The sequence below is a fragment of the Rhinatrema bivittatum genome, chromosome 1, assembly GCF_901001135.1.
Source record: "Rhinatrema bivittatum chromosome 1, aRhiBiv1.1, whole genome shotgun sequence".
Classification (NCBI taxonomy): Eukaryota; Metazoa; Chordata; class Amphibia; order Gymnophiona; family Rhinatrematidae; genus Rhinatrema; species Rhinatrema bivittatum.
This window is the reverse complement of record NC_042615.1, coordinates 756,717,000-756,861,178: the sequence shown is the minus strand read 5'-3', so window position 1 is coordinate 756,861,178 and position 144,179 is coordinate 756,717,000. Positions and strand designations below refer to the sequence as shown.

The following is a 144,179-nucleotide window of genomic DNA, read 5'->3' as shown; positions in this document are numbered from 1 at the left end:
GTTGGGCCACATGGTAGTCACAATTCATGTCACATATTTTGCATAGCTTCATATGAGACAAGTTCAATGCACTTAAAGCTGCATTGGAGCTAGCACTTGCAGTCAATGTCTCACAAGATATATCTCTCCAAGTTCTTCATTCACTCTTTGAGATGGTGGACCCAACACACAAAGGTCTGTGGACAGACCTTTCTTCTTCCATAGATTCAACAAATATTAGCTATGGGTGCCTCCATTCAAGGATGGGATTGGTAGTGCAAGTCCAGAAGAACAACTGAATAGCAAGGTCCTACATCAACAAACCAGGTAGAACATGGACTTCAAAGCTGTGCAAAGAAGCATGCAAAATATGGAACTAGTGAATCACATGGAAATAGTTTTCAATGTCATTTTTCTCCCAGGCAAGGACAATATCCTAGCAGACTCCTTGAATCATAACCTTCAATCTCACAAACAGTCTCTGCATACCAGTAAAACTCTCAATTTATCATTTCTGAGGAGTTTCACGAGTAAACCTCTTCACAACTCATTCAACCACAAGCTCCCTTTTTACTGTTCAAAGAGGCTGGCACCCAGTTGTCTAGCATTGGATGCATTCTCCATCCCGTGGAATCAAAACTAATGTATGCTTTTTCACCAATACCTCTTATATGAAAATTTTTTTTCAGGTTAAGCAAAGATAAAGGGGAAATGATATTAATAGCCCAATTTGGCAACATTAGTTATTTTATTTATTTATTTATTTAAAAGCTTTTATATATCGAAGATCATGTATTATGGTTTGCAAGACTTCAACACCTACCTGTTGCTCAACCAGTATGATTACAAGTATTCCTGAACATCCTAACACAATATAACAGAACTCTTCTTCATCCCAACACTGAGTCTCTAGCACTCATAGTATGGATATTGAAAGCACGCTTGTGCAAGTCATTTAGCAGCAAGGAAGCCTTTCCCCAGATGTTCTACAGCTTGAAACGGAAAAGATTATCGATTTAGTGTGTCAAAAAGTAGATCTGTTTATTTGCCCAACCTCAACTTTGTTTTAGTATCTGCTTAGTCTCTCCAAATCTGGATTGAAGACTAATTTGGTCAGAGTCCATCTAAGTGCCGTTGCAGCATAGCATCACAATTTTGAAGAGCATTCAAATTTTTCAAATAAAACTTCCCCCTTCACAGTGGGATTTAAACATTGTGCTTGCTCAACTAATGAATCCTCCATTTGAACCATTAGCAACAAAGGATCTCATATTTCATTCCTGGAAAGTATTATTTTTAATAACAGTAACCTTAGCATATGGAATGAGCATGCTCCAAGTTTTTAGTCCATGCTCTTATACTCAAGTTTTTAAGAATATATTTTTTGCCTAAGGTGGTTTCCCAATTTCATTTAAATCAATCCATAGTTCTACCAACTTTATTTCCAAAACCCCCAAATCAACAAAAGTGAACAAGCTCTTCATAGAACTGTAAGAGAGCTTTATTATTCTACTTAGAGATTTAAATTGTACAGAAAATCACCTCAATTTTGTATTTCCTTTAACCTAGTGAAATAAGGTCCAGCAGTTAAGAAACTCTCTCCACCTGGGTATCTGACTGCATTTCGTACTCCTATGCTAAACCTGGTCTTCAGTTTCATAACATAGTCAAATGTGAGCCACTTCAACTTCTTTGTTACATTTTGATAGAGGAAATCTGCAAATCTGCTACTTGATCCTCTTTTCATAACTTTGTAAAGGATTGTTGCCTTGAAGATGGCTCCTGCAGGGAATAGTAGTTCTGGCCAGTCAGTACATAAAAGTTTATTTAATTACTCTACAATCTAAGTTGCAATCCCTAGAATCCTAATAGTTAAAGAATTGATGACTTGCAACCCTCAGCTTAGGGGGCCCATTTGCGTGGCGGAAATTAGTCCTGTTTCTCCACAGAGAAAGCAAAGTTGCTTACTTGTAACAGGTGTACACCATAGACCTATGAGGAAAGACTAAAGAGGTTAGGACTTTTCAGCTTGGAGAAGAGACGACTGAGGGGGGGGATATGATAGAGGTGTTTAAAATCATGAGAGGTCTAGAACGGGTAGATGTGAATCGGTTATTTACTTTTTCGGATAGTAGAAAGACTAGGGGGCACTCCATGAAGTTAGCATGGGGCACATTTAAAACTAATCGGAGAAAGTTCTTTTTTATTCAACGCACAATTAAACTCTGGAATTTGTTGCCAGAGGATGTGGTTAGTGCAGTTAGTATAGCTGTGTTTAAAAAAGGATTGGATAAGTTCTTGGAGGAGAAGTCCATTACCTGCTATTAAGTTCACCTAGAGAAAAGCCACTGCCATTAGCAATGGTAACATGGAATAGACTTAGTTTTTGAGTACTTGCCAGGTTCTTGTGGCCTGGATTGGCCACTGTTGGAAGCAGGATGCTGGGCTTGATGGACCCTTGGTCTGACCCAGTATGGCATTTTCTTATGTTCTTATAGACATCAAGACCATTCGGCCACACAGTCCCACATGTACAGTTGAAGCTTAGCTTCTAGAAAGTCTGAAGAAACTAGCATAGTGGTGGCTAAATGGGTACACTCACACATGCTCAAAGACATCTAGATCTTTCTGAGCTCTGAAAATCACATTCCACTACAACAGGGAAAGGATGACCTTTCCCACTTGTGTGGCTGAATTGTCCTTCTGTCTACGGAGAATACCTGTTATACATTAAGCAATTTTACTTTACATAGTAACATACTAAATGATGAACAATCCAGTCAGCCCAGCAAGTTGATTTTGGTAGTAAGTGAGCCCTCTGCTTTCTGTTACAGGTAGTAACTGCTGTTCTGTGCAAGTTACCCCCAAGCAGAAATGTTACTAAGTTAATGTTACCCTATTTCTTCATTTCCATCCTCTAGCCTTTAGGGATCCATGATGTTTATCGGATGCCCTTTTGAATTCCATTACCAATCTCATCTTCACCATGTCTTTTGGGAAGGCGTTCCAGGCATCCAATACTCTTTGTGAAGAAATATTTTCCAATATTGGTTCTCAGTCTTCCCCCTGGAGTTTCATATCATTACCCCAAGTTCTACAGTTATCTTTAATTGCCTCAGTTGTGTGGTCTTGCTGAATAAACTCTGATTCCATGCTGCTCTGGGTCTATGCAACAGGTCTCCACTTGTTACCATGGAACACACACAAACTTGTGATTTTCAACTCTTCTTCACCTCTGTAATTAGCTCAAATTCCCCAATAACAAAACTCGAGTATTCCCATGGGAAGCATGCAGGACTAGCTCCAGTTTATTGGGTCACTCTTTGTCATCCTTCCATTAATCTGCTACCAAACTCAAATAGACTGAGCTTTAAACATGCACCTGTTAAATGGTTTAGAATTTCTATCTTATTCTCACTATATATGCTACTCTTTTCTAAATTAAATTAACTTACAACCTCAATCATAAGTAAAAAAAAAAAAAAATTTGTAACAGTTTTAATACTATCTATGACATGTGTGATACCAGTTTATGATCAATCTCTCTATTTTCCAAACCCTTTGTAGTATAGGGTGTTAACATATTGGAACATCAAATTTTTGTGTAATTTAAAATATTTTATTCCTTTCAACCCCAAAGTTAAATTGAAAATACTGTGACCATCACCAGCAGTGATGTTTTATGTTAGAATTTTAATGTTTACATAAACTCTACATACATCTAGTTAAGAGTTCAAATTATGTAATAAGGGTTGCAGAAGGCTATCCAATTAACTGGATATTTGACAGACCTGCACAGTTCCTTTCCCGAAGGTCACTTTGTGGTGGGCCAGATCTTTCCCTGGTAGAAATGAGGCTCAGCTGCCACCTATGACAATGTGAATGGTGTTGGCAATCGCACAGCTAGCAAGCTACCAACTACTGAGGCTTTTTGAAATAAGAGATCCCATCTGGAGAAAAATAAATCATCTGATTTCCTACAGTACTACATGCAGACTATACAATTTAACTTTGCAAGTTTGTTTTTCTGCTGTCACTTAAGAAAATGTGTCCAGTCCCGTTCAATGTTTTATGACACTGATTTTCCTGTTCTTAGTTTATAGACCTTTGGAACTTTGTAGTCTTAAATTCCCCTTGTTGGAAGAGGATAGTCCAATAAACTGCATCATTCATCTTCAAAAGAACATAAGTTGCCATACTAGGTTGGACCAAAGGTCCATCAAGCCAGCATCCTGTTTCAGTGGCCAATCCAGGTTACAAGTACCTGGCAAGTACCCAAACAATAAGTAGATCCCATGCTACTAATGACAGTAATAGCAGTGACTATTCCCTAAGTCAACTTAATTAACAGCTATTTCTCCTCCAGAAACTTATCCAACTTTTTTAAACCCAGCTACACTAAGGCCTGGATTCACCATTCTATCACAGAAAGGTGAATCCAGCGACAATGGGGAGCGGGGGGCGAAAGGGGGGGTGGGCCTGCGAAACCCGGCAGTCTTCGCACCACCGCAGTGTTTTTGCTGCTGGCTTTCGCACCCATGAAAGGTGGTTCTATTGGGCATGCTACTGGCGACGATAAAGTTTCTTACCTTATCGCCGCCAGCGAAGACACCGCGGAGTCCACCTCCTTGCTGCCCCGACTCTGCCCCCAGCATGCTTTCGCACGCGAAAAGGGACTTTTCGCATGCGATAAGCGTTTGAAAATGACCCCCTAAGTGCCTTAACCACATCCTCTGGCAACAAATTCCAGAACTTGTGTGTTGAGTGAGAGAGAATTTTCTCAGATTTGTTTTAAATGTGCTACTTGCAAATTTCATGGAGTGCCCCTTAGTCCTTCTATTATTATCCAAAAGAATAAATAACCAATTCACATTTACCCATTCTAGACCTCTCATGATTTTATAGATCTCTATCATATCCCCCCTCAGCCATTTCTTCTTCAGAGACCTAGAAAGCATCTCAGACATAGTAGATATTATAATTCAGTACACTCACATTCCATTACAAGTGACTCAGCAGGTTTCATGTTATGCTGTTTTAAACTTTTGTTTTTATTTAATTTAAACACAGAAAAACAGAAAATAGAAAAGAACAGGTGAATCCCACCACAGCTACTTGATAACTAAATGAGCAGTTACATTCTCTGCTGTTTCTCAATACCTGTATTTCTAACCCCTCCGAGATAGAGTATGTCCCATTTCTCCATATCTGACATTATGTTATTTGTCATCATACATTACCATTTAAAGTAGATAATGGTAGCTAAACAAAGGAGCGCCAGCACCACTCAGTGGCAAAATAGAAACATTTCACAGAACAACCATAGACAAGGATTCGCTACATAGTGCAAACTTTGGATGGGATGAGGATTAATAAAGTATTTTAAATAGACTAAATGTTTATTTTAATATTAAAATCATGAAAATTGTACTGGTCCCATTATTGAGGGGGGAAGGAGTATGTGGAAAGGTACAAAATGCACAGCATACTGGTAGATGGTAACACATGCAAAATTGTTTTAATTATCATAAATTTGAAACCATTACAAAACTCTGAGAAGGAAGCGTTCTCTTAACTGCATACCTGCCCTCTTTTCACCCTACCCAAAAGCATTTTTGTAATTTGATATTTTTTTTAGGTCTGTGGGTTATAAATATTCAAATACATAAATAAATATGCTATAAAAGCAAAGTTAGATCTTTGCCTCTTTAACATATCTGTTGCTTCCATTAAATCTTTTCCTTGTGTCTGTCTCCTATCTCTCATTACTCTTTCAGTCTCACTTTTTTTTAGCCAACTTTCTGAAGGGATTGCTGGTCTCCCCTTTATTCCCCTCCGCCCCAATAGCTTCTGTGTTTAGTGTCCTATCCACACCAAATTTTCAGTATTATTTATTTATTTAGGACTTTTATATACCGACCTTCATGTATAAGGATACATATCAAATCGGTTTACAGTGAAACTCAAGATGCAAAGAGCAATACAAAGAACAGGGTTACATGGAACCTGGGAGCCAAAGGGATAAACTGATGTCAGATATAGGAAACTATTGAACAGTGAGCCTCATAAAAGGGGTATAACTCTTAAACAAAATCCAAACCTATGAAACAAAAGAGTAAAGGTACAAAGATAAAAACTTATGAGATGATCAAGTAGCAAATGCAAGTCAATACAATCAAAAAACCATGGGGAAAAAATTCAGGGTGAAAAATCAGCCTAAAAGCATGTCTGAAAAGAATATTCAGTCCAGTCCAAAACCGGATCAGATGGAGAGTACATTCCGGACGAATATGGAATGAACATATGTCCTGATAGATAGGAGGATCGAACTTCACTGGGTGTGTGAACAGATTGGTTTAGTAATCCGGATAAACTTTCCGGAGCCCTAAGGAGGGCTCAAGGTGATCCTGACAGAGGTGTTTTGTTTTGTTTTGTTTTGTACCCACATTTAGGCTTGATTTTGTGAGTGTATTCTGGAAAGAGTGGGCTCCACTAGTTCTGTATGGAGCTTCCAAGATTCTTTATCTCTTACCCCATCCCCTTTATAATCTTGTTTGGAAGAGCTGTTTTGTGCTGCACACACTACTATTCATCATATCATGCATGATGTCTAATATTTCCCTGCCCCATCCAGATGTACTTCAAATTTCATATCTTGCATGCATTTATGCACAGCAAATGCACTGCCATTTGGAGAGTTGAATTTGCATACAAACATGGCAGTAGTCAGCAGATAAGGACCATCACACCCATCCTCCAGAACCTGCACTGGCTTCCAATAAATTACAGAATCTTACACAAATCCCTCACCATAATCCACAAAACCATCCACAAACAGCTACAGCTCGACCTTCAGGTCCCATTCAGACTCCACACCTCTACAAGACCCATCAGAGAAGCGTACAAAGGAACCCTGCAAGTCCCCTCAACCAAAACCACAAGTCATACAACCACGAAAGAACGGGCATTCTCGACAGCGGGACCTGCCATTTGGAATGCCATGTCCCCAGACTGGAACCCTGCCTTGTAACATTTCGGAAAAAACTCAAGACCTGGCTATTCCTTCAAGCCTTCCCTTAAACTTTCCGAACCATGCAAAGTGCCACCTAGTCATACTTCGCTATATATGCAGCTAGGCACCCCCCCCCCCCCCTTCCACTGTCTGTTAAGTTTTATTTACCTCTTCTGTCCTCTGTTTCCGGCTACCTCAGCTCCCAAGTTCATTTCATCTTGTTTTTTGTATCTTTTGCTTCTTGTTAAATGGTCTGTTACAGCTATAACCCCCTTGTTCCATGTAAACCAATGTGATATGATACTGATCATGAATGTCGGTATAGAAAAGAGTTAAATAAATTTGCCCTTGACTATCATGCTGTCAGATCTGACTCCATCTGCAGTCTTTTCCCTCCGTCCCCCTGCCACTAAGGCTCTTTTTTTTGTCTCCCTCTCTCTCATGTATGCTTGAATTTTACCACAATTTTGCTTCTACCACCTCTGCTGAAAGTCTGCTCCAGGCATCCATCATCACTTCTGTGAAAAACTATGTTCTTGCATTCCTTTGGAACCTCCCTCTCCATTTATATAATGATCCCTTGTCCTTTAGCTTTTCATTCTTTGGAAAATGTTATCTTCTAGTCCCTTATTGATGCCGTTTACATGGTTGAATCTATGTATCATATCTCCCTTTTACCACTTTTCTTTCAGAAAATACATCTTTAGCTCCTTCACTATCTCTATGTATGACTTATAGTGTAGGCTATGCACTATTCTGATGGTCCCCCCTTTGATTTACCTCTATCTTACCAATGTCCTTTTGTAGATGTGGTCTCCAGATCTGCATACAGTCTTCAAGATGTGTGTGGGAGGGGAAGGGAGGAAAGGATCTCTCATCTGATGAGACCTGTAGAAAAATATTACTTCCCTATGTCTATGAGTGATACCTCTCTTTACCATTAGCTTTCCTGTTTTTGTATGCTGACTAGCTATCTTGAAGTCATCAGTGATGATAATACCGCATCTCTTTCCTCTAGACCTTCAAAATAGTATTTGTTCCACAAATTTTACACCACAAATGCATGATTTAGCACAATAAGACTGCAAAAAAAAAAAAATCTCCCTTCTTCCCATCCCTCTCACTCTTCAGAATGTCTTATATGTCTGGTAATAAAAGATCTGACAAAAATATAGCCTGGAACCAACATTGGTCATAACTGGGCTTGGAATATATAGGGCCTTGTCACCTCTATGCCTGAGTGGTGCAAATAGATAAGGTATTCTCCTAAGGCTGGGAAGAATCAGCATACCAAATAACAATGATTTATTTATTTATTTATTTATTTATAACTTTTCTATACCGAAGTTCAAATAACAGAGTTAATTATCACTCCGGTTTACATTGCAACCATAAAAACAGTGACAAAGTTGATCCTGGGCTGATCAGGCTTAGGGTACACAAGAACCCAAGCTCTGAAGGAAGCTGCAGTTGGTGGCCTGTGGCCCTTGGCCAAGAAAACTGATGCTGGAATACATAGGGTGGTTCATAAAATTGGGGGAAAACCACAGGGTAAAAGAATTGATGTTACTAGGTCTGCAGATGTTCTTACTGTGTAAGACTCACTGTGTGCAGGCTTGAAGTCTAACAAATCAAACCAGTACACAGCAACACATACTATTAATTTATTAAAAGCAACTATCAGGCTCATTCAGTAGCAGTGGTGTACACTGCCATTTGCAGGGCTGGGTTCAATTCCTGGGTTAAATCTTCCTGTTCCTTGGTCAGTTGGGGGATACTGTAGAGGTACTGTTCATGGTCTCCTAGAGGAAATAAGCCACAGACTTAGGGGCATAGTGAAGAACTGTTGCTGGAGTTGGAAAAGGCGGTCAAAGGACAAAAATCCCTAGGTTCTTCCAAGTGAAGTCTCCAAATGCCATAGCCCAAAAGAGGTTGGTTCCAATTGAATAGAAACAAAAAAAAAAGAGAAGGAAGAAATTGCCAGACCAAAAAATATAGCACCTATGAACTTCATATTTTTAGGTGCTTTGACATGGTAATGATGGCAGAAAAGAGCCAAATAGGCCATTCAGTCTGCCCAACAAGCTTTTTATGGCAGTTTCTGCCATGCTGTATTGGTTCTCCCATGTTTCTCTTAAGGCTAATCCATGCAGTTTACCCCAAGCCTTACGATAAGAGAAGTAACATTTACAATTAAAACCAGACAACTGTCAAACCCATAAAACAAATTACTGCTAGCAGCATTTTTAATGGGTGAAGAACCTTCTAGAAAATTCAGACAAAGCTGCTTAATTTGCTTTGCTTTAGGATTTGACCATGGAAGCAGTCCTGTGCTTTTTCCCTTCTGTCTCCATATTAGTACCCCAGACTGTAATAGTCAGGGTCCATGCTGGCTGTCATCTGAGTCCAATACCCCCCCCCCCCCCCCCCCCCATCGAAGCGAGAGAGATGTTGCAGTTGCATCAAAAGTTTCAAGGCTTATTAGTTAAGGGTAGTAATCCCCATTCCTTCTGTTAAAGGTACTAACCACAATAGCTAGCGGGTTCATGAACCCTTTTTCTTCAATTCTGGCCTCTAACCTTTAGGGAATCACAGTGTTTATCCCATGCCTGAATGAATTCGTTGACTGTTTTTATCTTCCACCACCTCCTCCGGAAGGGCATTTCAGACATTCACCACTCTATCATTGAAGAAATATTTCCTGATGTTGGTTCTGAGTCATCCTCCCTGGAGTTTCATTTCCCATGGAAAAGGTTTGAAGTTCTTGCATTATTAAAAACTTCTCAGGTATCTGAAGGTCTATATCATATCTCCAATGCACCACCTCTCTTCCAGGGTATGCATATTTAAATCCTTCAGCCTCTCCTCATAAGTCTTCTGATGAGGAGCCTCCACATCATTTCGATCACCCTTTTCTGGACCACCTCAATCCTGTTTCTCTCCTTTTTGAGATACAGTTTCCAGAACTGAACAGTACACCAGGTAAGGCCTCACCAAGGACCTGTACAAGGGCATTATACCTGCTTTTTCTTATTGTTTGTTTCTCTCTCTATGCAGCCCAGCAATCTTCTGGCTTTAGCTATCACCATCTCACATTGCTTTGCCATCTTCAAATCACCAGAAATCCTCTCTTGGTCCATGCACTATCACGCCAAGGTCCCTCTTCCAGTCCGTACACATTAGTCTCTTATCCTGCATCATCACATAGAGCTACTTTGGATTACCGAATCCCAGATGCATGATTCTGCACTTCTTGGCATTGAAATCCCAGCTGCCAAGTCTTCAACCACTTTTCAAGCTTTCTTAAATCACTTTTCATTTTCTCTGCTCCTTCAGGAGTGTCCATTCTATTGCGGATCTTACTACCACCTGCAAATAGACAAACTTTACCTTCTAACCCTTCTGCAATGTTGCTCACACTTAACACAGTCCTGTCTGTAGAGTAAGTTCCATTTACCATTACACACTGTCTCCGATCAGTCAGCCAGTTTGTAATCCACACCACCACCTTGGTGCTCACTCCCAAGCTTCTCATTTTATTCACAAGCCTCTTATGTGGAACCATATCAAAAACTTTGCTGAACTCCAAGTAGATCAGATTGAGCGCTCATCTTTGATACAATTCTCTAGTCACCTAATCAAAAAAATCTATTAAATTTGTCTGATAGGACCTTCCCCTGGTGAATCTATGCTACCTCGGGTACAGCAACCCACCTGTTTGTAGATAGTTCACCTTGCTGAAGGAAAGGAGAATCTTCATTAATTTTCCCACCATTGAGGTGAGGCTAACCGGCCTGAGGTTTCCAGCCTCCTCTCTGCTACCACTCTTGTGAAGTGGGACCACAACCACTCTTTGGATCTACTGAACAGTTTTTTTTTTTAGTAGAGCTGCCAGAATATCTCTGAGCTCCCTCAGTATCCTGGGATGTACCTCATTCTGCTCCATGGCCTTGTCCACTTTCAGTTTACCTAGCTCTTCCCATACATTCTCTTCTGAAAATTGAGTTTCATCTACCCCATCCCTATCTACGGCCTTGTCAAACAACAACTGTCCTTCTCCAGGGTCTTCTTTAGTGAACACTGAACTGAAGTATTTGTTAAATATTTCTGCCATTTCTTCATCTCTCTCCAGTCATTGCTCTTTGTTACCTTTCAATTTTACTCTTCCACTTTGGGTCTCCCTTCCTTCTCTGATATATCTGAAAAATGTTTTGTCACCTCACTTTACCTCTTTGGAAATCCTTTCTTCCTCTTGTCCTTTTGCTTTCCTGATTTCTTTTTTCATCTCCCTCAGTTTTATCAAATATTTTTCCCTGTGTTCCTCTTTTTGGGTTCCTTTATACTTCTTGAACGCTTTTCTTTTTGCCTTTTTTTCAGCCACCTCCTTTGAGAACCAGATCAGTTTCTTTTTCTTCTTACTCTTGTTTATTTTTCTAATATATAGATTTGTTGCCTTTGTAAAAGCTCCTTTTAACTTGGCCCACCCATTTTCTCCCAGTCTTCCAGTTCTTCCTCCAGGTACATCCCCATTTTGACAAAGTCTGTATGTGTGAAACTCAAAACTCGGGTCTTCGTATGACTTCTCTGTATCCGATTCATGAAATTGAATCATACCATCTGATGATCACTTGTGCTCAAGTGAGCCCCTGTATTGATCTCATAGCACACATACCCTGCTATTCATTCAGCTAAACCAGGTACTGAATCTCCAGTGAAGTCACCTTGTCTAAATTCCAACAGTGTTTTATTCTAACAGGCAATCAAAACATATTACTGGTTGCCGTCTTGAAGGGGAAGAAAGAGGAGAGCTTGATCTCAGGTTCAGAGCAATAGCTATTGTAGGAATTATACTGGAGATTTAAGTACAATTATTGTATATATCTGGTAAAATGGAAGTAGCTTCCCAAGGAACAGGAAAGATGAGAAGCTGTTTGCTTCTTTCTTCTTTCTCTCAGAAGCACACATGCACACTGAAAGCCTCCCAGCAGGCATGAACCAGAATCTGAGCCAATTGGAAGTGCCCAGAATCAGTGTCAGCCAGAAACATGTGACCATAAAGGGCTAGCAGCAACATAAGAACAAGACTACATTGATTATAGGGGCTTGTAGTCCTTCTGTGACATCACACTAATTTACAAGCAGGAACATATACATAACAAACATCAAATCTGCTCACAGTTAATGGAAGCAGAACAGCCCCTACCCAAACATTAGAGAGGTTATCTCTATTAGTGAGCACTTCATCAAGTATCACACCATCCCTCATGGGTTCCATTATCATTTGTTTGAGCATCTCTCTATTTCTTGTAGATTCTGCAGAAGAGATGTTCCAATTTACATCTGGTATCCATCTCTCTTCTCTCCCACCGTTTTTTTATGTCTTTGGTCATATCTCTGTCTAGATCTTGTTTGAGTTGGAGGCCTGTAGATCAAATCAGTAAAAATGGAAGCACCATCTTCTATTTTTAGGATGGTTGATAATGCTTTTTCTCAATCTCCCATGTTGCTTGCAGTTCAGTTGCATGGATATTGTATTAACATAAAGAGCTACTCCTCCCCATTTTCTGTCAACTCTGCCCTTCCTTAAGTTATAGACTGGGATAGCTGTATCCCAAACATGAGAATTGGTGAACCATGTCTTCGCAACAGCAACAATGTCCAAGTCTGCCTCCACCAGCACTCCTGCAGCACTGGGATTTTATTGCTCAGGCTAGGAGCATTTCTGGTCATAGCATTCCAGATGCTCTTCTTAGTCACCTTTCTGTTTTTTTTTTAACTCATTGATTTTGTTACTTTCTCTTCCCACTTCCTGTATTGTTTGAGGGTGATGTGTCAATTTCACTGGCCACCTCCTACCACCCCCGTTCCCTAATTTAAATGCCGGATAATGTATGATCTGAATTTTTCACTTAGCATCCTCTTTCCTGCAACAAATAAATGTAGGCTATCCTTTCCATATAATCTTTTTTGCCCCATACATTGCTTTCATTTAAATTGTAGAACTTACCATGGATTAAGGTTCCCTTGTAGCCTGCAGTGGAGCTGTCATGGCAGTAAAAATGCAGGGTAGGAAACGTGTCTACCAATCAAGAAATATGATTGGCTGAATGCCCTCTGGTGTTTTATAAACCTTGAGCTCTCTCTTGCTTTATCCCATAAGCTTGTAAGGCTCTATCAAGACCCTGAAAACATTTTATTGCCTCCTACCTGGTCCCCACCACAATTCTATAAAGTGTCTGGCTGCAATGGTGCCAAAAATGTATCATTGCTACTAGGGTTGCCATCTGGCTGGTATTCAGCCAACATGGAGAAATTACTACTAAGCTGATAATGTCCTTTCCATTATGGAAGCAGGCCAATCCATATGAGTGGGTTATGCACCTCTACCAGCAGATGGAGAAAGAGTAAAGCTGATGTCATGGATTTAAAGCCCTGCCCCAATATCAGCCTACCACTATTCTCTGGAAAAGCCAAACTGGACAAACTAATTAGACTTGAGCATGACTATTAACAACTGGAACACTGAGCACAGGTAAAATAATTAACATTCATTATACTTAGGGGCTGTTTATAACACTTAGCAGTCCTTCAACAAATAAACAGTAACAATACTCTGCATTCTTAGCATATAAGAATGAACTAAAAGGCCAATCAGCAGCTGAGGACGGGTTGTGGATTAGCCTGCCTGCCTGCCTTAGAGGAAAAGAAATTTATCAGGTAAGTAGTAATTTCTCCTTCCTCTGTACTCAGCCAGGCAGGCCAATCCACGTAAGTGGGATGTACAAAAGCTACTCCTGAACAGGGTGGAAAGCTGCCCACGATCCCATCAACAACACACGTGCAAAAATGGTGGCGTGCTGATCCCAAACGTCCCATTGGCAATAATTTCAGAAAGTGTGTAAGGAGGACTATCTCTGCTCGGCAATCCTCAACAGGAGACAACCACCAAAGCTCCAGCCACGATACCGCTACAACCCTGGTGGAAAATGTCCTACTCTGTTTAGGAAATGGAACCTCAGCATCCACATAGCCAGCCAAGATGACTTCTCTTACCCAACGGGCTATAGTCGCCTAGTTTCTCCACCATAGAGCACAAACAGTCACTCAGACTACCTGAAAGAGTCAGCAATCTTCCAGTATCATATCTGATGTCACTTGACATCCAAAGCACACAACAGATGATATTCACGGCCATCTCTATCTCAGTCCTGGAAAGTCTGAAACCACTTTCGGCAAAAAGAAAAGTTACTGCCCCCGGAGCCATTTGCAGAAACAGTGCACAGCAAGGAGGAGCCTGCAGCTCTGAAACTGATCATGCTAAACAGATAGTCAAGAAATTCAAGACCAGGCTAAGGTCCATAAGAGGCACCAGTAGCCACAAGGGAGGACATAAATGCTTAACTGTCTCCACCAACCTTGGACACAGATAGGAGGCAATGTCCCACTATTGACTCATTCTCCACAACATGTGAGAGCTTCTACTTGCACCCTCAAAGTGCTAAGGGCTAAGCCTTTAAGCAAGCTTTCCTGTAAAAATTCCAACATCAATGAAATGTCAACTGTGAGAGGATGAAAATCTCACTCCTCACACCAGCTCTCGAATAGCCTCCAAACTCTAAGCTAGAGAAGCAGAAAACTTTCTGGTCTGGAGCACAGTGGAATTCACTGTGGAAAAATAACCATGCTTCAGCAACTGAGTCCTCTCAAGGGCCAAACCATAAGACAAAACCAACCCAATTGTCGTACAGCATGGAACCCTGATGCAATAGATCCTTCCTGAATGGAAGTCTGAGAGTACTGCTGGACTCTGAAGAATTAAACACAAAAGAAGGAATTCTGCTATATCAAGGAGCTTATATCTATTTTGTATACAATGACCGTCATATAGTAGGGATGTGAATCGTGTCCTCGATCGTCTTAACGATCGATTTCGGCTGGGAGGGGGAGGGAATCGTATTGTTGCCGTTTGGGGGGGTAAAATATCGTGAAAAATCGTGAAAAATCGAAAAATCGGCACATTAAAACCCCCTAAAACCCACCCCCGACCCTTTAAATTAAATCCCCCACCCTCCCGAACCCCCCCCAAATGACTTAAATAACCTGCGGGTCCAGCGGCGGTCCGGAACGGCAGCGGTCCGGAACGGGCTCCTGCTCCTGAATCTTGTTGTCTTCAGCCGGCGCCATTTTCCAAAATGGTGCCGAAAAATGGCGGCGGCCATAGACGAACACGATTGGACGGCAGGAGGTCCTTCCGGACCCCCGCTGGACTTTTGGCAAGTCTCGTGGGGGTCAGGAGGCCCCCCACAAGCTGGCCAAAAGTTCCTGGAGGTCCAGCGGGGGTCAGGGAGCGATTTCCCGCCGCGAATCGTTTTCGTACGGAAAATGGCGCCGGCAGGAGATCGACTGCAGGAGGTCGTTCAGCGAGGGTTCCGGCGCCTCGCTGAACGACCTCCAAAATGGCGCCGGCTGAAGACAACAAGATTCAGGAGCAGGAGCCCGTTCTGGACCGCTGCCGTTCCGGACCGCCGCTGGACCCGCAGGTTATTTAAGTCATTGGGGGGGGGGTTCGGGAGGGTGGGGGATTTAATTTAAAGGGTCGGGGGTGGGTTTTAGGGGGTTTTAGTGTGCCGGCTCACGATTCTAACGATTTATAACGATAAATCGTTAGAATCTCTATTGTATTGTGTTCCATAACGGTTTAAGACGATATTAAAATTATCGGACGATAATTTTAATCGTCCTAAAACGATTCACATCCCTATCATATAGTGCCTCTTGCATTCATTTTTTCTTGCTATAATTTGGGTATTGATTTATTTCGTGTAATACGGATTCTGAACCATGGCCTACACAGATAATGTGAGTTCTCATTTCAGACTGCACATAGGAACCAGCACTAGCCTACTGCTCCTATTCCTGAATATACTGAAGACTGTGCATAGAAGCCATTGCAGATATCTACAGTTGTGAGTGTATCATCTTCTACTGGTTATGTATCCAGCATACCCTGTCTACTCACTACCTATAGTCTTTCTACAGCTCAGCAACCCAGAGACCGCAATTCCAGTATCAAAGGGACTTCAGTCCCGCCAAGCACATCAGCTCACTACTGCCACCTCTGGTGGTTCTTCTTCCTGTCCAATAAAGAACTATCTGTGTTTGTCTCCATACTCCAGCCTAGCCGGTGGTCCCTCTCAGGATATCCTCCTGAGGGTGCTGTCATCTGCCATCGGCCCAGGGATTCACAATTCATCTCAGTGTCATCCTTTATAGTACTAGAGCGGTATTATGCAACTGCCACTCTGTGGGAAGCCAATCCACCACAGATCATTAACTCTGCCTATGGAGTATTACAATTGTTAGCTCTTTCCCTTGGCAGGGGCATTCACAACAGATTGCTAACCCTCTGGCGGACTTATAACAGATTGCTACTCTTAGTAGCAGGAATTGATAACAGATTGTTAACTCCTCCCTCTCCAGGAGGAGATCCATAACAGACTGCTACTCCTCCCCCTACTGGAGGAGCTTGATAACAGATTACTAACTCCGAGCAGCAGAATTACAAGCGATTGCCAACTCCTCCCCTCTGGAGGAGCAGATCTACATCAGATTGCTAACTCCTCCCCTCTGGGGAGCAGATCGCCTACACTGCAAGTCATTTTATTTCTCATTATTTCAGGGACCCACTTAATTGTAAGCTTTTTGGGGAAGGGATTTGTCATACCTGAAAAAAATGTAAACCAACTTGAGTTAGAATTTGAAAGGCAGTCTAAAAATAGAAAACATTATTAAGGTTCGAAAAGGAATCTAAATTGGCTAGTTAGCAGAATACTTTTTCTTGGTCCCATATGCAAAACTCAGGCCCTTACCAAACCCAAAATAAGTGACCACAAATTAGAAAAAGAAACCAGACTTTTCATAATGTAACATATTTCTGTTTCTCCAGTATTTTCTCAAACTGTTAGAGAAATAAGACTTCCTACAAAAAATTAGCAGGAAACATTAAACATTCCTGGGGGAAACAGGAGAAATGGCAGCTCTAAAAGCAAAGTATGCTGCATCGTCCGGGCCCAGATTTAGGCGTAGGCAACATAGGCAATTGCCTAGGGCACCACATTTTCAAAACAGAGGGACCAGCCAGAGATCTGAGGTGGCTGCAGACCCAAGTGGATGACAACGGCAGCAAAAATAATCAGAGGACCAGCAGGGGGGGCCAGGACTGGGACTGGAAGGCCCGCAGGGTGGCAATTGCTGGGAAGTTTGCCACCCTAGGCACAGGTCTAGTGTGCCTGTGCGTAAATCCAGGCCTGCACATGTGGGAAGCAGGGATACTGCAAAGCTTGTGAACACAGGCTGGCTCGCAGGCTCCTTGTTGCATGGATTGCTGCTTCTTCATACTGCCCCTGCATCCACTGCTGCTGTCGCCGGCCATTTCATATGTTGTATGGAAGAGCGGGGGGGGGCAGTCGATGTCTGGTCTGGTGGCGAGAGAGAAAGTATCAGGAGGTTATGGTCTAAGAAAGGAGAGGATCATAATTTGGGTGGAGGAGGAAAGAAGAGAAAAAAGACCATGGTTGTCATGAGGTGAAAGAGAGAGGCTAGATCGTGATAGTCGGAGGGAGGGTGGGGTAAAGAAAGGGGAGGAAAGGTGACACAATAATTATCTGCATAGGGTACCAAAGTAGGTAGCAATAGTGCTGCCAGAGACAAAAATGAACATCATCCTCCCCAAACCCTGTAACTGTCTGTTTTTTGGGGAATAAGATGATTGTGGCATGGGAATGAAGTGGTGTCGCATTCTTTCTCCCACACCCAACTTTTGCTTATTTTTCATTTTTGCAATTTTTCTGAAATATACTGACTGCAGGAAAGCCACATTCTAACGATCCAGTCTCAACAAAAATGTATGCCAGGAATATAGCATGTAATTGATGCCTGCTGTTCAATGCATTTATCATTTTTCAGGAAGAAATAAGGGGCTTAATTTTCAAGGCAGCTGTCAAATACCTGCTGTTTGCAAGTACTGCCTCTTTCACATAAAATGACAGAGGAGAATGGTGTTAAATGTAGCATATTACCCTACTTAGACAACTCCACCTTGCAGGTGAGAGGCAGAATGTGCTTAGTGATGGCTGTTTCCTCAGGGAAAACAATATGGGATACAGAGAGACACATCACGAGGAATGCGGGACAAATATTTTGAATGCATGAACCTACGGTATGTTGTGGTTATCCTGAAAATCAGATCAGTCTACAGCCCTCATAAACAAGGGTTTGTGCACCACTGTAATTTAGTTTCAGCACATAAATATGATGAGGGTTGGGTAAACTGAGAACTCATCTATTCCACCCTGAAAATTAATCACCTGGATGACTGATATTGCATCGAAACAAAATTGCAGTCAGTGGAAAAGAAGGACTACTTGGTCCACCCAGTCTCCCCTTTGTGTCTACTGTGCTGTCACAGGTCTTATTCGATCTGTAGGCTTCTCTCTCTTCCCCCTAACCACTAAGGTCTCTCTATGTCTGGGCCATGAATGCTTCAATTTTGCCACTTTTTTTTTTTGCCTCCTTACCACCTTTTGCTGATCTGCAGCACATAACACATCATGAAGAGAAAATATTTTGGCCTGAGACGCAGTTGTTGAAATGTAGGCATCGCACACAACTCTCATCTAGACTACAATGTTACCAGATGGCTCCAGGTGATTAGATAGGTTGAGCTAAGTTTGACACTGTTGCACCTATGCACTTACCTTAAAGAAACTGGTTCTATCACTTAGCAACGGGAGAACCCAAAGTGGTTCTGATCCTTATTAATCAGAGCCTGCTGCACAGAGGTGTTCTGATTTTTGATGTGTGCCTATATTTGTGACAATACTACAATAGATAGCAAGCCAGTCAAATCCTACATTAAGGGGTAGATTTTTAAAAACTACGCGTGCATGCTACCTGGCGCGCACACATGGACATGCAATTTTATAACATGCGCGTGCAGATGCGCGCATGTTATAAAATTGGCGGCGGTGGCGCATGGATGGGGGGTAGTTTTTGTACACATTCGCGCGGTGAAGCATCGGGGCCTTACCCAGTTCCCTCCCAGTCCGCTGTCCCAGACCATCCCAGACCTCCCCCGCTGTCCCAGACACACCCTCCGGCCCGCCCCTTCCAAAAGACCCAGCACTAGAGCGCGTCGCAGCCTTTACGCACGTGGCCGGGCCTCTTGGAAGATTCGCCCGGCCACGTGCTTAAAGGCCGGGATTTACGCGCGCAGGGCCTTTAAAATCTGCCCTTATGTGCTTAAAGGAAGGAGATTTAGATTTTCTAGGCAAAATATAGTAAAAGGGGCCCCCTCTACCACCTGCCAGAGCCTACTGCTATAAACAGGCCTGCGTGTGCAGGATCTTCAAAATGTAAAAACAAATTGTACTTACAAATACATTTGAAATTAAAATTTTGACTATTCAATTCGAATTTTTAAAAAATATGCCTCCTTCTTTTAACATTAGTTTAACTCTTCCAACTACTCTCGATCACTCTGAGATTCACATTAGCAAACTTTCATCATTCAGTAAAGTCACAGAAGCAGATCTGCAGCTAATTTCCAAACAAATGCAAACATCAGCTACCGTCTTTGACCCCTTACCATTGCGCTACATCTTTAACCCGATTCTCAAGCTTTTCCCACCTTTACTTAGCCAGATTCCAAGCTCGTGTTGATAATGGTTATCTCCCTCCACAACTCAAAACTGCCAAAATATGTCCAGCGCTCAAAAAAAAAACAAAAACCTGTCCAATGATTCTCCAACCAATTATAGACCCATTTCCAGTCTTCCTTCACAATCCAAAATCATTGAAAAAGTTGTGCATTTATGGTTAACTAATTTTCTTGCCAAAATTTTTGTGTTACATCCTAAGTAGTTGGGATATTGTAAAGGCTTTAGCACCGAAACTGTTCTAACTGCCTTACTATCTGACATCCATCTCAATCTTGACAAAGGAAAGGCAGTACTTGCTTTTTTTTTAGACATGAGTGCTGCCTTCTATATTGTAGACCACCAACAACTTCTTACTAGACTCTTTGACATAGGTATTAGACATCAAGCTCTTAACTGGTTTAAATCATTTCTAGAAGAGAGAACGTGTGAAGTAATCTGGAACAACAGTATTTCCAGTAACAGATCCCTCAATTGTGGAGTTCCTCAGGGTTCAGTTTTATCACCCACACTCTTCAATCTTTACTTGGCACTTTGGCAACCTTAGGGAGTCATTTACTAAAGGTTTTCTCCCATTTTCTGTCTATGGGGGGAAGAGTGCTTAATAAATACAGCCTTTAATTCAGTTTAGGTTTTTCTTCATATATGATATTCATGCTGTTGACATTCATGTTATTACTTCAATAGATCTTATAGCACCAAATCCTTTGCAATGTTTCAATATCTATCTTTCTAAAGTTTCTAAATGGCTAGATACCTCTAAGCTTTAAGGCTCACTAACAAATGCTCTTCTCTTCAAGTGTGGTTATGAAGAATGTTCCAAGCCCAATTAAAGAGGTAGTCACTACTCTAGTGTTAAGCTTGACAAAGATTTTAAATTTTCAGCTCACATTTCTCAACTTAGGCAAACCTTTTATTTTTTTTTCTTAGGTTCATTTGAAAATTGCAACTTTTTCAGACCACCAAAACCTCAAAACTTGAGTACATGCACTCATTCTCAGTAGACTAGACTATTGCTATGCTCTTTTTCATGGCTTGCCAATGGCTACTATTTGAAGGCTTCAAGCTTTCTGATGAGGCTCTCCTCCCTATCTCTCTAATTTTATTATTCCTTACTGTCCTAATCGCACTTTACGTTCCAGTCAACAAGAACTACTGACAATTCCTTTTTATATAGAAATTAAGTTGGAAACTACTAAAGACAGCTGTTTCGCCTTTCTTGCTCCAAATATTTGGAATTCTTTACCTTTCAGCTTGCATTTAGAGAAAGAATATGTGAAATTTAGGAAATCCCTTAAAACTTGTCTTTGTACTCAACTATTTCAAGATTATATTTAGTTCCTTTTTTTAATTCCATTCTTCATTTATGTTCATATTGGTTTTCATTTATATTTGACAACATTTTTTAGTTGCTTCCTCAGTATTTAATATTCTATTAAGCAATGTTTTAAACTAGTAATTTTCTATAGTCAAGAATTTTTTTGTTCCAATGTTTGTCTTATGGTATAGTTTAGTTTTTTTATTGCTTTTATTTTATTTTCTGCATACTGTAATGTTTTATTGTATATTGCTATGATTTGCCTTAATAAGAAATAGCAATTCATCAAGTAAATTAACTAAACTGTATAATAATGTATTATTTTAGAAAGTCACAATAATGCACTTGAAAGAAAATCCTGGGCATGTATAATTGGGTAATAGGCTCCTGCCATCAGGTAGTGAAGGGAAGTCATTGCTCCTACATTCACTGCAGAGGGGGTAGCCTCCTGTCTCCAGCCCTTGAAGTGGTGGGGGAGAGGCAGGCTGACTGAAGGTTGTGGAAAAAAAAGTCTTATGTGGGGAGGGTGACTGGAGAGAGGGCTGCAGGAGAAAAGAAAAGGAAAGCAGCTAGCAGGAAGGAGGGGAAGACATTGGACATAAGGGGAGGATGAAGCTGAAGAGAAGACTTGAACTTCAGTGCGCTGAAATCATTTTTTTTTTTTGTTCAGATCTGTTTATTGGCATTGCCAATGACATAACAGCATAGACTATAAGATCTGGCATACAAATCAGATAATGCAATAAAGGCCTAGTACAAATCAACGAGTAAACATTTACAGAAAATTAGCACAATCCGTAACCCCAGTACCTGAAAGAAAAGAGAAAACATGCTGGTCAAGAAAAATAATGATCCACTGATCTCCACATGGTCACCCAACTGGTTATTCTATTATAGCGAACTGCTGCCACTTTCTCATACTTACAGTAAGGACATTCAGCGTTCCACCAAAAATTAGCATTTAGCTGAGAAGCCTGTTTCTAATTAAGAAGAACCTGCAGTGTAGCAACAGATAGTAAAAACTTCAACGATTTAGCCTCAGAGTGCGGAAGCTTAGATTTCAATACCACAATATTATAAGATATAGGATAAGAAATAGTTAACATTTGGGAAATCTTATCCCATACTTTGTGCCAAAATAACAAAGTGTGAACACAGTGAAACAACAGATGGGATAGGGAAGTATTGGGAGAGCCACATGATCAGCAAAAGTGAGATGGACATATACCAGCTTTACGAAGTGTCCCACGGAGTCCAGAATGCTTGATGAGCTTCGAAAAACATAGATTGTGTAATACTAGAAGAGAGAGATCGCAAAGTGACATTACAATAATGAGCCCCTGGAAATTCTTTTGAAAGAGAAAGAGCTCCTGAGACCAGGCTTTCTCTAAACCTATACATCTTTTGAACTTAAGTTCAAGGTGTTTATAAACAGAAGAAGCAACATGGCCCCGAAAAAGGAAAGCGCAAATAAGGGTACACACCTGGGGAGGCTTAGAAAAGGAAACAATATTAGAATGGGCTGCTCAAATAAACTGCAAATAAAGGAAAGAATGCATAGAAAACAACTACTGCAATAAACAAATACTGCAATAAACAAACTGCAAATAAAGGAAAGAATGCATAGAAAACAAGCAAAATATACACATGAGCTGAGGAAAGGTCAGCCATTGGGTCAGGTCAGGGCTGGTACTAGGTTCTTTTGCTGCCCTGTGTGAACAATTATTGAGCTATCGTTCCCCTCCCCCCCCCCCCTCTCAGATTCATTCAGTCTCTGTCCCAGCACATCAAATAAAGCCCAGCTCCCTCCTGCAATCTATATTTTTAAAAAACTGACACACCCCCACCCCGTCATCTCCGTCGCATATGCAGACCAAAGACAGAACCTCTCCAAATACAGAATGAAGAGATCAGAAAGTATAAACAGAAATGTGCTAAGAAGAACTGAACTGGAACCCACAATCAGGCAGCCTCTACATGCAGAGCAACAATGGAAAAACAGAAACATTACCATTCTTCATGAAACATTAAATAATAAAATCAAGAAATATAAAACATCAATCATAATAGTAAAATCATATTCAAAAAAAGAATCTTTCAGACCAGATAATGAATAAGAGTATCCAAAATGTTCTATTTCCCCCAAACAAATTAAATATTTCAAACGAGCAGAAACATCAAATTACACCCAATAATTAAAACTAATAAGGATTTAAAAATCTCCTGCTTTCCATTCCTGGGATCTTTTGATTTCCAGTTACCCTGAGATCATCGTGGATTGAGGAAGGTAGGGCTGTACAAATTTTATCTTCCCTATCACACACATGCACAATAACACATCCATTCTCTCACATACACAGGCTCCTTCTCCCTCATAGATACATATTATATATATATATATATGTGTGTGTGTGTGTGCGCCTGTGAAAGCCTATATGTAACACACAGGCTCTCACAGGCACACAAACATTCACAAACACACACATGAGCACATAGCCTGTGTGTATCTCTGAAAGAACCTCTCACAGACGCACACACACATGTGCTCATACAGACACATAAGCTGACACACTCATACAGAGATGCTCTCTCACAGACACACACAGGCTCTCACTCACACACACATACAAGCTCACACCTATTCATACAGGGCCTCCTATTGTCATCGGATTGAGCTCCACCACGGCCCAATAGCCTTCCTGCTTTGGGGGGGGGGGGGGGGGCATAGCGTGCTCACACAAAAATTCGGGTCTCTCCTTCAGCCAGCAGCGGCCCTCTCTTCTTCTTCAACTGCCGGCGGGTTGAGTTCTGCCAGTGGCCAGCGGCTCCTTCAGTGGCCGGTGGATTGAGTGCCGCTGGCGACCCCGTCTTCAGCCATCGGCGGGTTGAGCTCCACCAGTGGCCCCGTGGCCTCTCCTGCTGCCACTGGCTCACTAGCCCACCGCCCCATGCAAATGCAAGGTATGCACACCCAGTTGCACTAAGCCTGCATTGGGTATCAATCAACAACTGGTCAATTGACCAAATACCTGCAGTATACCAATGTGACCAATTTAGCACATTAATGGCTATCAGCGAGGATTCAAACATATAGGTGTTAAGATGTTTTTCCTGAAATACTTAACAGGCGAATTTTCAAAGGGCCGCACACATAAAAATTGGGACTTACACGCGTGGCTGGGCCCTTTTGAAAATGCGCGAGGCGCGCACAGGGCCTGACCACGCATGTAAATTGTGATACGTGTTCAAGGGCCGGGCCCTGAAAAAGGGGCAAGCCGGAGGCATGGTCTGGATGGAGTGGGATGGAGACCAGTCAGGAGAGCAGCCATTAGCTACTGTTCCAGGGAAGAGCGCACTGGCAGCCAGCCAGCCCGCAGAAGTTGCTTCTGCTCCAATGGAGCAGAAAGTAAAAAAAAAAATATGGGGATAGTTAGGGTTAGGTTAAGGGTTGGGGTGGAGAGGGGAAGAAGTAGGAAGAGGGTTAGGTATAAGAAATTTCCCTCCTAGTCTGCTCCTTAATTGGAGCGGACTGGGAGGGAACTGGGGAAGACCCAATTGCATCACAGCGCTTAATTTACTAAAATTTACCCCCTTCCATGCGCGTCACTTGCACATGCGCACACAGATTTTAAAATCCGGCATGCATGTGCGCATGGCCAACGGATTTTGTAACTTACATGTGCCGGGAACCTTGCGCTCCTTTTAAAATCTACCCCTAAATTCTCAATAGATTTGTTCAAGCAGTCTATAGGTAGTACTGGTTGCCAAAACAATAGTATATTTAAGAAAGTGGGTTAATAATGCAATCTAGGCCCAGATCAAAGAAAAAGTGGACAAATTAATTCTGCTCAAGATCATACTAAATGTGTTTATAAACTGATTTGTGTTTATTGGCCAGCCATGCAGCACCTTGTCACAAAATTAATTCTATGTGCTAACTCCACCTCTGTTTCGAGGGAGCTTAATTTTAGCCATAGCAAGGCGTGGAGGCTTATCTTTCCACAAAAAAATGACACTATGCCATCCAAACCAGAATAAAATTTATGGTCAAAAAATACAGGGACCATACTAATCAAAAAATGAACTCTAGGTGCTAAGACCATCTTACCGGTGTCTACTCGGCCTTACCAAGAAAGATGTAATGGTGATTAATGCGTGACTGCGTTAGCTTGAATATTAAGAGGCATCATCTCAGATTTATTTCACTTTATATGATAATCAGAAATTGGTGAGGAGGAAATATGACAAATAATAAGTGGTTTTACTATCTCTGGTTAGGAAATATAAAATAAAATATCGTCTGCATATGTAGATAATTTATATTCAGACTTACCAGTCTTTTTACCCTGCATTGATAGATCTTGGCTGATGGTCAACAGCAGGAGTAATAAAGAAAGGTTAAAAAAAGTTAAGGGGATCGCAGGCATCCTCTTTGTAAAATAAAGAGGTCAGAGAGTGCACCAATGCTCTGAAGTATGTTTATCCAGGGCAGGGACCAGGATCCTGGAGGACAGGATCCCAATAGATTGTGAGCCCTCTGGGGACAAGGAAATACCTACAGTACCTGAATGTAATCCGCTTTAAAGTGTCTTAAAGGCAGAATATAAATTAAATAAATTGAAAAACAATTACAGTTTAAAAATTGTATATATCACTGACTTCAGGTGAACTCTTATAATGCTGCATGGGCTGTTCTGAAAAAGATCAGGGTGTGTATTCTCCAGTTCTGTAAGGGCAAACATTATGGACCTGATTTACTACGGCTTCTTTTTTTCTCTATTTTAGTTTATGGGAGCAAGAACAGTTTATCAGCCGCTGTCCACGGCTGAGGAGCAGCTTCTGTAGATCAATGCTTGCTTTCTTAGTCCACCAAGTGCATTCAGTGCTCATCCGGGATACTCGTTCATATGTGCCGGTGCACCTTACCAAAAACATAGGAGCGGCAGAAACCAAAGTCGAAACAAAACTGGAGTTTAGTTCAGCGGACACATTTCTCATTTGAAAACGCCGCGCCAGGCTCCCAGCCGCTGCTCGTCACCGAGAATAGCTCTCGCGGCGCGCGTGCGCTCGCGGTTACCGTGGATACGGCTGGGGGACGTTCCGCTTTCACCATAGAGACCCCGGACGCTTTTACTAATTCAAAGGAGCGAGCCGGAGCCGAGCTCCACAGGTAATGGCTCTATTTCCCCCCTCCCCCAGGGGCTCCTTAAGTAAAAAAATTCCAACTCGGGCTCTAAAGGAGAAGAAGAGAGAAAGAGACGCAGGGGAGATGGGAAAGGAAAGACGGAGACAATGGTTAGAGGAGGGCTGGCCCATGTAGTAAGAAAAGGAAGCTGGTGACGCCACCCAACTTATGAGGAAGGAAGAAACTAGCAACCTGGAGGGAGAGATGCCGGGCCGCGCTGCAGGGAAGCTGTTGGAAAGGAGGGATACGAAGAAGGAAGAATGGAGAGGACGTCAAAATGACAACTTGAACACGGATTCAAATTCCCTTGCTCAGGCCCTCCCGGGAACGAAACAGCTTGGTAAACGCCCGAGCTGCCTGCAGGAGAGGAAGGGGACATTTTGAGGGATGGGAGGACTTGCTTTTCCACCCTTTCCTTTTTTGTATTTACTTTACCTCTTTAGAGCCAAATACCACACTATTGTAATGCTCTTTCCTTTCTCCCCTTTGCTTTTTTTTTTTGCCTTTTTTCTTTAACTGGTCACATCTGATTTTGATTTCCAATCATTTTCTCATTTGAGAATTGTTCTAATTTTTATGATTTTTCTGATGGTTTTAATATCTCAATAGCTAGAGCAGTATGATTAATGTTATTTATATACACTTGATAAATCACATATCTTAACAGTTGGAACTTAGGTGATGTACAACTTGGTAATAGATCCCTGCCATAACATAAAAATCCCAAACCAAATAAGCCTGATACTTCACTTTCAATACATATCCAGCATAGCTCTCTGCTTCAACGGCAGGGGAGAAGAAAAACTGATACTTCACGCATAGCTCTCTGCTTCAACGGCAGGGGAGAAGAAAAACTGATACTTCACGCATATCCAGCATAGCTCTCTGCTTCAACGGCAGGGGAGAAGAAAAAAGGATTCGCACTCACAAAGCGGGGAGTAGCTGGCTTGTTACGGCGGTTACTACCCCAAACCAAATAAGCCTGATACTTCACTTTCAATGCATATCCTGCTTCAACCGCAGGGGAGAAGAAAAACTGATACTTCACGCATATCCAGCATAGCTCTCTACTTCAACGGCAGGGGGAGAAGAAAAACAACCAATAAGGGCTGAATAACACAGTCTGGGTAAAACAAATAAACATGGGTGTAGCTTGCTTATTGCGGCGGTTACTACCCCTACTACCCCTAACTAATCAAGCTTGATATTTCACTTGGTTGCAGCTCCATCACTGCTCTCTACATTAATGGTGGGGGTGGAAGGGAAATAGAACCAAAGAGCTAAGAGAAACAGATAAGTATGAGAAAAAAATGTGAAGCTTGCTGGGCAGACTGGATGGGCCGTTTGGTCTTCTTCTGCCGTCATTTCTATGTTTCTATGTTTCTCTCTCCTATAACCTAAGATGTAAAATATCATTTAATTTCACATGAGAAGAGAAAAAAGAATGCACTGTAAGTTGTTTTAGGATTTTGGGGGTTCTGCAGCTTCTCCCTGCTCCTTTGGACTTCCTGCCCAGTCAATACTGGCTTCTGTTGTGCAATGGGACCATCCACTGTCATCTGCAAACATTTTACAACACTCCCAAACCACCTAGCTTTGCTACTGCAGTGATGTCTCTTGGCTAGGAGTCACAAACTATGGCTCCCTCTACAACCTGCTGCGCCTGCACTTGAATGTGACCAGTAGATGTCGCCATTCTGCAATAGCTGAGGCTTTCTGGGAGCCCCCCTCTCCCACTCCAGGTGTTGTGAATGTTGCCGCAGCATCCCCAGCTCTGGCCAGCCCAAAGAGCAGAAGCCAGGCACAGCACTGCTTCTGAGCCACCAGTCTGGCCTGAGTATGCTTGTTGTAACTGTCCATACATGGAAAGATTTCTTTGTTTCCCTTAGGAAATGTTGGATTCCTTGTAGGTTCCGAAACCTTTTGTTAAACTAATCATTTGACATTTAAAGAAAGGACCTATATGTTTTCAAAAGCTCAAGAGGAATGTCTGCTTGATATAATTCTTTCATTGCTTCACTCAGTGGCATCACAATCTGCAAAGAATTTGCCCATGCCGTATGCCCAGTTAGAAACATAGAAACGACGGCAGAAGAAGACCAAACGGCCCATCCAGTCTGCCCAGCAAGCTTCGCACTTTTTTTTTTCTCCTACTTATCTGTTACTCTTGGCTCTTAGTAACCTTTTGGTTCTATTGCCCTTCCACCCCCACCATTAATGCAGAGAACAGTGTTGGAGCTGCATCTAAGTGAAATATCTAGCTTAATTAGTTGTGGGTAGTAACCGCCGCAATAAGCAAGTTACACCCATGCTTATTTGTTTACTCAGACTATGTAATTCAGTTCTTGTTGGTTGTTGTCTATATATAGATCCACTTTTCTTCATTCCCCCTGCCGTTGAATCAGAGAGTTATGCTGGATATGCATTGAAAGTGAAGTATCAGACTTTCTCCCCTGCCGTTGAAGCAGAGAGCTATGCTGGATATGCGTGAAGTACCAGTCTTTCTCCCCTGCCGTTGAAGCAGAGAGCTATGCTGGATATGCATTGAAAGTGAAATATCAGAATTTCTTCCCTGCTGTTGAAGCAGAGAGCTCTGCTGGATATGCATGAAGTATCACTCTTTCTCCCCTGCCGTTGAGGCAGAGAGCTATGCTGGATATGCATTGAAAGTGAAGTATCAGGCTTATTTGGTTTGGGGTAGTAACCGCTGTTACTCCCCGCTTTTTTGTGAATGCAAATTTATTCCAATTCACGCTGCTAAAGCTGACAGCCCATAGAAGCCTGGGTCTATCTATCTATCTATCTATCTATCTATCTGACTATCCATATCTTTTTATGCAATTCTCCAATCCCTCACCCCACTGTCGGCCCCCACCTCCTTCCCTGTCTCTCATCTTATTCCCAGGATTTTTCTATTTAGATGGAAGGGATCTGAGGAATAAATCCTGAGAAAACATCTTTCAAAATGCAAATATTAATCTGAACAATAAAGCATGGAAAGAAACATTTCACGTCTTTTTTTTTTGTTTGTTTTAATTTTACACATCCTGAATTAATGCACCTTGATTTGTTGGCTATCTTGTCTTTGAGTTGTTACCTTTTACTTTGTTGCTGCTCTTTTACTTACTGCATCCAGTAGTGCTATAGAAATTATAAGTAGTAGTCTTCATAGACAGGTGTGTCCCCTTCGTATTTTTATATTCAAATCAGTTTCATCATATTTGATACAGAGATGACATGTAATATGTTTCTTCTTGTTATAGGAAGAAGATGCAGACCAGTCCAATAAATATACCTACAGATTCCCTGGGTGATTTGGTGAACTTGCAATTGTAAGCATATAGAGCAGGGAATGCCACAAACAGGTCTAGTTTTCAAGATATCCTCAATGAATCTGCATGAAATAGATTTGCATACAGGGGAGGCGACTCATGCATGATATAGAGGGTAATTTTCAAAGGGCATTTCTGCAGGTAAAACCACTGCTTTTCCTGTTGAAATGGCCTTTTCCGATATGCAGGAAAACTCGGGTGCACATGTCCTTGCACGTGTGTCATATACCCTGACTGAGCAGAGGCATTTCTGGGGGTGGAGCTGGGGAGAGATTTGGATTTTTGCACATACTTTGGGATTAACCCCAAAATTTTATGTACAAAAATTAGCAGGTGTGCAGGTAGTTTTGATGGGCTAATTTTATAGCAAAAAAGTTGACTTGTAAAACTGGTATAATTTATGCACATAGTTGTTGACTTTCTTATGTGGTCTGTTCCAGAATTATCTTCGGCATTCATTGTAAGGTGAAAACAAAAATCAAGCATTTGGACTGGTAAATCAGACTGCCGTGGTAATGCTGGAAGTTTGATGGGCAGCTTATTTGTATATCTGATATGATTTTAAGTCATTTTCGCAATGCTTGATGCTCTTTCTTGTACAGATTCAGAAAGAAGCAAATTCAAGGCCACCTGAGCACAAAGTCTGGGTTTGAATCCACAGCTCTATTTATTTATTTATTTAACCGTTTTATATACCGAAATTCTTGTATAAGGTTACAAATCAGTTCGGTTTACATTGAATAGTAACAGTGCTTCAGAAGAGAGCAATTACATTGAACAGTAACAGTTCGGTTTACATTGAACAGTAACAGTGCTTCAGAAGAGAGCAATTACAATGAACTAGGTATTCCAATAGGATAAAACGAGGTAGATAACATTGCAACTGAAACAGTGTCTCGGAGAAAGCAAATATACTAAACACGTGATAGCAGAGTTTAGATAGCTCTAGTCATGTTACACCCGATATGACCTCCCATCCTCTCCCAAAGTCCTTGGGAACCTCACTCCCCTTCCTCCTCTGAACTTCCCCTTTCAATTGCCAATCCCCGTATGTCTCCTTCAAGCTCTCTTTACAGTACCTATTCCACAAGCCCCTCCCCAGAACCTGCCAAAGAAATATTGACACTTCCTAGGACCCCCTATCCCTTATTCTTGAAACTGCTAGTGCATAAGTACTCTGATCCTGTTTCTCGTTTGTACCGTATCTTACTGTTTTACTGTTCTTGAAATTGTTATTGCGTAATTTTTCCCAGATATTTTTGCTGTATTTCACTATTTTACTGTTTTACTATGCCTCTTGTTGAATTGTTGCCGGTCACGTGCTTTAAACTCTTGCAGCAGAAAAAGCATGACCATAAATAAACAATGATGATGATGATGATGTTCATTGGGTCAGATGTGGCTTGGAGTGCTGACCTGGAAAGGGGCTCCAGATCTTGAACTGGACTGGTGCTTTTTGGTAGTCAGTACCAAGATTTCTTGCTGCTCCACTTCAGCTCTGGTCCAAGATCTACATTACCCTCCACTGCCCACCCTCCTCACCAAGTTGGCAGGAGGGCAGGACTCCCTAAATTTGCCAGTTTGTCTGGGCCATGCAAACGAATTTATCCAGTTTGAACTAGAATGCAGTGAATACAGGTGCTATGAACATCTGGGGATTTGAACTTAGCAAACTAGCAAAGGCAAAGTTTTGCATTTAAGTAGCTCATTCTTGTTTGCTGGGAGGATTGGGAGAGAGGAGGAAAAGAGTGAGGGGGAGGAGAGCGAGATGGGGTACTTGAGGCCCCCTTGCTCATTCTTTGCATCTGGGCTCATGCCAGTACTGCTTCATAACTGCAAATGAGAAAACAAATACCTGAAAACGTTTTGGGCTTTAACCTTTCATGTAAGCATCATCATCAAGGGAGATTTCTGACATTGTAACCAATTGTATTAGGACCCAAGGGACCAGCACAGCTATTCCTGACTATCTTAATGATTCAAAGGATGGTAGCACATTGGGAGACATTGAACAAGAACAAGCTAAACCAAGAAACAAATCCCAGCACAGGAGTGTGACTTCAGTTCCCGAGGAGAGATTGTCCCAAGCACTGACAATGGCTGAGGAATTCATTCAAAGAAAAGAGGTAGAATAAAATCTTTTTTTTTTTTTTTATTCTGCTGTGTGTTCAGCAATTTATTCATCTTGAATATCCTTAGCATGGTCACTTAGCGGTTTCTTTTTCCATGGTCAATGATGTCAGAAAGTTTGTGCCTTCCTTAAACAAAGGGGGAGGGCATTGTCTGTTCTCCAGCCTTTACCTTGACCTAGGTGTGTGAACGTTTTCCCTTGAATTGAAGGGGAGGTAAAAACTATCCAATATTCATTTATGTTTGCTCCATGTATCCCAAGAATAAATAAATACAGATATTCAGTCTCTCACCCAAAAGATTCAGACCACATTTTTATCTTCAACATGTAACAAGAAACATTGAAAGTGAGGTTTAATGTCAGTGCTAAGCATTTCTTAGCGACTGGAGATATATGCCTGGTGTAGCAGTTATTGCCAAATAAACACTAAAATCACGATTTACTCTTCTCTCTCCCCCCCCCCCCCATTTTTTATTTATGGGGATCAAAAACTTAGTGAATCAGGCCCTATGAGGACACATTTACATCGCTCCACCACCTCTGGGAAGCAAAGTTTTGAAAGCTTAATTGGACATGTTTTATTTTTATATGACTGACATAATCTGTTTGGCGTTTCTGAGCAGGAAGTATGAGGAATCCAGAGATATTTAAGATTCACTTAAAATGAAGGGTATGATGGAAAATACACTTAATTTTTGAGGAGACAAGCTCATATCCCAGTTCAGATTAACCAATGGGCATGTTTCCACATCACAAAAGCACATAAGTAGTTTAAAATAACTACTCATTTTGTGAACCAGCTGAGGGACTGGCAGTAAGTGTGTATAAAGTCTTAAGCAGTATTATTTATTTTGTGTGGGGGGGGGGGGGTTTAAAAGCATACATTACAATATTTTTAAATTAGTTTTTGTGTTTAGTAGTTATCTCATATAGTTCCCTGTACTTACCCAGATCAGTCCAGACTCCTGGGTTTTGCCTTCCTGCCAGTAGGTGGAGATAGAGAAAGTTTCACTGACACTAAACATAACCCAGTGTACCTCCTGCACTCTCTTAGTAATTTGTTGTCTCCAGCAGATGGTAGATGGTGTAAAACCTGTAGTCTGGAGAGAGAAAAAAATGGAATTCAATAAAAAGATTATTTCTGGATCCTCATAGGGGGTTGAGAGGTCCTGGTGAAGCCATTCCCCCTGGTTTGAGGTGGACGAGCAAGGGGTTGATGACCCTTCTGATAGCTCGGTCCGGAGGTACATGGGGTGGACATCTGGTGGTCCAGATCCCTCATCCCTCATGAGACAGCAGTGGAACCTGCTGGCAGTTCTGTACTGCAAGCCCAGTTGAGCAGAGAAGTATCCCTTTTATATGGTTTGTCCTGGGCTGAGTCGCTAAAGTTTGGCGAAAGGAGACTGATTATAGCCAGTGGTCTGGCTCTTTTCTGATCTGCCACACAGCCTGCGCTCCTGGAACTGGAACCTCTGCACCAAAGGAAAGTATTGGTTTCTATATATCTTTATTTGTTTTCGGAGAGTAAAAAAAAAGGGAACAAGGAACTAGTTAGAGGTATCTATGTGGGAGCTACCTTAGCAGCTCAGGGATCTCAACGATGGGATTTTTCAGCAGCTTCTCTGCCTGCAGAGGAGATCGGGTAGTGGTTCCGAGGCGCTGAGTGATTGATCCCCTGCTTGCCATTGAGGTGCTGGTGGTGCTGCAGGTGTGGGGAGGAACAGTCTGCCCGTGCGGCAAAAGCAGCATAGCGTTCAAGGGTTTGTGTCGAGCATGGCCGCACCAGTAGAATGAGCCTCGCGGGTGACGGGGTCTAGCGCCGAGGCTTTCCCCGTCAGCGTGGAAATGGCAGCCATTTTTTATTCCCTACAGCATCAGCAGGAGAGGCAAGGAAATCCTCTCCTCAACTATCGCTGGCAGTTCATATCCCGCAGAGGTGCAGAAAGGCATGTGCACCGAGGAGGAGTCTCTGGTTTTGGTAGAGGGCTTCTGCCAGTTTTAATTTGCTTATGTGCAAAGCTCGTTTAGCGGAACAAACAGCAGGGGATGCTAGATCTTGGCCCCAGTCTCCATGGGCTCTTGGCCAGTCAAGAGGCCTGAGCTGTTCAGAAGCTCTTCAGGCCTTCAATGATTTTCAGTGCTAGATGTTGAATGGATCTGGGCCTAAACATGCTGAAGATGCTGACAGGACTTGCTTAGCTGTGTGGTAGGCCGCAGCAATAGTTCTTTTCCTACGTGCGTAGATGTCTGTCTGCAGTCTCGTCGCATGTTGGTTGATTGCGTGGGGTCCTATGCGCATAAGGCCACTGCCTAGATTTGAGTGTGTACATCTTCGACGTAGACTTGAGCATGTATATATGCAGATACTTGAGCATGTTTTTGCGTAGGTACTTCTGCGCATAAGGCCGCGACCTACTCTGGAGCACCTATTTGTGCAGGTACGTGTGCATGTATGACCGCAACCTAAATTTGAGCGCATATTTGTGCAGGTACTTGTGCTCGTGTGACCATGGCCTATACAAGCGTGTATTTGTACATGTACTTGTGCGCATATGACCGCGACCTAGTCTTGAACGCGTATTTGCGCATGTCCTGGAGGGGTGTGCATGTTTGCCCGGGTGACATTGGTGCGCGTGCAGGAGGCTGCCTAGAGCCGAAGTTCAGGAGAGCTGGATGCCAGGGACGATCAGGTCCAAGCACTTTGCTATCTGTGAGACTTGCCATCTGATAGAAATTCAGTCCTCACTCTCTGTTTGTGTTAGCGCTATTTAGATGCTCAAAGCGATTTCATTGCTACAGCTTTTGCCCATGTTGGGACATCCCCTCAGCTTATGGTGTCTCTTGATGGGAGTGGAGTGGGAGGCGAGGCAACAGTCAGTTCTCCTCCTACCTTGTTCCCGAGAGCAAAAATTTTCCCGAGAAAGAGAGGTTGGAGAGAGAGCAAGTTTGGGCCTGTGGGCTCCGTAGATCCATCTTCCTTCTCCTGGGTGGAATGTTTCCAGATGCTACAGACTTTTCTGCAGGAGTGCCCAGCAAAGTCAAAGCACCCTACTATGTAGGGATCACATGTTTAGGCCTCCCATTTGTCAGTCACGGCAGGCAAATGCCGCAAGGAGGCTGTCCCTGGTAATATTCAAGGGGATGTGGATTATGAGACTTCAGAGGATTCCGATGGGGAATTGTTTTTTTCACCTCTAGAAGAAAGAGAAATTGCATATGATTGAGAGCCACTTCGGACTCTGCTCTTATGTTTTCTTTTTTCACAGAGATGTCTTGCTGAGTTTGTTGGCTCAGACCCTGAACACGCTTAGTCTGACCGGAGATAATTTTTCTTCCCCCCCTGTATCCAGATCAAGAGATATTGAATTTAAAGAAGGTAAATGCGGCTCTCAAGGTTCCCCATTTCAGCATGGAAACTTTGAGGTCTAACTCTGAGGTCCATCATAGCGGCAGTACGCAAGGGAGAGTTCTTGGCATCTCTCACCTTGACAGAGGCATATCTGCACATAGCCATCAGGCCGGAGTACCAGAGATTCCTGAGGTTCATGGTCCTAAGGGAACATTTTTAGTTTTGAGCCCTTCCCTTTGACTGGTGTTGGCACCACGTACCTTCACCAAGGTGATAGTGATGGGGCGGCTGCATTGCAAAAGGGGTGTGTTGGTGCATCCGTATCTGGATGACTGTCTCATTCGTGTGAAAGGTACAAATTATATTGTAAGCCCTGTGGGGATAGGGAAATACCTATAGTACCTGAATGTAATCCACTTTGATGTACACTTTGAAGTGCCAAAAAGCAGAATATAAAAATCTAAATAAATAAATAAAAATCAGAGGACCTCTATCTACAATCAGTACAAAAGATACCGATGCACTTGAAGTCTCTATGGTGGGTGGTGAACCTAGCAATAAACCATTTAGTCTCTTTCAAACTCTGGAGTATCTGGAAGCTCAGTTTGATATGCTGGTGGAGAGAGTGTTTCTCATGGAGAGAGGTTGCTGAAATTGCAGTCAAATTAGGCTTCTGCTAGAGCTTTCAGTACCCAGGATCTGGGACTATTTACAGGTCCTGGGTTCTATGGCATCAACATTGGAATTAATGCATTGGGCATTCGTGCATATGCGGCTTCTGCATGGGGCTGTTCTCTCCTGCTGGAATCCATTATTGAAAGAGATTAATCTTCCTCTTCCATTAGAGGGGGAACCCAGGGACAGTCTTTCATGGTGGCTTACTCACACCAATAACGAGGGTGGTACTGATTTGGAGGTTCCGAATTGAGTAATAAGTCATCACCGGTGCAAGCCTCTCCAGATGGAGGACAATGTGGCAAGATCAGTTGGTGCAAGGCCACTGGTTGAAACAGGAGGCCTCATGTTCTATCAATTGGTTAGAGACAAGAGTGGTGCATTTCACGTTGCTTGCCTGTCTGCCAAGGTTACACGGTCATCCAGTATGGGTTGTCTCTGTGGTAAGGTGCAAGGGTATCCTCTGTCTGCACATCTGGATGTTATACGGTTCCTTCAGAGAGATAAGAACTTGCATCCTCAGGTGTGTAACATTTGTCCGTTTTTGGAATTTGAATATAAGCCTTAGAGGACTGTGTGAGGCTCTGCTTGAACCACTAAAGAGAGCTACATTTGAGGACTTGATTCTTAAAGTGGTTTTCTTGATGGCGATTTGTTCAGCCCGGAGAATTTTGGAGCTCCAGGTGCTGTCGTGACGAGATCCTTCCCCACAGATGTGAGATTCAGGGTTATCTTTATGCATGGTGCCTTCTCTTCTGCCTGAGGTAGTTTGTGTTCCATCTTAGTTAGACAGAGGAGCTTCCAGGTTTTCCAGATTTGGATTCCTGTACGCCTCACGCGGGGGAGCTTAGGCTCTTAGATGGGAGGCATGCATTATTGAGGTATCTAAAGGTCACTTATGATTTCCATAGATCAGATCATCTCTTTGTACTGTGGAGTAGCCAAAGAAGGGAAGTAAGGAATCTAAGGCTAAAATTGTGCAGTGCCTGAAGGAAGTGATCAAGTAAGCTGCCAGGTGGTTTAGGGATGCACTCGACACGTTCTCGAGCGACTTCCTGGGCTGAGTCACAACAGGCGTGTCCACATGAGATTTGCTGGGTGGCTACTGGGAAGACATTGCACACTTTTTCTAGGCATTATCGCTTGGATGTCGGGACTCTGGCTTCCATGTGCTTTGGTGAGTGTTCTATGAGTGGAACTCTCCAGGTCCCATCTGAGTTAATGGGAGCTTAGGTACATCCCAGGAGTCTGGACTAATCTGTGTACGTACAGGAAAAGGAAAATTGGTTTTTACCTGCTAATTTTCATTCCTGTAGTACATCAGATCAGTTCAGAGACCCGCCCATTTACTGGGGAGGAGAGTCCGCCACTTGTACTGTTGCTTTGTATATAGTGCGGAGTTGTTGGAGGTTTTCAATGCTGATTACTTATGTTAAATTTGGGAAACGAGTTTTCCATTGTCTTTTTGAGCATCCTCACCTACTTCTGGCTCATTGGAGGGGCGGGAGTTGCTATCATCTTGGCTTGGGTACAGGTCAATACTTGAAGGACTATAGGTGGCACACTGGGTTATGTACAGTGTCAGTGAAACTTTGTCTCCATCTGCTGGCAGGGAAGCAAAACCCAGGAGTTAGGACTGATCAGTGGTACTACAGGAACAAAAATTAGCAGGTAAGAACCAATTTTCCTATCTTTGGTTTTTCTAGCATTTCCTTTATTTTGCTTGACTGTCAGGGATGATATTAGTCATGCTGGGGCCCAGAGCAGGGACTAGGGATTGCGACCCCCTACATTGATACCCGCAACTGGCAGCACTCACCCCCTTCACGGCCTGGAAGCTACTGGACAATTTCTTTATGGCATAATTCATTCACAGAATAAGGAAATTCACTTTTAAGAAATACCGGATCGAAGAGCTCCTTCCTAACGTGTGTCTCTGTCAGTGACTATCTTAGCTCTACTCGTCCACAGATCTTATACTGCTGTTCTCCTTCTCCTGTGGGCTGCCTTTAGGTGCATGTGCGTGCACACCATGCCACCTTTTAGAGGGTTCTCGATGGGAACCCAAGCTGCCGTCACATCCTGATGATGTCACATGACTGGATTCTTAAGGCCCAGCCACGCATCCTTGCAGTGCCTCAGCAAATAGGTCTTCTACACAGCCTGTGTACTGTGGGTTGCTGCTTCATTCCTGGTTCCTGTGTTTCCAATCCTTGCCTTGTCTCTCCAGCATAGCTTTGCCTCATCTGTCTAACCCAGCCTTGCCTCGCCTCTCCAGTCCAGCCTCACCTCATCTCTTCAGCGCTACTTCCTTTGTCTCCTTGTCTCCCGTAGGACTGATTTCTGGATCTGATCTTTGCCTGGACACTGGCCATTCTTGTTTGCCGCCTGCCTCTGACCCTTGCCTGGCCCTGGATTGATGCCTATGTCACTGCCCCAGAGTCTCTTGCCTAAGACCTGCCAGCCCCCAGGATCCAAGGGCTCAACCCAAGGGGAAAGGGGTTGGTATAGGACGGTGAAGCTCCTGTCAGTCCATCTCCTACGTCACTCCCCCATCTGTTGGTGAGAACCTATATGGATTACCCTATTGTCTGAGCCAGTCTCACTACAGTAGCAAGGGTCCACAGATCTTTTTTTTTTTTAATTTTTCATTTCAATATTATAATATCCACATTATAATTGTATACAGATATGGCAATACAACCTTAATAAACCATATTTTCATATAATCTTGTATTGAAAAAACAATATCTGTTTCATTTTAAGGAAATCAGGGGAGAACTAATTTTAAAAGAGCAAAATAAAAGGAAACAAAAAGAAAACTATTAAGGAGATTAACAAAAATCCCTTAACATAGCAATCAGAGACTACAGCCGATTTCTTCACTATGCTCTTAGCCAGTTTCTGTGTTCACTAGGGGATGGGATTCCAGAAATACCTGGAGTTGGGAAACCTCAAAGAAAACATACTTGTGTTCTAAGTGATTTATTTCACATCTACACTGGAACTTTAGCAGAAATCTAGCTCCTCTGGCTACCACATCCGATCTCAGTCTCAAGAAATCCTTCCTTCTAATTTGGGTTATTCTCGCTAAGTCTGGGTATATCCATATTTGTTGTCCATGAAAGTTATCTAGTCGATGCCTGAGAAACATTCAAAGAACAGTATCTCTCTCTGATGGAAATAAGAAAGAGACAAAGAGCGTAGTTCTAGTTGATATTTCTATATCTATTGAAGTTTCCAGTATCTCAGTCAAATTCATGGGTCTTTCAGGTTGCACATTTCCCTCTAAACTATCTGTCCTAGATCTTGAAGGTAAATAATACACTTTCGCAAAGGCTGGTAAAGATTGCTGAGGCATTTTCAATATATGTTGCAAATATTCTTTGAACATTTCCTTTGCAGGTATTAGTTTCTGTACTGGGAAATTCAAAACCCTCAAATTTGTATATTTCAGAGTTCTCTATAAATTCCAATTTCTTTTCATTGAATAACTCAGTCTTAGCAAATTTTTGTTGAGAAACCTCCACCTTTTCTATACGTTGAAACAGATTTCTCCAGATTGACAAATCTTTGTTGAAAAGTCATAGTTGTTTGAGTCAAATTTATAATTGCCAGCTCTAGAGATTTAATCGCTGACCATAACGAGCCCAGGGTGATCTCTGCCGATTTCAGAGGCAAAATTAAGTCCACCTCCGGCCTAGGCTCCCCTTCTCCCCCTACAACCTGGTCTCCACTCCTCGATGCTTCCATAGGTAAGTTAATTGAATCTCCAGAACCCCCTTCAAACATAAGGGGGCCTGCAGGTCCCATTGGACTTACATCTTGTGGCGGGGAGGGACTGCTAGGAGCGCCGGGGTTTAACGATGGTGCCTTGGCCAGCAGTGTGGCTTCTCGCTCCAATGCGGCCTCTGCAGCGGCCCTCTCCTCCAGTGTCATCTCAGCTGTCGGCATGAAGAAGGAAGATATCCGTGGCTGAGATATTATCGGCAAGGGGGACGAAGTTGATGCCTCCCTTAACTGAGCCTTTCTCTTCGTGTGAGGCATAATTCATTCACAGAATAAGGAAATTCACTTTTAAGAAATACTGTATCGAAGAGCTCCTTCCTAATGTGTGTCTCTGTCACTGAACATCTTAGCTCTACTCGTCCACGGATCTTATAGAATGCTGAGGCCATGGACTCGGCAGGCTTGATCTCGCTCTGGACTACACCAAGCCTGGCCTTGTGTGTCCAAGAACAGCAGGGGATTCTTAACCAGGTAAATTCCCTATTGAAATACACACTGTATGGATGTTCTGATACTGGCATTGGCTCCTCGTTCAGCAGCTTCAGAACTTCCCACACTTCCTCCAAAAGTTTCAGCTGGTGTTTGAAGAGCAGGGCTTAAGGTCTCTTGAAGAATATACTATAGAATTCTGCGCTCTGGCATCTAAACTACACTGGGGGGGGGGGGGTAGGATAGTCTCACTTCCATCTTCTGGCAAGGCCTTTTGGGCAGAATCAAAGATGAATTGGCTGGCCAAGATCTTTCTAAATCATTGGATGCCTTGATCTCATTGGCAGATCGAATTGATCATCACTTCCAAGAAAGGGCTCAGGAGAATAAGGCTACCCAGCGTCCGATAGTGTTGGCTCCTCATTTCCTTTCTCCTCTGAACCAGGTATCATCTCCAGAATCCAAAGTTCCAGAAGAGCCCATGCAGCTGGGCCAAGCTAAGCTTTCCCCAGAGGAGAAGCTTCGGAGAAGGCAATTGGGCTTGTACCTATACTGTGCTGGCTGTAGACACCTGGCATCACATTGCCCTGAGAAATCGGGAAAACTCCTGTGCATAGGGTTGATTGGGGAGGCAAACCTAAGCTGGCCACTCGCCTCCCCTCAACTATTGGTTCCCGTCTCCATCTCCACAGAACATTGTCCGCTTAATACAAGTGCCTTCCTGTATTCCAAAGCTGGAGGGGAACTTCATTGATCAAGCCCTGGTTCGTCAGTATCTGATTCCTACCACTACCCTGGAACACCCAGTAACCATCTCCTCAGTACACATAGATCCTCACCCTGGCTGCCTCACAGAGATTAAAGTGTCACTTACTGTTCGGTCTCCTCCACAAGGAGACCATCTCCTTTTATGTGATTCCTCGCGCTGTGAATTCAGATACCCTAGGTTTGCCCTGGCTGCAACAACACCAGCCAGTTATCGAGTGACAATCTTTGGAACTGGCACATTGGGGTCCCACCTCTTTTGTCACCTGTCTCACTCCTGTTTGGACATTGACCTGCTTGACTTTGGCTGCCATAATACCAGGAGTCCCGCCACAGTATGCTGACTTTGCTGATGTGTTCTCTAAACAGTGGGCTGAAACTCTTCCACTGCATCACTCCTATGACTGTGGTATAGACCTCCTTCCTGACAAGGTACCCCGCGAGGAAGGATCTACCAGTTATCAGTCCCAGAAACAGAGGCCATGAGTCAGTATATCAAGGAGAACCTGGCAAGGGGTTTATTCGGCTGCCATCTTCCCCCTGCTGGAGCGGGTTTTTTCTTCATCGACAAGAAGGATGGGACTTTCAGGCCCGGTATCGATTATAGGGGCCCCACTGCCATCACAAACAAGAACTGGTATCTACTATCTCTCATTTCAGAACGTTTTTACCACCTGCAAGGGGCCAAGCTGTTCACCAAGTTGAATCTATGGAGAGCATACAACCTCATTTGCATCAGAGAGGGGGGATGAGTGGAAAACCAATACCCGAGACAGGCATTATAATACCTCATCATGCAATTCAGACTCTGCAGCACCCCAGCAGAGCTATCATGCACCCTATCATTGCCTCAGCAACGAGTCTTGTATGCAGCCTGTATAGTGTGTGTTGCTGTTTCGTTCCTGATTCCCGTGTTTCTGGTCCTTGCCTTGTCTCTCCAGCACAGCTTTTGCCTCATCTTTCAGGCCCAACTTTGCCTTATCTCTTCAGCTCCACTTGCCTCATCTCCGTGTCTTACCTCGGACTGATTTCTGGATCTGACCTTTGCCTGGATACTAACCATTTTTGTTTGCTGTCTACTTCTGACCCTAGCCTGGCTCTGAATCGACATCTATGTCACTGCCCCAGAAATTCTTGTCTATGAATTGCCGGCCCCCAGAACCCAAGGGCTCAATCCATGGGGAAAGGGATTGGTTTAAGTGAAGCTCCGAGTTGTCTGTGAGGCCCTAAAGGGCCTAGCCTGAGCCAATCTCACCACTCAGCCAGGGTCCACAGATCTTTCACACATTTTGGGTCCTTTCCTTGTTTAACTACTTCTCTGCCTCCACCACCTCATCCTGTGTCCTCTGTCTCTCTCCTCCTCCTAACACCTTGTGCCATGGCCCTTTTCTGAGTTATCGCCATTCAGGTCCTCTGAATGGCGAATCATCCTCTGTCTCGTCTCCTATCTGTTCTTCATTCCTTGAGCCTTTCTCCCTACCTCCCTCTGTTCACCCAATCTCCAGTCTTTGAGACTCCATCTCTTCCTGACCCCAACACCAGTCTTTCAGCCTTTGAATTCAATTCTTCTTCTCCTCCCTTCCCTGCACCTCATCTGGCCAATCCTGGGCCTGGACCCATCTTTAAGAGGTAGCAGGAGGGAACAGTCAAAGACAGAATCAGCCCAGGGCCTGTCAGCTAGCTTACATACAGGCCCTGTAATAGCCTCACACCATACCATCCCCACACTCCCACATGGGTTTTCTTTGTTACAGGAAATGTACGCAAGAGGAGAGGACAAAGCCACCAAAATGCTTGTGAGTGCATGCCAACTCACAAGACCTGTGCCAGTTTTGTCTTTGACTGTAAAGAGGCTTGGGTTGGGGAAGCTGTTCAGTTGGGCCCAGCGATAGCCACCCCTGGTTATGCCAATATCTTATTGCTGAGTGTAATGCATCAGTCTTATCTGCCATGAAACACTGGATTTAATGCCCATTAGTGCATTGGGTGATTAATGCAATGTTTTGTAGGAGGTAACACACATGTTAAAATCAATCATTAATGCTTATCAGTGGCTGATTTTAAGTTACACAACTGTTATGGCTGGAAAATGAAAAAGAAAACATTTACATGTGAGCATTAAACACTATTTTAGAAAAACATAGTTTCACTACAGTGTATCCCTTAGTTCCCAACACTTTACAGTATAGCAGTTTCAGAGTTACTGCTTCAAGAATGTTTCTGGATCATGTTCAGAATCAAAAGCAACAATTTCTCTGTTGTTTTCAGCTGCACAAAGCCATCAGGGAATTGATCCGGTGCCTAGCTCTCACCAGGATTATCCATGGAGATGGACACTGGAGACTGGCGCAGTCATTTGCAAACCTTGCTCACGGCTATCTGACTCTCAGAGGTACCTGTGTAATATCAGTTGCAACAGAGCAAAAACAGCAAGGAGAGTGGCTTTCAAAATGGTCGCAGAAGTGCAAAGTCGGCAGGATAGTTTTTACCCACTGACTTTGTCAGTTTTAAAAGGGAAAACTATATCAGAAAACAGAGTCGGAAAAAGTCCGTGCATAGACCTGCACCTGCTATTTGTGTGGGAACCTTTTTCCCTGGAAATATAAATGAATACCTTTTTAAAATAATAAAATGCACATGTATGTGCTCGCCCTGCCTCAACTCTGCACCTTGGAGCCCCTCTCCTACCTGCAGGTAAAAGTATGGGTGTAGTAGCACCACACGGGTACTTCTCATAGAAAGAGTAGGCGATTTTTGAAGATCCCTTTTCCCTGCCACTGTTTTACCCACAGAAAAGCCTTTGAAAATTGCCCTGCCTGATTTACATTCAGTGCATGTCTCTCTGCCACCCCTTGCCTCCTCTCTCATAATCGCACCCCAACAGGGACTACACAGTAGTGTATTTTTGTTGTTGTTTCTGTTATTTATTTAAGAGTTTTTATATACCGCGGCACGTTTGGAACATCACCTCGGTTTACAATAATACATAATGCAGCAACGAGCTTTACAAGAAACACATGAAAGAGATAGCAAAAGTGATTAACATTACAACTTCATGAGTTAACAGGAACTGCATAATGGATAAGGGTCCAAAAATGTACAGATCATAAACTAGTTAATGGGAATGCATTTAAAGGATAGGGATACAGGGGAGGAAACTACCAGAGAATTTATATTGAGAGGGGGGGGGGGGGGGGGGTTTAAGTGATAAGTGCCAGAGTATCCGAAATAATGAGTGATTAACAGGGGTGGGAGAGGGAGCATGAAGATCAAGAGTATGCCTGTTTGAAAAGCCAGGTCTTTAGGTTCTTTTTGAATTTCTTGTGGCACGATTCCTGGCGCAGATTTGGGGGCATCTTGTTCCAAAGGGCTGGTCCTGCTATGGAGAGTGAGCGTTCTCTAGTGGAGACAAGTTTAGTGAGTTTAGGCGAGGGTGTATGTTATTTTGCCTGCGTTCTGGTGGGTCTGTCCGGTTTGCAAAATCTGAATTACTCTAAACTAGTGCATGTTTTGGTTGTGTAGGGATTTATGTATGAGGGTGAGGGATTTATATATTATCCTGGAGGAAATTGGCAGCCAGTGTAGGTGTTGGAGGACCGGCGTGATGTGATCGTGACGGTGGGCGTTTGTGAGGATACGGGCAGCCGCATTTTGTAGCATCTGCAGAGGTTGGGTTGCATTTTTAGGAAGGCCTAGGAGGATGGAGTTGCAGTAATCAACTTTGGCTAGAATAGTGACCTGGAGAATAGTGCGAAAGTCATGAAGGTGTAAAAGAGGCTTTAGTTTTTTGTTTTGTTTTTTTTTTAGAGTATGAAGTTTGAAAAAGCCATCTTTGAGGGTGGAGGTGATGAACTTTTTTAGATTGAAGTGGTTGTCTAGGTTTACGCCGAGGCTGCGAACATGCTGAGAAGAGGTGGTGGAAAGTGATTGTGAGTGGGGTATTGGGGGGTAGAGGGTGATGTTGTGGGGTGTTACTTTACTTGTAATGAAATGCTTCTCTGTGTATGAACTCATCTGGCAAGTCGCTTAATATCTGGCCATGATAGTGTTTGGGGAAATCTATATTGTTCCCTTCTTGAAAAATAAAATAGGAAATAAGTGGCTATGACACTTAATTGCTGTATTCTGGAAGCAAGGCTAGCAAGATAACTTTGCAGTTCGGGCATAGAGCTGTGAGTCCTGGCACCTGGTCTCAGATTGCTGTTATTCACTCTGAAAGCCACTGAAAGACAAAGGCTGCAAGTGCAGGTTATTACAACTACCTCAGAATCAGGCTGCAAGATGCTTAACAAATGTGCTGTCTACATTTTAGGATCCTTCAAAATATAAAATTAAAAGTCCTAAGTGCTTAATTTATAGAAAAAAATGAAGTGGAACTGTGGAAGCTGGGTGGGGGGAGGTCAGGGCCAGGAGTAATATGTGCAGTGGGGTGGGGATGGGACCAGGACCACATACATACACACTCTGAAGATTGGAGGGATGCCAATATAACCCCAATTATTAAAAAAGATTTCAGGGGTGATCTAGGAAACTACAATGGCTGGCAAAATGATGGAAATTATCATAAAGAACAAAATTACTGAACATATACAGTAGATAGTCATAGTTTAATGGGACAAAGCCAAGGGAAGTCTTGCCTCACCAATCTGCGACATTTGTTTTGAAGGTGTAAGAACATAAGAAAATGCCATACTGGGTCAGAGCAAAGGTCCATCAAGCCCAGCATCCTGTTTCCAACAGTGGCCAATCCCAAATCACAAGTACCTGGAAAGTACCCAAACATTAAGTAGATCCCATGCTACTAATGCCGCCAACAAGCAGTGGCTATTCCCTATTGATAGCAGTTTATGGACGTCTCCTTTTGGAACTTATCCCAACATTTTTAAACCCAGCTATACTAGCTGCCTTAACTACCACCTCTGGCAATGAATTCTAGAGCTTAATTGTTCATTGAGTGAAAAATAATTTTCTCTGATTTGTTTTAAATGTACTAGTTGCTAACTTCATAGTGCCCCAGTCCTTGTATTGTCTGAAAGAGTAAATAACTGATTCACACTTATCCATGCAAGTCTTTTTGTGATTTTGTAGACCTTTACCATATAGCCCCTCTGCCGTCTCTTCTCTAAGCTGAACAGCCTTAACCTTTTTAGCCTTTCCTCACTGTGGAGCCGTCCATGCCCTTTATCATTTTGGTTGCCCTTCTCTGTACTTTCTCTAGTGAAACCTTATCTTTCCTAGCGTGTAGCAGATGGACTCAAAACAAATGGGTATTATGTGCTCGTGCTAGCAATTGGAGACAGATCTGACGTCAGCACGGGTACATATACCCCCACAGGAAGTGTAGCACATCAGTAATTTCCGTCTCCAAAGCAGTTTGGAGCTACCCCACGCTCGCTGAGCATGTTTCCAAATTCTAACGACTAAATTCATAGAAGAAACCTACTGAAGACGAGCCCCGCACTCCTGTGGTGATACCAGGTGGTCAATCACCCAGTTGAGTTTCCCGAGCTGACTTCCGTGGTCCCTCGGAGGTAAGAGCCTTGGTCCGGTGGCCGGTTCGCGGCAGGGACCCAGCCCCTGAGTGAGAAGGGTTCGGGCGCGGCTTGGCCCCCGAGCGAGACGAGTTCGGGCGCGGCCTAGAGGTAGCCTCGGTCCCGGCATGGACTTGGCCCCCAAGCGAGACGAGTTCGGGCGCGGCCTAGAGGCAGCGGGTGCACTTCCTTAAGCGTGGCGGTGAAGGTATTCCCCTCTCCCCCCCGCAGCCGGAGACCGCCCGGGTCGCAGCCGGGAAGCGCCGAAGACAAGGTAAGGCGTACATCTTTACTTGGTCTCCGAGGAAGTGTGGACTAACTGGGCCTGCCCTCGAGGTAGCCCGCCTAGGAGGTCGCCATTCTTGCCTGCCTACTCATTTTCGCCAATTAAGCGCACGTTGTTCGCACGCGATAGGCGCACGTTGTTCAGTGCACGTGATAGGCGCACGTTGTTAGCGCACGCGATAGGCGCACGATGTTAGCGCACGCGATAGGCGCACGTTGTTAGCACATTTATAAGACGCCCGTTTATAGGCGCACATCTATGAGACGCCCGTTTATAGGCACACATTTATAAGATGCCCGTTTTAGGCACACATTTATAAGATGCCTGTTATAGGCACACGTTTCTAAGTCACCCGTTCTCGGCGCATGCTGTTAAGTGCACGTGTTCGGCGCACATCGTTGGGCGACACCGAATTTCAGGCGAATGGAGCATAAGAGAGCCCATGCGTCCGCAGAGCCGGCACCTCCAGAATCAGGCATGAACGCTCTAAGCCTCTGCTCAGCATGCAACCTCAGAGCCACACAGAACGAGGAAGCAGACTCCCTATGTGCCCAATGTGAGGAGGCCATGGGAGTTCCAGGACAGGACCGGTCCCAGCCCAGCGGTTCCTCAGGGAACACACCGGACTTAGCAGGCCGCGGCGAGCAGCCAGGGAACCCGAGAGACCTTGTGCCCCTACGGCCAGATCCGGCTTCGCTTTCCTGGGTGGAATTATTTAAGAGGATTCACGCCTTTGTCCAGATGCAGTCTGCTCCTCGTATGGGTCTTTCCATCCCGGTTGATCCGGCCCCTGGACCCTCGAGACCTAGGCGCGGCCACTCGCCACCCGACAGCCCCGATTATGGGGATTCGGATTGCTCTGAGGAACATGAGGAGCCCCCCAAGGAGGGAGAACTTCCCTCGGAGATGGAACCATATCGGACCATGAGACGCTTCTTTCAGAAAGAAGATCTTCCAGGCCTGGTCTCACAATGCTTATCGTAGCTGGCCATTCTGGGCCAGGACGCCCCAGGGGACCCTGTAAAGAACCCCCTGCTAGAGGGCCTGCGCCAAACGGCTCACCACTTTCCCCTCCTACAAGCAGCACAGCAGCTAATCGAGCTGGAATGGAAGGCACCGGAGGCCTCATTCAAAGGGGGTCGGGCCTTGTCTGGCATGTACCCTCTGGATCCGGCGTCCAAGGAGCTGCTGGCGTGCCCCAGGGTAGACGCCATAGTTAACGCAATTGTGAAGCGCACCACCATTCCGGTGGAGGGGGGAGCGGCCCTCAAGGATACGCATGACCGACGCATGGACACCATTGTGAAACAAGCCTTTGAGGTAGCAGCCATGTCCCTTCGAATCGCGACTTGCTGCACCGTGGTGACGCATTCCTGTTTATCACAGGCAAGAAACAACACCCCGGGAGAAGACATGGAATCAGCTCTCGCATTTCTCACCGACGCAGCCTCCGACCTCGTCCGTACGGCAACCAAGGGAGTGTCGTCCTCAGTGGCAGCCAGGAGACAGCTTTGGCTATGCAATTGGGCGGCCGACTCGTCCTCCAAGACACGACTCACAAGAATGCCCTTAAGGGTTTCCTACTGTTCGGCAGCGACCTCTAGAACTGGGCTACTAAATGGGGTGCCTCTCCATTGCCCCGTCTACCAGAAGACAGGTCAAGGAGGAGCCAGCGTTCTGTTTCTAGACCATCCAGAGGTAGAAACTCGCAGCGCTTCAACCCCTACAGGACTCGCTATCAAGCACCTCGTTCTCAAGCCAGGAACCAGCCCTTTCGGACTAAGCACACCAAGAAGAGAACCGGCCTGGGTTCTGGCCCCGGCCGTAACCCACAATGACAATCAGCCGACCCATCCGAGGGTAGCAGCCATAGGGGGCAGGCTAACCCTCTTCTACCGCAGGTGGGTCGAGATCACTTCGGACCAGTGGGTCCTCGCCATCATTCGGGAAGGATACTACCTGGATTTTCTTCAGCTTCCACCGAACAAGTTTGTGGAATCTCCTTGTTCACCGATCAAGAAAGCGGCACTAGAAGTGACCTTACAGAGGCTCCTGGCCCTAAGAGCCATAATCCCAGTACCTGCAGGAGAGAGAAATTCTGGGCATTATTCCATTTATTTCATAGTACCCAAGAAGGAGGGCACTTTCAGGCCCGTCCTGGACCTCAAGTCAGTCAATCGACACCTACGGGTCCCCAGCTTTCGCATGGAAACTCTGCGGTCTGTCAAGAATTCAGTACAGCCAGGGGAGTTTCTCACCTCCCTAGATCTGTCGGAAGCCTACTTGCATATCCCAATCCATCGGGATCATCAGCGCTATTTGCGCTTCAAAGTCCTGAATCAGCACTTCCAGTTCCGAGCTTTACCCTTCGGGTTAGCCACCGCGCCGCGGATCTTTACCAAGGTCATAGTAGTAGTGGCGGCAGCACTCAGGAAGGAAGGAATTCTCGTCCATCCCTACCTGGACGATTGGCTGATCAGGGCAAAGTCACCGGGCAACCAACAGGGTTATAGCTCTTCTGGAAAGCCTAGGATGGGTAGTCAACATAAAGAAGAGTTCCCTACAGCCATCCCAGTCGCTGGAATATCGAGGGGTCCAATTCGACACCCAAAACGACAAGGTCAGCCTGACCTCCAAGAGACGGTCAAAGCTCCGGAATCATCTGCAGGTCCTGCTGAGCGCCAGCCGGCCCACAGCTCGGGATTACCTACAAGTCCTCGGCCTCATGGCATCCATTCTGGAAGTGGTGCCTTGGGCGCGGGCTCATATGAGACCATTGCAACGCGCCCTTCTATCTCGATGGAGTCCACGATCGCGGAACTACACCATACACCTACCTTTGCCGGCCAGAGTGCGGAATCAGCTATGGTGGTGGTTACAGCCCGGCCACATAAGCCGGGGGTCAAGAATGTCCTCCCCAACCTGGATTCTGCTCACCACAGATGCCAGCCTGAACGGATGGGGAGCACACTGCAAGGAACTCACCGCCCAAGGGCGGTGGACCAGAGAAGAGTCAAGGTGGAACATCAACAGACTAGAGGCACGGGCAGTCGGGCTTGCGTGCCTGTGATTTGCCCACAGACTTTGCGACAGAGCGGTCAGAGTGATGTCAGACAACGCCACCACAGTGGCATACATCAATCGACAGGGCAGAACCAGAAGCCAAAAAGTGTCCCTAGAAATAACTCCCCTGATGATTTGGGCAGAAGCCAATCTTCAGGACATCTCCGCCATCCACATTGCCGGGAAGGACAACACGACGGCAGACTTCCTCAGCAGAGAAAGCTTAAACCCGGGGGGAGTGGCAGCTGTCACCCACAGTTTTTCAGATAATTGTGGATCGATGGGGGATGCCAGCCATGGACCTATTAGCGGGCAGGTCCAACGCTCAAGTTCCCAGATATTTCAGCCGCAGGCGGGATCCTCGGGCCCAGGGGATCGATGCCCTGGTATAACCATGGCCTCAGGGGATCCTGCTATACGCCTTTCCCCCGTGGCCCCTGCTGGGCGCCATTGTACACAGGATTCAGCGACACAGAGGCCTAGTTCTTCTAGTGGCCTCGGACTGGCCAAGAAGACCCTGGTACGCAGACATGAGAAGACTACTGGCAGGGAATCCTCTATGCCTGCCTCCACACAGGGACCTGCTGCAGCAAGGTCCCATCCTCCACGAGGATCCAGCTCAATTCTCTTACGGTCTGGCCATTGAGAGGGCTAGACTGAAGAAAAGGGGATACTCGGAGCCGGTAATAGATACACTCCTCCGAGCACGCAAGTTCTCCACATCACTGACATATATCAGGATCTGGAGAGTTTTTGAAGCCTGGTGCGACTCTCACAGCACCAATTCACATGCCGCTAAGATTCCTCTCATCTTGGACTTCCTGCAAGATGGACTTCAGAAGGGTCTGTCCCTCATCTCCATCAAGGTACAGGTAGCAGCGCTGTCTTGCTACGGTCCCAGGCGTGACGGCAACTCCATTGCCAAACACCCAGATGTTTCCCGTTTCCTGAAAGGAGTCAAACACATTCGCCCGCCACTGAAGTGGCCAGTGCCCTTGTGGAACCTCAACCTAGTATTGGAGTTTCTAGCGGGATCCACCTTCAGTCCCCTTCGAGGCCTGTCTCTCCGTTTGTTAACCTTGAAGATGGTGTTCTTGCTGGCCATATGTTCAGCACGCCGCATCTCAGAGCTACAAGCACTGTCCTGCCGTGATCCATTTCTCAGAATCACTCCAGAGGCTATCCATCTTCGCACAGTTCCATCCTTTTTACCCAAAGTGGTTTCACACTTTCACCTCAACCATATCCTTGCCTACCACGGAAGGTTTGAAGAAATCGGAAGAAGGTCGAATACTACGTCATCTCGACATCGGCAGACTGCTATCCAGATACCTGGAAATGTCAGAAGCAGTACGAAAGACGGACCACTTGTTCGTCATGCACAGCGGGAAGAAGCAAGGGGAAGCGGCCTCACGGCTGACCATCGCCCGCTGGATTAAAGAAGTTATCAAGGCAGCCTACGTAGAGGCAGGAAAATCACCGCCTCTATAGGTCAAGGCTCATTCTACCAGAGCGCAAGCGGCCTCTTGGGCAGAAACTAAGATGCTGTCGCCTGCAGAGATATGTAAAGCGGCGACATGGTCCTCCCTCCATACCTTCTCCAGATTCTACCGTCTGGACGTCCAGGCCAGGGAGGACACAGCATTTGCGAGGGCAATCCTACACGGTCCTCAGGCAGCCTCCCGCCCAGTCCGGGAGTAGCTTTTGTACATCCCATTTGTTTTGAGTCCATCTGCTACACGCTAGGAAATGTTGAGATTACTTACCTGATAATCTCCTTTTCCTTAGTGTATGCAGATGGACTCAGCATCCCGCCCGGCTGCCGGTATACATGGGGATTCGCCGACTCATGGTAAGACATGTTTCTTGTATAGGGCATCCACCCTGCCGGGTGTCGACGCCTTCCGGCTGAGTACACTGGCGGTCTCCAGCTACAATCAATTGGTCAGGGTAATCCTGTTGATTAATCGATTGGTCAGTTACACATATATCCATAAAAGCTTTTGCAAGGAAGATTACTGATTTGCTACACTTCCTGTGGGGGTATATGTACCCGTGCTGACGTCAGATCCGTCTCCAACTGCTAGCACGAGCACACAATACCCATTTGTTTTGAGTCCATCTGCATACACTAAGGAAAAGGAGATTATCAGGTAAGTAATCTCAACATTTTTTTTAGATGTGGCGACCAGAATTGAACACAATATTCAAGGTGCAGTCTCACCTAGGAGCAATGAAGAGGTATTATGACATAAGAACATAAGAAATTGCCATGCTGGGTCAGACCAAGGGTCCATCAAGCCCAGCATCCTGTTTCACATACACACACCCTCATACAGGGTCCCTCACTCTCTCGCACACACACATCCCCTCATACAGGGTCCCTTTTTCTTGCATGCACAACCACAAGCTCCCTTTCTCTCTCACACATACACCCTCACACAGGCTACCTATGTTTCTTCTCACGCACTCCTTCACACAGGCTCTCTCTCATACATACACAATCCCTTCATACAGGCTAGCACCCTCACAAACACACGATCCCTTTTTCATACACACCAGTTCCCAATCTCTCACACACACACACACACACACACACACACTCCTTCACAGTCTCCTCATGTAGGCTCTCTTTCTCTGGCACCCATATTCAAGCACCCCCCTGCTCTCTCTCACATCCCCTGCTCTCTCTCTCTCTCACACAGACCCCCCCTGCTTACCCTCACTGGTCTCTTTCACACCTCCCTGCTCTCTCACCTCCCCTGCTCTCTCACCTCCCCTGCTCTCTCACCTCCCCTGCTCTCTCTCACCTTCCCCTCCCCTCCTCACACACATACACACACCTCTCTTCACCCATTCACTCTCACCGGGGCCTTCATCTTTGCAGCGAATGGCGTGTGCACTCCGTTCAGGGCATGCCAGGGCCTTCATCTTCACTGCGAATGTGCCAGAGCCTTCATCTTCACTGCGAAAGGCACGTGCTCTGTTTGTGGCATGTCAGGGTCTCCTCTGACATTTTCTGCACACAATTTGGCAATTCTCCGCAGGGGGGATATTCTGTGCAAATTCTGCATTCCGCAGTAGCGCAGAATGCCCCCAGGACTACTATATGCATCAACTTGCACTTGTCCACATTAAATTTCATCTGCCATTTGGAAGCCCAATCTTCCAGTTTCACAAAGTCCCCCTGCAATTTATCACAATTTGCTGGAGATTTAACTACTCTGCATAATTTTGTGTCATCTGCAAATCTGATCATCTCACTTGTTGTACCCCTTTCCAGATCATTTATAAATATATTAATATGAAACTATGTTACAGTATTTTTATTTATTTATTTATTTAACATTTTTCTATACCGAACTTCATGACAAGCTTCATATCAGGCCGGTTTACATCGAACTTAGGGATTAACTGAAACATAACCATATAACAGGAAAGCCGAAGCGCAGTTACAAATAAAAGGGAGAATGAACTTGGGGGCTAGTGTAGCCAGGAAATAAAGGACAGAAAAAACTGGAGAATGAGAACGTATGAATATACAGTGGTTGGGTCAGACATTTAGTCTATTGGGCTAAATGAAAGAACTGTTGCAATGTTAGGCTTAAGGGAAGGCTTGGACGAAAAGCCAAGTCTTGAGTTTTTTTCGGAAGGTAATCAGACAGGGTGATGGCACCTGTTTAGTTGATATAATTTAACACATTTAAGCAACATGAAATTATGTGCTTTATTGTGAACCATTGTGACGGCGTCTAGCTTAACGACGGTATAGAAAAGATTTTAAATAAATATTAAAAAGCACAGGTCCAAGTACAGATCCCTGAGGCACTCCACTGTTTACCTTTTTCCATTTCAACAGACCATTTAATCCTACTCTCTGTTTCTTGTTTTTTAACCAGTTTGTAATCCACAAAAGGACATCACCTCCTATCCCATGACTTTAGTTTTCTTAGAAGCCTCTTATGAGGGACTTTATTGACCACCTTATGAAAATCCAAATACACCACATCTACTAGTTCACATATTTATTCACCCCTTCAAAAAAATGAGGGAGATTTGTGAGGCAAGACTTCCCCTGGGGAAATCCATGCTGGTTGTGTCCATTAAACCATGTCTATCCTATCTAAATGTTTTGTGATTTTATTCTTTATAACAGTTTCCATGATTTTTCCTGGCACTGAAGTCAGGCTCATCAGTCTATAGTTTCTCCGATCAGCCCTGGAGCCCTTTTTAAATATCGGGGTTACATTGGCCACCTTTTTTTCTTTGCTTTCCTTGCCTTGCCTCTTCTTTCCAGACCAGCCTTGCTTTGCCTTAGCTCTCCAGCCCGCCCTGCTTTGATTTCTCTATCTGCTCTGCCTTTCCTTGTCCATCCTGTCCTGCCTTGTCACTCAAGTCTGTCTTGTCACATCCAGCATTCTCATCTCGTCAGTCCACCTCCCTGTGCTCCTGCCTTCCCTCAGACTGGATCTGACCCTTGCCTGGTCCCTAACTATGTTACGCCTACAGCCTGCTTCTGACCTTAGCCTGGACATTGATCATTCTTGCCCGCCACCTGCTATTGACCCTAGCTTGGACATTTACCACTCTCGTTTCCTGCCTGCCCTCACCCAGCCTGACCCCCAGACTCTCCATCTTGCCTTACCCTGAGGCACTCTTACCTAAGTCCTGCTGGCCCCCAGAACCCAAGGGCTCAACCTGTGGGGAAAGGGGCTGGTACAGGTGAAGCTCTAGTCCAATCCTGTCCCAGGGTTTATCTGCCTGGTGCCAGTGTTGACCTAAGTGGCTCACTCTCTAGGTTGTGCCAACCACAGTGCAGCACAGGGGTCCACTTCCAATAAATACTTATTTACTCTAGCACTAAATACTGACCACTTTGAGCCTCCCCTTGCACAACAATACCTACCCCCACCCCTTCGTTCTCCCCCTCATGGCCCCCCACCACTACCCACATTCTTCTTATTTATTTATTTTATTTATTTATACACTTTTCTATACCGTCATTTGGAACATGCCATCACAACGGTGTACAAATAAGAATAATGGAAATAAAATAATCTGTAAAATAATAAATTAGTACTAAAAATCATTAAGACAATTTACACAATAATGTATAAAAGAAAAGCAGTAAGTAAATTAAGTAACATTAAGTAAAATAAACAAATTAAAAACTAAGTGCTAGCCTTCAAGTTCCTAAAAACGCTACAAAAATACCCATGTGGGTTGGATGCCCATGATTAAATTCCCGTTGCAGGCCCGCCAAATCTCTCTCACATGTTCTTCCTCTGGCCAGGGATTGGGAAAAGGAAGACCTCATTATACAACACCTTGGACACCAGATGGGCGACTTCCCCCTGGCAGTAAAATTAGGCTGGTGCAGGTATTGTCAGTCTCCACACCCCTGAAGAACTGGAAGTGCTACCCTTGTAGAAGTATGCACATGCTCATGAATATACATATACATGCGCATGTGCACCGAACCCATACATTTCTGCACAGGTGCACGCTCAAAACGTGTATGAAACTTACGCATATTTTGTGTTGTGTGCATACATTTGTACACATGATACAAAATACATGAAAGTTCAAGCAATGCACTCATATGAGTTTATGGGCACGCATGCACAACTTTTAAAGTTATCTTCCCTGATTTTTTCACAGCATTGTTTATCATGTCTGCTTTCTGCTTCTGGTCTTATTCATTTAAGACAGGATAGTGAAGATTGTTCTTTTTTTTATTTCCTCTCCCTAGGTCTTCCTGCGCAGGCCAGAGCACATGCTGAATCTGCAAAGGATATCCTGCTGAATACAGTTCTTGCAACAGAATCTGAAGAAGAGAAACAAGAGATATTAGGGACTCTTGTGACTATCTACTACACATTAGGCATGGCACATCTTATGCAGAATAAATATCCTTTTAGTGTCACACATTTCCTATTAGCATATCTTATATATGCAAAAGCTTCATTAGCATCATTATACAACATTATAATTATGTTCCAGCATTTTGTCGCTTCATTAGAGTGTTACTCAGCAATACCTATTAGAACGAAGGATTACCATAAAAGAAATGTTTGTTCCTGTTCATAGCCTAGATCAGACAAGCATATGGGAGACAAAACCAGCACTCCAAAAATTATCCACACAAAAAAGGGGAGATGCAAAGTAGGTATACAGTCCAAAAATCTTGGTTTTTCTTTATTTCTCTTTAAGTTCAATATGGCTCATCCAAAGCTCATTACAATGTGAAACAGTTGTCAACAAGGTCCCCCAAAACGGACTCTTGTTTCGCCCAAAGCTGCATCGGGAGGAACTAGTAAAGTGTATAATTTCAACCACTAAAATTAAAACAAAGATGAAATTCATAAGTACATACAGACTGTATATAAGGGCAAAATTCTTCATAACACCGGGATACATACCTTAGCATATAGTCCATATCTGAGATGAGGGCGAGTGGTCAGTACTGACTAAAGCAAGAATTTAAAGAAGTGATTATGGTCCATCAACGATCTGGAAACAAGAGCCGTCCAGAGGGTGGTGCTGCTATTTCTGCCTCGGATTAAGGAATGGGCAGTAGGTGTATTCTCAGACACTGTGATGACGGTGGCCTATATCAATCGACAGGGCGGAATGAAGAGTCGCTTGGTGGCTCAGGGGATTCACGAACTCTTTATCTGGGTGGAACTTCATCTAGCAGCACTTGCAGCCTCTCACATGGCAGGCGTGAACAATGGGCAGATGGATTATCTCAGCAGACAATAGCTGGACCCGGGAGAATGGGAGCTGACAGCAGAGGCCTTTATGCTCATTTGACGCAGGTGGGGTGAGCCCCAGTTTGATCTCTTGGCAACGTGGAAGAATGCCAAAGCCACCAAGTTTTTCAGTTGCCAAAAGGAGTTTGGCTCTGCAGGGATTGATGCTCTAGTTCAGTCATGGCCATAGAGGCTTCTGCTATATGACTTTCGTCCGTGGCCGCTCTTAGGTCAGATGTTGCGTTGCATTGAGCAGCATCAGGGACGAGTGATCCTGGTAGCACCAGAGTGGCCGCACTTTCTGTGGTTTGCGGACCTAGTTCAGCTAGCGGTAGACTGTCCTCTTCGGTTAAGCCACCTAAGAGGAGTGCTGCGTCAGGGACCCATCTTGTCAGAACAAGCGGATCTCTTCTGTCTAGCTGCCTGGCTTTTGAGAGACTACATTTACACTTGAAGGGATATTCTGAGCCGGTGATTCCTACTTTTCTTCAGGATAGATCCTCCACTTCTTTTGCATATATCAGAGTTTGGAGGGTGTTTGAGTCTTGGTGTGGAGTACTAGGGGTGTGAATCGTGTGATTGATCGTCTTACCAATCGATTTTGGCTGGGGGGGGAGGGAAATCTTATCGTCGTGTTGTTTTTTTTTTTAAAAAAAAATCGTTAAAAATCGTAAATCGGGGGAGGGCGGGAAAACCGGCACACCAAAAAACCCTAAAACCCACCCCAAACCTTTAAAACAAATCCCCCACCCTCCCGAACCCCCCCCCCAAATGTTTTAAATTACCTGGGGTCCAGTGGGGGGGGTCCCGACGCGATCTCCCTCTCTCTGGCCACGGCTGTGTTGAGAGAAATGGCGCCGGTGGCCCTTTGCCCTTATGTGACAGGGCAAAGGTAGCCGGTGCCATTTTGGTTCCTGGTTCCCGACGTCACGCATCCAGAAGATCGCCCTGGACCCCCAGGGACTTTTGGCCAGCTTGGGGGGGCCTCCTGACCCCCACAAGACTTGCCAAAAGTCCAGTGGGGGTCGGGGAGCGACCTCCTGCACGCAGGCCGTATTGCCAATCCTCAAAATGGCGCCGGTGCTACCTTTGCCCTGTCACATGATAAGGGCAAAGGGCCACCGGCGCCATTTCTCTCAACGCAGCCATGGCCAGAGAGCTGGAGATCGCGTTAGGACCCCCCCCGCCACTGGACCCCAGGTAATTTAAAACATTTTGGGGGGGTTCGGGAGGGTGGGGGATTTGTTTTAAAGGTTCGGGGTGGGTTTTAGGGTTTTTTTGGTGTGCCGGTTTTCCCGCACCCTATTTAACGATACAATACAAATGCCCCTGACAATAAATCGGGGGCATTTGTATTGTATCGTGCACTCTAACGATTTTGGATGATTTTAAAATTATCTGATGATAATTTTAATCGTTCAAAAACGATTCACATCCCTATGGAGTACATGGCGAGGATGCCTTGCAGGCAAACGTTGCCCAAGTCTTGGCCTTTTTGCAAGAGGGCTTGTCAAAGGGTTTAGCCTATAATTATCTCCAAGTCCAGGTTGCAGCCTTGGGTTGCTTCAGAGGGAGGTTGCAGGGGCAACCCTTTAACATCTCACCCGAACGTAGTACAGTTTTTTAAGGGAGCGAAGCATTTGTGCCCTCCAGTCCATAAGTTTTGTCCATCCTGGAATCTTAATTTGGTTTTGCGAGTACTGTGTAGTCTTCCTTTCGAGCCTTTCCGAAGGATTTCTTTGAAGGACCTTACCTTGAAGGCAGTGTTTCTGATAGTGATTTGCTCAGTGAGACAAATTTCTGAGCTCCAAGCCTTATCGTGCAGAGAGCATTTTTTGAGAATTTCCGACAATCGTGTCTCGTTGCAGGCAGTTCCTTCCTTTTTGCCCAAGGTAGTATCAGCTTTTCAACTTAGCCAGACAATGGAGTTACTGGAGATTTTGCACCTGATATCAGATTCTCCCCATGTAAGGGAATTTCATCTTTTGGATGTGCGTCGGGTTCTCCTAAGATATCTCAAGGTGACTAATGGATTCCGATGCTCAGATCAAGGAAGGGTTGCAAGATAACTAAGATAATGATTGCTCATTGGTTGAAGGAGGCAATAGTTTTGACCTATATTTGTAAGGTTGGGCGATTCTTAAGGGATTGTGGGTGCATTCCACTAGGCTCAGGCTCAGGCTGCCTCTCAGGTGGAGCTGGTGTCACCGTAGGAGATTTGTTGGGCAGCAACTTGGTCCTCTTTGCACACTTTTACTAGACATTACCATTTGGATGTCAGGGCCCCACAGGAGGGCTCCTTTGAGAGTGTGCTGCGTGCAGGTCTTTGGAAATCCCACCCAGTGATGAGGGGCTTGGGTACATCCCACTTGTCTGGACTAATCTGGAGTATGAACAGGAAAGGAAAATTGGGGATTGGTGCCTGCAGACTTGCCTGGCTGCAGGTTTCAGACCTCCAACCATAAGTCCAGAAAAAACTTGCAGACATGCTATGGTTTGGAGAGAATTGTTTCGAAGATAAGGTAAAAGCAGTAATAGCGCAGATCAGTGAACACTGGAGTGCTGCATCAGCTGTCCATGCCACATCAGACCAACCCTACTCCTCAAGGAGCAATTTAAGGCCGGGACAGAGAAGGCACTTTTTGAAAACAAGGAAACTTTATCTTCTGCTCCCTTGGTCCCAATTGCAACAGGCCCGATGTGCCTATCTGAAATGGCAGTGGGCCATTAAGCCACAGCCAGAACCCCATTCAACTACTTGGACGGGGTTTTGATTGGATAATAGAGAGCATAGCCTGCATCCTTGTACCCTTGCCAGAAGACCTTCCCATCAGAGATAGGCTGACATTTTACATAAACTGTCGGCCCAGTGTAACTTCAGATTTGTGGCTCCCTGGAATCATAATTAGAGAAATACATATGCACTATTTTTATTATGAATGTTCTTGTGTAATTCATGAAAGTGCAGAATATAAGTTTTAATAAATTCAAATTCAAATTAAATCTATTGTATCTTCCATGATATCAGGAATTGTTTCAAAAGAAGCTCTTCTCCCTCTTGGAGACCAGATCAGTTGAACCCATTTCACCAGGGGATAGATGGTGGGGATTCTACTCCAAGTACTTCCTGATTCCAAAGAATACATGAAGACTCCATCATATCCTATACCTAGGGTTCTTGAACAAGTTTCTAAAAGACAATAAGTTCAAGATGCTTTCCCTGAGAATCTTAATCCTTTTTCTTCAAAAAGGGAATTGGCTTTGCTCTCACCAATCTCAAGAATGCTTGTACCCACATATGTCTCAGGTTCTGTTGGCTTCAAGAAAGGATTCCACTAGAAAATCATATGGACCTGATTTTCAAAAGCATATACATGCTTAAAAATGAGTTTTACACATATAAAGGCACTTTACCCATGTAAGTGGGCTTTTGAAAATTGCTACAGTATATTCCTTTGAGTTGTCCAAAGATTTTACCAAAGTAAAGTGCACTTATGCGGGGTAAAGGCCTTATGAAAATTGCTAGAATATTATATTAAATTTATATGCTTCTTTGAAAATATACCTGTCTGGATTTAAATGGAAGCGGTTTGTCCTATGGTGTGAGCAAAGGCCTTAGATACTTTCTCCTGCTCCACACAAAAACTGAGTACCTTGAACATCTGTCCCAGCCTGGTCTCAGGGCCAACTCAATAAGAGTTCACCTTAGTGCAACTGGTACATAATAATTTTGCAGTTCAGGAGGAAGGTTGTAGTTTTTGCCTCAATTGTATTTTTGGCCTACCTGGGGGCCTGGGATCCATCCTGCCTGGGATCTTTTAGGGCGGGTCAAGGGCTCCACTGCTGTACTTTTCTTCCAAGGTGCAGCATGGTTGTCCTTGGAGTATTTTGGCTTTTGGGCTTGTAAGTGGTAGGAGTCTTACTAGATACCTGGTCCTTTCCTGGATTCAGGAACGGGGAGCTCTGTGTTTAGGTCACCCAAGGATAGGGAAGACCTACCCTCAAGGTGGTGACCCATTGCAAGGGGCAACTCCAATGTTATTGCCTTTTCAGGGAACCAGAAGAAGTTATTTTGAAGATCTGGGAAGAAGTGTTTTCTTCCCCTCTTCCTTACCCATCCATGGACCTGTGAAGCTGCAGTTCCAGCCTTGTTCCCTCCCAGAAGGTATCCCCATTTACTAAAAGAAGAAAAAGAACTACTAACTGTGAGTAAGAACCAAGTTACAATTTAGAGAACACCCCTCTGGAGGCTTCAGCTCCAGTGACAGAGACAGTTTTCTCTCTGTGTAAGTACAGAATTCTTGGCCATCCATGGAAGGGATTTTCCTGACGAGTACATCGGGACCTACTTCTCATCTAATTCAGGCGCGTGGATGGATCTCGTGCCTGTTGAAAAACTCCTGAACAGATAGAGCTGAATATTGTAACCAAGGAGAGAAAAGACCGTGGTACTGGAAACATATTTATTGTGAAAATAATATATCCTCTAGTGCAGAATTAACAGGCAGGGAATAGCGATCAGATAACCAAATACAGCAGGAGCTATGATCCCAAACAATCCATTAGGTTAGTAGTGTAAATACACGATGTAGTGATTGAAGGCAGACCTCATATCAGGGCATACATTTTCATTGCTACTTAGCATTAAGTATACCGGCAATATAATCATAGGTCTTACATGAGATTTTTTTTAATTTTTCTTTTGCTCAGGTGAGAGAGATTAGTGCATAGTCCATTCATGACCTATATTAGGTTTTTTTGTAAATATTTGCACTTAGCTTAGCATATGTGGAGAATTGCCAGAGACATGGTCGTGAGATCTTGAAAACAGGTAAGCCCGACACGGACCGCGTTTCGGCGTCAACAGCCTTCATCAAGGGCTAATAGTATCTATAAGTTCAAAAAATAGATTAGTAACAATATATCAGCAATAGGCATTGTATATACAGCAATCCCATGGGTACTAACGTGAAATAGCAAACACCGCATTTTGGAATAGTAATGATTCTCCTCTACCAGAGGGGCCGCTTTCGCGCCATTTTTAAAGGAGGAATTAACCAGTAGGATCCGACCTAGACCGGAAATGACGTAAATTGTTGATGACTTATCATAGCAACGAATACCATTCGATGGCAGCATTAAGGCCATCGGGTTGCATGGTTTTTAGCTGAAAAATCCAACGTTGCTCACGGAGATTGAGAAGCTTCTGAGGATCACCTCCCCGAATTGTCAAAAAAATCCGGTCAATGATGCGCCACTTAAGTTCCACGAAGAGATGCTTCATGTCTAGGCAATGCTGAACAATAGGAGCATTAATCTTGCCCATGTTGAGGCAGCTACGGTGTTCAATGAGACGAGTTCTAATCGCACGCTTGGTCCTCCCGAAGTATATCTTCATACATGGGCATACGATAATATATACAACGTGGGAGGTGGTACAGTCAGAATGAAAGCGGGCCGTATGGGAATGGTTGAAGAAAGCTATAGTTTCGGCATACATATGTCATGGGCAGCTGGTGCCGGATGGTCTAAAAGCTCATTTGATCAGATCTCAAGCGGCATCTTGGGCAGAAAGCCAGTGTGTTTCACCACAGGAGATTTGCCGAGCAGCTACTTGGAAATCTTTATACACTTTTGCTAAGCATTACCTTTTGGACATCCAAGCCCCAGATGTCGATTGTTTTGGCAGCAGTGTGCTTCAAGTGGGATTCTCCGGGTCCCACCCCATTTAGGGCAGCTTGGGTACATCCCAGCAGTCTGGACTGATCCGGGTACGTACAGGGAAAGAAAAATTGGTTCTTGCCTGCTAATTTTCGTTCCTGTAGTACCACGGATCGGTCCAGACGCCCACCCGGGGTATTCTGTTCTGGAGAGTCCACTCAGTTGTTTTTTATTATATTCTGCAGGATGTATCGAAGAATACAAAGATATTGAAAATATGCAAAGCGAAATGTTCGTCAGCACTCCATAGTTCTCATAGTTTATTGTTCAAATAAGTTTTTGGTCTAGCCATTGGTTGTTAAATTTTCTTCATTCTGCTTTGATACTGATTATACTGAAGGGATCACAGGTGGCACACCAGGCTAAGAGGGGGTGCCTTTCAGCTTTTTGTCAGACTCCATCTGCTGGAAGGGAGGCACAACCCAGCAGTCTGGACTGATCCATGGTACTACAGGAATGAAAATTAGCAGGTAAGAACCAATTTTCTTTTGGTTGACTTCTAGATTTATGTAAAATTTAAGTTGTTACATTGTTCATGTTCCTTTTCTTGACTGTTCAACTGGAAGAGAATCCTACCTCAATCTGCAAAAGGTGGAACAAATTATGAGAGAACTGCAGGCATTAAACAGAAAAGACGTTACAAGATTAAAAACATCCAAGAATGATATCACCATTGCCTTGGGCAGGTGAGCATAAACATAACCTGGAGTTTGAAACAGGTACACGGTTTATTGAGAAATAATGCATATTCCTTATTGTTCACCAGACTAGTCCAGATGGATGGGTTTTTCTCCCCTACCAGCAGATGGAGATAGAGAACAAAAGCTTTACTGTACACTAGTATTTAAGGCACTGTGACACCTGCAGTCTGCCAGTATTCTCTGTCTCCATCAGAGGGGTAAGAGTGTCCACCTGCAGTAAGATTGTCGGTAGAGGATTAAGGACTCCCAGGGTGTTGTCCTGTTTTTGCACCATCCTCCTGGTGGAGCAGGGTAGAACAGAGGGGGTCGGTGACCCTGGATTGTCTGGCACCCTGTATCAGATTGTTTTAGGAAGGTTGTGATAGCCGGTGTTACTGGCTCCATCATATCCTAACCTCTCCTGCAAGGCTTCTCCAGAAGACTTTTAAAGGAAAGCATTTGGTTCCTTTTGGAGGTTTATTAGTGGGGAGTGATCCCTTTAAGAAATCTTGAATAAAAAAGAAAAATCCCTGAGTGAGGCTCAGCATCAGCAGTCTTAACTCTGGATAGGAAAGACTGCTGTGGTCCTTCCCATAGTTTGGATTCCTGGGGACTCTGTGATTTCATGGCAGGAAGGGAGGACTGTTTCAGGCAAGGTGCTTTCTTTGGCTATGTAGCAGGCAAGAAAATGTCACTCGTGGAGTGCGGGAAGCGTTGTGTGGCCTGCGGGGATCGACATTCTAAGTTTCTTCAGTCAGGCCTTTGTAGGCTGTTCAGGAATCCTCTCATCGGTGCCAGATTCCAAACAAGCAGCCACAAAACAGCAGTAGTTTCAGGCTTCAGATGCTGATTGGGCTGAGGCACTGGAAAGAGCAGGCTCAGTAGCCATTTTGTTCTCTTGCCCTGCAGTGCAGGGGGATTTGGGGAGGAGGCGTTAGACCCCCACCCTCACCCCCACAGTTTTGATCCCTATTGCACTAGGCATCAGAGAGCATCGGACTAGGACAGGGAAGGATCTCCATTGGGCAGGAGTTTGAGGATGAGGATCAGACAGATCCTTTTTCCCCTGAATTTGTTCTTTTAATGCACAATACATATTTGATGAAAAAATTGTTTGCCTCTGAGGGATTTGGCAAGATAGTTTTCAGACACACCGACTCCTCTACTCTGTCCCAAGAGATGAAGGCTGGAGCTTAGTCTGAGTCTGGATCTGGTGCACTCAGAGGAGGATTTACGGGAGGGTTCAATGGACAGGAAGGAAGATAGGGCTCCTTTGGAGGAGGGGAAAATCCCTGTGCCCAAGGGAGATTCCCTGAAGATGTTATGTCTTTTAAGAGGGAAGAGTTAAATACCATGTTTTCTCAGGCTCTGGTGAAGCTGGGCATTAAGGAAAAGGAAGACAAACCAGAGGAAGGAAAGGATCCAATTTTGGAACATAAGAATATAATAAATTGTCATGCTGGGTCAGACCAAGGGTCCATCAAGCCCAGCATCCTGTTTCCAACAGAAGCCAAACCAGACCACAAGAACCTGGCAAGTACCCAAATACCAAGAAGATCCCATGCTACTGATGCCAGTAATAGCAGAGGCCATTCCCTAAGTCAACTTTATTAATAGCAGTTAATGGACTTCTCCAAGAACTTATCCAAACCTTTTTTGAACCCAGCTACACTAACGGCACTAACCACATCCTCTGGCAACAAATTCCAGAGCTTAATTGTGTGTTGAGTGAAAAAGAATTTTCTCCGATTAGTCTTAAATGTGCTACTTGTTAACTTCAAGAGTGCCCCCTAGTCCTTCTATTATCCGAAAGTGTAAATAACCGATTCACATCTACTCGTTCAAGACCTCTCATGATTTTAAAGACCTCTATCATATCCCCCCTCAGCCGTCGCTTCTCCAAGCTGAACAGCCCTAACCACTTCAGCCTTTCCTCATATGGGAGTTATTCCATCCCCTTTATCATTTTGGATGCCTTTCTCGGTACTGTCTCTGTACCTTCCTACTAAAAACTTTCCGTTTCATTGGACTGTTAAAGCCTTGATTTATGTGGAGTGGAATACATCGGAGGCTGGCCTGAATGTGGGAAAAGCCATGGCAAAATTGTATCCTCTTCCAGAGGAGGCCTTAGAATTGTTGAAGGTAACTAAGGTGATGTTCTGATCTTGGCAGCGATTAAGAAGACCCCCTATTCTAGTAGAAGGCAGTGCAGCGCTTAAGGATTATCAGGACCAGAAGATGGAGATCCATCTTAAAAGGATTTCTGAGGTTTCTTTCTTGGCCATTAGAGTGGCTGTGGGCAATCGTTTTATGGTAAATGCATGTTTTCAGTGGGTCCAGCAGATTGAAGTTGCGGACTCTGAAGAATCCTCTGAGGAGGTGGCAGAATACCTGGTGTATGGCTCGTTCTTTATTGCAGATACTTTATTTGTTTTTTTGCACACTGCGGCCAGCAATTTGATGTCAGCAGTAACAGCGAGATAACTCTTCTGTTTGTATAATTGAACAGCGGATGTATGACCCAAGTCCCAGCTTGATAAACTCTTCAGGGGTAAATTTCTATTTGGGGAGGATCTGGAGAAGTTTGTCAAGCATTTGGAAAAGTCCAAAGCTCATAAGTTATCAGAGGATAGACCTAAGGGTCCTTGTAAGACCATCCCTAGAAGGCAGAAATTCCAGGAAGCCATGTGTTATAGTCCAGGGAAGCCTTCCTTTTCGCAGCGTCAGCATCCTTCAAAGTTTCAGTCCTTTCAGAGAGCCCACAAAAACTCTCAAGAAGGCACAGGATCTGACTCAGGTTGGCTTAAGGGTTCCCAATAAGGTTCATCTGGTTAACTGTTCAGTGTTATGTATTGAGGAACGTTTGTCTCTATTTTACAAGGGTTGGACAACATAAAGTAGGACCAGGGTGTTCTTTCTGTGGTAAGGGACAGTTACACCCTAGATTTTGAATGACCAGTGTGCGAGGCCTTCATGATGTCCCTATGTGCATCCCATATAAAGAGGGAAGTCATAAGGTCCACACTAGAATGTTGTATTTTCTTGGCTGTGGTAGTTCCAGTTCCAGAAAGGGAAAGAGGTCTTAGTTATTATTCCATGTACTTCGTGGTGCCAAAAAGGGAGGACATGTTTTGACCCATTTTAGATCTAAAGAAAGTAAACGCAACTTTGAGAGTCCCTCATTTTTGTTTGAAGATTCTCCAATCTGTAATTGCTGTGGTCAAGAAAGGGGAATTTCTGGCATCCCTCAACCTAATTGAAACTTATCTGCATAATCCTATTCAGAAAGATCATCAGAAATTTCTCAAGGTTGCAGTGCTGTGGGGGAGGTGGCATTTTCAGCTTCAGGTGATGCTGTTTGGATTAGCAACTGCTCCTTGCAGTTTTTTCAAAGTATGATGGTAGCTGTGATGGTGGCGGTGGCTGTGGCTGTACTTTGCTGGGATGGCATCATGGTTCATCCATATCTGGACAATTGGCTACTTCAGGCCAAATGAGAGAAGCATGTCATCACTCAGTCCAACAGATGGTTCTCTTATTGCAGAATGTAGGTTGGGTAGTCAGTTTGCCAAAAGTAACCTGGTTCCTTCTCAGAATCTAGAATACTTGGAAACTCATTTTGAGATATGGCTAGGTAAGGTACTCCTTACAACAGAAAGGTGTTTAAAGCTCCAGGGCTAGTTGCAGCGGTTATTGAGGATGGAGATGCCCAGAGTATAGGATTATCAATGAGTCCTGAGTTCCCTGGCTTCCATGCTGGAACTGGTTCCTTGGGTGGCAGCTGATATGAGACCATTGCAGAGGACTCTACTCTCCCCGTGGAATCCTCAGCTGCAGGATTAGAAAAATCAGACTACCCCTTCAAGGAGAGGCCAGATAGTGTTTTATGATGGTTCTTATGGGACAATTTGTCCAGGGGAGGGGACTTGGAAATACCGGATTGGATGCTAGTGACCATGGATGCCAGTCTCAGTGGCTGGGGAGCCATTTGCAAGAGACAGATGGCTCAGGGTCATTGGTCAAGGTTGGACACCTCCTGGTCCATAAACCAGTTGGAGATAAGGGCAATCCAGAAGGCCTTGTGTCCGTCTAGTCCCAGATTTGAGGCAAGACAGTCAGCGTACTGTTGGACAATATGACGGCGGTAGCATATATCAACAGACAGGGAGGAACCAAGAGTCTGTTGGTCACTTTGGAAGCGGGAATGTTGATCCAGTGGGCGGGAATGTTGATCCAGTGGGCTCTCTCGGCATCTTACATTGACATGGTAGAGAATGTGCAGGTAGATTTCTTGAGCAGACACAAATTAGACCCAGGAGAATGGGTACTGGCAGAGGATGTATTCTCCCTCATCAGGTCCAGATGGGAAAGTCCCAAGCTGAACCTGATGGCAACAAGTTTAAACACCAACCTGTCAAGATTCTTCGGTTACAGACAAGGAGTCAAGATCAGAAAGACTATCCAGGCCTTGGCCTCAGTGTCTCCTCCTGTACATGTTTTCCCCTTGGCGCTTCATGGGCAGGGTGGTGAAGCATGTGGAAAGGCATTGAGACCTGGTGATTCTAGTGGCTCCAGAGGGGCCCCAGCATCACTGGTTTGCAGATCTAGTGAGTCTCAAGGTGACAGACCATTGCGACTTAGTCATGTTCCCGGTTTTCTAATGCAGGGTCCAATCTTCTTGGATCAAGTGGATTACTTGGATCTTAAAAGGAGAAGGTTGAGAGAGAAGGATTACTCTGAGGAGATCATTATGACGTTGTTGCTGTCCAGGAAGGCATTAATTTCATTGGCTTATGAACAAGTCCGGAAGGTTTTTGAGTCTTGGTTTCAGCAGCCAGGATTCTATCCACTCTACTCAGTACTTTGATTCCTAGGATTCTTGCCTTTTTGCAGAGAGGTTTGCAAAAGGGGTTTTCCTTGAACTCTCTGAAGGTTCAAATGGCTGCATTGTCATGCCACAGAGGTAAGGGTACAGAGGTCATCCATAGCCTCGCATCTGGATGTGCTCATGTTTTTAAGGGGAATACATCATTTGCGTCCTTCTGTGTGACATTTAATCCCACCATAGAATCTCAATTTGTTCTCGAATGCCTTGTGCGCACCTCCCTTTGAATCGATAAGGGAGGCATACTTGAAGGATCTCACTCTTAAAGTGGTGTTTTTGTTGGCTATCTGTTTGGCAAGTTTCATTTTTGAGTTGCAGGTGTTATTATGCAGAGTTCCTTTTCTCCAGTTTATGAAGGGTGGGAATCTCTATTTGTATAATCCAATCCTTCTTACCTAAGATAGTTTCTCTGTTTCACTTGAGTCAGTCAGTTGACTTGCTGGCCTTTTGGAAGCCATGGGCAGATTCCTTGGGAAAGCTCAGGAGCTTCATCTTTTGAACATGCACAGAATTCTTCTGAGAAATGCCACTCTCCTGTGCGCGTGATTCAGTAAAAAAAAATATTCAAATTGGGCTCCGCGGTAAAAAGAGGTGCTAGGGACACTAGCGCATCCCTTGCACCTCTTTTTTGACAGGAGCGGCGGCTGTCAGCGAGTTTGACAGCCGACGCTCAATTTTGCCGACGTCGGTTCTCAAACCCGTTGACAGCCATGGGTTCGGAAACCGGACGCCGGCAAAATTGAGCGTCCAGTTTTCAACCCGCGAGCTGCAGGCCCATTTTAAATTTTTTTTATTTTTTATTTTTAATTATTTTTAACTTTTGGTACCTCCAACTTAATATCGCCATGATATTAAGTTGGAGGGTGTACAGAAAAGCAGGTTTTACTGCTCTTCTTTGCACTTTCCCGGTGCTGGCAGAAATTAACGCCTACCTTTGGGTAGATGCTAATATCTGAAAGTAAAATGTGCGGCTTGGCTGCACATTTTACTTACTGAATTGCGCAGGAATAACTAATAGGGCCATCAACGTGCATTTGCATGTTTCGGGGGGATTGGATGCACATTTTCGACTCACTATTACCCCTTACTGAATAAGGGGTAAAGCTAGCGCATCGAAAACGAGCATCCAAACACGGGTTAACAGTGCGCTCCGCTGGAGCGCACTGTACTGTATCGGCCTGATAGAGGGGGGAATTTGGTTTTGGGTTTGTTACAGTTTTACTAGTAGACTGTAGGTGGCACTAGTACTAGTATACAGTAAAGTTTTAGTTCTCTATCTCCATCTGCCGGTAGGGCATTAAAACCCATCTGCCTGGACTGTTTAGTAGAAATTTGTTTTTATATAAACTCTATCAAACAGCAAAAGTTCCAGCTAAAAGAAATAAGAGAAAGGGACCTCTAGGAGAACAAACTACTGAGGAGACTCACACTCAGAGGAGTCCTTTGTGAGTTCATCCACTACCCCCTTAGCTCAACCAGGCCCTGAAGGTGATTCGGGAGCCAGCCAATAGGGTTCGCTCAACCTAGCCCTCATAGGAACTGGGAGCCTGGCCCACAACCACTTGACCCAGGGAACTGTTACCCTTGGCGTACAAACTTCTACCTCAACCAGGAGGAGCAAAATTGAAGACAGACGCCACCAGGGGGGCACTAGGCTGAAGTCTAGGACTAAGCATCCTACTGCACTAATCTAGTACATGTTGCCATCTGTTGGAGATAGAGAATATTGGCTTTTGCCTATACTGCATCATCATGTATAGTGATGATGTCACTGAAAAAGGTGTGTCTTCTGTCTCCATCTGCTAGTATGTGATTTAAATCACATCTGGATTGGTCTATCAAGATAATAAGGTAGTTCATTTGTTGTACCTGCTCTGTATCCCCTGGGCCACATTTGAAGAGCTGCAGGAAATGTATATCTCTTTATTAAGAAAAAATAATTCTCAAGAGTTATTTTAGAACTGGGTGCCTAATTCTGACTACTGGTCACATCCACAGCTGCTTCTTTTTAAGATGTCCACTGTTGCTCATTATTCCTCTGCTTACAGTAGATGAAGAAAAATTTTCAGGACTGGATAAACTATCAAGATGCAAGGAAAACAATCTGTGTTAGAAGCAACTCTACATATGTATTGCTCAAGAGTTCTGATGCAACCTGTGGGAAATGAATATATTAAAATTTGCTCTCTGATACTATAACATTTACTTTTTCACAGTTTTTAGTGTTCTTTTTTTAAGACAAATTCCCAGGAAATTCCATCAGTGGCAAATCTGAATTTATAGAGCCTCATAATAATATACCTGAAATGTTCAATATATGATCAATTTTGTATTCCAGTTTACACCCCACTCACAATTTTATTTGCAAATCTCATAAAATCCTCTCTCTATCTTTCTTTTCACATAGGGCATGTTTGCTGCAAAACAAGTTAAGTTTGGCTGTGGACTATTTTGAAAAGGCTATTGATCATGTAATCTCTGTTGAAGGCGATACCACTCCTGAGCTGATAAACCTTTACCAAGATATTGCCAAAGCTGAGCAACTGAGGAAAATAAACGGCAAAGCCATAGAGCATTTATTACAGGTAACCTTCAAAATCTGCCACACTCTAACATTTTTAGTCACTAGCAAAGGATGCTACAAAAGGGTCAGAAATCTATATTAATAGTTTCTGTAATTACTACAGCAACATAACTTCTGCCTTCAAAGTGGTCAAAGGACTTTTTATTCAACAATACGTAACTGGGCTTAGTGACTTTTCCAGTCAGTGATAGAATTAGTGTCAGAACCAGAATTAAACCCCCCAGAGGTCTTGACTGCATCCTAGTCTAAACCTGTAAAAACTGAAAATATTCCCTGTACATACCCAGATAAGTCCAGACGACTGGGTTTTGCCTCCTTTCCAGCAGATGGAGACAGAGAAGTTTTGTACACCCCGGCATATAACCTGGTGTACCTCCTGCAACCTCTCAGTTTTTCTCTGTCTCCAGCAGATGTAGGAGGTGCAAAACCTGAACCTCTTTTCAAAGCAAAAAAAAAAAAAAGGAAAGAAGACTAAGGAGATTTTCCCTCCTAGGAGGTTGGCAAGTCCTGGTGGGACCATCCCTCCTAGTAGTAGGGCTGGACAAGCAGGGTTGGTGACCCAAATTGCTCCATTTTCCCCACACTGGAGGTGGATAGCTGGTGGTCCAGTTTTCTCACCGTCTGGACTCGGGGAGAGAGAAAACCTGAGTCAAGGCTCCAGATAAGCTTTCCTTCTTTCTTTGGCGGAACTAGTGAAATTGGCAACAAGGATCGATCGCTGACTTCACAACAAGGTTCAAGAGACCAAGACTCCTAGGAGACCCTTTCTGAGTGAAGTTTGAGTCAAGTCCACACCCAGGCCTGTTCCTTCGGTCCCAGCAGCCGGCGAAGAAGAACATATGCAGTTAGGCCGCAGCCATCTGACTTCAAAAGAGAGAAGAACGCGGAAGAAATTGGGGCAGTGTATGTACTGTGGACAAGCCGGTCATGCTGTCCAAAATTGCCCTATGTGTCTGGGAAACTGGCAGACCTAAGTCCTGCGGGAGGACTCTTCTTAGGTCTCGCCACTCCTTCTCCTCCACTCCCTCTCCCTGTATCCTTGATCTGCGAACCTTCAGAGTACCAGACTCTTGCCCTAGTGGACTCCGGGGCAGGAGGCAATTTCATTCTACAACGATTAGTGGAGCACCCACTTCCACTATGAAGTCTCCACTACTTCTTTCATCCATCCATGGAGAGCCCTTACTGGGTGAAATAACACTATGCACCGAACCAGTGTGCCTACGAACCAATGCCCTCCATTCTGAGACCATCTCCTTCTTTGTTTTAGAGAAGGCCATGCACCCTATAGTACTGGGATTACCTTGGCTGCAGCAGCATATGCCTCAATTCAATTGGACTATACTGGAACTGTCTAGATGGGGACCAGACTGCCATGATAAATGCCTGATGGAGGTAGTTCCGTCACCCTGTATGCCTACTACCCCAGTGATGCCAGGGTTGCCGCCTCAATATGCATCTTTCCAAGATGTCTTTTCAAAAGAAGCTGCAGATGTACTTCTGCCTCACAGACCTTATGACTGCGCTATTAATCTAAAGCCTAAAACGGAGCCACCCAAGGATAGGGTGTACCCCCTGTCTGTTGCAGAAAATAAAGCCATGTCCGAATATATCCAGGAAAATCTCCACAAAGGTTTCATAAGACCATCCAAGTCCCCTGCTGGCGCAGGCTTTTTCTTTGTGGGCAAAAAGGACGGTACATTACGTCCATGTATAGACTACAGGGGCCTCAATGAAATAACAATAAAGGATCGTTACCCCTGCCTCTGATTTCAGAGTTATTCGACAGACTACAAGGAGCTCAAATCTTTTCCAAACTGGATCTGAAAGGAGCCTACAATTTACTTCACATTCGAGATGGCGATGAGTGGAAGACGACCTTCAACACTCGGGACGGTCACTTTGAATATCTAGTGATGCCCTTCGTCCTGTGCAATGCCCCGGCTATCTTTCAAAATTTAATGAACGACATTTTCCGGGATCTCCTCTATAAGTGTGTTGTTGTTTACTTGGACGACATACTGATATTCTTGCAAGACATGACCACTCATTAGGAGGATGTTAAGAAAGTACTACAGAGACTCAGGGAGAACCATCTCTATGCCAAGCTATTCAAATGTGAATTTCACAAAGAGTCAGTGCCTTTCTTAGGCTACATCGTCTCCAATCAGGCTTTCAAATGGATCCACAGAAGCTGGAGAGTATCCAGAAATTGGCGCAACCCACCGGTTAAAAGCTCTCAGATGCTTCTTAGGGTTCACCGACTATTACAGGACCTTCATCAAGAATTACTCTTCTCTTACAGTACCGCATACAGCTATGACAAAGAAAGGTGCCAATGTTGCTAATTGGTCTCCAGAGGCTATAGCTGCATACCAGAAACTAAAAGATGCCTTTTCCAGCAAGCTGTGTCTTCGACACCCAGACCCCTCCAAGCCTTTCATCGTGGAGGTCGATGCCTCAGACGTTGGTGTAAGGGCCGTTTTAAGCCAGGCTGGTGATTCAAAAGTTCCACAACCATGCTCATTCTTCTCTCGCTGCTTCTCTCCTGCAGAGAAAAACTATGGAATCGGAGATAAGGAGCTTCTGGCTATAAAGTTGGCATTCGAAGAATGGTGCCCTTGGCTCGAAGGAGCGCAACATCAAGTAACGGTCTTCACAGACCATAAGAATCAGGAGTACCTCTGCCATGCACAGCGCCTGAATCATAGCAAGCGAGATGATCTCTGTTTTTCAACAGATTCAACTTTGTGCTCAAGAACTGCCCTGGAGATAAGAATATCAGAGCTGATGCTCTATCTCGCTCATTCCTCTCCAAGGACATACCTGAAGAACCGCAACACATCATTGACCCAGAGAAGGACATATTGGCAGCTACCCATTCAGTACCTGCAGGAAAGACTATCGTACCCAAGAACCTCAGAAAGAAATTATTGGCTTGGGCCCACGACTCTAAACTTTCAGGACATCCTGGTCAACGTAGAACCCTGTCTAAGCTTCAGACCTATTACTGGTGGCCCACCATGAAGGAAGACACATTCTCCTACGTCGCTTCCTGCGCAAACTGTGCTAAACAGAAGACACCACCGGGTCGTCCATGAGGTCTACTCCAACTCTTGCCAGTACCAGAAGAACCATGGACACACATTGCCACAGACTTCGTGGTAGATTTAACATCATCAGGAGGAAACAACACTATTTGGGTAACCGTAAATCAGTTCTAGAAGGTGGCTCATTTTGTGGCTTTCCCAGGCTTACCCACCACCATGGAGCTCGCCAAGCTATTCATTACGCACATCTTCTGCCTGCATAGCTTGACTAAGCACATAGTCTCCGATCGAGGAGCCCAATTCACAGCTAACCTCTGGAAGGCACTATGTAAGAAGTTCGATATTTCTCTCGACTTCACCTCCGCATACCAGCCACAATCCAACAGATAAACAGAGAGGATGAACAGGACTCTCAAGCAGTTCATTCGTGCCTATGTGAACACTCGTCAGAATGATTGGAGTGAACTGTTGCCCTGGGCAGAATTTGCCATTAATTCTCATCCAGCAACATCCACTGGATCGACACCATTCGAAGTGGTCTACGGATGACTACCACTGTCACCACTGCCACTTCCGTTATCCGTGTCGTCCCCGGCAGCTCAATCTACTGCCAAAGATATCCAACAACTTTGGACTCAGACAAAAGAGATGCTTATGAAAGCAGGACTTCGAGCAAAGAAAGAATGCGATGCTCATCACTGCAAGGCTCCAGACTTCAAGCCTCGTGATAAAGTCTGGCTTTCCATGATGCATTTAAGACTTAAACTTCATTCAGCTCGCTTCGCTCCTCGCTTCATTGGACCATTTCCCATTCTCCGACAAATGGGCAATCTCATTTACAATCTGAAGCTACCATCTACATTAAAGATCCACAATGCATTCCACATCTCACTATTGAAGCCATTGATCCTTAGTGAGTTCTCCAACAAGGTACCAGAAGCTACACCGATAGATGCAGAAGAAGACATCGAATACAAAGTAGACGCAATTCTCGATGTGAGAAGAAGAGGCAGAGTATGGGAATACCTCCTGTCTTGGGAAGGGTATGGCCCTGAAGAAAACTCTTGGACACCTATTCCTAACATCCTGAATAAAGAGACGCTACAGGACTTCCATCACTTGCATCCTCAAAAACCAAGACCTGGTAGGAAACAGCGTGGACGCCCTTTGAAGGGGAGTACTGTTGTGTCCATCGGTCTTCGACGGCTTCGCCCCATCTGCCTCACCTTATTCACAGCTCCTCCCGCTTTCCTGGGCAAGATGGCTACCGCTGCGTCTACAAGCCGACCTTTCTGGCGTTCCCAGAACGGCTATGGTGCAGCCTCCCGCCATTGCTCCTCCCAGGTACCTACTAGGGTGCGCGCGCGCAACCCACGTCTTTGTACCACCCTTGGCGCGAACCTCAAGGGCGTTCCCTCATGCTGACGTCACGCCATCCAGGAATATTACCTTCATCAATTTGCTAGCTCCCCGAGTTAGCAAGGACTCGAATCCGTTCTTGTCTACGCTACTCCGCCGCTTCCGTGTTGCCGCAGGAAACTCTCTCTGCCCTTCGGGGTATATCCTAACCTGTGTACCCGCTCCTCGGGGGCCCTCTGTGTTATTTCAGGTGCCTTTCAGGGAGCAGGTACTCGCTCCTTGTTGGCCTGCTCTCCTGCCTCGGTGCCTGTACCTTCAACAACATACCTGGTGGAATCGCATACCAACAGCTAACACCTAGTGAGTACTCTAACTCTCAGTCTATCTCGTCCACAGTATCTCATCTCTGGGAGACCTGCTGCAGAACCTCCTGACGTCAGCTAGGAGAGAAGGGCTCCCTCTGCCGAGGTCCCTGAGATTACAACCACAGACTGCCTCACTACTGCCACCTCTGGTGGAGATCTTCAAGCTAATAAAGAACTATCCTGTGTTTTGTGTGTACGAGTCTAGCCCAGTGCTGTGGCTCCTCACGGGGCACCTCCCCGTGGGCATGGTCATCTCCACAGCACCCAAGGATCCACAAAACACACATTATTATAACAGATTTACAGGATAAGAAGCTGGAAATCCACCTCAAGAGGAATTTTGAGGTTTTGGCTTTAGGCATCCGGGCTGCCATCTGCAGTAGTTTCATGCTGCGGGCTTCCTTGAGATGGGTGCAGCAACTTCAGGAGATCTGAGCTCTGTCACCCTTGGAGACTCAACATGCAGAGCATCTTGAAGTGGCGGTGGCTTATGGCGCTGATGCTCTCTGTGATCTTATCCAGACTTCGTCAAGGACAATGGTGTCTGCAGTCTCTGCCCTCAGACTCCTGGTTGTGGAATTGGTTGGCTGATGTCTCCTCCAAGGCTCAACTATCTACAGTTTAAGGGCAAGCTCCTTTTCGGTGAAGGTCTGGAGCAGCTGATTAAACTCCTGGGTGAAAACAAGGTTCACAAGTTGCCAGAGGATAAGCTTAAGGGGTCCAGGGTCTCTCTTCTTCCGCGCTCTTGATTTCAGACCCAGCGGCGCTTCAGGCCGGGTAGAGCGCAGTCATCCTCTCAACAGCAGTCCTTGGAGAGGTCTCAGCCTTGGAACCAGTCCTTTTGGACCCACAAGCTGAGCAGGGAATTCCCCAGTCAGGATTCTGGCGGCACCAAGCCTTCTCAATGAAACAAGGCTGGCCCACTCCTCTGACCCACGGATAGGGGTCGTCTTGCGCTGTTTTATGAGGAGTGGACCAAGATTACTTCAGACCAGTGGATCTTGGACGTGATAACAGGAGGTTATGCTTTAGAATTTGCTCGGCCACTCAAAAGTCTTTTCCTGCATTCCCCTTGCAGTCCAGCAGGCAAGCAGCGGCTGTTGCGGCAAACTCTCAAGTTCCTGTGTCTCTTAGGGGCCATAGTTCCAATCCCCCCACTTAAGAGGGGCTGGGACCGTTACTCTATCTATTTTGTGGTTCCCAAAAAGGAGGGCACTTTTGTCCCATTCTAGACTTAAAAAAGGTGAACCGAGCCTTCAAAGTGCCACGTTTTGAAATGGAAATTTAGTGGTCCGTCATAGCTGCGGTTTGCACAGGGGAGTTCCTGGCGTCTCTGGAATTGACGGAGACCTACTTGCACATCGGGATTGTCCCGAGCACCAGAGGTTTCTCAGGTTTATGATCCTGGGGGAGCATTTTCAGTTTTGTTCCCTGCTGTTCGGACTGGCGACAGCCCCACGGACTTTCACCAAGGTTAAGGTAGTGGAGGTGGCAGCTCTCAGGAGAGAGGGTGTCCTGGTAAACTCCTATCTGGACGATTGGCTGATTTGGGCGAAGTTGCGGGACTTGTGTACTCTTGCGGTCCAGAAGGTGATGCGATGTTTATAATCCCTCAGTTGGGTGATAAACTTTCCCAAGAGTCATCTTCTTCCCTCTCAAACCCTGCTTTTTCTGGGAGCACGCTTCAATACCCAGGTGAGGAAGGTTTTTCTCCCAGAGGAGCGCATTCTCAAGTTGCAATCCCAGATCAAGAGTCTTCTGAGGACCCAGACTCCCAGGGTCTGAGATTACTTACAAGACCTTGGCTGCATGACTTCCACTTTGGAACTCGTTCCCTGAGCATTTGCGCATATGAGACTCTTCAGCAGTCGCTCAGGCCCCATTAGAATCCAACCTTGGAACAGTTTCATCTCCTACTTCCTCTATCCGGCTTGGCTCGCTCCAGTCTGTCTTGGTGACTTTTGACCAGTCATCTGCACCGGGGAGTGGATTTGGAGGTTCCATGTTGGATAGTCGTCACCACGAATGCCAGCCTCTTTGGTTGGGGAGCAGTCTGCCAATCCCGATCAGCTCAGGGGCAGTGGTTGCCGCAGGAAGTGTCGTGGTTTATCAATCACCTAGAGACTCGGGCAGTGCGTCTGTCTCTGCAGGAGTTCTTACCACTCGTTCGAGGTTGCCCAGTCAGGATCCTGTCCGACAATGCAACCACAGTAGCCTATATCAATCGTCAAGGGGAGACCAAGAGTCGATTGGTGGCTCACGAAGCAGAGCAGCTAATGTCTTGGGCAGAACAGAACCTATCCCAGATCGCAGCTTCACACATAGCGGGAACTGACAATGTGCTAGCGGATTTTCTCAGCCATCAGCAGTGAGATCCCATAGAATGGGAGCTCTCTGACGCTGCAATGCGTCTAATTGTGCTCCAGTGGGGAGTCCCCACATGGATCTCATGGCTACTCAGAAGAATGCCAAGGCCCCTCATTTCTTCAGTTGCAGGAGAGAGCGAGGAGCAGAAGGAACCAATGCCCTGGCTCTTCCGTGGCCCACTGACGTTCTCCTATATGTGTTTCTGCCATGGCCGCTGGTGGGCAGGCTTCTCTGAAGGATAGATATCTACCCAAATGTGATCCTGGTGGCCCCGGAGTGGCCTTGTCGCCCCTGGTATGCGGATCTAATCAATTTGTCCGTGGATGGTCAATTGAGGCTGGGCCATCTTCCAAACCTGTTTCGTCAAGGTCTGATATTTTTCGATCAGGTGGATCGCTTTTGTCTAGCAGCTTGGCTTTTGAGCGGCGGCATATGAGAAAGAAGGGGTATCCGGAGGATGTCATTACTACTTTGTTACAGGCTCGGAAGTATTCCACCTCCTTGGCCTATAAGAGGGTATGGAGGGTGTTTGAGTCTTGGTGTGTATCTAAGGACGTTGACCCTCAGTGGGCCTTGGTATCCCAGATTCTGTTCTTTTTGCAGAATGATCTGGTGAAAGGGGTGTACAAAAATGTCTCTGTATGAAACTTTTATAGCTTGTATATCTACTGTTTTCCAAATAAAAAGTTAAATTACAAAAAATTAGCAGGTAAGAACTAATTTTCATTTTCCCCAAGTTCTGCCTCCTTTCCACCCAGCATTCTCCATGCTTACCCAATACCATTACAAATGCAGATTTGAAATTTTGCAAAAACAACTGTTAATTTATCTGTTTTCTAGGGATGTGCAGGCCAGAAAAGTTTGTTGTGTTGTTTTGTGTTGTATGGGGGCAAATTTCTGTGTTTAGGTTTTAGTCTGAATAATGCAAACTGTTTCCGAATAGTGCATACTAAAAATGATAGAAGGAATTTGTTTCTTTTTGAAAACGACATGATACGAGACAGACAATGTCTGTCATTTCAAACGAATGCACATCCCTAGTATTTTCTACTTGCTGATTCTGTTGTTACTTTAATGTTGTGTGTTGCTTGCTGGGCAATACAACTGGCAACTGTTCACCAGCAGCTTTCAGTTGTCTTTATTTCCACATATAAAACATGGTTTCAGAAATACCTAAACTTGCATTGCTTAGCTGTATCTGAAGTGTTGGTGCCCGAGCAACAGTGGAAGTGCCGGGAGTGGGTAAGACAATGCCACACTCACGGCTGGTGTTTTGGAGATCTGTGAAAGCCCAGGGGAGGGGGACGGTGGAAGAAAGGTGGTGGGTGGGGAGGAGCAAGAGGGATTGAGATTTTGCCCAAAACAAAAACCAGGAAAGGAGGCGAGAGTTGGCCTCGGGGCACTAAGTGGCTACTGTTATTTTTTTATTTAGTGGGTTGCAGGTGGGAATTAGGCGCTAGACCCACATTTACCTTTAAATATATTTTGGGGAGGGGGGCTGGAGAATTGGGCCTGAAGATACGAAAGTTGTTTTGTTTTTTTTGTTCTATTTTGCAACCATATAGCTGGTTAAGTAGCAAGATATCTGGCCATATATTTATTTATTTATTTATTTATTTTTCTATACCGATATTCGATTCGAAATTTCACAACGGGTTGTCTAAAGGCAAGCCTTTTGGTGACATGATACAGTGTAACAGATTAACCGAGTAAATATAAAGAAAACTTGCTTTGCATAATAACTTTTCTAACAGTAAATATATTCTGATTTAATTTACTATGTACAATGGCAGAGAGGGGAACTAGCTGTGCCGGGGGAGGGGGACAAGGAGTCGGGGATTAATTTTCTGGAGGGAATGCTTTCCGAAAGAGCCATGTTTTGAGATTCTTTCTGAAGGAATATATGGATAGTTTTCAAATCTATTTATATTCAAACATAACCAGTTAGATTTGAATGTTATCCAGCTTAAGGTAGCTAGGTAAATGTAGGGGATTATATTCAGCAGGACATATCCGGGGGAAATTATCCTGCTAACTTTAGCTGGGCAACATGTCCACTCACCGACTTTCTGATTATTGGCATCTTAATTTTTGTGGCAGGGCAAAGAGTGGTAGGAGACCTGGCTTGGAGCTGGTGGCTGCTCAGCGAAGAAAACAAAGTGTAACGGAAAATGAATGCAATTTTGTTTGTTTTTCTTTCATTTCGCTTTCCAAATAAAATGAAATGAAACAGGAAATTTTGTTAACATTTCTGTTGTTTCAAGCAAAAGCAAATTAAAGGAAGGGAATACTGCATGCAATCAGACAATATCACCAGAAACAAATAAAGACTTATAGTGTAGTATTGCAGAGCTTTTTTTCCAAACTCTATTTACTGGTATGACACAGAAGAAGCACAACACCTACCACATATTTAGAATACAATATTAATCAAAGATAAAGAAAAACTGGCATTGTAAGTTAAAAGATGTCATACGCCAACATTTTCAAAAATACCTTCTCCAATTTTTCATCCTCCCTCCCTCCAGCCCCACAATCATGCACACCATTCGCACAACCCATACGACCGTCTCTTCACCCTCCCAAGTCCGGTTAGGATGACCACATCACCATGATGGACGATCTAGCTCACACAAAGCTACCTTTCCCTCAGATAAATTCAAAAATCTGTATCAGTAATAAGATTGGAGCTCATCCTCCAGCCGGCTTTCTTAGCATTATAATCTCCCGGTGCCAGAGAAAAAAAAGCTGGAGAATTGTGAGAAACTTTGTCAGAAGTCACCATAGGAAATAAAGCTTCTGAAATAAGAAGATAACCAATCCTAGAAGAACGTTAATGTGGGTTAGAAAAGAAAGTGTCATCTTTTTCACCCTGATGCAAAAATTTCCAAATGTCAAGAATGCCTAATTCTTGTGCCGCAAAATTTACTCTTTAGAGTTACCTTGTGACCTGTAAGGCCTGGGATGTTGACAGTCTTCCCCACCATCTGCCACAGTATTGAAATCTCCCCTCAATACTAGTTTATAGTCAGGGAGCCATAAAAGTTTAGAGACTAACAAAGTAAAAAAAAAAAAAAATCATGCAAATAAATGTTAGGGACATAGACATTTCCCAATAAATATTTGGTCCCATATAACTGTCAAGCATAAAAATAAATCTACCAGTCTCATCGTTAATAGTCTTTTCCAAGATAAATGGTAAATTCTTAAGTATTACAATTGCCATATCCTGTTGTCTCCTAGAATAAAATGCAAAACCATAAAATCCTACCCAATTCTTTTTCAATTTTAGGTTCTCCGCATCTGTTAATTGTATTTCTTATAAAAATGTTCTCTTAACTGTGCTTTTTTCAGAAAAGTAAGTATTTTCATATGTTTTGTAGGCAAGTGATTATTATCGACATTGAGAGTAGCTGCCTTCACATAATTCAGGGCATAGAAGCCCCATTAATTAACTTATAAAAAGGAATAAGAAAAGACAGAAAAAATGTCCCTCAGCCTGAGAACAAGGAAACAGCCAAGCATAACTCATTTTATATAAGCAAAGGAAATCTCATTATGCAGACACCTAACTCTCCATCCTAACCCTAAATATCCTCTCCTGCCCCCCACCCACCCCCATCACAACCACACACCAATCATCCACAGTCACATGTCCACACAAACCCCAGACACTCAGAAAGTATAATCCCAGCCATCTCCCCTTTGCTCCAAGGGACCTCAGTTCTCCCACTGCGTATTTCTTTTCCATCAACTTCATGTGTAGCTTAAATAATTTTCCCATGGGAGGGACCCTCACACAGTTTAGTAACTTAACTCAGTTCAACATATTCCTTCCATGGGGCAACAAAATTTCAGAATTACAGCAGAAAAAAAACATTAAAAAAAAGAAAACGCATCATCATCAAATCATCCTGGACAGAGAGAGATGCTCTGGCACCACCTGATCACTATAATGAAGTAACACATAAGCGAAGATCTGCTTGATTCCCATACTCAATAACAAAAAATTCTGCTACTTATAGCTCTTATACTACTATATTATATATAGAAAAGGTGTGGATGACCATCATAAGTGTCTAGTCACTGGCTCTTAATGATGCCTTAAATGACACTGAGACCTGGTATATATAGTGCAGTGGGCTGAAGGCACAATATCCAGTTTAATCATAGGTCTTTCCTCACCACGGTCTTTTATAGGCTCAAGGTCATATAACTATGATGAACATGAGATAGTGCACTAAACATTAATTTAGAGTGCACTTATCTAAGTCCTGAAGGTGATCCTCCAATGCTGCAGGGTTTCGGAGTATGACACTCCTTCTTCAGGGAGCTTCAGGATGTGTTGATTATAAAACTTGAGCTTTCATAAGCGTGCTTGCAACCGCATAGTCTCCGCTGTGGTTGTGGATGCCACATCAGCATTGGAGGATTACCTTCAGGACTTAGATAAGTGCACTCTAAATTAATGTTTAGTGCACTATCTCATGTTCATCATAGTTATGTGATCTTGAGCCTATAAAAGACTGTGGTGAGGAAAGACCTATGATTAAACTGGATATTGTGCCTTCAGCCCACTGCACTATATATACCAGGTCTCAGTGTCATTTAAGGCATCATTAAGAGCCAGTGACTAGACACTTATGATGGTCATCCACACTTTTTCTATATATAATATAGTAGCATAAGAGCTATAAGTAGCAGAATTTTTTGTTTATTGATTGTTTCAAAGTTTCTGCTCTATACAGGGGTTGATACACTCTGATTCCCATACTCAGCATCTCATCAGACTGTCCATGAAGATTGTAAAACTATAAGACCCAGCCTTACTACAAATGGAGTATGGCTTGAGAAATCCTGCCACAGAAGAAAATGCACAGGGCATCCTTATTTCCAAATGTAGATAGCAACAGCAGCAGCAATTACCAGGCTTCTTCTCCAAAATAGGGAATCAAAGGGCCACAACTGATGTATATTGTAGAAACGTTTGAAGCCATTTCAGTTTAGACTACCACACTAAACTTAACAATAGTCAGGATCCAAGAAATGAGCAATAATGATGATACAGTTCCACACACACAAAACTATTAATTTTGTATCAGCGTGGTGAGGCCACTCAAAAGAGCATTGCTCTCCTAACACAAAAGTGTCATGAAAAAAAATTAAAGTTCTGTTGCATCAGTTATGCTCAAAAAATTAAGACCTAAACAAATGATTAATCTTGGCCCAAATTCTGCAAAATCTGATCCACCTGAGACCTAGTTGTAAAATATAGCTATTTACCTCCATATAGAATTTGCAGTTTAGCAGGAAACAGAAGATTAAAACATATGTCCATACAGAACAGCTCTGATCACTTTCGCAGAGTAGTCATTAAACTACAGCAAGTGGTGCTCCTCATATTCAATCTCTTGCTTTTTCTGGAATGCATGAATATGTTTGATTTTATCAGTCCAGTTAAAGGTTCTCGCTATTACCAGCCTAGGACACCCATCATCGTCTTTATATACTTCTGCTTGGCGCACACACACACACATTCCATGGCTGCGAGCAATGTGTCCAGGCCTAGTTTCTCTGGGAGCCAATGTTCAAAGATGTACACCAAATCTTTGTTCTTGACCGTTTCAGATAAGCCGATCAGCCTGAGATTGTTATGATGGCCCCTAATTTCCTAGTCTTCAATGCACTCAGCAAGTTGCAGGCTTTCTTTTGCAAAATCTTCCACACACTGCTCCAATTGGCTCAAGTACTCCTCCTGGGCCCCTTTAATTTGTTGCGAATGTGATTCAAAGTTTTCCTGAATCTCATGCATTACTAATTGCAGCTTACAGTCTATCTTTTAGAGATGTTGCAATCTCTTTTTCCAAAAGCACCATGATGGCCTCCTTCCCCTTCACTTCCTTTACAGGTTTGGAAGCTATGTTCTCACAGGACAAGTAGGATGGTAGTCCTCACATATGGGTGACATCACAGGATGGAGCCCAATCACGGAACACTTTTGTCAAAGTTTCCAGAACTTTGACTGGCCCCTACTGGGCATGCCCAGCATGGCACTAACCCTGCAGCCAGCAGGGGTCCCCCTTCAGTCTTCTTTTTTCTGCGCAGCAGTAGCCACGCGGATAAGGAGCTCTGCAGAGATTCCCGACAGGAATTTTCCTCACGGAATTACTAAAATTTAATTTACCCCACAAGGGTCCCTCCTTCAACTTTTTCAAGCCGCAGTACTCCGGTAAGTGTTTTACCCATTTTCCGTCGATTACCGTCAAGTTTGACCCTCGCGGCCTACTGGCCGTCGACCGTACCGTGGCTCAATTCTTTCATGGCCATGGCATCGGGGTTCCGCCGGTGCCCGGACTGTAATCGCATCATGTCCATCACAGACCCTCACAAAGTCTGTATAATGTGTCTCGGAAGTGAGCACGCTGTCCTAACCTGCACCAAATGTACCCTCATGACACCAAAACGTCGCAAGGCTAGAATGGAGAAGATGGAACTTCTCTTCCATGCTCAAACCCCAATGCCATCCATTGCATCGACGTCATCAGAACCGGCATCGTCAACTTCGCGCCAGCATCGACCTCCGGCCGGTGACCATCCGGCATCGACGACTTCTCGGCCTTTGTCACCCTCTACTCCCCCTCAGGACTGAGGGGATCGTAGAGATAAACATCGCCACTGGCACTGAAAGTCTCGGACCATCGAGGGAGCGAAATCATCGACCTCGCCATCATCTGAGCCCCCGTCAAAAAACCCCCGTCAAGAAAAGGCACCGACCTTTTCGGCAACTGGGTCACCGAGGCAGCCCTCACCCGACAGGGTATCGGGAGCTGCGACTCCGCCTTTAAAGGTGGTCCCTCCGGCTATGCCGCTGCCTCCTTCTTCTGTTCCGGAGCCGGGGCTGCTTGCTCCAGGTCTCCGAGAAGAACTGGACCGGATGGTTCAGGAGGCCATCGACAAAGCGATGCAAAGACTCCAGGTTCCTCCGGCACCAACACCGATGCCGATTGCGGAACCGACCACTGACCCGATTCCAGCAGAGTTGGCACCACTGCTCTCGAGGATGGAAGCGCTTATGGCCGCTTTTCCACCGATGGACCCCGGGTCACCGATGGCTCCGGTGCCCTCCCCGCTTGCTTTGTCATCGGGAGGAGAAACACCGTTCCGCATCCCTCCTTCGGGAGTTCTGCCGATGCCGATACGTCCGGTGCCACCGATCCATCCATCGGCACCACCGAGTCATCCATCGATGCCCTCGATGCCTGCACCGGTGCCTTTGACACCCTCATCGGTGCCTCCAGTTATTCCTTCGAGCCTCGACCAGGAACCTGGAGTCGATGCATTCCTTGTCGATGGCCTCCTGAACCATCCGGTCCAGTTCTTCTTGGAGACCAGTCCCTAGAGGAGCAGGTGCTGATCCCTATGACACCTGGACTGATGACACCGATGGTTTGCCTTCACCACCTTCACCTACCGAAAGTAGAAAGCGTTCTCCTCCAGAGGACCTTTCCTTCATAAATTTTGTGAAGGAAATGTCTGAATTGATACCCTTCCAATTGCAGACTGAACAAGATGACAGGCATCAAATGATGGAGCTCTTGCAATTCCTGGATGCTCCTGGTAGATAGAGATGGAAATAACCTCCATCTTTATCTACCAGGTTCTTCTAGATCTCCTCAAAAAGAACTGGGAACATCCTGGCTCTGTTGCTCCAGTCCACAGAAAAGCTGACATGACCTATCTCGTTCAGTCAGCTTCAGGCTTTCGCAAATCTCAATTGGATCACCAATCTGTGATTGTCGAATCTGCCCAGAAAAGAGCAAGGAGATCAAAACCTCACACTTCCTTTCCCCCAGGCAAGGAACAGACATTTCTAGATGCCATTGGTCGCCATGTTTTCCAGGGATCAATGCTCATCTCCAGAATTGCCTCTTATCAGCTCTATATGACCCAATACAACAGGGTCTTATTTAAGCAGATACAAGACTTAACAGACTCCCTGCCTCAGCAATTTCAAGAGCAACTCCAAACCCTAGTAAACAAGGATTTTGAGGCAGACAAGCATGAGATCAGATCATCTTACGATATCTTTGACACTGCCACCAGGGTATCTGCAGCTGCTATTTCGGCAAGACGATGGGCCTGGCTCAAGTCTTCCGACCTTCGCCCTGAAGTTCAGGACAGATTGTCCAACCTGCCCTGTGTAGGAGACAATCTGTTTGGCAAGCAAATTCAATGGACAGTGGCGGAACTCAAGGACCATCATGAGACCCTGAGACATCTCTGATGCCTTCTGAGTACTCTTCAAAACAGCCTTTTCGGAAGGACTCTAAGAAGTCATTCTTCCGCCTGAAGAAGTCCTACCCGCCACCAAATAGAACCCGTTCTACGAGACCGTTCCAAAAAGCCCAGTCTTGTCAGACACAAAAACAAAAACCGCAAGCAGCTCCTCAGTCGGGCCCTGCTTCCAGTTTTTGACTCCTGCATAGAGAGCAGCAGCCAGCTTCCGTTGCCTCACATACCAGTGGGAGGTTGATTGTGCCATTTCAACAACAGGTGGCACTCAATCACCTCAGACCAGTGGATCCTGACGATAATTGCTCACGGACTCCCCACCTCTACCGACATGGAGAACAGCCAACCACTCGCTACTCCTGGAGCAGGAGGTCTCCCTCCTCCTCCAGTCCAGAGCAATAGAACCAGTGCCATACTCTCAACAAGGCCTAAGGTTCTATTCCCGGTACTTTCTAATCCCCAAAAAATCAGGAGGCGTTCATCCAATTCTGGATCTACGTGCCCTCAAAAGTACCTCCGGCGGGGGAAGTTCAAGATGGTAACCTTGGGCTTTCTTCTTCCTCTTCTGCAAAGAGGAGACTAGCTCTGCTCTCTGGGCCTCCAGGACGCATACACTCATATCGCGATAATTCCTTCTCATCGCGAATTCCTGGGGTTTCTGGTGGGCCCCGGGCGCTATCGGTATCGGGTGCTTCCGTTCGGCCTCGCGTCTGCACCACGAGTCTTCATTCTTTCGGATAATAGAAAGACTAGGGGGCACTCCATGAAGTTAGCATGTGGCACATTTAAAACTAATCGGAGAAAGTTCTTTTTCACTCAACGCACAATTAAACTCTGGAATTTGTTGCCAGAAGATGTGGTTAGTGCAGTTAGTATAGCTGTGTTTAAAAAAGGATTGAATACGTTCTTGGAGGAGAAGTCCATTACCTGCTATTAATTAAGTTGGCTTAGAAAATAGCCACCTCTATTACTAGCAACGGTAACATGGAATAGACTTAGTTTTTGGGTACTTGCCAGGTTCTTATGGCCTGGATTGGCCACTGTTGGAAACAGGATGCTGGGCTTGATGGACCCTTGGTCTGACCCAGTATGGCATGTTCTTATGTTCTTATGTAAAATGCCTCTTGTAGTTGCAGCCTTCCTCAGAACTCAAGGTGTTCACTTCTACCCCTATCTAGACGATTGGTTAATCAGGGCTTCCACTCAGCAAGCTGCTCTGTCATCCCTACATCTTACTCTACACACTCTAATTTCTCTCGGATTTCTCGTCAACTACGAAAATCCTACTTAGTCCCATCTCAAACGTTATCGTTCATTGGGCAGACTTGGACACCTTGCAGGCAAAGGCTTTTCTGCCTCGACAGCGAGCTCTCACTCTTGTGTCTCTTGCACACCAGCTGCAGTCTCAACACTCCACGACGGCACACCGCTTTCTCATCCTCCTGGGACACATGGCGTCCTCAGTTCAGGTCACCCCAATGGCCTGCTTGGCCATGAGGGTCATGCAGTGGACTCTAAGATCACAATGGACTCAATCCATTCAGCCCCTGTCGACCATTGTCCACAAAGCCGACTCACTCCGTCAGTCTCTCGCCTGGTGGAGAAATCAGGTCAGTCTCCTCCAGGGTTTGCCCTTCCAGGCTCCAGGCTCTCAAATAACTCTCACCACCGATGCTTCCAACCTCAGCTGGGGAGCCCACGTGGCCAATCTGCAGACACAAGGATCTTGGTTTCCAGAAGAAGCCAAACACCAAATAAATTTCCTGGAGCTGCGAGCAATCAGATATGCTCTCAGGGTATTTCAAGTCATCCTGATCCAGATGGACAACCAGGTGGCCATGTGGTACATCAACAAACAGGGAGGGACGGGCTCCTACCTTCTGTGCCAGGAAGCTGCGCAGATATGGGCGGAGGCCCTCTCCCACTCAATGTACCTCAGGGCCACCTACTTGCCGGGAGCGGACAATGTGTTGGCAGACAAGCTGAGTCGCACTTTTCAACCGCACAAGTGGTCTCTCAACCCCTCAGTAGCGAACTCGATCTTCCACCAATGGGGTTATCCTCAAATAGACCTCTTTGCATCACCTCAAAATTGCAAAGCTGACAACTTCTGCTCTCTCACTCGCAGCCAACACTATCAGCCAAGAGACGCATTCTCCCTATCATGGGCAACTGGTCTCCTATATGCATTCCTTCCACTTTTCTCGAAGACTCTCGTGAAGTTACATCAGGACAAGGGAACCATGATCCTGATAGCACCCCACTGGCCGCGCCAAGTGTGGTTTCCAATACTTCAGGATCTCTCCATTCGCAGCCACATTCCCTTGGGAAAGGACCCGCTTCTAATCACTCAAAACAATGGGTGCCTACGCCGCCCCAGTCTTGAGGCCTTGTCCCTGACGGCATGGATGTTGAAAGGTTAATCCTTCAACCACTTAACCTTTCTGAGCCAGTTTCCCGTGTCCTGATTGCTACACGGAAGCCTTCCACGAGGAAATCTTATTCTTACAAATGGACCAGGTTCACATCATGATGCTCTTCTCAATCCCTTGACTCCTTTACCTGTCCAATCACCAAGTTTCTGGACTATCTTTGGCATTTGTCAGAGTCAGGTCTAAAAAACTTTCTCCATCAGAATGCATGTCAGTGTGGTAGCCGCCTTCCATAAAGGTGTCGGGGATGTTCCTATATCAGTACAACCCCTTGTAACACATTTTTTGAAGGGCTTGCTTCACCTCAAGCCTCCTCTGCGTCCTCTGGCCCCTTCTTGGGACCTCAACCTAGTTTGGGTCTGCTCATGAAACTACCATTCGATCCTCTTCAATCCTGTGACGTTCGCTGTCTCACATGGAAAGTGATTTTCCTTTTGGCAATCACTTCAGCTCGCAGAGTTAGTGAGTTACAGGCTCTAGTTACCTACCTGCCTTACAATAAACTTCTGCAGGACCAGGCAGTACTCCGAACTCACCCTAAGTTCTTGCCTAAGGTAGTATCGGAGTTTCATCTCAATCAGGCCATTGTACTACCTACCTTTTTTCCCAGGCCCCATTCCAATTCAAGAGAGCAGGCTCTGCAAACTCTTGACTGTAAACGGGCTCTAGCGTTCTACCTAGACCGTACAGCTGCCCACAGGAAAAGCACTCAATTGTTTGTCTCTTTCCATTCCATCAAATTGGGGCAGCCTGTGGGTAAGCAGACCTCTTCCTAGTTGGCGGACTGCATATCCTTTTGCTATCAGCAAGCGGGCATTCCACTTCAAAACCGTGTTAAAGCACACTCTGTGAGGGCCATGGCGACTTCAGTAGCGCACCTACGCTCGGTGCGGCTTCCTGACATTTGCAGAGCTGCCACCTGGATTTGTTTCTGCTTAGAGAAAGCTGGAAGACAGGATTCCATCTTTGGCCAGTCTGTTATGCGCAACCTATTTACAATGTGACGTACCAACACCCTTCCGCCTGCCCAGTAGGGTTCAGGATGCCCTCACCCAAATTTCATCCCAGGCCTAGTGCCTTGCACGCCTGCGTACATTTGGTGCATGCTCGGACATCCTCAGCTCCGTACTCACCCATATGTGAGGACTACCATCCTGCTTGACCTGTGAGAAAGCAAATGTTGCTTACCTGTAACAGGTGTTCTCACAGGACAGCAGGATGTTAGTCCTCATGAAACCCACCTGCCGCCCCGCGGTGTTGGGTTTTAATGTTTTCTTATTCTATTTTTTTGGCCCTACCTGTAGCTTTTTAACAAGACTGAAGGGGGACCCCTGCTGGCTGCAGGGTTAGTGCCATGCTGGGCATGCCCAGTAGGGACCAGTCAAAGTTCTGGAAACTTTGACAAAAGTGTTCCGTGATTGGGCTCCATCCTGTGATGTCACCCATATGTGAGGACTAACATCCTGCTGTCCTGTGAGACATTCTTAACCTTGCTGCTTGTCATTTAGCTCAATTTCATGCTCATTTCCCTTAATTTTGAGGACCATGAATTTGTTCATATGGCTGTCCAAGAAAAAAAATTGTTTTTTTCTGGCCAAATATCCAGAAAGGAAGGTTCATAAATGCCTATTCTAGGTGAATCTCCCAGAACAGCTCTAACTCACATCCGGTCAGGTGCAAGGCATCACTGGAAGTTGGTAATTACAAGTTATTTAATACAATGGATCTAATGCAGGGGTGGCAAATCCAATCCTCAAGTGCCCTGAACTGATCCTTTATTCAAAATAACCCTAATACCAAAGGTTCCCAAACCTGTCCTGGAGGTTTTCAGGATATCCATAATGAATATGCATGAGATAAATTTGCATGCTATGGAGGCAGTGAATGCAAATCTCCCACATGCAATATTCATTGTGGATATCCTGAAAACCTGAGTGGCTGGGGGGTCCTCCAGGACCACTGCCTTAATACATATGCATGAACAGTTTGCATACAGTTAACAGTATGCAATAAAATATGTCTCATGCTTGACTGAATAGGGACCGTCGAGGACTGGAGTTGTCCACTTCTGATGTAAGGAACCAACAGCATCAGCATTTAGGGTCACACCTGCTAAAGGTTTTTCCCCCTTTTGGGCCAGATGTTCTACATTTTTTTTATATAGAACATGAAGGAATCACATGTGTTTCACAAAAAAATGTTTATAAACCTTGAATGTAGTTTTAAAATTACTATTACAAATAGCACTTAGTGTCATACAAGAGTTCAATGTCCCTTTTCTAAAACATAACATATAAATACCCTTTTTGTAACATATAACATATAGTGAAATATTTATCCAACTTACTCCTTGCACATTCGTACCATTAAATCCATGCACACTATTGCCCCTACAAAACTTCCTTCATTCAGTACAACTAGTGATACATAGTAATCAATACAAACAAGAATTACAATTACAACATTTTTTTTTCCCATAGTGTCAGAATGGGAGAAAAACCATAGTGCAGGGCTTCCCAAAGCTGTCCTGGAGGCCCCACAACCAGCCAGTTTTTCAGGATGTCCACAATGAAGATACATGAGATAAATTTGTATATACTTAGCCTTCCTGACATGCAACTATATCTCAGGCATATTCATTGTGAATATCCTGACAACCCAACAGGCTGTGGGGTCCCTATGATAAGTTTAGGAAGCCCTGCCTTAGTGAATCAGAACTGTTTTATGTATTTATTTAATCCATTTTATATTCCACCAAATTCATATTGAAGATGGATTGGTACATCTTTATAGTGACTGTGGAAAAAGGCTTAGTAGATCTGGCTCTTAATGACTTTTCTCTAGCAATAACAGAAACATTTTACCTTGTCTTTTCCTTCTTTTTACAACTTTATTTTAACATTTCTTACACATATGCCTAATCTTAGCTGAGAAGTTTAGGCATCCAGTGTTTGAGCTGTAAAGTGTAGGAATACTTGCAGAGGTCTGATAGAGTTAATTACAGTTATAAGTGAAAAATAACTAAAATATAATGCAGGAAATGGAATCCAGGCTAAATTATGCTGATAAGCCAAAAACTTGCAAAATTTTAAAAAGGTATTTTACTTGTTGGATGGCACCAAGATGTCACTGCAACATATTCATCTTAGTCCCTGAAAACATTGTAAGCTCAGGATTATTTGTTCATGTATGATCCATAAACATGGTTGCCATGTTTGTGAGTTTACATCATACGATGCTCACTATTTTGTAGCAGATGGATATATTACCGAGAAAAGGGGAATAAGCTATTATTATCTTGGTTTCTTAGAAGCGTAATGATAGCAAAGCAGCTAAACAACTAAGGGTGTGCAGAAGTAAAATAATTTGTTTTTTTGGTTCAATTTTGGGAGGGGTGTTTTCCTATAAATTTTGATTCGTTTAATGTTTATTTTGTTTCTTTAATAAAAAAAAACAAACCATAAATATTAAAAAAAACCAAAAAACCCAACCCCCCCCCCACCCCAAAAATGGAAAAAAAAAAGAAACAGGGCCTCCTGCGGCTTATTGTCCCCACCATCCATCCCTCCCACGCATAAAAATGCTGGGGCCAGGATCTTTCTCAGCCACCACTTACCTGGTCCTATGGGGACCCACTGGCGAGACTTAGGCTGAGGGTGAAGCCTTGACTATGCATAGGTCTAGGCCACAGTAGGTCGCTGCAACCTCGGCCCAGGCTCTACACAAGGCCCAGGCTTGGAGACCTGATCCTGGCACCTCGACCAAGGCTGGACACTGAGGCCTTGGTTGCAGCCAGGGCCCAGTCTTCTGTCTTCTTTCTTCTGTCTCTTTCTTGAAATGATGCCATCCGCTGGAGATGCGCCAGAGTAAATTAACTCTGGCACATTCTCCTCAGCAGAGGGTGCCATTTTGATGTATGGCAGTTAATTGAATAAATTAACTCTGGCTCCTCCCTAGTGGATATCATTTTAAGAAACATGACAGAAGACTCCAAACCCTGGGCTCTGGGCCTGGGCCTGACTCTGGGCTAAGGCCCAGGCATCAGGACCTAGCCTCTGGACTGCATTCCTGGCATCAAGGCCCAGTGTCGAGAGCCGGCCTCCATGCCACGAAGAAGAGAGAGCAATGCGGGAGTAAGGAGCAAACCAATCAAGTGGAATAAGCCGGTGACAGGCTTTCCCTCAGCATCATGCCACACCAGGAACAGTAATGGAGAGTACAATATGAGGAGGGGCTGTTGAAGAAGACAAACTTTCCCCAAGGACTTAATATCATCAATGATGACTGTGTTTTTCGCATCAGGGCTTTTTCATGGCACCATTGCTATTTGCTGCTCATTTTCCTTTTTTTTTTTTTTTAAACCTTGGCAGTGTTGAATGAGGGCAATCACTGCTGCTCTGGCCTCATCACTGCTCACCTTTTTCTGCTCTTCCCAGTGCTGCATATAGGCATAGTGGGGAGGGCATGGAATGCTGGGGATGGCCTGACATTGGTTTCCTTGTGGGCCCCTCTTCTCATCTTTGTTTTGATGCCTGTCGGTATCACGGCTCTAGTCACCACTGCTGCCCTGCTTCATCTGTCTGGAAACACTGAAGTAGGCAACAGAAGGGCCTGCTTCCAGCTGACAAGGCCCTTCCCTCTCTCTCTGCATCACAGCAGGCCTGGCATCGCAGTTGAGAGCCGCTGTTCCTGTCTCCTTCCCCTGCCGCAGTGGGGAAAGGTCAGCTTCATCAGCAGCCCCTCCTCACATCGTGCTCTCTGTCACTGTTCCTGCTGTAGCCTGATGCTGAGGGGAAGGCCTGTCACCAGCTTACTCCCCTTCCTTGGCCTGTTCCTTGCTCCCACCACGCTCTCTCTTTTTCTTCTTCACGCAATGCAGGCTCCTCACAGAACCGCAGCCTTCCTCCTCCTCTGAGCATTTTCCTGCACAGTCATTTTATTTTTAATTTATTAACTGTCAGTACCCCCTTTACATGGGTCGTCTTCACTGCCATGGGAATGAGCCCCCTCGGTGGTCTTGCATCGCGGGCTTTCTTTACTGCCAATGGTATGGACTCCCATGGTGGCCTTCAATTGCATGCTTTCTTCGCTGCCACGAGGATGATCTCCTTAGTGGTCTTGCATCGCAGATCATCTTCACCACCATGGGGTTAATGTTTCTAGTTTGTGGTGCACGGCACACTCCTTTTGAGAGTTGGTGGTGCCTGTGCACCACTGTGCACTATGGACACTATGCCCATGCATGCACGATCAGTGTTTTTTCCAAACCAATAAGCATTGTGTCAGTGTTGTAGTTTTAGAGGTAGGCAGTTCAACTAACTTCACCTGTATTAGACAAATACTTTTCAACTTTTCTATTGTCATTTTAGGCTCATTCAATTTCTGTAGCCCTATACAAGAAGGATAGTGTTGAAGCTGCTCGGACAGGGCTGTTGCTGGCTAGAGCTCACTCTGCCTCAGAAATATTTCAACACGTTCGTAAGTAATCATGTTTTGTGTAAAACAAGTATTGCACATTACAATCAATGAAAATAAGAATAAAAGACACTGGTACAGAACTCTGTGAGGTCAAATATGAATAAAGAGGAAAGTCAATATAGCTAATGTTTCAATCCCTGAAACAGGATTTTCATCAGGACAACGCAGCAGAAGTATAGCCACTCTGCAATGCTTGGTTCAAGTTAGGCCTACCCCCTGAACTGCAGATGCAGGAAGAAACTCCATTGCAGGTTCAGAATAAAGTATAGTGCTCACACAGAACAAAAATAAGATGCAAACCTATTAAAAAACAAAACAGTGATAATTCTGAAAACTGTTGTTTAACTATAGCTATAATAATGGTTAGGTTTACATTTTGTGGTGTTTGCTGCTGTGTTAACGAACATATTTGCTTTAAATGTTTAGCTTTGAGAACTCATTGAGAAGTGCTGCACTGGGTCAGACTAAAGGTCCATCAAACCCAACATTCTGCCTTTGACAGTGGCCAAATTCACATCACAAGCACCCAAAAGGATCCTAAAGAATAGATCCAATAACTGCTTTTCACATAACCACTGATAAATAGTGGCTTTCCCAAGTCTACATGACTAATAGTAGTTTATGAACCTTTCCTCCACAGACTTGTTTAGACCTTTTCAAACACAGCTATGCTAACTGCTTTCACCACATCCTCTAACAACAAACTCCACAGTTTAATTATGCACTGAATAAAAAAAAAATACTTTCTCCAGTTTGTTTTAAATGTGCTACCTAGTCCTGGTGCTATTAGAAAGGGTAATCATTCCCTTTCCTGTTCATACCCCAGATCAGTCCAGACTCCTGGGTTTTGACTCCCTGCCAACAGATGAGACAGAAAAGAAAAGCTTTACTGGCACTGCCATGTAACCTAGTGTATTTAACACTAATGATAAAAGACTGTATTTATATGATGTATTCTTGTACTATTAAATTCAAAACAACATCAAGTTTATACAACGCTGATACCATTTGTCTCATGGAACTAACCAGAGTAAACCTCATATAAAATGGCAGCCGAGTAGCAGAATTGTTTGCTGGGCAGATTCGGGAATCAATTGGCAAAAAAGGCATTTCTCGGCCCCTGAAGAAGCTGTCAGAAACACGAGCCGGGTCGGGCCAGCGCCAGCCTGATATCCCCGCTGCACCTATTGCTACGATAAGTGTTACTTTACTGCCCTAAAAGTTGACCATACTAAAAGATAAAAAATTCTTTAAAAAATGAAAAAATTGTAAAACCAACACCAGAGAAACCAATGATTATAGCAGCGTGACGGTCTGTTATCAGATTGGTGACCGCACAATTATTCCAGTGGCTGTCAGGGCTATCAAAGTTCAAGCCCGCCATTTTATAAGAGGTTTACTCTGGTTAGTTCCATGAGACTACATGGTATCAGCGTTGTATAAACTTTATGTTGTTTTGAATTTAATAATGTAACCTAGTGTGCCACCTGTAGTCCCTCAGTATTTCTCTGTCAACAGCAGATGGTAGAAGTGTAAAACCTACAGTCTGCGGTGAAAAAAAAAAGGAATTAAACAAGGAAGAAGTACAGTGAAGGAAGTCTTCACAGTGGGTTGTTAGGTACCCAGTGGGGCTCCCCCCTCCTCCCCAGTTGAGGCGGGTGACTAGGGGGTGGGTGACCTTTGAGTAGGCTCATGCCCGGACAGTGGGGGTGTTAGGATATCTGGTGGGCCAGATCCCTCCTTCTCCCCAGGAGCCCAAGAACCCAGAGGATTCAGTGTTCAGCTCTGCAGTCTTCAGGGAAGTAATTTTTTACTTTATTTCTTTAAATAAAGTTTGTAAAAAAAAAAAAAAAAAATTGAACAGGCTTCTGTCGACTGTAGAGGGTAGGGGCTCTGAAGGCAATGGTCTTTGTGTGGGGGCTGCGCAACAGGCAAGGTGCTAGCGTTTTCATTGCAAGGGGGCCTTGGCAAGGCAGACCGCCGCGCTGATCATTTTCAGCACGTGTTAATGGCACCAGAGAAGAAGCGAACGTGTGGGGAGCCATGCGCACATCTCAATAAGGATTATATATGTGCTCGATGTGTCTCTGGGGAAGAGGGCAGTTCTAAGAGCACAGGCTTGGAGTCGGCTGCTAGAAATGTGTCGAGAATGTTGGAGGCAGCTGCAGATCCCTTCCCCCATCAGTGCAGGAATGGTGGCCATCTTGGCCTCTATGACAGCTGTAAGGGAAGCTCCAGAGGAAGCGGAGGATTCCTCTCATCCCTTATCTCCAGCTGTTAATGATCATGTGGGGACTCAGGAAGCCTCTGAAAAGGAGGAGCCAAGTCTGGGAGAAGATTCAGATGACTCCCTCTCTTTCTTGTCAGATTTTGTCCTGATGCATAGGGCATATTTGGCCAGGAATGCTAGAAGGGAGAAGCGCTCTCAACCCAAAGATCGGCTTCAAAGATATATACGGTCTATGAAGATGCCCAAAGTGGCTGAGACAAAAGGGTCTGAAAGGATCCGAAGAATTCTTGGCCTGACTGGGCAGCCACGCAGTCCTTTGGAGGAGTTGCAGGACTCTGAGGATTCTGAGGAGCTGGCAGATAGTTCCAGATTCCAATTCAGAGATGCCTGGTCTGGAGAAGGTGCCAGAGGAAGTGTCAGTGGCCAAAGGTGACCCTAAGGTGGTCAGGTTGTTTAGAAAGGAGGAGTTGTGGCCCTTGATTCCACGTGTGCTTTCAGAACTTGGTATTAAAGTGCCACAGGAAGAGTCTGACCTGGAAAGTGTAGATCCTATCATGGATGGATTGAGAGGTCTGGCAAAGGCTTTTCCGCTTCACAAGTTGGTGAAGAAGCTGGTTATCAGAGAGTGGAACACTCCAGAGACTGGGCTGAAGGTCAGAAGGGCGATGGCAAAATTGTACCCTTTACCAGAGGATACACTCAATCTTTTAACATTTTAACATTTCCAAAGGTGAATGCATCTGTATCTGCTGTGACCAAGAAGACAACCATTCCAGTAGCAAAGTCCGCAGCGCTGAAAGATCTGCAGGACTGAAAATTGGAGGTTCACCTCAAGAGGATTTTTTATGTTTCTGCTTTGGGCATCCAGGCTGCATGCAATCTACTCTCGCTTCAATTTCCCAGATATTGTCCTTTCTGAAGTAGGGTCTTGTTAAAGGACTAGCCTTTAATTCTCTTTGGGTGCAGGTAGCAGCTTTAGGCTGTCTTAGGGGTAAGGTGAAGGGGATCCCCCTGGCCTCCCATCTATATGTGGTGTGGGTCCTAAGAGGGGTGAGGCATTTGCGACCACCTGTGTGGAAGCTATATCCTTCATAGAATCTTAATTTAGTTCTCAGGGGGATGTGTGAGGCACCGTTCAATTAACTTAGGAAGCTAGTTTTTTTGGTGGCAGTTTTTTGGTGGCAATTTGTTTGGTCTAAAGGTTTTTGGAACTTCAGGCATTGGGATGGGATCCACCAGCGGCATCTTCCTCTTCTTGGCCGTCAGTGGGATGGGGTCCACCATCGGCCTCTCGGGCCTCTTCCCTGGATATGCAGGCCCAATGTCTGCTGCAGCCTGAGCCCAAATTGGATGGGCCACGGCCCAACCGTGTCTACTCCACTGGTCTTGGGACCTCAACTTGGTGTTAGCTCAGCTGTTGAAAGCTCCCTTTGAGCTGCTGCACACCTGTGACCTGAAGTACCTGACTTGAAAGGTCAAATGTTTGGTGGCGGTCACTTCAGCATGCAGGGTCAGCGAGCTCCAGGCCTTAGTGACTTATCCATCTTATACTAAGTTTTTCCATGCCAGGGAGGTTTTACATATGCATGCTAAGTTCCTGCCTAAGGTGGTGTCAGATTTCCATCTTAACCAATCCATTGTCCTGCAACATTCTTTCCTAGGCCCCATTCACACCAAGGTGAACAAGCCCTGCACAGTTTGGACTGAAAAACATCCTTAGCCTTCTGTCTGGAGCAGACAGAAGCCCATAGACAGTCCACCCAACCTTTTGTTTCTTTTGATAGTAATAAACTGGGCATCGCTGTTGTTGAACAGTCACTTTCTAATTGGCTAGCAGACTGCATCTCCTTCTGTTAAATCCAGGCGGGATTGCATCTTGGGGGCCATATCAAGGCTCACCCTGTTGAAACTATGGCAGCATCAGTGGCTCACTTGTGAGAAGTTCACATGGAGGAGATCTGCAGAGCTGAGACATGGAGTTCTCTTCACACTTTCACATTGCATTAATGTTTGGATAGGGATGGCCAATGCAACAGCAGGTTTGGCCAATTTGTCCTTCAGAACTTGTTTGAGGTGTAGAACTAAACTCTGTTCGCGCCAAGACTTGTGTTTTTAGTTCAGGATGCCTCCCCCCGTTACCAACAAAACCAGTTGTTGTTGTGCCCGTTGGCACTTAATTGATGTTTTGTTGGTCCCCTTTTCTGTTGGGTGCAGTCTGTAGCTAGAGATTCACCCATGTGTGAGGACTGTCATCCTGCTTGTCCTCAGAGAAAGTAGCGTTGATTATCTGTAATAGGTGTACTCCGAGGAAGCAGGATGTCAGTCCTCACGAAACCTGCCCATCACCCCATGAGTTGGGTTTCCACTACTTGTGTTTCTTCTCTTTTATTATTTTCTTCTCTTGAATTCTATATTATAAGACTGAAGGGGCCCCCACACGAATGAATGGTATAATGCATGTGTGAGCATGTTCAATGCAGGGCTGGCACAACCCTTAGGCGGGACTAGGTAGTCACCTACGGTGGCATCAGTGGGTGGGGTGCTGCCGGGGTACACGAAGGCACCATTTTCAAAATGTAAAAGAAGGGGGTGACAGCAGTCGTGGCGCACTTGCTAGGTTTGAACGACATGGGTGACATGGTGTATGCAATTTGAGAGAGAGAGAGAACTATAAGAGGGAGACCAAAACTCTATATATCTACCACTGTCAGAGGGGCAGATTCATCTCTGGGTTTGGGGGAACAGGGGGCGGTCTTAAATTAGTCTGCCAAGGGCGCTACAGACCCTTGCATTGGCTCTTTCTCAGTGAGGTTCAGTCAGAATTCTAGAATCTTTGATTTAAGTTTTCTGTGCCGGGCTCCATCCAATGATGTCACCCATATGTGAAGACTGACATCCTGCTATCCTCGGAGAACACCTATTACAGGTAAGCAACTCTGCTTTCCTTTTATCATTTTGGTCATCATCCTTCTCTGTACATTTTCTAGTTCTGCTAAATTTTTTTAGATGGGGCAACCAGAACTGCACACACAACTCTAGGTGTGGTTGCATCATGGCTTGATTTAGAAGCATTATATCATCTTCCATTTTATTTTCCATTCCTTTACTAATAATACCAAACATTCTATTTGCTTTTTTTTTTTTTTATCACTGCTGCATACTGATCTGAGGATTTTAAAGTATTATCCATAATGATACTCTAAGATCCTTTTCATGGAACCCAGCATTGTTTACCTATAGCTTAGATTATTATTCTCTACATGCATCACTTTACAATTGTCCATATTAAATTTCATCTGCCATTTAGATGCCCAGTCCCTGAGCCTGGAAAAGACCTCTTGCAATTCCTCACAATCTGCTCATGATCTAACTATTTTAAAAAAATTTTGGGTCATCTGCAAATTTGATCATTTCACTTGTTGCTCCCTTTTCCAGATCATTTATAAATATATTAAAAAGCACTGGTCCCAGGATAGATCCCTGGGGCACTCCACTATTTCTCTTTATCTATTAAGAGAAATGACCATTCAGTCTTACTCTCTGTGTCCTATTTTTAGTCAGTTACCAAAATAAAAGGACATTGACTCCTATCCCATGAGTCATCAATTTCCTGATGAGTCTGTCAAGAGCGATTTTGTCAAATGCATTTTGCTTATGGTCTTTGGGTAGCATTGTACTTTACTCTGAACCTGAACAGAAGTTTATTCCTGCTTCTGCACTTTACAGGGTAGGGTAGGATCAGGGGCATAGGGTGACTGCTGAAGTTAGTGGTGCTCCAGAAAACTTGCTGTTGCCATATGACTAAATAAAAAAAACTAGCAACACACAATTACACTTGCTATTTACCACAGTATAACACAACATGAAAAAAAAATCAAATTCTGATATCACCTCAGCATAAAGACTTCATCCACTGCTAAACATTTTGTAAAGTAAGAAAAAAACCCTGCAACAAAAATGCCTAGAACCTTGCCATATCATACAATCACAGCACTGACTCTCAGGACTCAAATAAAAGCAACCTTATGAAAAAGCAGCAATGCAAATACTACACCAGGCTCTAGAACATTAATACCACCTACTGGGGTAATAGAACAAGCCATACTGATAAATCCCTATAGAGAAACTAGGGATGTGAATCATTTTTGAACGATTAAAATTATCGTCAAATAATTTTAAAATCGTTCTAAATCGTTAGAGTGCACGATACAATACAAATGCCCCCGAATTATCGTCAGGGGCATTTGTATTGTATCGTTAAATAGGGCACGGGAATTATTTGGGGGAGGGCGGGAAAACCGGCACACCAAAACAACCCCTAAACCCACCCCGACCCTTTAAAACCAATTCCTTACCCTCCCCCACCCTCCCGAACCCCCCCAAAATGTTAAGTTACCTGGTGGTCCAGTGGGGGGGGGGGGCCCGGCGCGATCTCCCGCTCTCGGGCCATTGGCACCATTTTGGCTGCCACTAATTAAAATGGCGCCGATGGCCTGATAAAAAAAAAACAAAAAACACCCGACCCTTTAAATCGACTCCCCCACCCTCCCGACCCTTTTTTTTTAGGGAGGCCCGCGCCGCTAAAAAAACCAAACCACCCGACCCTTTAAATAGACCCCCCCTCCCGACCCCCCCAAAACCTTTTAAAAGTACCTGGTGGTCCAGGGGCGCCTCGGGGGGCCTTGGGGCGAGATCCAGGGGGGCCTTGGGGTGAGAGGAGAGATCCAGGGGGGCCTCGGGGAAAGATTTCCCGTTCCCAGGCATCAGCTGTTCTAAAAAAAAATGGCGCCGATGCCCCTTTGCCCTTACCATGTGACAGGGTATCCGTGCCATTGGCCGGCCCCTGTCACATGGTAGGAGCACTGGATGGCTAGCGCCATCTTTACTCACCAGCCGAATCTGATCGTTAAGACGATCTGGCACACGATTCACATCTCTAAGAGAAACTACATGCTAGCAGAAATGCTGCACTTCAGTCAAACACGGACAGAACAGTCTAACCCTTACCTAATACAGAAATAAGGGACCACAAATTAGAAATGGAAACATGCAAATAAAACTGAAATGGAAACTGGAGAAACCAGACTCTCGACAGTGAAATTCTAAAGAGCAAAATACAAAAATATAAAAAATGCACATACCCAGAGATGGCATAGTCCAGTCTCTAAATACTCAAAAAACATTTTTTTAATCTCTTTATTTAAAGACACAGAAAATATAAAATCAGTATGAAAAATGGATAACAACAAAGCATTTAATATGTGAGTTCAAGTAGTACCTAAAAAAAGAGTGGAAAGAAGAAAAAAAAAAAATGTCCCTATATCTCCAGTGTCCAACCAGTCCTTTTCACAAAAATTATTTCTCCAGTTCCAGTGTGTTCTCCAAGTGGACTCATACTTTTGCGGAGTATCATCAAGAGTGTGGGACATACATTCCATTATGACAGTGTCCGCAACCACTTGCTTCCAGTGTCTAAACTGTGGTTTCGATTTCCAAAAATAGACTATGGTTAACCTGGCAGCATGTAATAAATGTTAAATAAGCCTTTAGGTCGTTTATTTGGAGGATCTTCTTCCCAGCATCTCAGCAGACAAAAAGATGCCATAAGCTGAACACCAAAATTAGTTATATGTAAGATAGAGTTTTTTACTTGTAACCAAAATTCAGTTAATATCTGGCAGTCCCACCACATATGTAAATAGGAAGCTGGTATACCATAACCTCTCCAACACAGTGGACTTGCAGCAGTGAATTTTGCAAAAAAATAAGGGGTATCTATATGCTCTATGTATGAGAAGAAACATCAGCTCTCGATTCATATTATATCTAGATCATTTTAAAGTAGCATGCCAGATATCCCCCCAATCATCATCATCATCAAGTTGAAGAGACAAATCAACATTCCATTTATTGATAAGTATTATATTGGTTTCCAAAGTTTTAGGCTCATCTTGTAAATATATATATAAATGAGAAATCAATTTGGTTTGGTAGAGAGAGGTTGTTGATAGTCGCTCCAGTCCTGTATGGGGTTGTAAAGAAGAAGTAGCACCATCTCCACCCTGTAATTCTCTGCACAACGGCTCATAAAAATATTTTTAAAGAGGAAATATTCCAAATTCAGTATAAAGGTCTTCAAATGTTTAAAGCTCCGTCCCACCCAAATTTGATCTAAAAACTTTAGACTGTTAACCAACCAGTCATCGGTATCTACAGATACTGTCACCGATGATAAGGAAGGATTGCATATCAGTGATGAGATAGGGGAAGGCCTGTCTATTGTCAAATCCTCTCCAAAGAAAAGAAGAAATAGAACCATTCAGACTAATTGGAGAAAATTCTTTTTCACTCAATGCACAATAAAGCTCTGGAATTTGTTGCCAGAGGATGTGGTTAGTGCAGTTATTGTAGCTGGTTTCAAAAAAGGTTTGGATAAGTTCTTGGAGGAGAAGTCCATTAACGGCTATTAATCAAGTTTACTTAGGGAATAGCCACTGCTATTAATTGTATCAGTAGCATGGGATCTTCTTAGTGTTTGGATAATTGCCAGGTTCTTGTGGCCTGGTTTGGCCTCTGTTGGAAACAGGATGCTGGGCTTGATGAACCCTTGGTCTGACCCAGCATGGCAATGTCTTATGTTCTTATGAAAGACCCTTTTGGGAACAGGACATGGAAGATGCTGGAACTTTTTTACCTTTATTGTCTGATCTTCTTATTTTTCTAATCCAGTGGATCCCAGTCTCTTTTTTTCTACTTTTCTTTTGTCAGTCCTTTCCTAATTTCTTTTCCAGGGTCACTCTTCTCTTTCTGTTCCTTCTTCCCTTCCTCCCTCACACACACAGGCTCAAGCTTTCTCTCATAGACTCTCTTACACACACAAGCTCTCACTTTCACATGTTCTGCCACACATACAAGCTCACTCATTCCATAAACCCAGGCTCCCATTCTCCCATGCAAATACCCACACTCAGCCTCCCATTCTTTCCTCCCCACCACCACATGCTCCCATTCTCACATACAAACAGGATTCCATTTTTACCATATACACAAGCTCCCATTCTTACAAACACCCCCCCCCCCCCGATGCTCCCATTCTTACACACAAACAGACCCAGGCTCCTATTGTCTCACACACACCCACATACACACACACACAGGCTCCCATTGTCATACGCACACACACTCAAACCTAGGCTTCCATTCTCAAACACACATACACACCACCAAACTCAAGCTCAAGTTCTCATACACACGCATACTCCCAAACTCAGGCATTGGGCCTCACCCTCAAACCCCTTCTTCTGCCGCTATGGGGATGGGCTCCCATGGCATCTTTGTATTGCAGGTGTAAAGCGAGTACCCAATGTTAATAAATTAAAAATAAAACTTACCTGATTCCTGAAGCTTGAAGGAAAGTGAGGAGGATCCCGAGGTTGAAACAGCTGAGCCAGAAACAGGGAGAGCAGAGACACGGGAGCAAGTAACAGCTCCCAGCGTGGCTACCAAGGACTGCCAGAGGCTAGAGACCGAGTTGTGTAGAGCAGCAGCAGCATTGGCAGTAATAAGATGTGTTTGAGAGATAGGCTTGAAGTAACAGCTGAGACTGAAACGGCCCTTAGGAAAGGGCCCGGTAAAGCCACAATTGTGCAGCAAAATGCCTGGAGGAGGAGGAAAGCCGCAATACTGTGAAGAGCCTGCATACTGCAAAGAAGAAGAGAAAGCATCATGGGAGTAAGGAGCAGACTGATGAAGGGGAGTAAGCCAGTGACAGGCCTTCCTTCAGCATCTGGCCACAGCAGGAGCAGTACCAGAGAACATGATATGAGAAAGGGTTGCTGAAGAAGCCGAACTTTCCCCGATGCACTCAACATCATCGATGATATCAATGAACTGCAGCATGACTGTGCTCTTTGCATCGGAGCTTTCTCATGGCCCGATCGCCAGTTGCTGCTCATTTTCCCTTTTTTTTTTTTTAAACTCAGCAGCGCTGATTGAGGGCAGTCACAGCTGCTGCCTCCCGTCAGCTGTTCTGGCCTCATCACTGCTCACCTTTATCTGCTCCTCCCAGTGCCACATCCGGGCATAGCTGGATGGCAGGAAATGCTGGGGTAGCCTGTCAGTGCTTTTCATTGTGGACCCCTCCTCTCATCTTTGTTCTTCTGCCTGTCAGTATCATGGCTTTAGTCGCCACTGCTGCCCTGCTTCACCTGGCTAGAAACACTGAAGTAGGCAACAGAGGGGCCGGCTTCCAGCTGACAAGGCCCTTCGCTCCCTCTCTGTGTTGCATTGGACCTGGCATCGCCGTTGAGAGCTGCCGTTCCTGTCTCCTTCCCCCACCACGGTTGAGTGCATAGGGGAAAGGTCAGCTTCCTCCTCACATTGTGCTTTCTATCACTGCTCCTGCTGCGGCCTTATGCTGAGGGAAGGGCCTGTCTCTGGCTTACTTCCCTTAATCGGCCTGCTCCTTGCTCCCACAATGCTCTCTCTTTGCAGCATGCAGGCTCCTTACGTGCCACGGCCTTCTTCCTCCTCTGGGCATTTTCCTATTTTATTTTTAATTTATTAACCTTAGGTACCCCCTTTACATGGGTCTTCTTTACTGCCAATGGGGATGGACTTCCATGGTGGCCTTGCATCGCGGGCCTTCTTTATTGCCACTGGGATGAGCTCCCATGGCAGTCTTGCATCGTGGGCCTTCTTTGCCACCACAGGAATGAGCTCCATGGTGGCCTTGCATCGCAGGCCTTCTTTGTCATCACAGGGATGGTCTCCCATGGTGGCCTTGCATCATGAATCTTCTTTGCTACCACGGGGATAGTGTTTCTAGTTTGTGGTGCTCAGCACACTCCTTTTGAAAGTTGGTGGTGCCTGTGCGCCTTTTGCACTATGGACACTACGCCCATGGTTAGGACTACCCTAAAAAGGGGATTTAAGCCTGGATAAATTTCTGCTTAGTTACCCTGATGAAAATGTTACTGCTAGGAAGGGATCAGCAACTTCCAACTTGCAATAGGGTTCTTCCTGATACATCAATCTTCTCCCCTCCCCAGTGAGAGTCTTCTTGTTTCGTTTTCCATTGTACTTCAAGGCAGGTCCATTAGCAGTATTAGAAAGTAAATGTGGCATAAGGCAGCACACAATCACAGGCTCCATGGATGTAAGCTGTGGTTAGACTGTGCTCACTTCTTGACCCTAATACTATTGCCATATATTGGTATATGGGACAGAGAGAGGGATCAGATGCCCATGCAGGGGATTAGTGCATCAGGCCTTGATGGTGTTAGTTTGGCAGATCCCAACACTGGAGGAATTACAATAGGAAACACCATTTGCAAGGGTGAAAAGTGATTGCCACATATATGATCCCTCCCGCCACCCTTCTCCAGCACACAACAGCTCTGAAAGAGTTACTAAGAGGTTGATTGGATTTATCCAGCTAAGTGGTGGCGTGTGAATATCCGGCTGTATTCAGCAGCTGTTGCTTAGCTGGATAACTATTACCTGGCTAAATAATCATCTGGCTAGGAGTTGGGTAGGGCAGGACAGGGGTGTAACAGGAGGAGCTATTTATCCAGCTAAGGGGCGATATTCATCCTTATCCAGATAAGTTAGACTTGCTATTGAGGAAGTCTAAAGTTAGCCATATAAACTTTTATCCCCTTAGCTAAAAGTTGTCTGGGTATATTCAGTAGCGCAGCCACGCTGTTGAATATCGTGGCTAAGTAGCCAGATATGTTTATCCAGCTAACTTTCCCAGCCCCAGCTATCTTTGGAATATATCTACCACTAAAGGATTTTTGACATGTGGCCAAATAATATTGCCAACCCCTGTTTTATGGACTGAAACATTGATTTTATTAAATTTCCTCTTGTGACCTGTTGCTTGTCTGTGCATTACTCTGTGCTTCTGTTTTCTATTACATTCAATCCAATAAAGGCTTTGAAGTAATTTTTAAAAAGTGTTATGGTGTGTCATACAGCTTCCCATTTGCAGTGCATCAGTGGTGCTTCATAAATCAAAATCTCAAGTGTCCCAAAGCATCTGCTTACATCTGTTGCTTTCAGCCATATTTAAAGATGAGCTGGCCACTCTTCTCCTTTAGGAGGGAAATTTGTTCTCAGCTGGTCAATTTTCTTCTTTCCTATCTTCGCTTTTCTAACAATCTTCCTATTCTGGTGCATTTTGTGGCGAGAGTAAAGCCTGTATCCATCTTCTGTCCCTCACGCCTTCTTACTGTGAGCCATCCGAGGCTGGCACCCATGCTTCACAGGCAGAACAGCCACATTTCTACCATCTGTAGGCTTTATGGAGTAAAGATGATATATACTGTAAGTAGCTGTAAATAATATTAATGTGTTAAACATGTAGTTGGGGGAAGAGAGAGACTGCCAACATCATAATCTGTTTAAGTGGATGCAGTCCGTGCTGGGCCCATTTCATGGAAAGTTCAGTTCAAACTTAAGAACGTACTCAGTTCTATCAAATTTGCCCTGTTCCTCTTGCTTGTATGGTATTTGCTTCTACAGACAAGCAGTTACACCCAGGGGATCTTTACAAGGGATTAGCCTACTAGGAATACTCTCTGGCAGAGTTATCTTGTCGCTTTAGGACAGTAATAATTTCAACTGCAAACTAAGGTGGGTTATTTACTAAAGGATTTCTCCCATTTTGTGTCTATGGGGAAAATGATTAGTAAATAGAGCTCTAAGAAGTTTGGGGTAGATTTATTTATTTTTATAAACACAAAAATAGGCTGAATAAGCATGTTTGAAACTTGTGAGCAGTAAGCACCAATTGTCAAGGCTGATCATATACATTTGTAACCTCCCTTCATAAACGGGCTGATTCAGTAAAGTCCACGGGAGAGCGGGCAAATGCCCGCTCTCCCGGCGCGCGCACAGGCCACTTGCCTGTGCGCGCAATACAGTATTTAAATGAGGCCCGGCGGTAGAAACGGGCAAAAGGGAGGTGCTAGGGACACTAGTGTGTCCCTAGCACCTCCCTTTTGGCCTGGAGTGGTGGCTGTCGGCGGGCTCGAAACCTGACGCCGGCAAAATTGAGCGTCCAGTTTTCGACCCGACAGCCGCGGGCCGACTTCAAATTTTTTATTTTTTTATTTTTTGTTTTTTTTACTCTTCGGGACCTCCGACTTAATATTGCCATGATATTAAGCCGGAGGGTGCACAGAAAAGCAGTTTTTACTGCTTTTCTTTGCACTTTCCCGGTGCCGGAAGAAATTAGCACCTACCTTTGGGTAGGCGCTAATTTCTGAAAGTAAAATGTGCGGCTTGGCTGCACATTTTACTTACTGAATCGCGCAGGAATACCTAATAGGGCCATCAACATGCATTTGTATGTTGAGGGCGCTATTAGGTTTGGCGGGTTGGACGCGCGTTTTCCGCCCCTTACTGAATAAGGTGTAAGGGAAAACACACGTCCAATGACAAGTTAACAGTGCGCTCCATTGGAGCGCACTGTACTGTATCGGCCCGAGGGTGAGGTCACTTTTGAGTGCTGTATGGGTGAGAAACTGATTGCAGACTCAGATCAGGATTCATCCCGTGGGGAATAGCTTCTATAAGGCCCAAGGGGAATTCACATAGTCCAAATTAATAGTTCACACCTAGGATATTGTTGCAAAACAGTTCTGGGTGTGGTTAAGGCAGCTAGGGTTTAAAAAAGGTTTGGATAAGTTACTGGAGGAAAAGTCCATAAACTGCTATTGATCAATAGGGAACAGCCACTGCTTGTTGCCAGCATTAGTAACATGGAATTTATTTAATGTTTGGGTACTTGCCAGGTACTTTTGACCTAGATCAGCCACTGTTTGAGGGGATACTTGTGTTGATGGACCTTTGGTCTGACCCAGTATGACATATGTTATGTTCTTAAGAAAACATAATTTATTTAGAGCCCTCTAAAGTCCAAGAAAAGGCAGGGAAAAAAATCAGCAAAACAGTCCATAAATTCAGGAAATAATAAAGCACAGCTCTTCTGACAGTCCCAGCAGGTCAAAAAGAGTTGCTTTCTCCTGTCTCTTGAATACAGTCCAAATAAAGATTTTTCCCTCTCTGATCCCCAATATATCCTTGTCGTTTTCTTTAGGCCTCAATGCAGAACAGGAAACTTCTCCTTGTCTTATACTCAGTGGTAAGAGTCTTCCCAGGACAAAAATTGGTGTCCCCTGGAGTAGGGATACTGGTCCTTCCAGTTGCCGCCCAGTGCCTTTACCAGAGAGATTTTGTAGATCTCTTTGGCAGATCTAAAAGAATAGAAACCAGAGCCCTGCTGTCCTCAGGCTCCAGCTTTCTTACAATTGCTCAGCTTAACTCCTGTTACTGCAGAACTCCAGGGAACTACTCCTCCCAGTGCTTGTGGAAGCACCCTATATACACCCTCCAAAAACATAATTCCTTAACTCACACCTACCATTGCTGCAAACTTCTCAAATGTATCACACCTAAAAGGGGTCACCCATCCATAATTCAATGATCTTTAAAAAAGTTACTTAAAGTGGAGAGTATATTTCACAATTACTTACCTTATCCTCTAACTATATACATTTTAAAACCTGTTAAATTCTTTTTAGGCTTTTAGACTATCCAATTTAATTAAAATTACACTTGGTATGCTCACAGCCAAATGATGATCTCAGCCACACAAGGGATCCATTTTTTTGGTTCAATAAAGAAAGTATCCTTGGTACAATTGCAAAATCCTCCTAAATGTAATAAGTGTGTGTATATTGGACATATGGTAACGGACACAGAGAGGGATTGAGTTAGCACAAATTTGAAATGTGAGCGATAGTGCCAATTGTCAAGGCTTCAACCCTGGCTACTTCCATCTGCACATCTTTCATGTACATTCATAATTCTATAATTTTTAAATAATGTTTAAAATGGAGAGTATACCACACATTTACTTACCTCATGCTGGGATCAGAAATGGCTGAGCAGCATTCAGGCTGTAACTCTTGAGGAGTTAGGCTTCAGAAACATATAAATATCAATAGGTGAATAGGTTTGAAGGTGAATGTTTATTTTTTATGTGACCATAATTTTTATTTTTTGGCGATAATTTTGTTTGGTGTATAATTCCTTAGGGTGTAAGTAATAGTATTTGCATTGAGCCTCATATATATACAGTATAGTGTATACCACCCAGGAGTCCATGAATTCTAACAGTAACCACTCTCTGAACCAACTCCATCTGGTTTATATTCTTTTGAAGTTGTAGTCTCCAGAATTCTACACAGTATTCCAAATGAATTCCACAGTATTACCAGGGCTTATACAGGGGCAATATCACCTCCTTTCTGCTGACCATTCCTTTCCCTGTGCACCCAAGTATCTTTCTGGCTTTTGTCATCACCTTATTTATTTATTTATTTAAATGTTTTTCTATACCGGCGTTCATGAGAAGACATATCACGTCGGTTTACATTGAACCAGGTTAGAAATACATCAAACAGGGTGTTTTAAACAGGGATTTAACATCAAAACAAGAAAAGGATGGTCAAGAAATAATGGAGGGGTTATCCACCTGTTTGGACACTTTGTTTCATAAGTAGAATTTCACCCCCTATATTGTACCACTTCCTTGAGTTTTTGCAGCCCAAATGCATGACCCTGCATTTTATAGCATTAAATCTTAGCTTCCAGACTCTAGACCATTCCTCTAGCTTTGCTAGATTCCTTCTCATGTTTTCTACATCTTCCTGGCAATCAACCCTGTTGCAGATTTTGATATCATCTGTGAAAAGACAAACCTTTCCCAATAGTCTTTCCTCAATATCCTTTATGAAAATGTTGAAAAAAGAGTCAAAGGACCAATCTCTGCAGCACACCACTAGAAACGGCCCCCTTCCTTGGAAAGAATTCCATTTACTACTACTCTTTATTGCTTCTGATTCAACCAGTTTCTAATCTAGTTAATTACTTTAGGGCCTATACCAAGGGTGGGTCCAATAAAGCAAATCGGAAGGCGGTCCCACGTAGCCAAGGCAAAAAAACAGAGACAACCTTATGCCGTGGAAAGATTTTATTAAATTATTCTAGTACAGAGCCCGACTCCGGCCGAGTTTCGCCAATCAAGGCTGCATCAGGGGATGACTTCTGATGGCAAAGAAATTACATAGGTATATTCTTATGATGTAACACTGTCATATCAAATTTTCAGTCTTGATCATGCATACAACTCTCTCCGCTTTACGAACTGACAGTGTATCTCGCTCAAAATTATGTTGTTTAAGGGTAAGGCAAGAATAGAGACGATGTGTATTTTGCCTTCTATTTCACAACCTCTCAAACACAATAGGACAGATCCTCGTGAGATACGCTGTCAGTTCGTGAAGCGGAGAGAGTTGTATGCATGATCAAGACTGAAAATTTGATATGACAGTGTTACATCATAAGATTATACCTATGTAATTTCTTTGCCATCAGAAGTCATCCCCTGATGCAGCCTTGATTGGCGAAACTCGGCCAGAGTCGGGCTCTGTACTAGAATAATTTAATAAAATCTTTCCACGGCATAAGGTTGTCTTTGTTTTTTTGCCTTTACCAAGGGTGTACAGTTTATTTAGAAATTGCCTATGCAAAACCATGTGAAAGGCCTTACTGATTCCAAGTACACTATATCTAGCGCTCTCTCTGATCCAACTCTTAGGTCACCCAATCAGAAAAATTGATCAGATTTGTCTGATAAGATCCATCTGTGGTAAAAACCATGCCAACTCGGATCTTATAATCCATTAGATTACTGAAACTGCACTATCTTCTGTTTTAACAGCATTTTGATTGATTTAAACACCACACAGATCAGACTAACCACTCTTAGTAGTCTTAGACTCTTTCTTACTTCCATGTTGGTGAAGAGGAGCTACATGTGCCTGTCTTCAATCATATGAAATCACTTCCAACTCTAAAGAAGCATTAAAAAGGTCAGACAACAGAGCAACCAGAACATCTCTAAGTTCCCATAGTAACTTTGGAGATATCCCTTCCGGTCCCATTACTATATCTACTTTAAGTTTAACTACTTCTTCATGAGCACAGTCTTCTGAGCAAGGCTGAAAGGTTAAGTAGAGGATATGGGGCAGGGAATTGGTGTTGGTTTAGGCAATGGGAAGTGTCTGCTTATCTTTCAAAGTGGTGAAAAAAAAAACCAAAGAGAGAGAATATCAGTCTGGGTGGAAAAGAGTTGTCTTTTATTTGTTATCATTTACTCTATTGCTATCTTCTAGAGGCTGCTGAAATGTATTTTGTAGAGAGCCTCAATGCATACCGAGTTACACTGGGGCCATATGATACACAGACTCTCAGTGCTGTTCTGGAATTCAGCAAATGGCTCGTACAAGTCGGAAGAAATCAGGTAACAAAATCTAACTAACAAGCCTATTTTCTAAAGAGATGCTAAGGGCCTGATTTTAAAAAGCATTTACTCACTTAAAACTGGATTTTACTCAAGTAAATGCATTTCACTCGTGTAAGTGGGTTTTTGAAAATTGCTACAATATATGCCATGAATTGTCCATAGGATTTGCTCACATAAGTGTCCTTTACGCAAGTAAATGGCTTTTGAAAATTGCTACAATAGCAGTTACATTTACACGTGTAAATCCTTATGAAAATTACCCCCTAAGTGTATAAGGAGAGATAGATGTGTGCACTGATTTTTTTCATTTTATTTTATTTTTTCCATATTTTTTTTTGTTTTTCTTTCATTTTGATTAAAATGAAAACAAACAGCAAACAAAATAGAAAAGAAACATAAAATGAAAAAGTTGGGTCCAAGCTCATTCCCACAAAAAAAAAAAAAAAAAAAGAATCTTCTAAATTTAAAAAAGCCTTCTTGTGCTCCTCCTCTCCCTGTCCCTTCACGGCCAGATTTAAGCATCCTGTGTCCATGTGCAATAGGAGTTGCTGATGAGATCTCGCCTTGAGTATTGTGCCCACTTCTGGAAGCCATACCTCCAACAGATTATACAGTAGACAGAGTAGAGATAGTCCAGAGAATGTCTACCAAATGGTGCAGAATGCGTACCAAAAGTCATATGAAATTATACTTAAGATCCTAATTATGTATATGCTAGACTGGAGAGAAGAAATGGTACAATACGACAGAGACATTCAAATACCTCAGAGTTATAAATAATGCACAAGAAGCAACAAATGCTCTAGAAGAATAGGTCACAGTATGAAGCTCCAAAGGGGTAGACTCAGGAACAACAGCAGAAAATATTTCTTTATGGAAAGGTTTGTGAATGCATGGAACAGCCTCTCAGTGGAGGTAATAGAAACAATAACAGTAAAGAAATTCAAGAAAGCATGGGATATGCAGAGAAGTGACAGGAAAGTCAAGATCAACTGGGAAATTTTTGCTTGTACCAGGTAGTAAATTGGGCAGACTAGATGAGCCTTCCTATCCTTTATCTGCCATCATACGATTTCCATGGTTAACAAAAGGCTGCAGTTTATTTTCTTCACTGAACCCGAGCCCTATCAATCTTAATACACAATCCTGGAAAAACACCACCCACCCCACCTCCTCCAGCACAAGGCACTCACCACCACGCCCCAGTGGTAGGGCTAAGCAATTTCCTCCCCTTATCTTACCCCGCCTCTTTCCAGCGAGGGTAAGCACACGGCCTTGAGCATCGGGCCCCCCCCCCCCCTTGCTCATTGGCCATCTTATATAGCAGCCCCAAACTACAAAAGATTCTCCCCCTCCCCCCCAAATGCCCCTTTACAATACAATAATAACAATGGGCTCGGGTTTTCCGCCACTGCTGCGACAATGCATACCAACCAACAAGAAAAACCACATAACTCACCCATACATACCACAAAAAATTGGGAGGGAGGGAGGGAAAAAGCAAGTTGCTGCTGCTGCCTCTCCCATTCCCTGGGTCGACTGAGGCGGAAATGCCTCGCGACACGATCCTGCTTGGAGGGCAACCAATAGCGAGGCAGCATTTTAAAATATTGCCATCACCGAAGGTTACCATCTCCTAGCCCCCCCCCCCCCACCCAACCCCTCCCGCTCGCTCGCAGCGCTCTCCTCATGTTAATGTCAGCGGCGCGAGACTAGCCTGCGCCGCCTTAACTTACATAGAGAGGCAAGACACTCGTCTCACTCCCCGCTATCCCCCTTCTGCACAAATGACATTACAATTTCCATGGTTAACAAAAGGCCGCAGTTTATTTTCTACACTGAACCCGAGCCCTATCAATCTTAATACACAATCCTGGAAAAACACCACCCACCCCACCTCCTCCAGCACAAGGCACTCACCACCACGCCCCAGTGGTAGGGCAAAGCAATTTCCTCCCCTTATCTTACCCCACCTCTTCCCAGCAAGGGTAAGCACACGGCCTTGAGCATCGGCCCCCTCTCCCTCCTTGCTCATTGGTCATCTCATGTACCAGCCCCAAACTACTCAAGATTCTATCCCCCCCCCCCCCCCAATGCCCCTGTACAATACAACAATAACACTTAACAACATTGGGCTTGGGTTTTCTGCCACAAAACAAGGACAACCTTGGTTGCCCTTGTTCCCCCACTGCGGCTGCCTATGATTTACCTAGCAATTGCTCCAATCTTTCCTGCAAAGCGTTGTTAAACATCTATGCCCACATTGGAAAGGTGTACTCCATCATCCCAAAATAGACCCTCTGAGACAACCCAGGACCACTCATGTCTCACAAAAAAAACCCCCTTGCTTTACAACCCACTTACCTATCTGTCTATTCAGGTTTTTTTTTAACTCCCCTCCTCCATAGGGGCTTACTCTTATAACACAACCGAAAAATGATATCGGACCATCCTATCCGCGTATTGGGCATCATATTCATGATGAATGCAAAGTCTTTTCTAACCCTTGCTACCAGCTCTCTGCAGGAACAACCCCCAATATCATTACCCCCTAAATGAATGAGAAGAATTTGTGGAACACCCCAGTCGTGAACACACTCCTGCAAGAAGGATAACAAATCCACCCATTTCATGCCCCTAATGCTAAACCATTTGAGTGTCCAGCTCTTGGCGTCCAAGGTCAGGTGCTCCCCATAAGGTCGCTGCACAGCCCTGCACTGACCCCAGTGAACAAAGGAATGGCCCACGACCCAAGCACATTCCCAAACACTGGGGACCCCCCATGACTCTGCAAAAGAAGAAAAAAACATTAAAATCCTAGTCACGGTTCCGGTCTTTCTTGCAATTGCTCAACACTTCATGTACGAAGCAAAGGCTTTCAATGTCTACCATCCGATAGATCTGATCACCTGCTCTGACAACCCCCATTCCGCAGCCGAAGTAGCCGCTCCAATGTGGAAGGAATGGGAAGTATAACGATCCGCATCCCAACCTAAACCCTGCACGACCAACTTCAAAACTTTAGTAAATTGGAAAGCAGTCAACGGCGTTCCATCAGCATGCACCAAAAAAGAGCCTGACACAGCAGGCCTTACCTGAACAAAAGCCTGAGTTGAGCGCACTGGACACACCAAAACGTCTCAAGCTGGAACCAAGGTAAGAAAATGACCTCTTCCCTATTGGTCCACCTTCGATCGATGTATGCACAATGTAACTGCGCTGTTGTACACCCACACATGACTTGCCCTCAGACCCGCACCCGATACATTCACCTTGGAGCTCGCTACTAACTCGCTCTCAGGGCACCAAAAAAGGCCAGGGCGAATGCCACTCTAAACAGCAAAACCTCATACCTGGACCAGCAAACCATCCCGAAATGCCCCATGATCAACATTAAATCTGCATACCAAATGGGCTGTCGTTTGTCAATCACTCTCTCTCTATGCCTGCCCCAACCAACCAACACTCTCTTGACCACGAAACTTAATGCTGGGTTACCCCAACCTCTTAGCTTTTAAAAAAATGAAAACCCCGCAATCTGGCAGTGCACTGAAGACAATGAATAACCATTACTCCTCGCCCACAGGATGAATTGCACAATGCTGGCGTCGCCAACAGGGCCCCTCACCGTCTTGCGGCCTGTAAGAAGCACATCACCATGCCACAGCCCACCGAATAAGATGCCCAGGTTGCGGGGGCCATGGACTTCTGAATCATCATCCAAGCTTCTGAAGGCCGAAATGCCATAGGTGCTCCGGGAAAGGCTCTCCCGTCAAATTTGCCTGCGGCGCCAACTCCCTGAAGACCTTCCACTTGAAACGAGAAAGGGCATCCGCAATCAAATTTTGCTCTCCCAGCACATGCCGAGCTGTAAAACTAACATTCCAGTGCAAACAAAGGAATAGTAGTTCATGCAGTAGAGCCGACACATGCATGCATTTGGAAGACTGCCTATTAATAACCTGAACAACTCCACGGTTATCACACCAAAACATCACTCATTTATTCCTAAGCTTCCCACCCCAAATAAATAGCACCCCTACAATGGGAAACGGTTCCAAAAAAGTGATGTTCTTAGTGAGGCCTTTCGCCACCCACGCCACTGGCCAAGGCTCGGCGCACCACTGGTGTTGGAAATAAACCCCAAAACCGCAAGCCCCTGCGGTGTCCGAAAAACGCTCTAGGGCATGATTTGATACCTCTTCCTCCTGCATGATACAAACACCATTGAAAGGCTCCAGAAACGCTTCCCATACCCCCAGCTCATCCTTCACCCTCCATGTTACTCGAATAAAATGATGACTCACCCTAACCCCAACAGTAGCAGCAGACAGCCTACGGATAAAAGCACAATCCATCGGAATCACCCGACAAGCAAAACTGAGAGAATCTATTAAAGACTGCATCTGTTGTAAAGTAACTTTCATCGCCTTCCACACGAGCTGCACCAAACCTCTTAACTTAGCCACTTTTTCCAAGGGCTAATGCAACACCGTGGCCACTGAGTCTAACTCTATACCCAAGAAGGTGAGCTGAGTCACCGATCCTTCAGTCTTATCCTGAGCTACAGGCACCCCTAATATGCGAGCAACTTGCAAAAAACTATCCAACTGCAACTACAGCCCTTTGGCAATGCCTATCTGAAGCTAACAAGAAACTCCTGACTGCCCTCAGTGACTCATGGAGTCACTATTTGTAGGTATCCCAAACACTGACTCGCCCTTTGAGGGATGGGCCCACCTGTCACTCCCAGTTGACCAACTCTCCCTTGGAGCCTGCCATTGCTGGAATGTTCCTAATAGACTATGGAGAAAATCTTACCCCCCCCCCCATATGTATTTGTATGTCACATATAAACATAGCATATGACCGAAGATAAGCGCAATTAAGGCCCATCTGGTCTGTCCAGTTTGCTTCCTTCTGTCTGCAATTGATTCTCCTCTAACAAGAGGAGTTGATTTGTACAAAACAGTTCCTTTTCATCATTTATAAGGTCCAAAATTATTTTATGATGTCAATTTTACAAAGAATACTTCTGAATGTGTCTGTAACACCACCCCCCCAACCCACCTCCCGAAAATTCACCCCGAATCAAAGTATCCTCTTACAATGGTCTATATATAGAATATCAGACTGAGCCTTATAAGGATTCTCTCTCTCTCCCTCCCTCCCGACTGTTACCAGCCTACCAAGTAGCTGTAGCAAAGTGATGCGTGTAACATACGTGTGCTGGCTGAGGAAAATTAGGAGTTATACGCGTCATTGCTGGCCCCGCCTCTGGAATTCCTATGCCCTGCCCCTTTCCCGCCTACTTTTTCTGGGCGCACATATATCCCTGCTATTTCAGAGCTGGTGGAAACGCTAGGTGGACAAGATGGCTGCCAAGAGCGCCACAGTTTTAGAGTCAGATTGGTAATGGCAAGACTGCGGCTAACTTTAGTATCCAGACAGTTACTGAATATGGACCTCCAGTATCAAAAAATAGAAATATATGAAACCAATGAGAAGTTATTAAGAACATAAATCTGATTCAACATTTAGTATTCTTTTTTGAGAATTTCCTATGAATTTTTCAAGTTCTGCTTGCAAATTCCTGCAGACTCCAGAACAGTCCTGAATGGGTGGCCACCCTAACTACGGGAGGTGCAAGGAGAAATGTTTCCTGCCTGTTCTTGCAGCTGCTCACTCTGCATCACTGATGCTGTTAACATACAGCAGAAGTAAAAGAAAGAGAGAGAATAGGGAGGAAGGTGAAGGGAAGAAAGAGAAATGGTGGAAGAAAGCAAAAGAGAACAGGGCACCTAGAAACATCCTCATGTAACACAGGAGGAGAGACTGCCAGACACAGGGTTGCCAACCATCCGTAAATTCACAGGCTGCCCATTAAAAAAAAAAAAAAAAGCTAAAAAGTGAACCTGTCTGTACAGTCCATAATGTTGGTTAAGGCTGCCCATAAATCCTGTCTTCTGGCTGTCACTTTGGTCTGCAGCGAAAAAAAGACCACTTGTCTTTTTCAGCTCCTTGTGACATGTGAGGCCTCCACTCATCAATTTAAAGGGACCAAGACCACCAGATAAGAAGAAAGGCCCACCGGGAGAGGAGAGGCATCAATTTTGGAAGGGCTCCCTCCTTCGCACAGTATCTGGCAATCTGCTAGGCATCTTAACTTCCCTCTGAAAAAAAATTGTTTTTACTATCAGTCCTGTTGTTCAGTGAAAAAAAGTTGCCCATAAAACAGGAAAAACATTTTTCAGGAGTTGGCAAATCTGCCGAGAGCTACTATGCAAGTGAGGAGCCTCCTGGCATTTATACTATTTTTTTTAATTTGAAGAAGGTGCTGGTGGTGTTGTGGTCATGGAGGGGGAGGGACAGGATAATGGTAGGTTGCTACTGAGGTGGGAGTTATCACTGCAATGGCAGGGGGAACTGCATACAAAAAACTATATGGCTCCTCCCTTTCCCCACCACTACTGTCTTAATACAAAATATTTGTTTCAACTCAGAAACATAGGCTTAGTATCTTGGTTTGTCTTGTGGGCTCAGGTTTCCTAATTACACCATTAAACCTAATAGTAAAAGAAAATAGATATACTCGTTTGGAAATACATCTTTTGGTCTTTTTCATCTTCCTAGGAGGCTTATAATTTGCTGAATGATTCTTTCAAGTCTGAGGAAAACACAGATGTAGATTTCAGTGAGAAAATGGCTGAAATTCAGCACATCATGGGCAGCATCTGTCTAGCAGAGGGTAAAATGCGAAAGGCCTACAAATTACTGAAGAAGGTAATTATTTATTGAACTTTTTTCTTGTATGAGGTATATTGCCCAGCTTACATGTTTGTCACTTTCAGGCCGATACAGTACAGTGCGCTCCAACGGAGTGCACTGTTAACCAGCATTTGGACGCGCGTTTTTGACGCGCTATTACCCCTTACTGAATAAGGGGTAAAGCTAGCGCATCGAAAATGCGAGTCCAACCCCCCCGAGACTAATAGCGCCTGCAACATGCAAATGCATGTTGATGGCCCTATTAGTCATTTCCGCGTGATACAGTAAGTAAAATGTGCAGCCAAGCCGCACATTTTACTTTAAGAAATTAGCGCCTACCCAAAGGTAGGCATTAATTTCTTCTGGCGCCGGGGAAGTGCTGCTTTTCTGTGCACCCTCCGACTTAATATCATGGCGATATTAAGTCGGAGGCCCCAAAAGTTAAAAAAAAAGTAAAAAATAAAAAATATTTTAAATGGGCCCGCGGGTTGAAAACTGGACGCTCAATTTTGCCGGCGTCCGGTTTCCGAACCCATGGCTGACAGCGGGCTTGAGAACAGATGCCGGCAAAATTGAGCGTCGGCTGTCAAACCCACTGACAGCCGCCGCTCCTGTCCAAAAAGAGGCCCTAGACGCGCTAGTGTCCCTAGTGCTTCTTTTTACTGTGGACCCTAATTTAAATAAATTAATTTACTGTATCGCGCGCACAGGAGAGTGGGCGCTCGCCCGCTCTCCTGCGATTTTTACTGTATCGGCCTGTTTGTCTTTTCGTATGAATGACACAGAAAATGCTTGAGGCCATCTGCTTTTTTGGATTCAAATCCTAGAAAGATTAAGCACATTTCTTGAGTATATGTGAATTCAGAAACTGGCTCCTACTATATCTGCTGGGCAAATGAAAGATAATATCCGGCCATGTAAGCTCTGTGGCATATTGAAGGATGGCCAGTATTACTTGGCTCCCACCTCATTCCTCTATTGCCTAGCCAAAAGGTGTTGGCTTTGCTCCATGGTATGCCCATCTGTTTGCCGGCACTCTTTGCCTTGGATGCATAGCACTTTAGTGAAAATGGGAGAAGTGTCTACAGTAAATAACAAAACCAACATTAGGGTGAGCAAAGTTAGCAAATGTTCCAGCAGCCCCATGCCAATTCTTAGGAGGACTGTTTTTTGTGCCGGATGTAGGATTTGTATCTGCTGGACTGCCAGAGCCCTACGGCCTTGATCTGTGCCTTTCTTAGCCTTCTGCTGCTCGCAAATGATGTTGCACCAGTTCTGAAGAAGTGAGTGTGCTATTCATTTGGCTCCTCCCCTATTGCTTCTAACCCTCTATGGAACATACTAATGAACTGGTAACACGACAGTGCAGATCCATCCAGATGTTTCAATAAGGGGCCATTCCCGGGTGGGTGCATCCCTAAGTAATTATGCTCTGCCCTGACTGGACATATAGCTGCCACGTCAGCTGGATACAAAGTAACCCACCTACCCGCTGCGCGCTGGTCATTTTTTGACCTTCCTATGAAAAGTTGGACTGTATCGGTATAGACCGGTATATCCTCTACTGCAAGACCCCCATCAGATACCCTGTGGTTACCTTTGCACAGGCAATCAGCTCACTTATCCTAAAGGCCCCATAAAACATCAAAGAAAAATCATCCATTGTACCCGAAGACTGGAAGGTGGCCAATGTAACCCCAATATTTAAAAAGGGCTCCAGAGGCGATCCAGGAAACTATAAACCAGTTAGCCTGACTTCAGTGCCAGGAAAAATAGTGGAAACTATTCTAAAGATCAAAATCACAGAACATGTAGGATGACATGGTTTAATGAAACACAGCACAGATTTACCCAAGGGAAGTCTTGCTTCACAAATTTGGTTCATTTTTTTTTAAGGGATTAATAAACACAGATAAAGGTGAACCAGTAGATGTAGTATATTTGGATTTTTAGAAGGCGTTTGACAAAGTCCCTCATAAGAAGCTTCTAAGAAAACTAAAAGTCATGGGATAGGAGGCGATGTCCTTTCATGAATTACAAACAGGTTAAAAGACAGGAAACAGAGAGTAGGATTAAATGGTCAATTCTCTCAATGGAAAAGGATAAACAGTGGAGTGCCTCAGGGATCTAACTTGGACTGCGCTTTACAATCTATTTATAAATGATCTGGAAAGGAATAAGACGAGTGAGGTAATCAAATTTGCAGATGATACAAAATTATTCAGAGTAGTTAAATCACAAGCGGATTGTAATAAATTGCAGGAAGACCTTGTCAGGCTGGCAGATAAAATTTAATGTGGACAAGTGCAAGGTGATGCATATAGGGAAAAGTAATCCATGTTGTAGTTACACTGTGTTAGGTTCCATATTAGGAGCTATCACCCCAGGGAAAAGATCTGGGCATCATGGATAATACATCAAAATCGTCGGCCCAGTGTGCTGCAGCAGTCAAAAAAGCAAACAATGTTAGGAATTATTAGGAAGGGAATGGTGAATAAAACAGAGCGCCTCCACCTCTACAAGTCAGGTCCCATTCCACAAGGGCCCAGGCAGTATCCTGGGCAGAAACGAAGATGCTGTCACCCGCCAAGATCTGTCGGGCGGCGACATGATCCTCCATTCACACCTTCTCGAGGTTCTACCACCTGAATGTTCAGGCCCGGGAGGACACAGTATTTGCAAGGGCAGTGCTAAGTGGGCCACGGGCAGCCTCCCACCCGGTTCAGGAGTAGCTTTTGAACATCCCATTGGTCCTGAGTCCATCTGCTACACGCTAGGAAATGGAGAAATTACTTACCTGATAATTTTGTTTTCCTTAGTGTAGACAGATGGACTCAGTATCCCGCCCACGGCTGCTGCAAAATCCGGAAACCTCGGGTGACAATCCCCGAGAACAAGACAAGCACGGGTAAGCCAGGCTTTCCCTCTAGTTAAGACACCCATAGTTGCCGGGTGTCTGCGTTTTTCAGTTGAGTGCACTGGCGGTCTCCAGTTGGAAATAAATTCAACCAGTCCAAGTTAATCAAGTTAGCCAAATTAATCAAGTTACTCAAACACACATATATCCACAATTGCTTTTTGAGAAGAATACTGAAGGGCAGGGCTTCCTGCATGGGTGTGTGTGGGCTGACGTTGGATTGGGATCTGATTCCGTCTCCAACTGCTATCAGGAGCACACTTAACCCATTGGTCCTGAGTCCATCTGTCTACACTAAGGAAAACGAAATTATTAGGTAAGTAATTTCTCCATTATATGTTCCTACATGCTAATTGTAGCATATTCATGCTAATATCTTCTGGCCCTGGTTCAGAGTTCACACCATGCTGTTATTGCATAGCAAGCTATTTTTAGCTTGTGTTAAATGGCCTTAGTGTGTTATGTTTACTGCATAGACCTCACCTGTTCTCCACTTTTCTTTTTTATCTATTTTTTTTTCTGTTCTGATATGCAGTGTTTGGAGATTCAAAACGTAGTGTATGGTTCTCAGCACAAGAAAACCAAGGAAACGCAGGAGTTACTGAACATGCTACAGAGGTAAGCTGGAAATCATTAACTCATTGTATAGAGCGTGAAGCCCCTCCTCGAATAGCAAAATAGCATGACAAATTTGCAGTGCATTTTAACATAGCAAAGAGGTTTGTTTTTTTAAATTCAGATGGGTTGAGTTTATAGTTATACTAGGATTCTCTATCAGCTGCACCTTCAAAACTATCCACGGTTCACTATTTATATGCATAAGTGGGCATGTGGAGATTTATGCAGCAAGAGCTGCATAGTTTATAAAATGCTGTATATTTCTGCCCTGAAAGTACACACACAAAGGTGAATTTTAAAAGTCTGGCACCCCAAAACTGGGAGATATGCGCACAAGTCGGGGCGAAGTGTGCTGAGCATATTTTAAAGGCTGCCCGGGTATGCGAGTATCTATCTCCTGCTGCGCGCACAAATGAAAAGTTTAAATAAATAAATAAATGGGCGGGGCATGGGCATTCCTGGATTTCAACTTCAAATTAGCATGTAAATACTTCTGCACATAGGTGCGCACCGGGGTCCCCTGCCACGTAACTTTACATCTACGATGGATGGACGTGGAAGTTGTAAACAAAAAATTCTAGGTAGATCAGGATTTTGAAGGTCAGGGCTAACGGGGAAAAGGGAGGCTACTAAACTAGGGGGGTTTGAAACGGGGTGGCCCAAGGGAGTCTGCTGCCTGAGGCGAGGGATGAGTTGGCGCCCCCTTCTGTCATCCCCCCCCCCCACACACACACACTGGAGTCGTCTTTGCTGTGAGCGGGTGAGCACTGCTCGCGGCACGCCAGGGCCTTCATCTTCGCCGCGAGCTGGAGGAGACCCCTGCTGTGCAGGGGGTTATTCTGCACTTCACAGTAGCACAGAATTCCCACAGGTCTATCCACCGGAGGCCCATGGATCCTTTGTTGTTTTAGTTGCAGGGTGAGGCAGCCGCTAGAGGAGTTTGGGGGGGGGGGGAGTTTTTGCCGCTTCTAAAGATTGCTGCCTGATGTGGCCGCCTCACCCTGCCTCGTTATAGAACCGCCCCTGGTTTGGAAGTCCTGTCCCTTATGTGGCGAACTGGGAAAACTGGTAATGGTGTCAGTGCGCATGTCTATTAAAATGCCCCCACTTATGCAATAGAAGCAGCATTTGCATGCAGTGGTGCGCATCCACTTAAAATTGCACGATGTATGCGCGGTCAGGCTATTTTATATGTATGTTATAAAATATCCAGGTCCCTTGGCACGGGCCAACAAACATGTACATGTGTGCTCGTGCATCATATGTTTCAGTCGTCATCATCATTGACTATTTCATGCTCTGCCAATGGATGAGAAAAGCATTTTACACAAAAGGGACCAACAGAGACCATCAAACAAAACCAAGGTCAGGGAAATTAAAAAGCACAGGGGGTGCATGAGGCAATGTGAGGTAGGTATAACAGCTAGCAGTAGCAGGGTCATATCAAAAAAGAAATTTGGCTCAAGGCAATACAAACAGGTGAGTGCAGCTAGGCTTAACTATCAGCAGCAGTAAGGACAGTATCAAATAGGAAATACAGTATCATTCAGCAGTAAAATAAGATGGATCCACTCTGGAAAGGGAGAGGCGGTGTGGCCTACAGGATTTGAAGCTTAGTTAACAGGGCATCCAGGAGCAGAACATACTAGCAGCTGGGAGAAGAAGGGGAAGAATTGAGAGGGGGAGGGTGGCTAAGGATTTAGGAAGGCAGAGCTAGAGTCCAAGTACACAGACCAAAAACTTCTACAAACACCATGTCTCAGTTTTTCCTGAAGGTCAAAAGATTAGGTGTGAGCCTGATGTCCAGCAGCAAGGGATTCCAGAGGGATGGGATATAGCCAGCAAAATTCTCTTTCTTGTGCTAGAGAGCCACTTTCCCTGGGAGCAGGTACGACCAGGCAAGTATTAGGCAGAGAGGGAATGTATACAGAGAGAGGTTTGCATAGGTAGTGGAGGAGCAAGATTCTTGAGTGCCTTATAAGCCAGGAGCAGGAGTTTGAAGGTGATGCAAAAGAGGAGATCTACTTGCTATCCGCCTATCCAGCCACATGGGCAGCGATGAAACGGACCCTAATACACCAAGTACTCAGTGCAGCTGGGCAGGAGCTCGCGGCACACTGGAAAAAAAGATTGGCTGCCAACAGTTATTTCTGTATCGCACAGACTTTGGCAAATGCATTATTGGTACTGTCTTAGAGCTCAGCAACAAGATAAGATGGTGAGGCAAGTATTAATTTGGGAACCTTTTCTCCTCTGGTATAAGGTTTATTAAGGAGTCTTTGGTTTATGGAAACAAGGAGTTTATTTCTGATTGGGGAAAAAAGAAACTACTTATACCAGAGCCCCAGGAGGAAGGTAAGGACAGGACAATCCTGGCCAAGAATCAGGAGACGGGAGAGGTTGAACCCCATTGATATGACGAGATAACACGCACCTAAAAAATGGGAGTCAGTATGCACCATGGGGGTGAGGGGGGGGGGGGAAATGGGGAAAGAAAAGAAACAGGCACCACTGTAATATGTTCAAAGTTTATTGCAATTTGAGTACTTATCACATCAATGTTCAAAGTTATTGGAATGTTTATATTGATTGTGCCAATAAAAATTTAAATCTGTTTATTTATTTATAAACTTTTCTATACCGATATTCGTGGCAACATCATATCGGTCTACATTATAACAGTAAGGAGGGAAAATACATTGAACAGGGGAGGGGGGGATACATAGGATAAACAGGAACAAAAAACGTAGTACAGGAAGAAAGTGAACCAAGCAATAAAATCCAACACTAAGAGATAACAGAGGCAATAGATGTTCAATAGTAATTGTGGTTGAAATTAAATTGCAGCCACCATCACAATAGAAGAAGTTGTCACTGAGATTGCAACTACAATAACAAACCAGTTATAACAGAGGTTGTGACAGATAAATATACAGGTACTCAAAGAGCTGGCATGTTAGGAATGAAAAGGGAAGCAGGGCAGAGGTTATTGGGGGTACGCTTGTTTGAATAACCAGGTCTTGAGGTTAGCTCGGAATTTGGATGGGCATGTTTCCAAAAAAAAGAAGAAGATTGAGAGCCAGTGAAGAGATTTTAGGAGAGGAGATGAATGACCAGATCAAATTTTCTGGTATTGAGCAGGGTCCATGCTGAAGCATCTTGAATAAGCTGCAATTGTCAAATAAACTTTTTCGGCATGCCCTTGTAAAGGACTTGAGGCCTGTGAGGAGACTATCTACTTCTTTCAGAGGTAGTGGGCAGAAGGAGGCAAGCAAATGTGAGGATGTGGTTGGCTCCATATGTATTGGGAGATCAGAGGTGAGAAGGGTTAAGTTCTGATCTGATGCTGCTGATCTTGCTAGTAAAGAATTTGGCTAATTTATTGCCGTAGCTAACTGTGTCAAGAGAGGGAGGTAGGGGTGTAGTAATTCCTATTGGTTGTGATCCACCTTGAACTATGTGATATGAGCAGAATGTGCATTTTAAAAATAAAATAAATAAATAAAATGAGCTTCCTGATGATGTGGAAGAGATCTGTAGGTGATTTTTTTGCTTGGGAGATTGTATTAGAGAAATAGTACCTTTTTGCTTCGGAGATTGCTATGCAGTAGGTTGTCTGATGTCTTCTGCAGTTATCTCTGTTCACTTAGGATTTTGATTTTCACCAGCAATGTTCCAGTATTCTTCTAATTTTCTTAATTCCTTTAGTTATTAGGTGAATTAGGGGATGGGATTGGATTCTTTGTAATGATCTTCATAGGGGCAAGTCCATACAAAGCTTTCTTGAGGGCAGAGTTCCACAGGTCCTTTAAGGTAAAGGTAGCGCTTACTCTATCAGTGGTACTATCAATGGGAGTAGCTTTAGACTGTTCAAGAATTGCCTGTAGTAAACTTTCTGGGTATAGGTGGGAAGTAGGTTTGATCAGCTCTGTTGGACCTCCGCTCCAAATGGATCAGGTAATGGTCTGTTGATGACAAAGAGGTGATTTGAGAGAATTTGATTAATAGTTTATATAGGAGTGTCAATAGTACAAGGACTAGGTCGAGAGTATGGACTACTTCATGCGTAGAGGCCTTGACAAACCAGGAGAGGTCCAGAGCTTGCAGTGAGGATAAGAAGGCATCTGAATTTGATGCATGTGGGTGGTCCATATAAATATTGAAGCCACCCGAAATGATACTCCTCGGGTGCTCAAGTATAGTATCTGCCATTATTGTTAGGAGTACTTGGAAGGCCTTAGCATTCTGATGAGGTGGATGGTATACCAAACAGAGCTCTCATTAAGGATAGGTACTTGATTGAACCAGCAGGGTTTCATTCCTATCCAGTTTCCTGGTAAGGGAAATGGTCAGGCCAAGGGATTTGCTGACAAGAAAGGCCACCTCTCCACTATGCTTGCCTTGGCAGGGAGAGTGGGCAAAAGAGTAACCCTGTGGACAGACTTGAATGAACTAGAGAGTGTCTATTTCATGTTCCCAAGTTTCAGTTAGGCACAGAATATCAGTGCAGTAATCTGTGAGAAGGTCATGTAGTGAATCTAAGTTCTTATGGATGGATCTGGCATTAAGAAGATGATTGTTCAGGCTGGAGTCTTTGATTGAGAGTGTATAGGAATGGATCAATCTATTGTAGGCTTGAGGGGAATTAAGCACTTACGTTTCTGCTTATTTGCTTTGTTCTCCTGTTAGAAATTGTTTAACCTATCCTTTCCTCTAACTACCAAGTTCCACATTCCCTGTTATAATGTAATTTCTTGCTTCCATTGTTAACTGGTTTTTTCCCCCTAGTTCATTGTAAACCGGTACGATAAGACCTGGTCTTGAGCATCGGTATATTAAAAGAATTTAAATAAATAAATAAATAAATTAAGAAGATGATTGTTCAGGCTGGAGTCTTTGATTGAGAGTGTATAGGAATGGATCAATCTATTGTAGGCTTGAGGGGAATTATGGAGTGATAAGAACAGCGAGGAGAGTATTTATCTCAACCAGTTATTATCTGAATAGAAGATGGGGTTAGGCACTTGACAGAACACTGAGTAGTAATCAGACAGCAGAGAGCATGGAGCGAGAAGGGAAATGGGATAGAAAATAGTTAACAGCAGATCATGGTGGAGGAGAGGAGAGCTACAAAGCAAGGAAGAATTTGGGAGACCTCAAGGGAAAAAATCAAGGAAAGGATGTTCCTGGGAATAGATGGAGTAGGGTTGGATAGAACCAAAGAAGTAGCTGAAGATTTGGGGGGTGCTGCAGGGGTGGGGAAAGAGGCTTTAGGTGGCAGTAAGGGATAAGACAAACTTTATTCAAGGGTCATGCCTGTCTCCATCCAAATGTAATCAAATTGGGAGGAATGAAAAACAGGTTGAAGCTGCTCTCGAAGTTCCATATAAAGGGATGAGCCCTTTGGCATGGCCTTTCAATGCCAGGCCCACTCGTGGAAGGGTCCACCTGCAGCATAGCCCTTAAACAGGTTGGCACCAAGACGATTAAATTTGCATGTGGGCCAATCGAGAATGGAGGTTTCAACCTTGCAGCAAGAACTGCCAGTGACTGCATGGAGGAAAGAGAAATGAGCCCCCCCTGGGAGCAGCAGAGGTGTCTTCTATCTCTCCTGCTGCTGATCCTGTTGGCCGGCATCCAGAGGTTGCATCGCCATTTGTTCTTCAGCTGTTAAAATATGCTCATATATTTGTATTGCAGGAACACTCATACTTTTAACCATTTAAAAAAAAAAAAAAAAAAAAAAAAAGGTGGGGGGGAGGGGGGGGAGGAATCGTCTGCTCCAGGAGAATGAGGGGAAGTCTCTTGTACATCAGTATGACTGTGTTTCAGGTGTCTCGGGAAATAGATGGGACGTCAGGACTCATCCCCCACCCCGATGTCATCAAAGCTTGACCAGTGGTTTCAAGTCCCATGCCCTTTGGTAAAAAATCTTTTTTTTTTTTAAGAGCAGAAGACAGCAGAAGAGGTATGAGTCTCTGATTGGTGAACAGTGTTTACTAACTCCTGGTGCTTTTTTTTTTTTTTTTTATTAGAGGATTGGTTCCCATCTTGAAGTCTAGTTTCAACAAGTAAGAAAAGGAAGGACTACTTAAGGATCTTCTTTCAGAGTCAGGTTTTCCCATTCCCTCTTCCCAATTAAGAGGGGTTTGCAATTTCTTTGCCTATGGATATGGGTTTGGGAAAGAATGGTCTTGATGTTTCTACATCTGACTTGAATTTTACTGACATCTCACTTAGTCTTCATAGCTGAGTACCACCAGTATTAAAAGAAGTGCTTGGAGTGAGAATTATACAGCAGAGGTGAGGAAGGATGAAATTGCCTTATCTTAGCTGGGTGGTGGAGAACCCTTGGCTAATGTCCTGGTTCCACTGATAGATGGAGGGATTGAACTATTTTCCTTGATTAACCTTTGGCATTCAGAAACTCAAACTTGTGGCAGTAATACTGGATTGTTATTGGTTTGGAAAAATCCCTTAGTAAAAGAATTTGTTTTATGAACTCTAACTGAACTTCATTCTCAGGTTAAAACTTAGTTGAAGTAGTTCATAGGTTAGAGAAGAGGGTACGCCAGGTGAAGATTAAACAAAAAGAAATACAAGGATGTGAAGCTGCATTGTTCATCGTAAATTAGAGTTGTTCTGCAAGTAACCTGCTTTTCAGGGATTTCCAACACGTTGACAGATCACCTCATCTGTGTGTTTCATTCTCACAAATAGTCCCTACATTAGTTAAAAGGTGACAAGCTGTTTGACTTTGGGGACATCCCTCCATCGACCTCTTTGCAACAGAGGAAAACAGAAAGGTGGAAATATTTTGTTCCATTCTTCCAGGCAAACTCAGATCTGCTCAGGGTCTTTTTTTGCTCAACTGCAATGAGCTCTCATCTACAATTTTCCACCAATTTTGCTATTAGCCAGCTCACTGCAAAAAGTGCTCAAGGTCTGCTACCTTTGCATCAGCATGGCCCTACCAGTGTGGTTCTGATACCTAGTATAATTGTCCATCCCTAGCCCTCTAGGGGCTGATCCATTATTGTTGACTCAAGAAGAGGGACATCTATATCATCTGAACTTCCTCTCTCCATCAACTTGACAACCTGGATGTTGAGTGCTCACTGATCACATACTTTCCTTACCCAAGGAAATGGACGACATATTGGCATCTGCCAGGAGGACTTAACAGTTTAAAATGGAAACAGTTTTTGTCCTGGTGTCAGCAAAGCAGCAAGAGCTGCTTCAGTTCTTGCTCTGTCTTTCCCCTTCAGAACTCAGTACCTTGTTATTTAGGGTGCACCTCAGTGCCATAGCAGAGTACCATGTTCAAGTAGAAGGTAAGCTAATTTCTACTCATCCTTTAGTGTCAAAGTTTATGAAAGATTTATGGCATACTAAACTTCCGGTGGCCAAACCACTTATTCTATGGGATCTTAATGTCATTCTAGCACAGCTTATGAAGCCACTCTTTGAGTCATTAATCGGCTTCTTTGAGATTTGTCACATGAAAAGTATTATTCCTTGTTGTGATCAAGTTAGCCAGAAGAGTCAATGAGCTTGAGGCATTGGTACATTGCTCTCATATACGCAGTTCTTCCATAATAGTATAACCCCTGGGCTGATAATCTCGGATAAGGTCCCAGAACCCACACCTGAAACACAGTCTCTTAAGGTTTAATTCTTCCCATGATATTGATTTTGTCTGACAGCGCACAATTCTCTGAGCAGGGGAAGAATAATCTTCTAGAACCTGTTTATTGCATTTAATAAGTCCCAAATTAAATGTTCATCGCAAACAGCACTAACAATCACAGCAGCAGTAAAAATGGGCTGGTTTCCAACATAACTTTTGCTGATAAATGGTGAAACTGATTAAAAATCTTTACAGCTTTCGTTGTTTCAAATGCAGTGTTGCAAATTTAGGAGGTCCTTTATCATGCTGTGATATTTTACAACAGGAGGGGTAAAATATCTCGAGGGTGTTCTCACAATATTTTGCCCCTCTCTGGAAAAATATTTTAACCCTTTTAGTGTGATTTTTTTTTTTTTTCGGAAAAAATCCATGATAAAAAAAAAAATGGGGAGGGAAGAAAAAACACACGATGGTGGCTCCTTCAACCAGGGTCACCATTGTCCTTAAGGCCAGATGGTCCAAGTAAACACCCCTCCCTAGTTATTAACTCTCTTGACCCCTGCCCATCCTCCTGACACCTGTTGAGGTGGCACAGCCTAAAAAATAGGTTGAAAAAATAGAAAAAAAATAAACATGTGGTAACAACCCATTCCCTTACCAAAACCCCTTCCCAGTAAAATGATCCCCTGTCTCAACCAAAGATCCTTTCGTATGCAAAGGAGAAATTAAAACATGAGATGAGGAGGGTGGAAAAATTCCCATCTGAAGGAGCAAAAAGATTCCAAAACATGGTTTTCTAAGTGAGCTAAGACTCTCTGTACCAAAGGCTCACTCCCAGAGACCCCAGAGGCCTTCCTCTTTAAAAATAAACAAAACTAGGGAACAGTCATGGACATGCCCTCCCTAGGGTTGCCAACTGGCTCCAGATTTTCAGGACAGTTTGATCCAGGTCTGATTTTACCCCATTGCATGCTGGGACTTATTCTGATTTCCCTATTATATTCTCTAAGAAAAGCAAGACTATATGTACCTCAAGAGTTGACTATCTAGCTAGAATTAGCTCTAAAATTGACTGATGGGCTCACGAGGCAATACCCATGCAGGAACTCCCAAACATGCTCATTAGAGCAAACGCTTTATAAGCTAAGAAAGCAGGGTCTGTTCGGTGCCATCAGATGACATCACCCCATGTGTCATGGCTAATTCATCCAGCTGACTACAGCGAACCCTGTTTATGTTAAGCAAACTAACCTCATTTTATCAACTTTTGTAGATCTATTCTACTAACATCCATTGATTTGCTTTAGAAATTTTATCAATAATTCTTAAAGATACTATTGGAATCTATTCTTCCAGTTGTTCAGGCATTTTATTTGCCAAATTTTTGGAGAATTTTGATGCTGAGGTTTCACCAGGTGTTGAATTTTTAACAGAGCCTTAATCTTACTGCCTTTTTATAGGAGTCTCAAGTAGAAATGTCAACTAGGGCTACTCAGTTTGTAGTATTTGTATTTGAACCAAAAAATCACACCACAATGTTCCTCAGTATAATATCTTTTACGTTAAATTAGCTATTTATGTAGGACCTTCATGGGAACAACTTTGAAAAAACAGACAAGTTGTATGTCCTTCTGGTCCACTTTTATTTAATTTATTCATTCATATCCTACATAAATAGCTAATTTAACGTAAAAGATACTATACTGAGGAACATTGTGGTGTGATTTTTTGGTTTTTGTATAGTTATCTCAGATTGCTGAGTTTATTGGGGCTCTTTTGGAGTTTTGGTATTTGAATTTGAACCAGATAAAAACTAAATCTTGACAATTTTTTTTAGGGCTAAACAGAATCTGTTTTTGGGTCATAGAATAGCATTATTTCCTGATGTGTCCAAAGCCACTCAGACTAGGCACAAGTCTTTTCTTGGTAAAATGCAGGACATGACCTGCTTAGGAGCATCATTGTAAATGTGAAGTTAAATGAGAGGGCAAGAAGTATGTTTTCTATGAGCCAGAACCAGCTGAAACTTTTTCTAGATGCCAGCGCTAGATCTAACAGTATAGTATCTCTATAAAATTGGTTTTGGCTGTTTAGAAATTGAGTATTTTGTTAGTTTCTTTTAGTTTTGTATCTTGTTTTTATGGTCCCCCCTTGTTGAGTATTTTGGGAAAGATGGATTTTGTTCTGTTCTTTTATATCTGCTTCTTTTTTCTTGTATTTCTGTTTACTCTTGTACTAAGTGTTTCTCTCAGAAACTTATGTTTTTGTAAGCTGATGAAATTAGAAATAAATTTAAAAACTGTGCATAATTACTGTAACAATCTGCATATGGTAACCCAGAATTAGATATGAAGGCAAGTTATTTTATAAAGTATGCAGTACAACTCTGAAAATACTTACTTGCGTGTGTACTTGGAATCAGCAGTTCACCCAGACCCTCTAGCACTTTATTCGGAACCATCAGTTTACCCAGATCTGCTTCTCAAAAACTGTAATAAAAAAAACAAGTCTGATTTTAATTGTGCTAGTCAGCAGGGCAAGAGAAAGCACTAGACGAGCTTGGCCTGGGCCTAGGGTGCCGACCATTAGGGAGCGCCGCCGCCGCTTGCGAGCCATGGCCACGAGAGGCAGTGGCAAAGGGAGTGGGGATTCGAATCTCCAATCCTCTTTGCCGCCGCCGCTCACGAGAGGTAGGTGGGACGGTTCTATAATGAGGCAAGGTGAGGCGGCCGCTTCAGGCGACAGAATTTTGAAGGGGCAAAAAGTGCCCCTTCAAAATTCTGCCCAGCCCCCGCCTCACCCTGCTGCCACCCTCCCAGCCCTAGTGGTCCAGCGGGGGGCCCAGGAATGATCTGCCAATCCCGGGCAATTGGCTGCCACCTACCAAAATGGTGCTGGTGGCCTTTAGCCCCTACCATGTGATGGGGGCTACCAGTGCCATTGGCCGGCCCCTGTCACATACATGATAGGGGCAATGGACGGCCTGCACCTAAAATGATGCTGAGCAATTCGGCTAGCCTTTCTGCAGTTCGAGGCCAAGTTGGAAGGAAAAGTGGTGGCCTATATAAATCATCAAAGGGAGACTCGAAGTCAGCAAGTCTCTCAGGAAATGGATCTTCTTCTTCCGCTGGCTTCTCATATAGCAGGAGTTGACAATGTGTGAGCGGATTAGCTCAGTTGTCATAAGTTGGAATCAGGGGATGGGGAACTGGGACCCTGAAGCATTTTGACTCATTGTGGAATGATGGGGTGTTGGCCCTTTCTGGATCTGATGGCAAGCCGCAAGAACGTGAAAGTGGATTGCTTTTACAGGCAGACCCAGGATATTCTAGCACTCGGAGTGGATGTGTTGGTTCAGTCTTGGCAACGGGGAAAGTTACTATATGCATTTCCACCGGGAAATTTTCCAATGGGAAATTACAGACCGGTTAGCCTGACTTCAGTGCCAGGAAAAATAGTGGAAAGTGTTCTAAACATCAAAATCACAGAACAAATAGAAAGACATGGTTTAATGGAACAAAGTCAGCATGGCTTTACCCAGGGCAAGTCTTGCCTCACAAATCTGCTTCACTTTTTTGAAGGAGTTAATAAACATGTGGATAAAGGTGAACCGGTAGATGTAGTATACTTGGATTTTCAGAAGGCATTAGACAAAGTTCCTCATGAGAGGCTTCTAGGAAAAGTAAAAAGTCATGGGATAGGTGGCGATGTCCTTTCGTGGATTACAAACTGGCTAAAAGACAGGAAACAGAGAGTAGGATTAAATGGACAATTTTCTCAGTGGAAGGGAGTGGGCAGTGGAGTGCCTCAGGGATCCGTACTGGGACCCTTACTTTTCAATATATTTATAAATGATCTGGAAAGAAATACGATGAGTGATGTAATCAAATTTGCAGATGATACAAAATTGTTCAGAGTAATTAAATCACAAGCAGATTGTGATAAATTGCAGGAAGACCTTGTGAGGCTGGAAAATTGGGGCATCTAAATGGCAGATGAAATTGAATGTGGACAAGTGCAAGGTGATGCATATAGGGAAAAATAACCCATGCTATAGTTACACAATGTTAGGTTCCATATTAGGTGCTACTACCCAAGAAAGAGATCTAGGCGTCATAGTGAATAACACATTGAAATCATCGGTTCAGTGTGCTGTGGCAGTCGAAAAAGCAAACAGAATGTTGGGAATTATTAGAAAGGGAATGCTGAATAAAACGGAAAATATCATAATGCCTCTGTATCGCTCCATGGTGAGACCGCACCTTGAATATTGTGTACAATTCTGGTCGCCGTATCTCAAAAAAGATATAATTGCGATGGATAAGGTACAGAGAAGGGCTACCAAAATGATAAATGGAATGGAACAGCTCCCCTATGAGGAAAGACTAAAGAGGTTAGGACTTTTCAGCTTGGAGAAGAGACGGCTGAGGGGGGATATGATAGAGGTGTTTAAAATCATGAGAGGTCTAGAACGGGTAGATGTGAATCGTTTTTTTACTCTTTCAGATAATAGAAAGACTAGGGGGCACTCCATGAAGTTAGCATGTGGCACATTTAAAACTAATCGAAGAAAGTTCTTTTTCACTCAACACACGGTTAGACTCTGGAATTTGTTGCCAGAAGATGTAGTTAGTGCAGTTAGTATAGCTATATTTAAAAAAGGATTGGATAAGTTCTTGAACGATTAATTCAGTTGACTTAGATAATAACCACCGCTATTACTAGCAATGGTAACATGGAATAGACTTAGTTTTTGGGTACTTGCCAGGTTCTTATGGCCTGGATTGGCCACTGTTGGAACCAGGATGCTGGGCTTGATGGACCCTTGGTCTGACCCAGTATGGCATGTTCTTATGATCCATTACTACAAAAGATAGCGTGGCATGCAGGCTTGGTGCTTCTGGTGGCCCCAGATTGGCTACACACGCCATTTATTTATTTATTTTTAATTTTTATATACCGATGTTCTTGTATGAAATACAAATCACTCCGGTTTACATATAACAGTGAAATACCCAAAAAAGGGGAGGGGCTTTACATAGAACATTAGAACAATAGAGCAAAGTACAAATTACAAATTAAACATAGTATAGTATAAATATAAATACAAGAAACGTATGAACTCTAAATCATAGTGCAGTTAGAAAAGTCATAATAGGATAATTCAATGAGGTATCCCCTAATTGGGTTTATCATAGCATCTAGGCAGCATTAAGTGTCTGGGAAGGCTTGGCGGAAATGCCAGGTTTTTAGCTTTTTTTTGAACTGCTGATGACTTGGTTCAAGTCTTAGATTGTGGGGAAGCACATTCCATTGGTGAGGGCCTGCTGAAGATAGTGCTCGTTTGCTCAAAGATGATTTTACCGGCGGGGCATACAATGTGCCTTTGTATGCGCTTCTAATTGGTCTGGAAGATGTGTGAGGTTGAAGTTGTGTGCTTAACATGATAGGAGCAAGTTTGTGTGTCGCTTTGTGGACGATTGTGAGAACTTTGTAGCGTATCCTGTGTTTAATAGGGAGCCAGTGGAGGTTACGAAGGATTGGAGTGATATGTTCTCTTTTGTTAGAGTTAGTGAGGATTCTGGCAGCGGCATTCTGTACCATCTGTAAGGGTTTGATAGAATTTGTGGGGAGACCGAGTAGAAGGGAGTTGCAATAATCGAGCTTGGATAGTATGATGGATTGGAGTACTAGCCGGAAGTCAGTGAAGTGGAGGAGGGGTTTTAGCTTTCTGAGGACTTGCAGTTTGTAAAAGCAGTCCTTTGTGGTAGTGTTTATAAACATTTTTAGGTTAAGATTGTTGTCTAGCCAGGCTCCAACATCCCTGACGTCAGGTAAGAACGTGCTATTTGAATTTATTGATTGAGAGGAGCTTGATGAGATGGTGAGGGGGTCATGGGAGATAATGAGCATTTCTTTAATTGGCTGAAGGCAGTCATTCCAGTAGGTGATAGTTTTTTGAAGGGATTCTGTAATCGGGAGAAGGATTTGTATGTCATCTGATAGAAGTAATGGGTGAGCATAAGGTTTGCGAGTAGGTGGCAGAGAGGGAGGAGGTAGATATTGAAGAGGGTGGGTGAAAGTGAAGATCCTTGAGGGACTCCTTGATCTGCAAGGGCTGGATGGGATTCATTGTTGTTTATCCTGACTTTATAGAATCTGTTGCTCAAGAAGGACTGAAACCAACTGAGAGCTAAGCCTTTGATGCCTATGTTGGCTAGTTGGTCTATAAGTATAGTGTGTTTTACCGTGTCAAACGCTGCAGACAAATCAAGAAGAACAAGCAGGTAGGATTGTTTTTTCTCCAGATTAGAGGATGGTGTCTGTGAGAGATAGTAAGAGAGATTCAGTGTTTAGGAATTTGCGGAAGCCGTACTGAGCCGGGGACAGAATGTTATGATCTTCAAGATATTCTGACAGTTGCTTGTTGACAATTTTCTCCATCAATTTGACAATGAGAGGTAAGTTTGCAATTGGTCGAAAGTTAGCTGGGTCCGATGGAGAGGCGTTTGGTTTTTTTTTAGCAGAGGTTTGAGGATTGCCATTTTTAACTGGTTAGGTACCAGGCCTTGAGAAAGAGATATGTTAATAATTTCCGAAATTGGTTTTGAGATGGTGTTCGGGATGGCGATGAGCAGATTTGTTGGTAATGGATCTGATGGGTGGGAGGATGGTTTGAGTTTCTTGAGGGTATTTTCTATCTCAAGAGCAGAGGTGGGCTCAAATGACTCGAGACTAGCGTTTTGTTGCGGCAGGGTTATGAGATGGTGTATAGTGGGGAGGCTGTTGGTTGTGAGGGAACAGGTAAGGTTGGCAATTTTTGTCTTGAAATAGTTAGCGAGTTTGTTGGCTTTGTTGAGTGCTTGGTGGTCTGGAATGGTGGGAGGAGATGGTTTGGTAAGTGAAGAGACGTAGGAGAAAAGTGCTTTTGAGTCAAAAATGAAGTTGTGGATTTTTTTTGCGTAGAAGTCTTTCTTGGTTCTAAGGATGGCGTTCCTATATGTATTGAGAAGGGATTTGTAGATAGCAAGTGATGAAGTGGTTGGGTTTTTTTCTCCAGCTTTGTTCTTTATTTCTTAGTGTTTGCTTGAGGGATTTAAGTTCAGGGGTAAACCAAGGTTTTCTGTTATCCAATGTGGGTTGTATGATTTTGGTTGAAGTTGGGCAGATTTGATCCACAATTTTATTGTTGAGATTGATCCATGAGGTGGTTGCTGTGGTTGCGTCTGTGAGGTCTAGTTAATTTAGTGCTTCGGATATCTTTTCGCTGAGTAGGTCTAGTGAACATGGTTTCCTGAAATGGATAGTGGATTTGGTAGAGACTTGAGGTGGTGGATTGTTGATCTTAAGGGTCATATAGATGACTCGGTGGTCTGACCAGGGAACTGGAGAGCAGGTGGGATTGGAGTAGATGGTAAAGCTATCGTTAATGAAGATGAGGTCCAACATATGGCCTGCCTTGTGGGTGGGGCTGTTGACAATTTGAGTAAAACCCAAGTGATTGAGTGAGGAGAGAACTGTTACGCAGTTGATGGATTGTGGAGAAGCGTCCACATGCAGATTAAAGTCTCCTAGGATTATTGCGGGTTTGTCTGCGTTAATGTGTTTGGCTATAAGCTCGATCAAAGGAGAGGGGTCTGATTCTAAGGTTCCTGGTGGGGCGTAGATGAGGGCTAATTGGAGTTGTTCAGATTTAAAGAGGGAGAATTCTAGTTTGGTGGAGGTGTTAGTATGTTGTAAGGTTATGCCTAGTCCTTTTTTTGCTGCCAGGAGGAGCCCTCCACCTCTTTTTTTGGGTCTGGGGACTGAAAAGAGATCGTAAGATTGAGTGGGAAGCTGGTTTGTTAGTACAGTATCTGTATGTTTTAACCATGTTTCTGTGATTGCACAGATATCAGGGTTGACTTCTATAAAATAATCGTTGAGGATGTGCAATTTTTGGAGAGCAATTGAGCGTTGAATAGAGATAAAGTAAACAGAGAGAGACCTAGGATTTGTGTAATAGGCGATATCATTATTGGGATTAGCCTTTGTTGTCGTGCATTGTGATGATATGCAGGTTTTGTGTACTTTCTGAGTTTGTTCCAGATTGTGGGTATAGTGCAAAGGTGCATCTTTGTGGCGCAGAAGATGGGAACTGTATTGCGTGGGAGTAGAGATACTGCTGCAAGTGCTGGAGTGGCTGGGCGAATGCAGGAAGCTGGAGTGGCTGGTCGAAAGCTGGAGTGGCTGGTCGAAAGCTGGAGTGGCTGGACGAAAGCTGGAGTGGCTGGACGAATGCAGGATGCTGGAGTGGCTGGATGAATGCTTGAGGAGAGCTGATGTAGAACGCTTAGATTAAGGAGAGGGTGGAATAACAGAAGGAGTTAGCGTGGGTGGCTTCTAGTTCTATGTGCTGGTGCGCACGAAGGGGTGCACAAAGGGGCAGGCCCCTTTGTTGCGCTCCTTAGGAGCGCGACGCCAGGCACGTGGCGCCCAGAGCCGTTTCAGCCCTTTAAAGGGCTCTGGGGAGCCATGGGAGGCGTCGGGGCTTCCGGGGCAGGCTTACCGGTTCCCTTCTTTTTTTGATTTCTATTCCTTCTGCCGTCCGATTTTAAAGGCCGCTTTTTTTATTTATTTATTTTTTATTTTTGAGATCGCCTCGGAAGCCTCGCGAGAGGTTTGTCGCAGGTCCACCTCCCCTGGCCCCGATGGGCCGACGCCGATCGCGCGGAGAGGGCCGACCCGGGCCGAGGGAGAAGTGCAGGACAGTGGTGCAAGAGGAAAAGTGTACGCCCGGAGCCGTTTCAGCCCTTTAAAGGGCTCTGGGGAGCCGTGGGAGGTGTCGGGGCTTCCGGGGCGGGCTTACCGGTTCCCTTCCTTTTTTGATTTCTATTCCTTCTGCCGTCCGATTTTAAATGCCGCTTTTTTTTTTTTTTTTGAGATCGCCTCGGAGGCCTCGCGAGAGGCTTGTCGCAGGTCCACCTCCCCTGGGCCCGATGGGCCGACGCCGATCGCGAGGGGAGGGCCGCCCCGGGCCGAGGGAGAAGTGCAGGACGGCGGCGCAAGAGGAAAAGGAATGCTACACAGATCTCTGTCATCTGCTGGCAGAGGATCTTTGGCAACTCCCTCTGCACAGGGGGCTTCTGTGGCAGGGTCCGGTATTTCATGACAATCCAGATCTGTTTTGTTTTATGGTTTGGCCCTTGAGAGGGCTTGACTGTTGAACTGAGGGTATTTGGGTGCAGTGGTGGAAACTCTTTTGCAGGCATGAAAATCTTCCACCTCCTTGGCCTATATCCAGGTCTGGTAGGTTTTTAAACATTGGTGTCAGGGCCACTTTTGTCTTCCTGCTTCAGTATCTGTTCCTTTGATCTTGGAGTTTTTTCAGGAAGGTCTAAGTTAAAGGTTTAGGCTTGAACATGTTCAAGGTGCAGATGGCTACCATAGCATATTATCAGGGATGCATACAATGGAGGCCCCGCCACATCCAGACGTGTCTAGATTTCTGATGGGTGTGAAACACCTTAGACCCCTCTTGCATTTCCCAGTGCCTTTGTGGGATTTGAATCTGGTTCTCTTTTTGGCAGGCCCGACCTTTTGTCCTCTGAGGAGTATTTGTTTACGGTTGTTGACCCTGAAGATGGTGTTTGATTGTTATTTGTTTGGCGAGGTGGATTTCAGAATTGCAAGTCTTGTTGTGTAGAGAACCCTTTTTGGTTATTATGCCGGATAGACTCCAATTAAGGACAGTACCTGCCTTTCTTCCGAAGGTGGTTTCAGATTTCCATTTGAATCAGTCAGTTTTTCTACAATCCTTATATAGGGATTTGGATGGACAGAAATTCAGGAAATTGTGGCCATTGGATGTGTGGCGGCATTTATTGTATTATCCAGACGTTACCAATGTCTTTTGTAAAACAGATCGGCTCTTTTTCCTTCACTGAGGAGTGAAGAAGGGGGAGGCAGCCTCTCGTGCCACAGTGGCTCAGTGGGTTAAGGAAGTGGTGACAGTGGCCTATGTGGATGCCAGGAAGCCTCTTCTGAATCAGATAAGAGCACATTCAACCTGGGCGCAGGTGCTTTCCTGGACAGAATTGTGTTTGCTTTCTCTGGCAGAGATCTGTAGAGTGGCCATGTCTTTGCATTTGTTTGCCACATACAATCGATTAGATTTGGCTGCGCAGGAGGATTCGTCCTTTGCTAGGGCAGTGCTGCTTGGTCTTCAAGCAGCCTCCTGTACTTCTGGGGAATAGCTTTGATGCATCCCATTGGTGTGGACTGGCTTGCCCGGATGAAGAGGAAGGTGAAAATACTTCTTACCTTATCGTTATACGATATTTGTTTTACAGTTTTACGATGCGACTTGGTGGTGGAGCTGAGTCCCTTCCTTTCCATTATGTTTAAAAAAAAAATTAATAATTAAGTAATGGAAGAACGTTCCTTTTCAAATAATGATTATTGGTAGGATACAATAATGTTTAGGCAGTTTAGTGTGCACAGTTGGCTTTTGAAGAAAAATACTGGCTGGCTAATGTCTGTGATGAGCTATATGAGAGGGATGTCAGCAAATCATTGTTCTCCATCTCCACCTGCTGGTTGGAGAGCACAATGCACTGGTGAGGAGTAGCTTGCCCTAATTCAAGGAAAGGAAATTATCAGGTAAGAAGTAATTTTACCTTTTTGTCCCAGAGCATTACATTTTTGCATCAGATAACCAATCAAATATATTCTTTTTTTTAATCACAATTTGTTCTCTTTCTACCACCAATAGACCTATTCACGAAAATACCTTTACCGAGATAACATGCATTAACAGGTGATAAGTACATTACTACTGAATAAGGCCCATTAGAACTAATAGAAGCTGTGGTAAATATTGCACATGATCGCAGTACTGTGCTTTTGTGAATCAGCCTGTAAAACTTCGCTGCTGGTTATTTTGTTTTAAAAGATCTCCTTTGGTATCCAAATATTGTTAATATCTTGTTTTGTTTTGTTTTTTAGATCTCAAGGAGGATCCTGATGTCATTACAATAGGTCAATATTTTTGTATTTTTTTGAGTATAAAAGTTTTCTTAAGTTTCTTTATTATTATTTTATAAATAGTGTTGATAATCCACCCAATCCTACATTTTTTAAATTTAATTTTTCTGGAAATGTCTTATTAATAATGAAATCTAGGAGATATCTGTTTGTACTGATCAGTAATAAAATAATTCATAATTTGAAAGCAAATATGTTGCCCTGTAATTGAATCTATAAGATTTCTATGCTTTGTAAATGGGAGTTTACAAGAAAATAACCACAGTATATGGGGAGGGGAAACCCTTCTGCAGTTACCTTGCAGAATTACACAGATGGGATAAATGTCCTTATTTCCTAAAATATTATCTAGTGTCTTTTCATCTTTAAGATATATATTCAATAGCATTTCTGCTGGCTGCAGCACTTGGGGAAATTTCAGAATTCAATTTAGCTGCTTTTTTATATATATAAATCATTGTTCTCCATCTCCACCTGCTGGTTGGAGAGCACAATGCACTGGTGAGGAGTAGCTTGCCCTAATTCAAGGAAAGGAAATTATCAGGTAAGAAGTAATTTCACCTTTTTGTCCCAAAGCATTACATTTTTGCATCAGATAACCAATCAAATATATTCTTTTTTTTAATCACAATTTGTTCTCTTTCTACCACTAATAGACCCATTCATGAAAATACCTTTACCGTATAATAATACCGTATAATAATAAAGCTTTTCCCTCAGCATAGTCAATGACACTACTTGGAGTTTTGCCAGATTTAGACTAGACACATTCAGAAATTCCTCCTGGAAAGACAGAAATCTTTCACCGCTTACCTTCAGATATATATGGTAGGGATGTGAATCGTTTTAGGACGATTAAAATTATCGTCCGATAATTTTAATATCGTCTTAAACCGTTATGGAACACAATACAATAGAGATTCTAACGATTTATCGTTATAAATCATTAGAATCGTGAGCCGGCACACTAAAACCCCCTAAAACCCACCCCCGACCCTTTAAATTAAATCCCCCACCCTCCCGAACCCCCCCCCAAATGACTTAAATAACCTGCGGGTCCAGCGGCGGTCCGGAACGGCAGCGGTCCGGAACGGGCTCCTGCTCCTGAATCTTGTTGTCTTCAGCCGGCGCCATTTTCCAAAATGGTGCCGAAAAATGGCGGCGGCCATAGACGAACACGATTGGACGGCAGGAGGTCCTTCCGGACCCCCGCTGGACTTTTGGCAAGTCTCGTGGGGGTCAGGAGGCCCCCCACAAGCTGGCCAAAAGTTCCTGGAGGTCCAGCGGGGGTCAGGGAGCGATTTCCCGCCGCGAATCGTTTTCGTACGGAAAATGGCGCCGGCAGGAGATCGACTGCAGGAGGTCGTTCAGCGAGGGTTCCGGCGCCTCGCTGAACAACCTCCTGCAGTCGATCTCCTGCCGGCGCCATTTTCCGTACGAAAACGATTCGCGGCGGGAAATCGCTCCCTGACCCCCGCTGGACCTCCAGGAACTTTTGGCCAGCTTGTGGGGGGCCTCCTGACCCCCACGAGACTTGCCAAAAGTCCAGCGGGGGTCCGGAAGGACCTCCTGCCGTCCAATCGTGTTCATCTATGGCCGCCGCCATTTTTTCGGCGCCATTTTGGAAAATGGCGCCGGCTGAAGACAACAAGATTCAGGAGCAGGAGCCCGTTCCGGACCGCTGCCGTTCCGGACCGCCGCTGGACCCGCAGGTTATTTAAGTCATTTGGGGGGGGTTCGGGAGGGTGGGGGATTTAATTTAAAGGGTCGGGGGTGGGTTTTAGGGGGTTTTAATGTGCCGGTTTTGCGATTTTTCGATTTTTCACGATTTTTCACGATATTTTACCCCCCCAAACGGCAACAATACGATTCCCTCCCCCTCCCAGCCGAAATCGATCGTTAAGACGATCGAGGACACGATTCACATCCCTAATATTTGGAACACAGTTCTCATACATCAGGTATTTTTCCTTTTGAACTAATTCCAAGATGCCATCTTTATCAGATTGAGAATAAAATGAAATCATAACATTGGTCCTTCTCATTTCATGACTTTGCTTCTGGTAATGACTGTTGATTCTGATCCTCCACAGAAGGATTTTTGTTTTAAATCTTTCACAGTAAGAATGTATGGCACCTCTTCCTGCCGTACATTAAACTCCACCAGGACCTGATATTCCCACCAACATCCTGGGTCAGGATACAGAAAGATTCATTGTGCTAGGACAGAGGACTTCTAAAGGTATTTCCATTTGTGCCAAAATTACTGGTTCCTTTAAAAATCTTCTAATCAATGGGATATTATGGCTTACTTAGCCAAGGCACTGATTTGTATTCTAACTATGCAGTATAACACAAAAACCCCAATTTCATATCACATTCTCTGAAACATCACTTGGGGCCTATGTGCTAAAGCTTGGTGTGCATGTTAAGCCCATTTAAAATGCACAAAACTAATTGTCTAATAATGGTTTAGCATGCATACTAAATTGGTCTCCTGATACATTAGCTGCTTTGCTCAGCATTTAAATAAGGGAACGTTATATACAAATTAATTAATAGTGGATGGTATGAAATAGCACAGTATACTTTCTTCCATGTGCTAGTGTGTGCATACCAGCTAAGGTCTGAAATTTAACACTTGTCTCAGAGCAAACATTATAGAGAGGATGAGGTCACGTGATGTGGTGTAGCTGAACGGACGTGTTCGTCTCAGCTCCGGGCACCACTCCTACATCATCGGTTCACTTCACCGTTTATAATTCCCGAAAACGGACCAAACCTTAACCCGAGTCAAGGTAAATGTCTATAGACAGATATATGTCTAAAATGACTACGGTTATGCCCCTGCGAGGAGGGAAAAAGGATAAGGAAAAACTCAAAGAGGCGCCAACTAAAATGGCGGCCGCCTCCCCGCTCGAGAGGCAGACCCCTTCGCCTTCAACGAGTGAATCGCGGTCACCCCCACATGGTGCGCCTTCAGGGGATTTTACTGAGCAAATAACGGCAGCGGTAGTCAGGGCACTGGATGCTCGGTTTGATGAACTGACGGGGCAATTTCAGGAATTAAAAAAAAAACTATCGCTGAACTCCCGCCCCGGATTGATCAGGCCGAATCTCGTATATCGACCCTGGAAGACGAAAACAATGCCCTCATGCAGAAAGTAGTCACTCTCGAACATCAAACGCAAGAACAACGAGACAAATTAGACGACTTGGAAAATAGGGCTAGACGTAATAATATTCGTTTGACTGCCCTACCTGAAGCGCTGGATGAACGATCCCTGGCCTCGTTTCTCGAAAAATGGCTGCCTGAAGCCCTAGGGCTCCCTGATTTGGAGGGGAAGCTCTGCGTTGAAAGGGCTCACCGTTTAGGCAGACGCACGGATAATGACCAACGGCCGCGCCTTGTCATTGCTCGACTACTAAATTGGGCACAGAAGCAAACTATAATGCAGGCAGCACGGCAGCAGAAAAATCTGAATTACCAAGGTACGACGGTCCGTATTTTTCAGGACTTTTCCTCGCAATTAGCGCTGAAACGGAAAGCTTTCAGCCCGCTTTGCTCTGATCTGTTTAAAACGGAATATTAAATTCCAACTACAATATCCTGCGACGCTACGGATTTGGCATTCCGGGACAGTACATACTTTTAAGGATCTGGCAGCAGCAAAGACTTTTTCCACCGGCATTACTGGGGACTGAGCGAAGTGGCGCAGTGACGCAGTCGGATACAGATCAGTAATTTGTATTTTTGGACTGGCTAAAGTTTATGCCATAAGTTGCTTTTGGCTGTTTTAATACTGTTTGCAGTGTTTTATTTTCACTTCCGAGTCTGCACATCGGGGCAGAATAATCCCTGGATAACCCAGAAGCACGAGCTGGGAAACTTTTCATTGTCCGGTTCACACATCTTCACGCGGACTGGAACGCGCACGTGTCGACGGCGCCGGTGACGGCGGTCAAGATCCCCTGATCATATATTGGCATTCGGTGAGAGATGCTAACTCATCCCAGGAATATAATGGCGACTTTTGTACCCTGGATTGGAACTTTCGCCTGTGTTATGACTGGATCTGCACCG

General features: G+C 44.3%; 1 protein-coding gene across 1 annotated transcript; it reads left to right on the top strand.

The window, feature by feature from the left end:
- The first annotated feature begins 26,118 nt into the window (after positions 1 to 26,118).
- On the top strand, positions 26,119 to 140,246 carry TTC23L (tetratricopeptide repeat domain 23 like). The gene is made up of 12 exons (XM_029579026.1): positions 26,119 to 26,195; positions 29,474 to 29,542; positions 31,479 to 31,668; positions 42,949 to 43,072; positions 55,313 to 55,469; positions 62,597 to 62,722; positions 70,009 to 70,186; positions 93,420 to 93,528; positions 111,007 to 111,134; positions 117,771 to 117,920; positions 121,358 to 121,440; positions 140,057 to 140,246. Exons 2-12 carry the CDS (start codon positions 29,481 to 29,483, stop codon positions 140,073 to 140,075), a joined length of 1,326 nt encoding a protein of 441 aa, XP_029434886.1. The 5' UTR covers positions 26,119 to 26,195; positions 29,474 to 29,480; the 3' UTR covers positions 140,076 to 140,246.
- The last annotated feature ends 3,933 nt before the right edge of the window (positions 140,247 to 144,179 follow it).

Excerpts from the sequence above, each read along its gene's own strand:
- TTC23L (XM_029579026.1), top strand. The coding sequence starts at position 29,481 with ATGCAGACCAGTCCAATAAATATACCTACAGATTCCCTGGGTGATTTG. Across the intron at positions 31,669-42,948 it reads AATTCATTCAAAGAAAAGAG|CTGCACAAAGCCATCAGGGA; the intron begins GTAGAATAAAAT and ends TGTTGTTTTCAG. Across the intron at positions 70,187-93,419 it reads CCATAGAGCATTTATTACAG|GCTCATTCAATTTCTGTAGC; the intron begins GTAACCTTCAAA and ends TTGTCATTTTAG.